This window comes from Dysidea avara, chromosome 7 (assembly GCF_963678975.1).
Source record: "Dysidea avara chromosome 7, odDysAvar1.4, whole genome shotgun sequence".
Classification (NCBI taxonomy): Eukaryota; Metazoa; Porifera; class Demospongiae; order Dictyoceratida; family Dysideidae; genus Dysidea; species Dysidea avara.
This window is the reverse complement of record NC_089278.1, coordinates 25399672-25543850: the sequence shown is the minus strand read 5'-3', so window position 1 is coordinate 25543850 and position 144179 is coordinate 25399672. Positions and strand designations below refer to the sequence as shown.

The following is a 144179-nucleotide window of genomic DNA, read 5'->3' as shown; positions in this document are numbered from 1 at the left end:
AAGTGATTACCTTTATGGAGTATACGCTGTCACTTTTTCAGCTAATGTTACCGTACGGATTGTGGATATTCCGATATGTGATGACAGTGTACTTGAAGAAGACGAGACATTTAGTCTTACCATTGTTTCAAATTCCCACCCCGACAATGTGACAAACGGCAGCCCTGATAGTGTCACCGTTGCCATTGTGGATAACGATGGTAAGTGTTTGTTGGTGTAGTAGGCACCATTTTGTACACGTGTTGTGATAAATTTGTGATAACCGCTACATACGCTCACAGTGGCGTATATTGGCCATAGCAAGCAGAGCACACACATCAAAATAGTAGTATGCATGGCATGAAATCTTTTTGTTTTAGTTCTAACAGTGAACTTCAGTCAAGCTGCATATAGTTTCGATGAGGATGTGGACGAGGGTAGTGGAGCAGCACAAGTTCTACTAATGCTCAGCAACCCATCAGCAATTGAAATTATTGTATACGTGATGACGAACAACATCACTGCAACTGGTGTGAACAACAGTGAATGTACGGAGGCTGACAGTGAAAATGATTACCAACACGGAATATACACTGGCCAGTTTCCAGCCGGCTTAACTGTGACATTTGTGGACATACCGATATGCAATGACATTGTGCTTGAGGAAGATGAGACATTCAACATCAGTCTCGTTTCCATTTCGCATCCCGATGACGTGAAAATTGGCAGTCCCGATCATGTCACCGTTACTATCGTGGACAATGATGGTAAGAGTTGGCCCAATGCAAATTACACGATTGTCAATTTGTTTCCCCACAATTTGTTTTCGTAGACATCACAGTGAACTTTAGTCGCTCTTCCTATCTTGGTCGAGAAACAAATGGATTAGTACAGATCGATCTACTCATCAGTAACCCATCATCCGTGGACATCACACTTCAGGTCGACAGCAACGATGCCGGCGCCAGCAGTGAAGGTATTCTGTGGTGCTGCAAGAAGACATCATTCATACGTATTTGTTCTAAACACAGGTACCGACAACGATTATAGTCCGGGACCATACAACATCACGTTGTCAAGTGGAGATATCGGAGCTTCCTTCAACATTTTCATAACGAATGACAACGTACTGGAAACAAATGAACAATTTTTGCTGAGCATCGATCCATCTTCACTGCCCGATGGCGTCACAGTGGGTAGCGTCAGTGACGCAACAGTGACAATAGTGGATAATAACGGTAAGTGTTAATTACACATATAAGTTTTAAAGTTTGCGTACGTGTGTCACCATCGCCACTTTTCTAGCAATCACTGTTAACTTCAGCAAGTCAATTTACGATGTCGGAGAAAATGACGGACGAGTACAACCGATGCTAGTTCTGAGCAATCCGTCATCCACTGATATCATCGTACGTGTAGACACCAGTGATGGAGAAGCTATTGGTGAGGCATTGACTTATCCAGGATTAAATGATTCCGTAGTAATTCATTAAGCACACACGCACACACACACACACACTACGATACCATACGGTATCCGGTCAATAACCACATCAAAAAATAATCTAATAGTGCAGTCAGCCATTGTTCTGATAGAGTGCCCCTTTTAATGGAATAAAAGAATTTGTGTAGGAATCCTCAATTGGTTCTTCATCGTTACACATGTACCATTGCACAGATGCAGTTGTTTAGGCTGGCTAGTAGCAAGCATTATTTGTTACAATGCAAGCACTGTGGTGCTTGTAATTCTAAATGGTGATGAACATGTCAATATGATATCGTGATACTGTATCGTATCGAACGGTCTACTCGATGTGTTGATACACGATACACAACATGGACTGTATCGTGCATACCTGATGTGAATAGGACTCTGAAGCATACTTTTATGATTTTCTTTATTGTAGGTGCAAATGAGGACTACTTTAGTGGACCATATTTCATCGTATTCCCTGCCGGAATGACACAAGCAGTCTTCAATATCTTGTTAACCGACGATGACATCTTAGAAGGAACCGAAACTTTCAACCTCAACATAAATTCATCGTCACTACCCAATAATGTGACAATCGGTGAACTTGGTGAAGCAGCGGTCACCATACTGGACAATGATGGTGAGTTTTCAGGGGTCGGATGGTATTCACACTACTCGGTCACCTATATGTAAGTCGAGATCATCTCGATGACCTTGGACCTGCTTATAAATCCTATGCATACAAGTATCACTGTTCTATTAGAATATTACGATAGTACACTATACACAACCTGTCTAGTGCATGTGTGGGTGTGGGTGTGGATGTGCGTGGGTGGGTGGGTGGTAACACAACTGAACATTTATTATGTGTTGTTGAGTGAAGGGGTCTTATTTTACTCTAGCAATCACTGTGAGGTTCAGTCAAGTTCAATACAGTCTTGGTGAGGGTATGGAAGATGAGGGTAGTGGATATGCACAAGTTGAACTAACGTTTAGCAACCCATCATCGTTTGATGTCATTGTGTTTGTGATGACTGATGATATCACTGCAACGGGTGTGAATAGCAGTGAATGTTTGGAAGCCGGCGGTGCAAGTGATTACCTTTATGGAGTATACGCTGTCACTTTTTCAGCTAATGTTACCGTACGGATTGTGGATATTCCGATATGTGATGACAGTGTACTTGAAGAAGGCGAGACATTTAGTCTTACCATTGTTTCAAATTCCCACCCCGACAATGTGACAAACGGCAGCCCTGATAGTGTCACCGTTGCCATTGTGGATAACGATGGTAAGTGTTTGTTGGTGTAGTAGGCACCATTTTGTACACGTGTTGTGATAAATTTGTGATAACCGCTACATACGCTCACAGTGGCGTATATTGGCCATAGCAAGCAGAGCACACACATCAAAATAGTAGTATGCATGGCATGAAATCTTTTTGTTTTAGTTCTAACAGTGAACTTCAGTCAAGCTGCATATAGTTTCGATGAGGATGTGGACGAGGGTAGTGGAGCAGCACAAGTTCTACTAATGCTCAGCAACCCATCAGCAATTGAAATTATTGTATACGTGATGACGAACAACATCACTGCAACTGGTGTGAACAACAGTGAATGTACGGAGGCTGACAGTGAAAATGATTACCAACACGGAATATACACTGGCCAGTTTCCAGCCGGCTTAACTGTGACATTTGTGGACATACCGATATGCAATGACATTGTGCTTGAGGAAGATGAGACATTCAACATCAGTCTCGTTTCCATTTCGCATCCCGATGACGTGAAAATTGGCAGTCCCGATCATGTCACCGTTACTATCGTGGACAATGATGGTAAGAGTTGGCCCAATGCAAATTACACGATTGTCAATTTGTTTCCCCACAATTTGTTTTCGTAGACATCACAGTGAACTTTAGTCGCTCTTCCTATCTTGGTCGAGAAACAAATGGATTAGTACAGATCGATCTACTCATCAGTAACCCATCATCCGTGGACATCACACTTCAGGTCGACAGCAACGATGCCGGCGCCAGCAGTGAAGGTATTCTGTGGTGCTGCAAGAAGACATCATTCATACGTATTTGTTCTAAACACAGGTACCGACAACGATTATAGTCCGGGACCATACAACATCACGTTGTCAAGTGGAGATATCGGAGCTTCCTTCAACATTTTCATAACGAATGACAACGTACTGGAAACAAATGAACAATTTTTGCTGAGCATCGATCCATCTTCACTGCCCGATGGCGTCACAGTGGGTAGCGTCAGTGACGCAACAGTGACAATAGTGGATAATAACGGTAAGTGTTAATTACACATATAAGTTTTAAAGTTTGCGTACGTGTGTCACCATCGCCACTTTTCTAGCAATCACTGTTAACTTCAGCAAGTCAATTTACGATGTCGGAGAAAATGACGGACGGGTACAACCGATGCTAGTTCTGAGCAATCCGTCATCCACTGATATCATCGTACGTGTAGACACCAGTGATGGAGAAGCTATTGGTGAGGCATTGACTTATCCAGGATTAAATGATTCCGTAGTAATTCATTAAGCACACACGCACACACACACTACGATACCATACGGTATCCGGTCAATAACCACATCAAAAAATAATCTAATAGTGCAGTCAGCCATTGTTCTGATAGAGTGCCCCTTTTAATGGAATAAAAGAATTTGTGTAGGAATCCTCAATTGGTTCTTCATCGTTACACATGTACCATTGCACAGATGCAGTTGTTTAGGCTGGCTAGTAGCAAGCATTATTTGTTACAATGCAAGCACTGTGGTGCTTGTAATTCTAAATGGTTATGAACATGTCAATATGATATCGTGATACTGTATCGTATCGAACGGTCTACTCGATGTGTTGATACACGATACACAACATGGACTGTATCGTGCATACCTGATGTGAATAGGACTCTGAAGCATACTTTTATGATTTTCTTTATTGTAGGTGCAAATGAGGACTACTTTAGTGGACCATATTTCATCGTGTTCCCTGCCGGAATGACACAAGCAGTCTTCAATGTCTTGTTAACCGACGATGACATCTTAGAAGGAACCGAAACTTTCAACCTCAACATAAATTCATCGTCACTACCCAATAATGTGACAATCGGTGAACTTGGTGAAGCAGCGGTCACCATACTGGACAATGATGGTGAGTTTTCAGGGGTCGGATGGTATTCACACTACTCGGTCACCTATATGTAAGTCGAGATCATCTCGATGACCTTGGACCTGCTTATAAATCCTATGCATACAAGTATCACTGTTCTATTAGAATATTACGATAGTACACTATACACAACCTGTCTAGTGCATGTGTGGGTGTGGGTGTGGATGTGCGTGGGTGGGTGGGTGGGTGGTAACACAACTGAACATTTATTATGTGTTGTTGAGTGAAGGGGTCTTATTTTACTCTAGCAATCACTGTGAGGTTCAGTCAAGTTCAATACAGTCTTGGTGAGGGTATGGAAGATGAGGGTAGTGGATATGCACAAGTTGAACTAACGTTTAGCAACCCATCATCGTTTGATGTCATTGTGTTTGTGATGACTGATGATATCACTGCAACGGGTGTGAATAGCAGTGAATGTTTGGAAGCCGGCGGTGCAAGTGATTACCTTTATGGAGTATACGCTGTCACTTTTTCAGCTAATGTTACCGTACGGATTGTGGATATTCCGATATGTGATGACAGTGTACTTGAAGAAGACGAGACATTTAGTCTTACCATTGTTTCAAATTCCCACCCCGACAATGTGACAAACGGCAGCCCTGATAGTGTCACCGTTGCCATTGTGGATAACGATGGTAAGTGTTTGTTGGTGTAGTAGGCACCATTTTGTACACGTGTTGTGATAAATTTGTGATAACCGCTACATACGCTCACAGTGGCGTATATTGGCCATAGCAAGCAGAGCACACACATCAAAATAGTAGTATGCATGGCATGAAATCTTTTTGTTTTAGTTCTAACAGTGAACTTCAGTCAAGCTGCATATAGTTTCGATGAGGATGTGGACGAGGGTAGTGGAGCAGCACAAGTTCTACTAATGCTCAGCAACCCATCAGCAATTGAAATTATTGTATACGTGATGACGAACAACATCACTGCAACTGGTGTGAACAACAGTGAATGTACGGAGGCTGACAGTGAAAATGATTACCAACACGGAATATACACTGGCCAGTTTCCAGCCGGCTTAACTGTGACATTTGTGGACATACCGATATGCAATGACATTGTGCTTGAGGAAGATGAGACATTCAACATCAGTCTCGTTTCCATTTCGCATCCCGATGACGTGAAAATTGGCAGTCCCGATCATGTCACCGTTACTATCGTGGACAATGATGGTAAGAGTTGGCCCAATGCAAATTACACGATTGTCAATTTGTTTCCCCACAATTTGTTTTCGTAGACATCACAGTGAACTTTAGTCGCTCTTCCTATCTTGGTCGAGAAACAAATGGATTAGTACAGATCGATCTACTCATCAGTAACCCATCATCCGTGGACATCACACTTCAGGTCGACAGCAACGATGCCGGCGCCAGCAGTGAAGGTATTCTGTGGTGCTGCAAGAAGACATCATTCATACGTATTTGTTCTAAACACAGGTACCGACAACGATTATAGTCCGGGACCATACAACATCACGTTGTCAAGTGGAGATATCGGAGCTTCCTTCAACATTTTCATAACGAATGACAACGTACTGGAAACAAATGAACAATTTTTGCTGAGCATCGATCCATCTTCACTGCCCGATGGCGTCACAGTGGGTAGCGTCAGTGACGCAACAGTGACAATAGTGGATAATAACGGTAAGTGTTAATTACACATATAAGTTTTAAAGTTTGCGTACGTGTGTCACCATCGCCACTTTTCTAGCAATCACTGTTAACTTCAGCAAGTCAATTTACGATGTCGGAGAAAATGACGGACGGGTACAACCGATGCTAGTTCTGAGCAATCCGTCATCCACTGATATCATCGTACGTGTAGACACCAGTGATGGAGAAGCTATTGGTGAGGCATTGACTTATCCAGGATTAAATGATTCCGTAGTAATTCATTAAGCACACACGCACACACACACACACACTACGATACCATACGGTATCCGGTCAATAACCACATCAAAAAATAATCTAATAGTGCAGTCAGCCATTGTTCTGATAGAGTGCCCCTTTTAATGGAATAAAAGAATTTGTGTAGGAATCCTCAATTGGTTCTTCATCGTTACACATGTACCATTGCACAGATGCAGTTGTTTAGGCTGGCTAGTAGCAAGCATTATTTGTTACAATGCAAGCACTGTGGTGCTTGTAATTCTAAATGGTGATGAACATGTCAATATGATATCGTGATACTGTATCGTATCGAACGGTCTACTCGATGTGTTGATACACGATACACAACATGGACTGTATCGTGCATACCTGATGTGAATAGGACTCTGAAGCATACTTTTATGATTTTCTTTATTGTAGGTGCAAATGAGGACTACTTTAGTGGACCATATTTCATCGTGTTCCCTGCCGGAATGACACAAGCAGTCTTCAATGTCTTGTTAACCGACGATGACATCTTAGAAGGAACCGAAACTTTCAACCTCAACATAAATTCATCGTCACTACCCAATAATGTGACAATCGGTGAACTTGGTGAAGCAGCGGTCACCATACTGGACAATGATGGTGAGTTTTCAGGGGTCGGATGGTATTCACACTACTCGGTCACCTATATGTAAGTCGAGATCATCTCGATGACCTTGGACCTGCTTATAAATCCTATGCATACAAGTATCACTGTTCTATTAGAATATTACGATAGTACACTATACACAACCTGTCTAGTGCATGTGTGGGTGTGGGTGTGGATGTGCGTGGGTGGGTGGGTGGGTGGTAACACAACTGAACATTTATTATGTGTTGTTGAGTGAAGGGGTCTTATTTTACTCTAGCAATCACTGTGAGGTTCAGTCAAGTTCAATACAGTCTTGGTGAGGGTATGGAAGATGAGGGTAGTGGATATGCACAAGTTGAACTAACGTTTAGCAACCCATCATCGTTTGATGTCATTGTGTTTGTGATGACTGATGATATCACTGCAACGGGTGTGAATAGCAGTGAATGTTTGGAAGCCGGCGGTGCAAGTGATTACCTTTATGGAGTATACGCTGTCACTTTTTCAGCTAATGTTACCGTACGGATTGTGGATATTCCGATATGTGATGACAGTGTACTTGAAGAAGACGAGACATTTAGTCTTACCATTGTTTCAAATTCCCACCCCGACAATGTGACAAACGGCAGCCCTGATAGTGTCACCGTTGCCATTGTGGATAACGATGGTAAGTGTTTGTTGGTGTAGTAGGCACCATTTTGTACACGTGTTGTGATAAATTTGTGATAACCGCTACATACGCTCACAGTGGCGTATATTGGCCATAGCAAGCAGAGCACACACATCAAAATAGTAGTATGCATGGCATGAAATCTTTTTGTTTTAGTTCTAACAGTGAACTTCAGTCAAGCTGCATATAGTTTCGATGAGGATGTGGACGAGGGTAGTGGAGCAGCACAAGTTCTACTAATGCTCAGCAACCCATCAGCAATTGAAATTATTGTATACGTGATGACGAACAACATCACTGCAACTGGTGTGAACAACAGTGAATGTACGGAGGCTGACAGTGAAAATGATTACCAACACGGAATATACACTGGCCAGTTTCCAGCCGGCTTAACTGTGACATTTGTGGACATACCGATATGCAATGACATTGTGCTTGAGGAAGATGAGACATTCAACATCAGTCTCGTTTCCATTTCGCATCCCGATGACGTGAAAATTGGCAGTCCCGATCATGTCACCGTTACTATCGTGGACAATGATGGTAAGAGTTGGCCCAATGCAAATTACACGATTGTCAATTTGTTTCCCCACAATTTGTTTTCGTAGACATCACAGTGAACTTTAGTCGCTCTTCCTATCTTGGTCGAGAAACAAATGGATTAGTACAGATCGATCTACTCATCAGTAACCCATCATCCGTGTACATCACACTTCAGGTCGACAGCAACGATGCCGGCGCCAGCAGTGAAGGTATTCTGTGGTGCTGCAAGAAGACATCATTCATACGTATTTGTTCTAAACACAGGTACCGACAACGATTATAGTCCGGGACCATACAACATCACGTTGTCAAGTGGAGATATCGGAGCTTCCTTCAACATTTTCATAACGAATGACAACGTACTGGAAACAAATGAACAATTTTTGCTGAGCATCGATCCATCTTCACTGCCCGATGGCGTCACAGTGGGTAGCGTCAGTGACGCAACAGTGACAATAGTGGATAATAACGGTAAGTGTTAATTACACATATAAGTTTTAAAGTTTGCGTACGTGTGTCACCATCGCCACTTTTCTAGCAATCACTGTTAACTTCAGCAAGTCAATTTACGATGTCGGAGAAAATGACGGACGGGTACAACCGATGCTAGTTCTGAGCAATCCGTCATCCACTGATATCATCGTACGTGTAGACACCAGTGATGGAGAAGCTATTGGTGAGGCATTGACTTATCCAGGATTAAATGATTCCGTAGTAATTCATTAAGCACACACGCACACACACACACACACTACGATACCATACGGTATCCGGTCAATAACCACATCAAAAAATAATCTAATAGTGCAGTCAGCCATTGTTCTGATAGAGTGCCCCTTTTAATGGAATAAAAGAATTTGTGTAGGAATCCTCAATTGGTTCTTCATCGTTACACATGTACCATTGCACAGATGCAGTTGTTTAGGCTGGCTAGTAGCAAGCATTATTTGTTACAATGCAAGCACTGTGGTGCTTGTAATTCTAAATGGTGATGAACATGTCAATATGATATCGTGATACTGTATCGTATCGAACGGTCTACTCGATGTGTTGATACACGATACACAACATGGACTGTATCGTGCATACCTGATGTGAATAGGACTCTGAAGCATACTTTTATGATTTTCTTTATTGTAGGTGCAAATGAGGACTACTTTAGTGGACCATATTTCATCGTGTTCCCTGCCGGAATGACACAAGCAGTCTTCAATATCTTGTTAACCGACGATGACATCTTAGAAGGAACCGAAACTTTCAACCTCAACATAAATTCATCGTCACTACCCAATAATGTGACAATCGGTGAACTTGGTGAAGCAGCGGTCACCATACTGGACAATGATGGTGAGTTTTCAGGGGTCGGATGGTATTCACACTACTCGGTCACCTATATGTAAGTCGAGATCATCTCGATGACCTTGGACCTGCTTATAAATCCTATGCATACAAGTATCACTGTTCTATTAGAATATTACGATAGTACACTATACACAACCTGTCTAGTGCATGTGTGGGTGTGGATGTGCGTGGGTGGGTGGGTGGTAACACAACTGAACATTTATTATGTGTTGTTGAGTGAAGGGGTCTTATTTTACTCTAGCAATCACTGTGAGGTTCAGTCAAGTTCAATACAGTCTTGGTGAGGGTATGGAAGATGAGGGTAGTGGATATGCACAAGTTGAACTAACGTTTAGCAACCCATCATCGTTTGATGTCATTGTGTTTGTGATGACTGATGATATCACTGCAACGGGTGTGAATAGCAGTGAATGTTTGGAAGCCGGCGGTGCAAGTGATTACCTTTATGGAGTATACGCTGTCACTTTTTCAGCTAATGTTACCGTACGGATTGTGGATATTCCGATATGTGATGACAGTGTACTTGAAGAAGACGAGACATTTAGTCTTACCATTGGTTCAAATTCCCACCCCGACAATGTGACAAACGGCAGCCCTGATAGTGTCACCGTTGCCATTGTGGATAACGATGGTAAGTGTTTGTTGGTGTAGTAGGCACCATTTTGTACACGTGTTGTGATAAATTTGTGATAACCGCTACATACGCTCACAGTGGCGTATATTGGCCATAGCAAGCAGAGCACACACATCAAAATAGTAGTATGCATGGCATGAAATCTTTTTGTTTTAGTTCTAACAGTGAACTTCAGTCAAGCTGCATATAGTTTCGATGAGGATGTGGACGAGGGTAGTGGAGCAGCACAAGTTCTACTAATGCTCAGCAACCCATCAGCAATTGAAATTATTGTATACGTGATGACGAACAACATCACTGCAACTGGTGTGAACAACAGTGAATGTACGGAGGCTGACAGTGAAAATGATTACCAACACGGAATATACACTGGCCAGTTTCCAGCCGGCTTAACTGTGACATTTGTGGACATACCGATATGCAATGACATTGTGCTTGAGGAAGATGAGACATTCAACATCAGTCTCATTTCCATTTCGCATCCCGATGACGTGAAAATTGGCAGTCCCGATCATGTCACCGTTACTATCGTGGACAATGATGGTAAGAGTTGGCCCAATGCAAATTACACGATTGTCAATTTGTTTCCCCACAATTTGTTTTCGTAGACATCACAGTGAACTTTAGTCGCTCTTCCTATCTTGGTCGAGAAACAAATGGATTAGTACAGATCGATCTACTCATCAGTAACCCATCATCCGTGGACATCACACTTCAGGTCGACAGCAACGATGCCGGCGCCAGCAGTGAAGGTATTCTGTGGTGCTGCAAGAAGACATCATTCATACGTATTTGTTCTAAACACAGGTACCGACAACGATTATAGTCCGGGACCATACAACATCACGTTGTCAAGTGGAGATATCGGAGCTTCCTTCAACATTTTCATAACGAATGACAACGTACTGGAAACAAATGAACAATTTTTGCTGAGCATCGATCCATCTTCACTGCCCGATGGCGTCACAGTGGGTAGCGTCAGTGACGCAACAGTGACAATAGTGGATAATAACGGTAAGTGTTAATTACACATATAAGTTTTAAAGTTTGCGTACGTGTGTCACCATCGCCACTTTTCTAGCAATCACTGTTAACTTCAGCAAGTCAATTTACGATGTCGGAGAAAATGACGGACGGGTACAACCGATGCTAGTTCTGAGCAATCCGTCATCCACTGATATCATCGTACGTGTAGACACCAGTGATGGAGAAGCTATTGGTGAGGCATTGACTTATCCAGGATTAAATGATTCCGTAGTAATTCATTAAGCACACACGCACACACACACACACACACTACGATACCATACGGTATCCGGTCAATAACCACATCAAAAAATAATCTAATAGTGCAGTCAGCCATTGTTCTGATAGAGTGCCCCTTTTAATGGAATAAAAGAATTTGTGTAGGAATCCTCAATTGGTTCTTCATCGTTACACATGTACCATTGCACAGATGCAGTTGTTTAGGCTGGCTAGTAGCAAGCATTATTTGTTACAATGCAAGCACTGTGGTGCTTGTAATTCTAAATGGTGATGAACATGTCAATATGATATCGTGATACTGTATCGTATCGAACGGTCTACTCGATGTGTTGATACACGATACACAACATGGACTGTATCGTGCATACCTGATGTGAATAGGACTCTGAAGCATACTTTTATGATTTTCTTTATTGTAGGTGCAAATGAGGACTACTTTAGTGGACCATATTTCATCGTGTTCCCTGCCGGAATGACACAAGCAGTCTTCAATATCTTGTTAACCGACGATGACATCTTAGAAGGAACCGAAACTTTCAACCTCAACATAAATTCATCGTCACTACCCAATAATGTGACAATCGGTGAACTTGGTGAAGCAGCGGTCACCATACTGGACAATGATGGTGAGTTTTCAGGGGTCGGATGGTATTCACACTACTCGGTCACCTATATGTAAGTCGAGATCATCTCGATGACCTTGGACCTGCTTATAAATCCTATGCATACAAGTATCACTGTTCTATTAGAATATTACGATAGTACACTATACACAACCTGTCTAGTGCATGTGTGGGTGTGGATGTGCGTGGGTGGGTGGGTGGTAACACAACTGAACATTTATTATGTGTTGTTGAGTGAAGGGGTCTTATTTTACTCTAGCAATCACTGTGAGGTTCAGTCAAGTTCAATACAGTCTTGGTGAGGGTATGGAAGATGAGGGTAGTGGATATGCACAAGTTGAACTAACGTTTAGCAACCCATCATCGTTTGATGTCATTGTGTTTGTGATGACTGATGATATCACTGCAACGGGTGTGAATAGCAGTGAATGTTTGGAAGCCGGCGGTGCAAGTGATTACCTTTATGGAGTATACGCTGTCACTTTTTCAGCTAATGTTACCGTACGGATTGTGGATATTCCGATATGTGATGACAGTGTACTTGAAGAAGACGAGACATTTAGTCTTACCATTGTTTCAAATTCCCACCCCGACAATGTGACAAACGGCAGCCCTGATAGTGTCACCGTTGCCATTGTGGATAACGATGGTAAGTGTTTGTTGGTGTAGTAGGCACCATTTTGTACACGTGTTGTGATAAATTTGTGATAACCGCTACATACGCTCACAGTGGCGTATATTGGCCATAGCAAGCAGAGCACACACATCAAAATAGTAGTATGCATGGCATGAAATCTTTTTGTTTTAGTTCTAACAGTGAACTTCAGTCAAGCTGCATATAGTTTCGATGAGGATGTGGACGAGGGTAGTGGAGCAGCACAAGTTCTACTAATGCTCAGCAACCCATCAGCAATTGAAATTATTGTATACGTGATGACGAACAACATCACTGCAACTGGTGTGAACAACAGTGAATGTACGGAGGCTGACAGTGAAAATGATTACCAACACGGAATATACACTGGCCAGTTTCCAGCCGGCTTAACTGTGACATTTGTGGACATACCGATATGCAATGACATTGTGCTTGAGGAAGATGAGACATTCAACATCAGTCTCGTTTCCATTTCGCATCCCGATGACGTGAAAATTGGCAGTCCCGATCATGTCACCGTTACTATCGTGGACAATGATGGTAAGAGTTGGCCCAATGCAAATTACACGATTGTCAATTTGTTTCCCCACAATTTGTTTTCGTAGACATCACAGTGAACTTTAGTCGCTCTTCCTATCTTGGTCGAGAAACAAATGGATTAGTACAGATCGATCTACTCATCAGTAACCCATCATCCGTGGACATCACACTTCAGGTCGACAGCAACGATGCCGGCGCCAGCAGTGAAGGTATTCTGTGGTGCTGCAAGAAGACATCATTCATACGTATTTGTTCTAAACACAGGTACCGACAACGATTATAGTCCGGGACCATACAACATCACGTTGTCAAGTGGAGATATCGGAGCTTCCTTCAACATTTTCATAACGAATGACAACGTACTGGAAACAAATGAACAATTTTTGCTGAGCATCGATCCATCTTCACTGCCCGATGGCGTCACAGTGGGTAGCGTCAGTGACGCAACAGTGACAATAGTGGATAATAACGGTAAGTGTTAATTACACATATAAGTTTTAAAGTTTGCGTACGTGTGTCACCATCGCCACTTTTCTAGCAATCACTGTTAACTTCAGCAAGTCAATTTACGATGTCGGAGAAAATGACGGACGGGTACAACCGATGCTAGTTCTGAGCAATCCGTCATCCACTGATATCATCGTACGTGTAGACACCAGTGATGGAGAAGCTATTGGTGAGGCATTGACTTATCCAGGATTAAATGATTCCGTAGTAATTCATTAAGCACACACGCACACACACACACACACTACGATACCATACGGTATCCGGTCAATAACCACATCAAAAAATAATCTAATAGTGCAGTCAGCCATTGTTCTGATAGAGTGCCCCTTTTAATGGAATAAAAGAATTTGTGTAGGAATCCTCAATTGGTTCTTCATCGTTACACATGTACCATTGCACAGATGCAGTTGTTTAGGCTGGCTAGTAGCAAGCATTATTTGTTACAATGCAAGCACTGTGGTGCTTGTAATTCTAAATGGTGATGAACATGTCAATATGATATCGTGATACTGTATCGTATCGAACGGTCTACTCGATGTGTTGATACACGATACACAAAATGGACTGTATCGTGCATACCTGATGTGAATAGGACTCTGAAGCATACTTTTATGATTTTCTTTATTGTAGGTGCAAATGAGGACTACTTTAGTGGACCATATTTCATCGTGTTCCCTGCCGGAATGACACAAGCAGTCTTCAATATCTTGTTAACCGACGATGACATCTTAGAAGGAACCGAAACTTTCAACCTCAACATAAATTCATCGTCACTACCCAATAATGTGACAATCGGTGAACTTGGTGAAGCAGCGGTCACCATACTGGACAATGATGGTGAGTTTTCAGGGGTCGGATGGTATTCACACTACTCGGTCACCTATATGTAAGTCGAGATCATCTCGATGACCTTGGACCTGCTTATAAATCCTATGCATACAAGTATCACTGTTCTATTAGAATATTACGATAGTACACTATACACAACCTGTCTAGTGCATGTGTGGGTGTGGGTGTGGATGTGCGTGGGTGGGTGGGTGGTAACACAACTGAACATTTATTATGTGTTGTTGAGTGAAGGGGTCTTATTTTACTCTAGCAATCACTGTGAGGTTCAGTCAAGTTCAATACAGTCTTGGTGAGGGTATGGAAGATGAGGGTAGTGGATATGCACAAGTTGAACTAACGTTTAGCAACCCATCATCGTTTGATGTCATTGTGTTTGTGATGACTGATGATATCACTGCAACGGGTGTGAATAGCAGTGAATGTTTGGAAGCCGGCGGTGCAAGTGATTACCTTTATGGAGTATACGCTGTCACTTTTTCAGCTAATGTTACCGTACGGATTGTGGATATTCCGATATGTGATGACAGTGTACTTGAAGAAGACGAGACATTTAGTCTTACCATTGGTTCAAATTCCCACCCCGACAATGTGACAAACGGCAGCCCTGATAGTGTCACCGTTGCCATTGTGGATAACGATGGTAAGTGTTTGTTGGTGTAGTAGGCACCATTTTGTACACGTGTTGTGATAAATTTGTGATAACCGCTACATACGCTCACAGTGGCGTATATTGGCCATAGCAAGCAGAGCACACACATCAAAATAGTAGTATGCATGGCATGAAATCTTTTTGTTTTAGTTCTAACAGTGAACTTCAGTCAAGCTGCATATAGTTTCGATGAGGATGTGGACGAGGGTAGTGGAGCAGCACAAGTTCTACTAATGCTCAGCAACCCATCAGCAATTGAAATTATTGTATACGTGATGACGAACAACATCACTGCAACTGGTGTGAACAACAGTGAATGTACGGAGGCTGACAGTGAAAATGATTACCAACACGGAATATACACTGGCCAGTTTCCAGCCGGCTTAACTGTGACATTTGTGGACATACCGATATGCAATGACATTGTGCTTGAGGAAGATGAGACATTCAACATCAGTCTCGTTTCCATTTCGCATCCCGATGACGTGAAAATTGGCAGTCCCGATCATGTCACCGTTACTATCGTGGACAATGATGGTAAGAGTTGGCCCAATGCAAATTACACGATTGTCAATTTGTTTCCCCACAATTTGTTTTCGTAGACATCACAGTGAACTTTAGTCGCTCTTCCTATCTTGGTCGAGAAACAAATGGATTAGTACAGATCGATCTACTCATCAGTAACCCATCATCCGTGGACATCACACTTCAGGTCGACAGCAACGATGCCGGCGCCAGCAGTGAAGGTATTCTGTGGTGCTGCAAGAAGACATCATTCATACGTATTTGTTCTAAACACAGGTACCGACAACGATTATAGTCCGGGACCATACAACATCACGTTGTCAAGTGGAGATATCGGAGCTTCCTTCAACATTTTCATAACGAATGACAACGTACTGGAAACAAATGAACAATTTTTGCTGAGCATCGATCCATCTTCACTGCCCGATGGCGTCACAGTGGGTAGCGTCAGTGACGCAACAGTGACAATAGTGGATAATAACGGTAAGTGTTAATTACACATATAAGTTTTAAAGTTTGCGTACGTGTGTCACCATCGCCACTTTTCTAGCAATCACTGTTAACTTCAGCAAGTCAATTTACGATGTCGGAGAAAATGACGGACGGGTACAACCGATGCTAGTTCTGAGCAATCCGTCATCCACTGATATCATCGTACGTGTAGACACCAGTGATGGAGAAGCTATTGGTGAGGCATTGACTTATCCAGGATTAAATGATTCCGTAGTAATTCATTAAGCACACACGCACACACACACACACACACTACGATACCATACGGTATCCGGTCAATAACCACATCAAAAAATAATCTAATAGTGCAGTCAGCCATTGTTCTGATAGAGTGCCCCTTTTAATGGAATAAAAGAATTTGTGTAGGAATCCTCAATTGGTTCTTCATCGTTACACATGTACCATTGCACAGATGCAGTTGTTTAGGCTGGCTAGTAGCAAGCATTATTTGTTACAATGCAAGCACTGTGGTGCTTGTAATTCTAAATGGTGATGAACATGTCAATATGATATCGTGATACTGTATCGTATCGAACGGTCTACTCGATGTGTTGATACACGATACACAACATGGACTGTATCGTGCATACCTGATGTGAATAGGACTCTGAAGCATACTTTTATGATTTTCTTTATTGTAGGTGCAAATGAGGACTACTTTAGTGGACCATATTTCATCGTGTTCCCTGCCGGAATGACACAAGCAGTCTTCAATATCTTGTTAACCGACGATGACATCTTAGAAGGAACCGAAACTTTCAACCTCAACATAAATTCATCGTCACTACCCAATAATGTGACAATCGGTGAACTTGGTGAAGCAGCGGTCACCATACTGGACAATGATGGTGAGTTTTCAGGGGTCGGATGGTATTCACACTACTCGGTCACCTATATGTAAGTCGAGATCATCTCGATGACCTTGGACCTGCTTATAAATCCTATGCATACAAGTATCACTGTTCTATTAGAATATTACGATAGTACACTATACACAACCTGTCTAGTGCATGTGTGGGTGTGGGTGTGGATGTGCGTGGGTGGGTGGGTGGGTGGTAACACAACTGAACATTTATTATGTGTTGTTGAGTGAAGGGGTCTTATTTTACTCTAGCAATCACTGTGAGGTTCAGTCAAGTTCAATACAGTCTTGGTGAGGGTATGGAAGATGAGGGTAGTGGATATGCACAAGTTGAACTAACGTTTAGCAACCCATCATCGTTTGATGTCATTGTGTTTGTGATGACTGATGATATCACTGCAACGGGTGTGAATAGCAGTGAATGTTTGGAAGCCGGCGGTGCAAGTGATTACCTTTATGGAGTATACGCTGTCACTTTTTCAGCTAATGTTACCGTACGGATTGTGGATATTCCGATATGTGATGACAGTGTACTTGAAGAAGACGAGACATTTAGTCTTACCATTGTTTCAGATTCCCACCCCGACAATGTGACAAACGGCAGCCCTGATAGTGTCACCGTTGCCATTGTGGATAACGATGGTAAGTGTTTGTTGGTGTAGTAGGCACCATTTTGTACACGTGTTGTGATAAATTTGTGATAACCGCTACATACGCTCACAGTGGCGTATATTGGCCATAGCAAGCAGAGCACACACATCAAAATAGTAGTATGCATGGCATGAAATCTTTTTGTTTTAGTTCTAACAGTGAACTTCAGTCAAGCTGCATATAGTTTCGATGAGGATGTGGACGAGGGTAGTGGAGCAGCACAAGTTCTACTAATGCTCAGCAACCCATCAGCAATTGAAATTATTGTATACGTGATGACGAACAACATCACTGCAACTGGTGTGAACAACAGTGAATGTACGGAGGCTGACAGTGAAAATGATTACCAACACGGAATATACACTGGCCAGTTTCCAGCCGGCTTAACTGTGACATTTGTGGACATACCGATATGCAATGACATTGTGCTTGAGGAAGATGAGACATTCAACATCAGTCTCGTTTCCATTTCGCATCCCGATGACGTGAAAATTGGCAGTCCCGATCATGTCACCGTTACTATCGTGGACAATGATGGTAAGAGTTGGCCCAATGCAAATTACACGATTGTCAATTTGTTTCCCCACAATTTGTTTTCGTAGACATCACAGTGAACTTTAGTCGCTCTTCCTATCTTGGTCGAGAAACGAATGGATTAGTACAGATCGATCTACTCATCAGTAACCCATCATCCGTGGACATCACACTTCAGGTCGACAGCAACGATGCCGGCGCCAGCAGTGAAGGTATTCTGTGGTGCTGCAAGAAGACATCATTCATACGTATTTGTTCTAAACACAGGTACCGACAACGATTATAGTCCGGGACCATACAACATCACGTTGTCAAGTGGAGATATCGGAGCTTCCTTCAACATTTTCATAACGAATGACAACGTACTGGAAACAAATGAACAATTTTTGCTGAGCATCGATCCATCTTCACTGCCCGATGGCGTCACAGTGGGTAGCGTCAGTGACGCAACAGTGACAATAGTGGATAATAACGGTAAGTGTTAATTACACATATAAGTTTTAAAGTTTGCGTACGTGTGTCACCATCGCCACTTTTCTAGCAATCACTGTTAACTTCAGCAAGTCAATTTACGATGTCGGAGAAAATGACGGACGGGTACAACCGATGCTAGTTCTGAGCAATCCGTCATCCACTGATATCATCGTACGTGTAGACACCAGTGATGGAGAAGCTATTGGTGAGGCATTGACTTATCCAGGATTAAATGATTCCGTAGTAATTCATTAAGCACACACGCACACACACACACACACTACGATACCATACGGTATCCGGTCAATAACCACATCAAAAAATAATCTAATAGTGCAGTCAGCCATTGTTCTGATAGAGTGCCCCTTTTAATGGAATAAAAGAATTTGTGTAGGAATCCTCAATTGGTTCTTCATCGTTACACATGTACCATTGCACAGATGCAGTTGTTTAGGCTGGCTAGTAGCAAGCATTATTTGTTACAATGCAAGCACTGTGGTGCTTGTAATTCTAAATGGTGATGAACATGTCAATATGATATCGTGATACTGTATCGTATCGAACGGTCTACTCGATGTGTTGATACACGATACACAACATGGACTGTATCGTGCATACCTGATGTGAATAGGACTCTGAAGCATACTTTTATGATTTTCTTTATTGTAGGTGCAAATGAGGACTACTTTAGTGGACCATATTTCATCGTGTTCCCTGCCGGAATGACACAAGCAGTCTTCAATATCTTGTTAACCGACGATGACATCTTAGAAGGAACCGAAACTTTCAACCTCAACATAAATTCATCGTCACTACCCAATAATGTGACAATCGGTGAACTTGGTGAAGCAGCGGTCACCATACTGGACAATGATGGTGAGTTTTCAGGGGTCGGATGGTATTCACACTACTCGGTCACCTATATGTAAGTCGAGATCATCTCGATGACCTTGGACCTGCTTATAAATCCTATGCATACAAGTATCACTGTTCTATTAGAATATTACGATAGTACACTATACACAACCTGTCTAGTGCATGTGTGGGTGTGGGTGTGGATGTGCGTGGGTGGGTGGGTGGGTGGTAACACAACTGAACATTTATTATGTGTTGTTGAGTGAAGGGGTCTTATTTTACTCTAGCAATCACTGTGAGGTTCAGTCAAGTTCAATACAGTCTTGGTGAGGGTATGGAAGATGAGGGTAGTGGATATGCACAAGTTGAACTAACGTTTAGCAACCCATCATCGTTTGATGTCATTGTGTTTGTGATGACTGATGATATCACTGCAACGGGTGTGAATAGCAGTGAATGTTTGGAAGCCGGCGGTGCAAGTGATTACCTTTATGGAGTATACGCTGTCACTTTTTCAGCTAATGTTACCGTACGGATTGTGGATATTCCGATATGTGATGACAGTGTACTTGAAGAAGACGAGACATTTAGTCTTACCATTGTTTCAGATTCCCACCCCGACAATGTGACAAACGGCAGCCCTGATAGTGTCACCGTTGCCATTGTGGATAACGATGGTAAGTGTTTGTTGGTGTAGTAGGCACCATTTTGTACACGTGTTGTGATAAATTTGTGATAACCGCTACATACGCTCACAGTGGCGTATATTGGCCATAGCAAGCAGAGCACACACATCAAAATAGTAGTATGCATGGCATGAAATCTTTTTGTTTTAGTTCTAACAGTGAACTTCAGTCAAGCTGCATATAGTTTCGATGAGGATGTGGACGAGGGTAGTGGAGCAGCACAAGTTCTACTAATGCTCAGCAACCCATCAGCAATTGAAATTATTGTATACGTGATGACGAACAACATCACTGCAACTGGTGTGAACAACAGTGAATGTACGGAGGCTGACAGTGAAAATGATTACCAACACGGAATATACACTGGCCAGTTTCCAGCCGGCTTAACTGTGACATTTGTGGACATACCGATATGCAATGACATTGTGCTTGAGGAAGATGAGACATTCAACATCAGTCTCGTTTCCATTTCGCATCCCGATGACGTGAAAATTGGCAGTCCCGATCATGTCACCGTTACTATCGTGGACAATGATGGTAAGAGTTGGCCCAATGCAAATTACACGATTGTCAATTTGTTTCCCCACAATTTGTTTTCGTAGACATCACAGTGAACTTTAGTCGCTCTTCCTATCTTGGTCGAGAAACAAATGGATTAGTACAGATCGATCTACTCATCAGTAACCCATCATCCGTGGACATCACACTTCAGGTCGACAGCAACGATGCCGGCGCCAGCAGTGAAGGTATTCTGTGGTGCTGCAAGAAGACATCATTCATACGTATTTGTTCTAAACACAGGTACCGACAACGATTATAGTCCGGGACCATACAACATCACGTTGTCAAGTGGAGATATCGGAGCTTCCTTCAACATTTTCATAACGAATGACAACGTACTGGAAACAAATGAACAATTTTTGCTGAGCATCGATCCATCTTCACTGCCCGATGGCGTCACAGTGGGTAGCGTCAGTGACGCAACAGTGACAATAGTGGATAATAACGGTAAGTGTTAATTACACATATAAGTTTTAAAGTTTGCGTACGTGTGTCACCATCGCCACTTTTCTAGCAATCACTGTTAACTTCAGCAAGTCAATTTACGATGTCGGAGAAAATGACGGACGAGTACAACCGATGCTAGTTCTGAGCAATCCGTCATCCACTGATATCATCGTACGTGTAGACACCAGTGATGGAGAAGCTATTGGTGAGGCATTGACTTATCCAGGATTAAATGATTCCGTAGTAATTCATTAAGCACACACGCACACACACACACACACTACGATACCATACGGTATCCGGTCAATAACCACATCAAAAAATAATCTAATAGTGCAGTCAGCCATTGTTCTGATAGAGTGCCCCTTTTAATGGAATAAAAGAATTTGTGTAGGAATCCTCAATTGGTTCTTCATCGTTACACATGTACCATTGCACAGATGCAGTTGTTTAGGCTGGCTAGTAGCAAGCATTATTTGTTACAATGCAAGCACTGTGGTGCTTGTAATTCTAAATGGTGATGAACATGTCAATATGATATCGTGATACTGTATCGTATCGAACGGTCTACTCGATGTGTTGATACACGATACACAACATGGACTGTATCGTGCATACCTGATGTGAATAGGACTCTGAAGCATACTTTTATGATTTTCTTTATTGTAGGTGCAAATGAGGACTACTTTAGTGGACCATATTTCATCGTGTTCCCTGCCGGAATGACACAAGCAGTCTTCAATATCTTGTTAACCGACGATGACATCTTAGAAGGAACCGAAACTTTCAACCTCAACATAAATTCATCGTCACTACCCAATAATGTGACAATCGGTGAACTTGGTGAAGCAGCGGTCACCATACTGGACAATGATGGTGAGTTTTCAGGGGTCGGATGGTATTCACACTACTCGGTCACCTATATGTAAGTCGAGATCATCTCGATGACCTTGGACCTGCTTATAAATCCTATGCATACAAGTATCACTGTTCTATTAGAATATTACGATAGTACACTATACACAACCTGTCTAGTGCATGTGTGGGTGTGGGTGTGGATGTGCGTGGGTGGGTGGGTGGGTGGTAACACAACTGAACATTTATTATGTGTTGTTGAGTGAAGGGGTCTTATTTTACTCTAGCAATCACTGTGAGGTTCAGTCAAGTTCAATACAGTCTTGGTGAGGGTATGGAAGATGAGGGTAGTGGATATGCACAAGTTGAACTAACGTTTAGCAACCCATCATCGTTTGATATCATTGTGTTTGTGATGACTGATGATATCACTGCAACGGGTGTGAATAGCAGTGAATGTTTGGAAGCCGGCGGTGCAAGTGATTACCTTTATGGAGTATACGCTGTCACTTTTTCAGCTAATGTTACCGTACGGATTGTGGATATTCCGATATGTGATGACAGTGTACTTGAAGAAGACGAGACATTTAGTCTTACCATTGTTTCAAATTCCCACCCCGACAATGTGACAAACGGCAGCCCTGATAGTGTCACCGTTGCCATTGTGGATAACGATGGTAAGTGTTTGTTGGTGTAGTAGGCACCATTTTGTACACGTGTTGTGATAAATTTGTGATAACCGCTACATACGCTCACAGTGGCGTATATTGGCCATAGCAAGCAGAGCACACACATCAAAATAGTAGTATGCATGGCATGAAATCTTTTTGTTTTAGTTCTAACAGTGAACTTCAGTCAAGCTGCATATAGTTTCGATGAGGATGTGGACGAGGGTAGTGGAGCAGCACAAGTTCTACTAATGCTCAGCAACCCATCAGCAATTGAAATTATTGTATACGTGATGACGAACAACATCACTGCAACTGGTGTGAACAACAGTGAATGTACGGAGGCTGACAGTGAAAATGATTACCAACACGGAATATACACTGGCCAGTTTCCAGCCGGCTTAACTGTGACATTTGTGGACATACCGATATGCAATGACATTGTGCTTGAGGAAGATGAGACATTCAACATCAGTCTCGTTTCCATTTCGCATCCCGATGACGTGAAAATTGGCAGTCCCGATCATGTCACCGTTACTATCGTGGACAATGATGGTAAGAGTTGGCCCAATGCAAATTACACGATTGTCAATTTGTTTCCCCACAATTTGTTTTCGTAGACATCACAGTGAACTTTAGTCGCTCTTCCTATCTTGGTCGAGAAACAAATGGATTAGTACAGATCGATCTACTCATCAGTAACCCATCATCCGTGGACATCACACTTCAGGTCGACAGCAACGATGCCGGCGCCAGCAGTGAAGGTATTCTGTGGTGCTGCAAGAAGACATCATTCATACGTATTTGTTCTAAACACAGGTACCGACAACGATTATAGTCCGGGACCATACAACATCACGTTGTCAAGTGGAGATATCGGAGCTTCCTTCAACATTTTCATAACGAATGACAACGTACTGGAAACAAATGAACAATTTTTGCTGAGCATCGATCCATCTTCACTGCCCGATGGCGTCACAGTGGGTAGCGTCAGTGACGCAACAGTGACAATAGTGGATAATAACGGTAAGTGTTAATTACACATATAAGTTTTAAAGTTTGCGTACGTGTGTCACCATCGCCACTTTTCTAGCAATCACTGTTAACTTCAGCAAGTCAATTTACGATGTCGGAGAAAATGACGGACGGGTACAACCGATGCTAGTTCTGAGCAATCCGTCATCCACTGATATCATCGTACGTGTAGACACCAGTGATGGAGAAGCTATTGGTGAGGCATTGACTTATCCAGGATTAAATGATTCCGTAGTAATTCATTAAGCACACACGCACACACACACTACGATACCATACGGTATCCGGTCAATAACCACATCAAAAAATAATCTAATAGTGCAGTCAGCCATTGTTCTGATAGAGTGCCCCTTTTAATGGAATAAAAGAATTTGTGTAGGAATCCTCAATTGGTTCTTCATCGTTACACATGTACCATTGCACAGATGCAGTTGTTTAGGCTGGCTAGTAGCAAGCATTATTTGTTACAATGCAAGCACTGTGGTGCTTGTAATTCTAAATGGTGATGAACATGTCAATATGATATCGTGATACTGTATCGTATCGAACGGTCTACTCGATGTGTTGATACACGATACACAACATGGACTGTATCGTGCATACCTGATGTGAATAGGACTCTGAAGCATACTTTTATGATTTTCTTTATTGTAGGTGCAAATGAGGACTACTTTAGTGGACCATATTTCATCGTGTTCCCTGCCGGAATGACACAAGCAGTCTTCAATGTCTTGTTAACCGACGATGACATCTTAGAAGGAACCGAAACTTTCAACCTCAACATAAATTCATCGTCACTACCCAATAATGTGACAATCGGTGAACTTGGTGAAGCAGCGGTCACCATACTGGACAATGATGGTGAGTTTTCAGGGGTCGGATGGTATTCACACTACTCGGTCACCTATATGTAAGTCGAGATCATCTCGATGACCTTGGACCTGCTTATAAATCCTATGCATACAAGTATCACTGTTCTATTAGAATATTACGATAGTACACTATACACAACCTGTCTAGTGCATGTGTGGGTGTGGGTGTGGATGTGCGTGGGTGGGTGGGTGGGTGGTAACACAACTGAACATTTATTATGTGTTGTTGAGTGAAGGGGTCTTATTTTACTCTAGCAATCACTGTGAGGTTCAGTCAAGTTCAATACAGTCTTGGTGAGGGTATGGAAGATGAGGGTAGTGGATATGCACAAGTTGAACTAACGTTTAGCAACCCATCATCGTTTGATGTCATTGTGTTTGTGATGACTGATGATATCACTGCAACGGGTGTGAATAGCAGTGAATGTTTGGAAGCCGGCGGTGCAAGTGATTACCTTTATGGAGTATACGCTGTCACTTTTTCAGCTAATGTTACCGTACGGATTGTGGATATTCCGATATGTGATGACAGTGTACTTGAAGAAGACGAGACATTTAGTCTTACCATTGTTTCAAATTCCCACCCCGACAATGTGACAAACGGCAGCCCTGATAGTGTCACCGTTGCCATTGTGGATAACGATGGTAAGTGTTTGTTGGTGTAGTAGGCACCATTTTGTACACGTGTTGTGATAAATTTGTGATAACCGCTACATACGCTCACAGTGGCGTATATTGGCCATAGCAAGCAGAGCACACACATCAAAATAGTAGTATGCATGGCATGAAATCTTTTTGTTTTAGTTCTAACAGTGAACTTCAGTCAAGCTGCATATAGTTTCGATGAGGATGTGGACGAGGGTAGTGGAGCAGCACAAGTTCTACTAATGCTCAGCAACCCATCAGCAATTGAAATTATTGTATACGTGATGACGAACAACATCACTGCAACTGGTGTGAACAACAGTGAATGTACGGAGGCTGACAGTGAAAATGATTACCAACACGGAATATACACTGGCCAGTTTCCAGCCGGCTTAACTGTGACATTTGTGGACATACCGATATGCAATGACATTGTGCTTGAGGAAGATGAGACATTCAACATCAGTCTCGTTTCCATTTCGCATCCCGATGACGTGAAAATTGGCAGTCCCGATCATGTCACCGTTACTATCGTGGACAATGATGGTAAGAGTTGGCCCAATGCAAATTACACGATTGTCAATTTGTTTCCCCACAATTTGTTTTCGTAGACATCACAGTGAACTTTAGTCGCTCTTCCTATCTTGGTCGAGAAACAAATGGATTAGTACAGATCGATCTACTCATCAGTAACCCATCATCCGTGGACATCACACTTCAGGTCGACAGCAACGATGCCGGCGCCAGCAGTGAAGGTATTCTGTGGTGCTGCAAGAAGACATCATTCATACGTATTTGTTCTAAACACAGGTACCGACAACGATTATAGTCCGGGACCATACAACATCACGTTGTCAAGTGGAGATATCGGAGCTTCCTTCAACATTTTCATAACGAATGACAACGTACTGGAAACAAATGAACAATTTTTGCTGAGCATCGATCCATCTTCACTGCCCGATGGCGTCACAGTGGGTAGCGTCAGTGACGCAACAGTGACAATAGTGGATAATAACGGTAAGTGTTAATTACACATATAAGTTTTAAAGTTTGCGTACGTGTGTCACCATCGCCACTTTTCTAGCAATCACTGTTAACTTCAGCAAGTCAATTTACGATGTCGGAGAAAATGACGGACGGGTACAACCGATGCTAGTTCTGAGCAATCCGTCATCCACTGATATCATCGTACGTGTAGACACCAGTGATGGAGAAGCTATTGGTGAGGCATTGACTTATCCAGGATTAAATGATTCCGTAGTAATTCATTAAGCACACACGCACACACACACACACACTACGATACCATACGGTATCCGGTCAATAACCACATCAAAAAATAATCTAATAGTGCAGTCAGCCATTGTTCTGATAGAGTGCCCCTTTTAATGGAATAAAAGAATTTGTGTAGGAATCCTCAATTGGTTCTTCATCGTTACACATGTACCATTGCACAGATGCAGTTGTTTAGGCTGGCTAGTAGCAAGCATTATTTGTTACAATGCAAGCACTGTGGTGCTTGTAATTCTAAATGGTGATGAACATGTCAATATGATATCGTGATACTGTATCGTATCGAACGGTCTACTCGATGTGTTGATACACGATACACAACATGGACTGTATCGTGCATACCTGATGTGAATAGGACTCTGAAGCATACTTTTATGATTTTCTTTATTGTAGGTGCAAATGAGGACTACTTTAGTGGACCATATTTCATCGTGTTCCCTGCCGGAATGACACAAGCAGTCTTCAATATCTTGTTAACCGACGATGACATCTTAGAAGGAACCGAAACTTTCAACCTCAACATAAATTCATCGTCACTACCCAATAATGTGACAATCGGTGAACTTGGTGAAGCAGCGGTCACCATACTGGACAATGATGGTGAGTTTTCAGGGGTCGGATGGTATTCACACTACTCGGTCACCTATATGTAAGTCGAGATCATCTCGATGACCTTGGACCTGCTTATAAATCCTATGCATACAAGTATCACTGTTCTATTAGAATATTACGATAGTACACTATACACAACCTGTCTAGTGCATGTGTGGGTGTGGGTGTGGATGTGCGTGGGTGGGTGGGTGGTAACACAACTGAACATTTATTATGTGTTGTTGAGTGAAGGGGTCTTATTTTACTCTAGCAATCACTGTGAGGTTCAGTCAAGTTCAATACAGTCTTGGTGAGGGTATGGAAGATGAGGGTAGTGGATATGCACAAGTTGAACTAACGTTTAGCAACCCATCATCGTTTGATGTCATTGTGTTTGTGATGACTGATGATATCACTGCAACGGGTGTGAATAGCAGTGAATGTTTGGAAGCCGGCGGTGCAAGTGATTACCTTTATGGAGTATACGCTGTCACTTTTTCAGCTAATGTTACCGTACGGATTGTGGATATTCCGATATGTGATGACAGTGTACATGAAGAAGACGAGACATTTAGTCTTACCATTGTTTCAAATTCCCACCCCGACAATGTGACAAACGGCAGCCCTGATAGTGTCACCGTTGCCATTGTGGATAACGATGGTAAGTGTTTGTTGGTGTAGTAGGCACCATTTTGTACACGTGTTGTGATAAATTTGTGATAACCGCTACATACGCTCACAGTGGCGTATATTGGCCATAGCAAGCAGAGCACACACATCAAAATAGTAGTATGCATGGCATGAAATCTTTTTGTTTTAGTTCTAACAGTGAACTTCAGTCAAGCTGCATATAGTTTCGATGAGGATGTGGACGAGGGTAGTGGAGCAGCACAAGTTCTACTAATGCTCAGCAACCCATCAGCAATTGAAATTATTGTATACGTGATGACGAACAACATCACTGCAACTGGTGTGAACAACAGTGAATGTACGGAGGCTGACAGTGAAAATGATTACCAACACGGAATATACACTGGCCAGTTTCCAGCCGGCTTAACTGTGACATTTGTGGACATACCGATATGCAATGACATTGTGCTTGAGGAAGATGAGACATTCAACATCAGTCTCGTTTCCATTTCGCATCCCGATGACGTGAAAATTGGCAGTCCCGATCATGTCACCGTTACTATCGTGGACAATGATGGTAAGAGTTGGCCCAATGCAAATTACACGATTGTCAATTTGTTTCCCCACAATTTGTTTTCGTAGACATCACAGTGAACTTTAGTCGCTCTTCCTATCTTGGTCGAGAAACAAATGGATTAGTACAGATCGATCTACTCATCAGTAACCCATCATCCGTGGACATCACACTTCAGGTCGACAGCAACGATGCCGGCGCCAGCAGTGAAGGTATTCTGTGGTGCTGCAAGAAGACATCAGTCATACGTATTTGTTCTAAACACAGGTACCGACAACGATTATAGTCCGGGACCATACAACATCACGTTGTCAAGTGGAGATATCGGAGCTTCCTTCAACATTTTCATAACGAATGACAACGTACTGGAAACAAATGAACAATTTTTGCTGAGCATCGATCCATCTTCACTGCCCGATGGCGTCACAGTGGGTAGCGTCAGTGACGCAACAGTGACAATAGTGGATAATAACGGTAAGTGTTAATTACACATATAAGTTTTAAAGTTTGCGTACGTGTGTCACCATCGCCACTTTTCTAGCAATCACTGTTAACTTCAGCAAGTCAATTTACGATGTCGGAGAAAATGACGGACGGGTACAACCGATGCTAGTTCTGAGCAATCCGTCATCCACTGATATCATCGTACGTGTAGACACCAGTGATGGAGAAGCTATTGGTGAGGCATTGACTTATCCAGGATTAAATGATTCCGTAGTAATTCATTAAGCACACACGCACACACACACACACACTACGATACCATACGGTATCCGGTCAATAACCACATCAAAAAATAATCTAATAGTGCAGTCAGCCATTGTTCTGATAGAGTGCCCCTTTTAATGGAATAAAAGAATTTGTGTAGGAATCCTCAATTGGTTCTTCATCGTTACACATGTACCATTGCACAGATGCAGTTGTTTAGGCTGGCTAGTAGCAAGCATTATTTGTTACAATGCAAGCACTGTGGTGCTTGTAATTCTAAATGGTGATGAACATGTCAATATGATATCGTGATACTGTATCGTATCGAACGGTCTACTCGATGTGTTGATACACGATACACAACATGGACTGTATCGTGCATACCTGATGTGAATAGGACTCTGAAGCATACTTTTATGATTTTCTTTATTGTAGGTGCAAATGAGGACTACTTTAGTGGACCATATTTCATCGTGTTCCCTGCCGGAATGACACAAGCAGTCTTCAATGTCTTGTTAACCGACGATGACATCTTAGAAGGAACCGAAACTTTCAACCTCAACATAAATTCATCGTCACTACCCAATAATGTGACAATCGGTGAACTTGGTGAAGCAGCGGTCACCATACTGGACAATGATGGTGAGTTTTCAGGGGTCGGATGGTATTCACACTACTCGGTCACCTATATGTAAGTCGAGATCATCTCGATGACCTTGGACCTGCTTATAAATCCTATGCATACAAGTATCACTGTTCTATTAGAATGTTACGATAGTACACTATACACAACCTGTCTAGTGCATGTGTGGGTGTGGGTGTAGATGTGCGTGGGTGGGTGGGTGGGTGGTAACACAACTGAACATTTATTATGTGTTGTTTAGTGAAGGGGTCTTATTTTACTCTAGCAATCACTGTGAGGTTCAGTCAAGTTCAATACAGTCTTGGTGAGGGTATGGAAGATGAGGGTAGTGGATATGCACAAGTTGAACTAACGTTTAGCAACCCATCATCGTTTGATGTCATTGTGTTTGTGATGAATGATGATATCACTGCAACGGGTGTGAATAGCAGTGAATGTTTGGAAGCCGGCGGTGCAAGTGATTACCTTTATGGAGTATACGCTGTCACTTTTTCAGCTAATGTTACCGTACGGATTGTGGATATTCCGATATGTGATGACAGTGTACTTGAAGAAGACGAGACATTTAGTCTTACCATTGTTTCAAATTCCCACCCCGACAATGTGACAAACGGCAGCCCTGATAGTGTCACCGTTGCCATTGTGGATAACGATGGTAAGTGTTTGTTGGTGTAGTAGGCACCATTTTGTACACGTGTTGTGATAAATTTGTGATAACCGCTACATACGCTCACAGTGGCGTATATTGGCCATAGCAAGCAGAGCACACACATCAAAATAGTAGTATGCATGGCATGAAATCTTTTTGTTTTAGTTCTAACAGTGAACTTCAGTCAAGCTGCATATAGTTTCGATGAGGATGTGGACGAGGGTAGTGGAGCAGCACAAGTTCTACTAATGCTCAGCAACCCATCAGCAATTGAAATTATTGTATACGTGATGACGAACAACATCACTGCAACTGGTGTGAACAACAGTGAATGTACGGAGGCTGACAGTGAAAATGATTACCAACACGGAATATACACTGGCCAGTTTCCAGCCGGCTTAACTGTGACATTTGTGGACATACCGATATGCAATGACATTGTGCTTGAGGAAGATGAGACATTCAACATCAGTCTCGTTTCCATTTCGCATCCCGATGACGTGAAAATTGGCAGTCCCGATCATGTCACCGTTACTATCGTGGACAATGATGGTAAGAGTTGGCCCAATGCAAATTACACGATTGTCAATTTGTTTCCCCACAATTTGTTTTCGTAGACATCACAGTGAACTTTAGTCGCTCTTCCTATCTTGGTCGAGAAACAAATGGATTAGTACAGATCGATCTACTCATCAGTAACCCATCATCCGTGGACATCACACTTCAGGTCGACAGCAACGATGCCGGCGCCAGCAGTGAAGGTATTCTGTGGTGCTGCAAGAAGACATCATTCATACGTATTTGTTCTAAACACAGGTACCGACAACGATTATAGTCCGGGACCATACAACATCACGTTGTCAAGTGGAGATATCGGAGCTTCCTTCAACATTTTCATAACGAATGACAACGTACTGGAAACAAATGAACAATTTTTGCTGAGCATCGATCCATCTTCACTGCCCGATGGCGTCACAGTGGGTAGCGTCAGTGACGCAACAGTGACAATAGTGGATAATAACGGTAAGTGTTAATTACACATATAAGTTTTAAAGTTTGCGTACGTGTGTCACCATCGCCACTTTTCTAGCAATCACTGTTAACTTCAGCAAGTCAATTTACGATGTCGGAGAAAATGACGGACGGGTACAACCGATGCTAGTTCTGAGCAATCCGTCATCCACTGATATCATCGTACGTGTAGACACCAGTGATGGAGAAGCTATTGGTGAGGCATTGACTTATCCAGGATTAAATGATTCCGTAGTAATTCATTAAGCACACACGCACGCACACACACACTACGATACCATACGGTATCCGGTCAATAACCACATCAAAAAATAATCTAATAGTGCAGTCAGCCATTGTTCTGATAGAGTGCCCCTTTTAATGGAATAAAAGAATTTGTGTAGGAATCCTCAATTGGTTCTTCATCGTTACACATGTACCATTGCACAGATGCAGTTGTTTAGGCTGGCTAGTAGCAAGCATTATTTGTTACAATGCAAGCACTGTGGTGCTTGTAATTCTAAATGGTGATGAACATGTCAATATGATATCGTGATACTGTATCGTATCGAACGGTCTACTCGATGTGTTGATACACGATACACAACATGGACTGTATCGTGCATACCTGATGTGAATAGGACTCTGAAGCATACTTTTATGATTTTCTTTATTGTAGGTGCAAATGAGGACTACTTTAGTGGACCATATTTCATCGTGTTCCCTGCCGGAATGACACAAGCAGTCTTCAATGTCTTGTTAACCGACGATGACATCTTAGAAGGAACCGAAACTTTCAACCTCAACATAAATTCATCGTCACTACCCAATAATGTGACAATCGGTGAACTTGGTGAAGCAGCGGTCACCATACTGGACAATGATGGTGAGTTTTCAGGGGTCGGATGGTATTCACACTACTCGGTCACCTATATGTAAGTCGAGATCATCTCGATGACCTTGGACCTGCTTATAAATCCTATGCATACAAGTATCACTGTTCTATTAGAATATTACGATAGTACACTATACACAACCTGTCTAGTGCATGTGTGGGTGTGGGTGTGGATGTGCGTGGGTGGGTGGGTGGGTGGTAACACAACTGAACATTTATTATGTGTTGTTGAGTGAAGGGGTCTTATTTTACTCTAGCAATCACTGTGAGGTTCAGTCAAGTTCAATACAGTCTTGGTGAGGGTATGGAAGATGAGGGTAGTGGATATGCACAAGTTGAACTAACGTTTAGCAACCCATCATCGTTTGATGTCATTGTGTTTGTGATGACTGATGATATCACTGCAACGGGTGTGAATAGCAGTGAATGTTTGGAAGCCGGCGGTGCAAGTGATTACCTTTATGGAGTATACGCTGTCACTTTTTCAGCTAATGTTACCGTACGGATTGTGGATATTCCGATATGTGATGACAGTGTACTTGAAGAAGACGAGACATTTAGTCTTACCATTGTTTCAAATTCCCACCCCGACAATGTGACAAACGGCAGCCCTGATAGTGTCACCGTTGCCATTGTGGATAACGATGGTAAGTGTTTGTTGGTGTAGTAGGCACCATTTTGTACACGTGTTGTGATAAATTTGTGATAACCGCTACATACGCTCACAGTGGCGTATATTGGCCATAGCAAGCAGAGCACACACATCAAAATAGTAGTATGCATGGCATGAAATCTTTTTGTTTTAGTTCTAACAGTGAACTTCAGTCAAGCTGCATATAGTTTCGATGAGGATGTGGACGAGGGTAGTGGAGCAGCACAAGTTCTACTAATGCTCAGCAACCCATCAGCAATTGAAATTATTGTATACGTGATGACGAACAACATCACTGCAACTGGTGTGAACAACAGTGAATGTACGGAGGCTGACAGTGAAAATGATTACCAACACGGAATATACACTGGCCAGTTTCCAGCCGGCTTAACTGTGACATTTGTGGACATACCGATATGCAATGACATTGTGCTTGAGGAAGATGAGACATTCAACATCAGTCTCGTTTCCATTTCGCATCCCGATGACGTGAAAATTGGCAGTCCCGATCATGTCACCGTTACTATCGTGGACAATGATGGTAAGAGTTGGCCCAATGCAAATTACACGATTGTCAATTTGTTTCCCCACAATTTGTTTTCGTAGACATCACAGTGAACTTTAGTCGCTCTTCCTATCTTGGTCGAGAAACAAATGGATTAGTACAGATCGATCTACTCATCAGTAACCCATCATCCGTGGACATCACACTTCAGGTCGACAGCAACGATGCCGGCGCCAGCAGTGAAGGTATTCTGTGGTGCTGCAAGAAGACATCATTCATACGTATTTGTTCTAAACACAGGTACCGACAACGATTATAGTCCGGGACCATACAACATCACGTTGTCAAGTGGAGATATCGGAGCTTCCTTCAACATTTTCATAACGAATGACAACGTACTGGAAACAAATGAACAATTTTTGCTGAGCATCGATCCATCTTCACTGCCCGATGGCGTCACAGTGGGTAGCGTCAGTGACGCAACAGTGACAATAGTGGATAATAACGGTAAGTGTTAATTACACATATAAGTTTTAAAGTTTGCGTACGTGTGTCACCATCGCCACTTTTCTAGCAATCACTGTTAACTTCAGCAAGTCAATTTACGATGTCGGAGAAAATGACGGACGGGTACAACCGATGCTAGTTCTGAGCAATCCGTCATCCACTGATATCATCGTACGTGTAGACACCAGTGATGGAGAAGCTATTGGTGAGGCATTGACTTATCCAGGATTAAATGATTCCGTAGTAATTCATTAAGCACACACGCACACACACACACACACTACGATACCATACGGTATCCGGTCAATAACCACATCAAAAAATAATCTAATAGTGCAGTCAGCCATTGTTCTGATAGAGTGCCCCTTTTAATGGAATAAAAGAATTTGTGTAGGAATCCTCAATTGGTTCTTCATCGTTACACATGTACCATTGCACAGATGCAGTTGTTTAGGCTGGCTAGTAGCAAGCATTATTTGTTACAATGCAAGCACTGTGGTGCTTGTAATTCTAAATGGTGATGAACATGTCAATATGATATCGTGATACTGTATCGTATCGAACGGTCTACTCGATGTGTTGATACACGATACACAACATGGACTGTATCGTGCATACCTGATGTGAATAGGACTCTGAAGCATACTTTTATGATTTTCTTTATTGTAGGTGCAAATGAGGACTACTTTAGTGGACCATATTTCATCGTGTTCCCTGCCGGAATGACACAAGCAGTCTTCAATGTCTTGTTAACCGACGATGACATCTTAGAAGGAACCGAAACTTTCAACCTCAACATAAATTCATCGTCACTACCCAATAATGTGACAATCGGTGAACTTGGTGAAGCAGCGGTCACCATACTGGACAATGATGGTGAGTTTTCAGGGGTCGGATGGTATTCACACTACTCGGTCACCTATATGTAAGTCGAGATCATCTCGATGACCTTGGACCTGCTTATAAATCCTATGCATACAAGTATCACTGTTCTATTAGAATATTACGATAGTACACTATACACAACCTGTCTAGTGCATGTGTGGGTGTGGGTGTGGATGTGCGTGGGTGGGTGGGTGGGTGGTAACACAACTGAACATTTATTATGTGTTGTTGAGTGAAGGGGTCTTATTTTACTCTAGCAATCACTGTGAGGTTCAGTCAAGTTCAATACAGTCTTGGTGAGGGTATGGAAGATGAGGGTAGTGGATATGCACAAGTTGAACTAACGTTTAGCAACCCATCATCGTTTGATGTCATTGTGTTTGTGATGACTGATGATATCACTGCAACGGGTGTGAATAGCAGTGAATGTTTGGAAGCCGGCGGTGCAAGTGATTACCTTTATGGAGTATACGCTGTCACTTTTTCAGCTAATGTTACCGTACGGATTGTGGATATTCCGATATGTGATGACAGTGTACTTGAAGAAGACGAGACATTTAGTCTTACCATTGTTTCAGATTCCCACCCCGACAATGTGACAAACGGCAGCCCTGATAGTGTCACCGTTGCCATTGTGGATAACGATGGTAAGTGTTTGTTGGTGTAGTAGGCACCATTTTGTACACGTGTTGTGATAAATTTGTGATAACCGCTACATACGCTCACAGTGGCGTATATTGGCCATAGCAAGCAGAGCACACACATCAAAATAGTAGTATGCATGGCATGAAATCTTTTTGTTTTAGTTCTAACAGTGAACTTCAGTCAAGCTGCATATAGTTTCGATGAGGATGTGGACGAGGGTAGTGGAGCAGCACAAGTTCTACTAATGCTCAGCAACCCATCAGCAATTGAAATTATTATATACGTGATGACGAACAACATCACTGCAACTGGTGTGAACAACAGTGAATGTACGGAGGCTGACAGTGAAAATGATTACCAACACGGAATATACACTGGCCAGTTTCCAGCCGGCTTAACTGTGACATTTGTGGACATACCGATATGCAATGACATTGTGCTTGAGGAAGATGAGACATTCAACATCAGTCTCGTTTCCATTTCGCATCCCGATGACGTGAAAATTGGCAGTCCCGATCATGTCACCGTTACTATCGTGGACAATGATGGTAAGAGTTGGCCCAATGCAAATTACACGATTGTCAATTTGTTTCCCCACAATTTGTTTTCGTAGACATCACAGTGAACTTTAGTCGCTCTTCCTATCTTGGTCGAGAAACAAATGGATTAGTACAGATCGATCTACTCATCAGTAACCCATCATCCGTGGACATCACACTTCAGGTCGACAGCAACGATGCCGGCGCCAGCAGTGAAGGTATTCTGTGGTGCTGCAAGAAGACATCATTCATACGTATTTGTTCTAAACACAGGTACCGACAACGATTATAGTCCGGGACCATACAACATCACGTTGTCAAGTGGAGATATCGGAGCTTCCTTCAACATTTTCATAACGAATGACAACGTACTGGAAACAAATGAACAATTTTTGCTGAGCATCGATCCATCTTCACTGCCCGATGGCGTCACAGTGGGTAGCGTCAGTGACGCAACAGTGACAATAGTGGATAATAACGGTAAGTGTTAATTACACATATAAGTTTTAAAGTTTGCGTACGTGTGTCACCATCGCCACTTTTCTAGCAATCACTGTTAACTTCAGCAAGTCAATTTACGATGTCGGAGAAAATGACGGACGGGTACAACCGATGCTAGTTCTGAGCAATCCGTCATCCACTGATATCATCGTACGTGTAGACACCAGTGATGGAGAAGCTATTGGTGAGGCATTGACTTATCCAGGATTAAATGATTCCGTAGTAATTCATTAAGCACACACGCACACACACACTACGATACCATACGGTATCCGGTCAATAACCACATCAAAAAATAATCTAATAGTGCAGTCAGCCATTGTTCTGATAGAGTGCCCCTTTTAATGGAATAAAAGAATTTGTGTAGGAATCCTCAATTGGTTCTTCATCGTTACACATGTACCATTGCACAGATGCAGTTGTTTAGGCTGGCTAGTAGCAAGCATTATTTGTTACAATGCAAGCACTGTGGTGCTTGTAATTCTAAATGGTGATGAACATGTCAATATGATATCGTGATACTGTATCGTATCGAACGGTCTACTCGATGTGTTGATACACGATACACAACATGGACTGTATCGTGCATACCTGATGTGAATAGGACTCTGAAGCATACTTTTATGATTTTCTTTATTGTAGGTGCAAATGAGGACTACTTTAGTGGACCATATTTCATCGTGTTCCCTGCCGGAATGACACAAGCAGTCTTCAATATCTTGTTAACCGACGATGACATCTTAGAAGGAACCGAAACTTTCAACCTCAACATAAATTCATCGTCACTACCCAATAATGTGACAATCGGTGAACTTGGTGAAGCAGCGGTCACCATACTGGACAATGATGGTGAGTTTTCAGGGGTCGGATGGTATTCACACTACTCGGTCACCTATATGTAAGTCGAGATCATCTCGATGACCTTGGACCTGCTTATAAATCCTATGCATACAAGTATCACTGTTCTATTAGAATATTACGATAGTACACTATACACAACCTGTCTAGTGCATGTGTGGGTGTGGATGTGCGTGGGTGGGTGGGTGGTAACACAACTGAACATTTATTATGTGTTGTTGAGTGAAGGGGTCTTATTTTACTCTAGCAATCACTGTGAGGTTCAGTCAAGTTCAATACAGTCTTGGTGAGGGTATGGAAGATGAGGGTAGTGGATATGCACAAGTTGAACTAACGTTTAGCAACCCATCATCGTTTGATGTCATTGTGTTTGTGATGACTGATGATATCACTGCAACGGGTGTGAATAGCAGTGAATGTTTGGAAGCCGGCGGTGCAAGTGATTACCTTTATGGAGTATACGCTGTCACTTTTTCAGCTAATGTTACCGTACGGATTGTGGATATTCCGATATGTGATGACAGTGTACTTGAAGAAGACGAGACATTTAGTCTTACCATTGTTTCACATTCCCACCCCGACAATGTGACAAACGGCAGCCCTGATAGTGTCACCGTTGCCATTGTGGATAACGATGGTAAGTGTTTGTTGGTGTAGTAGGCACCATTTTGTACACGTGTTGTGATAAATTTGTGATAACCGCTACATACGCTCACAGTGGCGTATATTGGCCATAGCAAGCAGAGCACACACATCAAAATAGTAGTATGCATGGCATGAAATCTTTTTGTTTTAGTTCTAACAGTGAACTTCAGTCAAGCTGCATATAGTTTCGATGAGGATGTGGACGAGGGTAGTGGAGCAGCACAAGTTCTACTAATGCTCAGCAACCCATCAGCAATTGAAATTATTGTATACGTGATGACGAACAACATCACTGCAACTGGTGTGAACAACAGTGAATGTACGGAGGCTGACAGTGAAAATGATTACCAACACGGAATATACACTGGCCAGTTTCCAGCCGGCTTAACTGTGACATTTGTGGACATACCGATATGCAATGACATTGTGCTTGAGGAAGATGAGACATTCAACATCAGTCTCGTTTCCATTTCGCATCCCGATGACGTGAAAATTGGCAGTCCCGATCATGTCACCGTTACTATCGTGGACAATGATGGTAAGAGTTGGCCCAATGCAAATTACACGATTGTCAATTTGTTTCCCCACAATTTGTTTTCGTAGACATCACAGTGAACTTTAGTCGCTCTTCCTATCTTGGTCGAGAAACAAATGGATTAGTACAGATCGATCTACTCATCAGTAACCCATCATCCGTGGACATCACACTTCAGGTCGACAGCAACGATGCCGGCACCAGCAGTGAAGGTATTCTGTGGTGCTGCAAGAAGACATCATTCATACGTATTTGTTCTAAACACAGGTACCGACAACGATTATAGTCCGGGACCATACAACATCACGTTGTCAAGTGGAGATATCGGAGCTTCCTTCAACATTTTCATAACGAATGACAACGTACTGGAAACAAATGAACAATTTTTGCTGAGCATCGATCCATCTTCACTGCCCGATGGCGTCACAGTGGGTAGCGTCAGTGACGCAACAGTGACAATAGTGGATAATAACGGTAAGTGTTAATTACACATATAAGTTTTAAAGTTTGCGTACGTGTGTCACCATCGCCACTTTTCTAGCAATCACTGTTAACTTCAGCAAGTCAATTTACGATGTCGGAGAAAATGACGGACGGGTACAACCGATGCTAGTTCTGAGCAATCCGTCATCCACTGATATCATCGTACGTGTAGACACCAGTGATGGAGAAGCTATTGGTGAGGCATTGACTTATCCAGGATTAAATGATTCCGTAGTAATTCATTAAGCACACACGCACACACACACACACACTACGATACCATACGGTATCCGGTCAATAACCACATCAAAAAATAATCTAATAGTGCAGTCAGCCATTGTTCTGATAGAGTGCCCCTTTTAATGGAATAAAAGAATTTGTGTAGGAATCCTCAATTGGTTCTTCATCGTTACACATGTACCATTGCACAGATGCAGTTGTTTAGGCTGGCTAGTAGCAAGCATTATTTGTTACAATGCAAGCACTGTGGTGCTTGTAATTCTAAATGGTGATGAACATGTCAATATGATATCGTGATACTGTATCGTATCGAACGGTCTACTCGATGTGTTGATACACGATACACAACATGGACTGTATCGTGCATACCTGATGTGAATAGGACTCTGAAGCATACTTTTATGATTTTCTTTATTGTAGGTGCAAATGAGGACTACTTTAGTGGACCATATTTCATCGTGTTCCCTGCCGGAATGACACAAGCAGTCTTCAATATCTTGTTAACCGACGATGACATCTTAGAAGGAACCGAAACTTTCAACCTCAACATAAATTCATCGTCACTACCCAATAATGTGACAATCGGTGAACTTGGTGAAGCAGCGGTCACCATACTGGACAATGATGGTGAGTTTTCAGGGGTCGGATGGTATTCACACTACTCGGTCACCTATATGTAAGTCGAGATCATCTCGATGACCTTGGACCTGCTTATAAATCCTATGCATACAAGTATCACTGTTCTATTAGAATATTACGATAGTACACTATACACAACCTGTCTAGTGCATGTGTGGGTGTGGGTGTGGATGTGCGTGGGTGGGTGGGTGGTAACACAACTGAACATTTATTATGTGTTGTTGAGTGAAGGGGTCTTATTTTACTCTAGCAATCACTGTGAGGTTCAGTCAAGTTCAATACAGTCTTGGTGAGGGTATGGAAGATGAGGGTAGTGGATATGCACAAGTTGAACTAACGTTTAGCAACCCATCATCGTTTGATGTCATTGTGTTTGTGATGACTGATGATATCACTGCAACGGGTGTGAATAGCAGTGAATGTTTGGAAGCCGGCGGTGCAAGTGATTACCTTTATGGAGTATACGCTGTCACTTTTTCAGCTAATGTTACCGTACGGATTGTGGATATTCCGATATGTGATGACAGTGTACTTGAAGAAGACGAGACATTTAGTCTTACCATTGTTTCAAATTCCCACCCCGACAATGTGACAAACGGCAGCCCTGATAGTGTCACCGTTGCCATTGTGGATAACGATGGTAAGTGTTTGTTGGTGTAGTAGGCACCATTTTGTACACGTGTTGTGATAAATTTGTGATAACCGCTACATACGCTCACAGTGGCGTATATTGGCCATAGCAAGCAGAGCACACACATCAAAATAGTAGTATGCATGGCATGAAATCTTTTTGTTTTAGTTCTAACAGTGAACTTCAGTCAAGCTGCATATAGTTTCGATGAGGATGTGGACGAGGGTAGTGGAGCAGCACAAGTTCTACTAATGCTCAGCAACCCATCAGCAATTGAAATTATTGTATACGTGATGACGAACAACATCACTGCAACTGGTGTGAACAACAGTGAATGTACGGAGGCTGACAGTGAAAATGATTACCAACACGGAATATACACTGGCCAGTTTCCAGCCGGCTTAACTGTGACATTTGTGGACATACCGATATGCAATGACATTGTGCTTGAGGAAGATGAGACATTCAACATCAGTCTCGTTTCCATTTCGCATCCCGATGACGTGAAAATTGGCAGTCCCGATCATGTCACCGTTACTATCGTGGACAATGATGGTAAGAGTTGGCCCAATGCAAATTACACGATTGTCAATTTGTTTCCCCACAATTTGTTTTCGTAGACATCACAGTGAACTTTAGTCGCTCTTCCTATCTTGGTCGAGAAACAAATGGATTAGTACAGATCGATCTACTCATCAGTAACCCATCATCCGTGGACATCACACTTCAGGTCGACAGCAACGATGCCGGCGCCAGCAGTGAAGGTATTCTGTGGTGCTGCAAGAAGACATCATTCATAAGTATTTGTTCTAAACACAGGTACCGACAACGATTATAGTCCGGGACCATACAACATCACGTTGTCAAGTGGAGATATCGGAGCTTCCTTCAACATTTTCATAACGAATGACAACGTACTGGAAACAAATGAACAATTTTTGCTGAGCATCGATCCATCTTCACTGCCCGATGGCGTCACAGTGGGTAGCGTCAGTGACGCAACAGTGACAATAGTGGATAATAACGGTAAGTGTTAATTACACATATAAGTTTTAAAGTTTGCGTACGTGTGTCACCATCGCCACTTTTCTAGCAATCACTGTTAACTTCAGCAAGTCAATTTACGATGTCGGAGAAAATGACGGACGGGTACAACCGATGCTAGTTCTGAGCAATCCGTCATCCACTGATATCATCGTACGTGTAGACACCAGTGATGGAGAAGCTATTGGTGAGGCATTGACTTATCCAGGATTAAATGATTCCGTAGTAATTCATTAAGCACACACGCACACACACACACACACTACGATACCATACGGTATCCGGTCAATAACCACATCAAAAAATAATCTAATAGTGCAGTCAGCCATTGTTCTGATAGAGTGCCCCTTTTAATGGAATAAAAGAATTTGTGTAGGAATCCTCAATTGGTTCTTCATCGTTACACATGTACCATTGCACAGATGCAGTTGTTTAGGCTGGCTAGTAGCAAGCATTATTTGTTACAATGCAAGCACTGTGGTGCTTGTAATTCTAAATGGTGATGAACATGTCAATATGATATCGTGATACTGTATCGTATCGAACGGTCTACTCGATGTGTTGATACACGATACACAACATGGACTGTATCGTGCATACCTGATGTGAATAGGACTCTGAAGCATACTTTTATGATTTTCTTTATTGTAGGTGCAAATGAGGACTACTTTAGTGGACCATATTTCATCGTGTTCCCTGCCGGAATGACACAAGCAGTCTTCAATATCTTGTTAACCGACGATGACATCTTAGAAGGAACCGAAACTTTCAACCTCAACATAAATTCATCGTCACTACCCAATAATGTGACAATCGGTGAACTTGGTGAAGCAGCGGTCACCATACTGGACAATGATGGTGAGTTTTCAGGGGTCGGATGGTATTCACACTACTCGGTCACCTATATGTAAGTCGAGATCATCTCGATGACCTTGGACCTGCTTATAAATCCTATGCATACAAGTATCACTGTTCTATTAGAATATTACGATAGTACACTATACACAACCTGTCTAGTGCATGTGTGGGTGTGGGTGTGCGTGGGTGGGTGGGTGGTAACACAACTGAACATTTATTATGTGTTGTTGAGTGAAGGGGTCTTATTTTACTCTAGCAATCACTGTGAGGTTCAGTCAAGTTCAATACAGTCTTGGTGAGGGTATGGAAGATGAGGGTAGTGGATATGCACAAGTTGAACTAACGTTTAGCAACCCATCATCGTTTGATGTCATTGTGTTTGTGATGACTGATGATATCACTGCAACGGGTGTGAATAGCAGTGAATGTTTGGAAGCCGGCGGTGCAAGTGATTACCTTTATGGAGTATACGCTGTCACTTTTTCAGCTAATGTTACCGTACGGATTGTGGATATTCCGATATGTGATGACAGTGTACTTGAAGAAGACGAGACATTTAGTCTTACCATTGTTTCAAATTCCCACCCCGACAATGTGACAAACGGCAGCCCTGATAGTGTCACCGTTGCCATTGTGGATAACGATGGTAAGTGTTTGTTGGTGTAGTAGGCACCATTTTGTACACGTGTTGTGATAAATTTGTGATAACCGCTACATACGCTCACAGTGGCGTATATTGGCCATAGCAAGCAGAGCACACACATCAAAATAGTAGTATGCATGGCATGAAATCTTTTTGTTTTAGTTCTAACAGTGAACTTCAGTCAAGCTGCATATAGTTTCGATGAGGATGTGGACGAGGGTAGTGGAGCAGCACAAGTTCTACTAATGCTCAGCAACCCATCAGCAATTGAAATTATTGTATACGTGATGACGAACAACATCACTGCAACTGGTGTGAACAACAGTGAATGTACGGAGGCTGACAGTGAAAATGATTACCAACACGGAATATACACTGGCCAGTTTCCAGCCGGCTTAACTGTGACATTTGTGGACATACCGATATGCAATGACATTGTGCTTGAGGAAGATGAGACATTCAACATCAGTCTCGTTTCCATTTCGCATCCCGATGACGTGAAAATTGGCAGTCCCGATCATGTCACCGTTACTATCGTGGACAATGATGGTAAGAGTTGGCCCAATGCAAATTACACGATTGTCAATTTGTTTCCCCACAATTTGTTTTCGTAGACATCACAGTGAACTTTAGTCGCTCTTCCTATCTTGGTCGAGAAACAAATGGATTAGTACAGATCGATCTACTCATCAGTAACCCATCATCCGTGGACATCACACTTCAGGTCGACAGCAACGATGCCGGCGCCAGCAGTGAAGGTATTCTGTGGTGCTGCAAGAAGACATCATTCATACGTATTTGTTCTAAACACAGGTACCGACAACGATTATAGTCCGGGACCATACAACATCACGTTGTCAAGTGGAGATATCGGAGCTTCCTTCAACATTTTCATAACGAATGACAACGTACTGGAAACAAATGAACAATTTTTGCTGAGCATCGATCCATCTTCACTGCCCGATGGCGTCACAGTGGGTAGCGTCAGTGACGCAACAGTGACAATAGTGGATAATAACGGTAAGTGTTAATTACACATATAAGTTTTAAAGTTTGCGTACGTGTGTCACCATCGCCACTTTTCTAGCAATCACTGTTAACTTCAGCAAGTCAATTTACGATGTCGGAGAAAATGACGGACGGGTACAACCGATGCTAGTTCTGAGCAATCCGTCATCCACTGATATCATCGTACGTGTAGACACCAGTGATGGAGAAGCTATTGGTGAGGCATTGACTTATCCAGGATTAAATGATTCCGTAGTAATTCATTAAGCACACACGCACACACACACACACACTACGATACCATACGGTATCCGGTCAATAACCACATCAAAAAATAATCTAATAGTGCAGTCAGCCATTGTTCTGATAGAGTGCCCCTTTTAATGGAATAAAAGAATTTGTGTAGGAATCCTCAATTGGTTCTTCATCGTTACACATGTACCATTGCACAGATGCAGTTGTTTAGGCTGGCTAGTAGCAAGCATTATTTGTTACAATGCAAGCACTGTGGTGCTTGTAATTCTAAATGGTGATGAACATGTCAATATGATATCGTGATACTGTATCGTATCGAACGGTCTACTCGATGTGTTGATACACGATACACAACATGGACTGTATCGTGCATACCTGATGTGAATAGGACTCTGAAGCATACTTTTATGATTTTCTTTATTGTAGGTGCAAATGAGGACTACTTTAGTGGACCATATTTCATCGTGTTCCCTGCCGGAATGACACAAGCAGTCTTCAATATCTTGTTAACCGACGATGACATCTTAGAAGGAACCGAAACTTTCAACCTCAACATAAATTCATCGTCACTACCCAATAATGTGACAATCGGTGAACTTGGTGAAGCAGCGGTCACCATACTGGACAATGATGGTGAGTTTTCAGGGGTCGGATGGTATTCACACTACTCGGTCACCTATATGTAAGTCGAGATCATCTCGATGACCTTGGACCTGCTTATAAATCCTATGCATACAAGTATCACTGTTCTATTAGAATATTACGATAGTACACTATACACAACCTGTCTAGTGCATGTGTGGGTGTGGGTGTGGATGTGCGTGGGTGGGTGGGTGGGTGGTAACACAACTGAACATTTATTATGTGTTGTTGAGTGTTGGGGTCTTATTTTACTCTAGCAATCACTGTGAGGTTCAGTCAAGTTCAATACAGTCTTGGTGAGGGTATGGAAGATGAGGGTAGTGGATATGCACAAGTTGAACTAACGTTTAGCAACCCATCATCGTTTGATGTCATTGTGTTTGTGATGACTGATGATATCACTGCAACGGGTGTGAATAGCAGTGAATGTTTGGAAGCCGGCGGTGCAAGTGATTACCTTTATGGAGTATACGCTGTCACTTTTTCAGCTAATGTTACCGTACGGATTGTGGATATTCCGATATGTGATGACAGTGTACTTGAAGAAGACGAGACATTTAGTCTTACCATTGTTTCAGATTCCCACCCCGACAATGTGACAAACGGCAGCCCTGATAGTGTCACCGTTGCCATTGTGGATAACGATGGTAAGTGTTTGTTGGTGTAGTAGGCACCATTTTGTACACGTGTTGTGATAAATTTGTGATAACCGCTACATACGCTCACAGTGGCGTATATTGGCCATAGCAAGCAGAGCACACACATCAAAATAGTAGTATGCATGGCATGAAATCTTTTTGTTTTAGTTCTAACAGTGAACTTCAGTCAAGCTGCATATAGTTTCGATGAGGATGTGGACGAGGGTAGTGGAGCAGCACAAGTTCTACTAATGCTCAGCAACCCATCAGCAATTGAAATTATTGTATACGTGATGACGAACAACATCACTGCAACTGGTGTGAACAACAGTGAATGTACGGAGGCTGACAGTGAAAATGATTACCAACACGGAATATACACTGGCCAGTTTCCAGCCGGCTTAACTGTGACATTTGTGGACATACCGATATGCAATGACATTGTGCTTGAGGAAGATGAGACATTCAACATCAGTCTCGTTTCCATTTCGCATCCCGATGACGTGAAAATTGGCAGTCCCGATCATGTCACCGTTACTATCGTGGACAATGATGGTAAGAGTTGGCCCAATGCAAATTACACGATTGTCAATTTGTTTCCCCACAATTTGTTTTCGTAGACATCACAGTGAACTTTAGTCGCTCTTCCTATCTTGGTCGAGAAACAAATGGATTAGTACAGATCGATCTACTCATCAGTAACCCATCATCCGTGGACATCACACTTCAGGTCGACAGCAACGATGCCGGCGCCAGCAGTGAAGGTATTCTGTGGTGCTGCAAGAAGACATCATTCATACGTATTTGTTCTAAACACAGGTACCGACAACGATTATAGTCCGGGACCATACAACATCACGTTGTCAAGTGGAGATATCGGAGCTTCCTTCAACATTTTCATAACGAATGACAACGTACTGGAAACAAATGAACAATTTTTGCTGAGCATCGATCCATCTTCACTGCCCGATGGCGTCACAGTGGGTAGCGTCAGTGACGCAACAGTGACAATAGTGGATAATAACGGTAAGTGTTAATTACACATATAAGTTTTAAAGTTTGCGTACGTGTGTCACCATCGCCACTTTTCTAGCAATCACTGTTAACTTCAGCAAGTCAATTTACGATGTCGGAGAAAATGACGGACGGGTACAACCGATGCTAGTTCTGAGCAATCCGTCATCCACTGATATCATCGTACGTGTAGACACCAGTGATGGAGAAGCTATTGGTGAGGCATTGACTTATCCAGGATTAAATGATTCCGTAGTAATTCATTAAGCACACACGCACACACACACACACACTACGATACCATACGGTATCCGGTCAATAACCACATCAAAAAATAATCTAATAGTGCAGTCAGCCATTGTTCTGATAGAGTGCCCCTTTTAATGGAATAAAAGAATTTGTGTAGGAATCCTCAATTGGTTCTTCATCGTTACACATGTACCATTGCACAGATGCAGTTGTTTAGGCTGGCTAGTAGCAAGCATTATTTGTTACAATGCAAGCACTGTGGTGCTTGTAATTCTAAATGGTGATGAACATGTCAATATGATATCGTGATACTGTATCGTATCGAACGGTCTACTCGATGTGTTGATACACGATACACAACATGGACTGTATCGTGCATACCTGATGTGAATAGGACTCTGAAGCATACTTTTATGATTTTCTTTATTGTAGGTGCAAATGAGGACTACTTTAGTGGACCATATTTCATCGTGTTCCCTGCCGGAATGACACAAGCAGTCTTCAATATCTTGTTAACCGACGATGACATCTTAGAAGGAACCGAAACTTTCAACCTCAACATAAATTCATCGTCACTACCCAATAATGTGACAATCGGTGAACTTGGTGAAGCAGCGGTCACCATACTGGACAATGATGGTGAGTTTTCAGGGGTCGGATGGTATTCACACTACTCGGTCACCTATATGTAAGTCGAGATCATCTCGATGACCTTGGACCTGCTTATAAATCCTATGCATACAAGTATCACTGTTCTATTAGAATATTACGATAGTACACTATACACAACCTGTCTAGTGCATGTGTGGGTGTGGATGTGCGTGGGTGGGTGGGTGGTAACACAACTGAACATTTATTATGTGTTGTTGAGTGAAGGGGTCTTATTTTACTCTAGCAATCACTGTGAGGTTCAGTCAAGTTCAATACAGTCTTGGTGAGGGTATGGAAGATGAGGGTAGTGGATATGCACAAGTTGAACTAACGTTTAGCAACCCATCATCGTTTGATGTCATTGTGTTTGTGATGACTGATGATATCACTGCAACGGGTGTGAATAGCAGTGAATGTTTGGAAGCCGGCGGTGCAAGTGATTACCTTTATGGAGTATACGCTGTCACTTTTTCAGCTAATGTTACCGTACGGATTGTGGATATTCCGATATGTGATGACAGTGTACTTGAAGAAGACGAGACATTTAGTCTTACCATTGTTTCAAATTCCCACCCCGACAATGTGACAAACGGCAGCCCTGATAGTGTCACCGTTGCCATTGTGGATAACGATGGTAAGTGTTTGTTGGTGTAGTAGGCACCATTTTGTACACGTGTTGTGATAAATTTGTGATAACCGCTACATACGCTCACAGTGGCGTATATTGGCCATAGCAAGCAGAGCACACACATCAAAATAGTAGTATGCATGGCATGAAATCTTTTTGTTTTAGTTCTAACAGTGAACTTCAGTCAAGCTGCATATAGTTTCGATGAGGATGTGGACGAGGGTAGTGGAGCAGCACAAGTTCTACTAATGCTCAGCAACCCATCAGCAATTGAAATTATTGTATACGTGATGACGAACAACATCACTGCAACTGGTGTGAACAACAGTGAATGTACGGAGGCTGACAGTGAAAATGATTACCAACACGGAATATACACTGGCCAGTTTCCAGCCGGCTTAACTGTGACATTTGTGGACATACCGATATGCAATGACATTGTGCTTGAGGAAGATGAGACATTCAACATCAGTCTCGTTTCCATTTCGCATCCCGATGACGTGAAAATTGGCAGTCCCGATCATGTCACCGTTACTATCGTGGACAATGATGGTAAGAGTTGGCCCAATGCAAATTACACGATTGTCAATTTGTTTCCCCACAATTTGTTTTCGTAGACATCACAGTGAACTTTAGTCGCTCTTCCTATCTTGGTCGAGAAACAAATGGATTAGTACAGATCGATCTACTCATCAGTAACCCATCATCCGTGGACATCACACTTCAGGTCGACAGCAACGATGCCGGTGCCAGCAGTGAAGGTATTCTGTGGTGCTGCAAGAAGACATCATTCATACGTATTTGTTCTAAACACAGGTACCGACAACGATTATATTCCGGGACCATACAACATCACGTTGTCAAGTGGAGATATCGGAGCTTCCTTCAACATTTTCATAACGAATGACAACGTACTGGAAACAAATGAACAATTTTTGCTGAGCATCGATCCATCTTCACTGCCCGATGACGTCACAGTGGGTAGCGTCAGTGACGCAACAGTGACAATAGTGGATAATAACGGTAAGTGTTAATTACACATATAAGTTTTAAAGTTTGCGTATGTGTGTCACCATCGCCACTTTTCTAGCAATCACTGTTAACTTCAGCAAGTCAATTTACGATGTCGGAGAAAATGACGGACGGGTACAACCGATGCTAGTTCTGAGCAATCCGTCATCCACTGATATCATCATACTTGTAGACACCATTGATAGAGAAGCTATTGGTGAGGCTTTAATTGATTTAGTGTCACATACTTCAGCACAATCAGGGATTTGTAATGTGCATTACTATATTTATTTATTTTAATATAAAGTGATACTAAAATCAAGTTAATAATGATACCTCTCAATAGTTCAGTCAGTTTTATTATCCTAATAGAAAAGTCATAATTGCTATATTCTCGTAGTGCAATTTCCTTTGACATGTTGGATATGATTTAAGGAATATGTTATCCACAACAGAGCACCCTATCAAGTTCAAGAGAGTAATTGTATAGGAATCCTCAATCAGTGCTTCAACAATGTACATCTACATAAATGCATCACTGCACACAGGAGATTGTTTAGGCTAGCTAATTTTCAAGTATTAGTGGTTGTACTGATCATTACGGTAGTGTATATAGTGTGAAACAGTCTACTTGTGTTGATACATGATGCATAACATGGACTGCATTGTGCATCCCTTATCTGAATATCTATTGAAAGAGTGCTTTTATTGGTTTCTTTTATATAGGTACAAACGAGGATTACTTTAGTGGACCATACTTAATTTTTTTTCCTTCTGGAATGACAGAAGCACTCTTCAGTATCTCCATAATAGATGATGACATCTTAGAAATAACCAAAACTTTCAACCTCATCATAAATTCATCATCACTACCCAATAATGTGACAATCGGTGAACTTGGTGAAGCAGCAGTCACCATACTGGACAATGATGGTGAGTTTTCATGGGTAGGAGGGAATTCACACAACTAGGGACCCGCCGATTATGCTCATAATTTTACCTATTATGCTATGTTGCACTGCTCAAAAATTCACCTATTATGCTTAAATTAATGCTCAATATTTACCTATTATGCTCAATTATGCTCAATGTTCATGCCTTAGTTCATATGCTTTGCTACTAGTTTAACACTGTATAGAAAAAAAATGAGCGGCTGGAGCATAAATGATAAATTCTTGCTGCATGTAAGAGAAAAGATCGATATACTCTAATAAAACAGTCAGTTTGATGATTGTTCTATTAGAGTTACTGACTGCTCTATTAGAGTATATCGATCTTATTTTGCAAATGTCATTTTCCAGCAAGAATTTATACTATCGTACAAATATTTAACCTATTATGCTGGCATTATGCTCAATGCTTTTAGGTACCTATTATGCTCAAAATTATGCCAGCATAATCGGCTGGTCCCTACACACAACTCGGTCATTTTTATGCAAGTAGGGGTCTTCTGGAGAACTTGGACCTGCCTAGAAAGCTATTGATACAAGTGTGGTTGTACTTCACTGTGAATATTTAGTCACTGCTCAAATTTAGGCTGAGAAATAAATAGATATGCTGATGTTATCCTGTTGTTACAACACCCATGCAGCCTATTAGTAACCATTATTATTATTATTATTGGGAAACCATAGTAAGCCCAATTGGCATCAAGTATGTAATTCCTGAAGAGTATATTACCTTCCTGGACACCTGCACATGTGTGCAAAAGCCTTAATATGTTGAACGCAGTTAGTATTAGCTCTTTATATACCCTGAATTAAACCTAGACAGACAGAAGAACACACATACATTTTGGAAACCAGATGTACACCCACAACTGACATGTGGCTGGCTGTGGTTCTACACTTGGTTACATTTTCAAAAGTTGTTTTTAAACTAAAATAAATGGGTTGATGTGCATAATTTATTAGAGTTAATCAGTTTTTGTCTTGGAATAATACATACAATAATATACCATAATCAAACTAACCACCAGGTGTATATTTTATAGTTATAACACGGTTACGAGGGATATGACAAAAATATATGCACGAGCGCCCACAGGGCGCGAGTGCATATATTTTGTCATATCCCGAGTATCCGGGTTATAACTGTTATGTACTACTTTCATTGTCATGTCTACTGCTCCCGGTAGTAATACAGTCGTAAGTAAAACATTGATTGTTAAAGACAACGTTGGATTGTTACCTGAAGATGAACTAGCAAGCCATTATTGTTTACAAGTGCCTGGCTGGTGTCCCTGTGTTAACTGCCGCGACTTTTCACGACCAAGCGTTTCTCTGCTGGCTAAAGACAATGCTAAAGACGATTTGTGCGACATGAATCGTGAGTCATACCGCCTGATTACTGCGCCTGATGTTGAAGCGAAAGGCAAGTGCTACAACTAGTGCTGTGAACACTGTTGGAGAATGTACAAAGGCTGCTAAGCAGCAAGCCCAGGAAGTCCAAGCGCGTGATACACCCCGATACGCACTCGTTGCCTTGGATCACCCGAAGGACCAACCAGGCAAGAGGTTTCAATTTGACTGCCACAGCGATGATTTACAGATGACCAGTCATTTAGTGAAAATGGTAGTGGCACAGAATTGGTGGCATATGGTTCTTCTACCACAGCTGTAAGTCATAGAAGTTCATTGATTAGCCAAGATCAGTTTGTTACAAAGCAACACTTGCCACCCCCTGCTCCAACATTTATCTTTAACAGTTGCAACTTTTCAAGCTGTCCAATATCTTTTTCTGGTTCATATCAAGACAGTACAGATGACATTGATGAGCTTTTAAAAGACATATCAGTTGATCAGCTGTTTGACCCATAAAGGACGTTATAGAGACAGTGAGAGACTCTCTATATGATTATATCTATGTGATTATATACAAAGTTTAAATGTACAATTATTGCTTAATAATCAATCAAAATATTTCAAAGTCTAATACAACTATAATTGCCATAGAAACAGGCCTCTTATAAGTATCACCTCCTGGGTTGAACAAGTTGCATAATGTTGTTTACTGGACTTTATGGAATGTAAATGTTGAGAGTTTGTTGACTGTTGAGACCTGCACATGGAATGCTGTGGGACACCACAAAGTGTGGTATATCAGTTATATACCACAGTTTGCTGTGGTATATCATTTATATACAACAGTCTGAGCCTTTGATCTGAGGTGTGAAAGTGGTACATTTAGGCATATAGCCCTCAAACCACAGGTAAGTATATATATACCATGATCACGTGAAACTTCAAACGTGCCACTAGGTGTATGTTTAGGCATATAGCCCTCAAACTACAGGTGAGTATATATATATATATATATATATATATATATATACCTACCTGTGAACAGGTACACTCACCTGTGATTAGGTAAGTATATATATATATTATATACTCAGCAGTGGCGGATCCAGGTGGGGACACAGGGGGCACGTGCCTCCCCCCCATCCCTTTCAAAAAATAAAGTGCATACAAGATCGAGATACTCTAATAGAGCAGTCACTCTAATAAAGCAGTCACAATGTTCATGAGGTAGTGTGGCTTAACTATGAAGCTATGAATAAGGATCTGAATAAGAATCTCTATATACTTTATAGTAAATACATTTGGTAAAGGGCAGCCATTATTGCTGTGACCTTTTTTTCTCTTCAAATTTTCAGCAAAGTGCACCCCCCCCCTTTCCAAACTCTGGATCAGCCCCTGGTCAGAGGAGGTAGGACATGACATCACAATAATTGTGTGACATGTGCATACTGTACATTTTTAGCATAGGGTCTAGTTCTAGTAAACTGTGAAGTTTAGTGCTGGATTTATTGTCAGAAATGGTAATTCACTAGTGTAGAAATAGTTACATGTGCTGAGCTTCATTGAGCTCCAGCGATTTTACGATAAACTTTGCAATACAGCATTATTTAGAATAAATTCTGATCTTATTTTCAGGTACTTGTGTTATTATTCACTGTATTCTTAGTTACTAGTAGTAAATGCAATTGACCTTGGCATTTACAATGATGCAAGTAGCTGGTATGGTTAGTTTTTCATCATGTAATTATCATTGGAATTCAATTACATTATGCAAAATCATACGTGTTATGACATCATGTCCTACCCCCTGATTTATACTCACCTGTGGTTTTGGGGCACATGACACTAATGTGTGTCATGCCTATTTGCAGGCTAATAGCTTGCAGTGAGTGCCAGTACGATCAATTGCCAAAGCTGGCTCAAGCTTATAGTCTTTGCTACCCTGGGCAATCAATCATCCTAGCCAGTAAGAGTTCAACCACTGGATTCAATTTATAGATATACCTCATGACTTCAATGATGGGTGGCAGCAGGTAACATTGCTTCTACATTTGTTGATATGAGCAGAAAATTCCCGGAGATATACAGAGATTAACAAGTCCCACAATTGAATGTCACTATCATTTTAAGCGAGTTGACTCATGCGAGGAAGACTGCCAATGTGTCTACCATGCCTAACTATAGTGTACGTTGTTTTAATAAGTTTATTTGTAAACGTACAGATCTGTATAGGTTGTTAGTATGTTGTGTAGTGCGGGTTAATTTAGACACATGGTATATATTATATGAACCATGGCTCACTTTGGTATACTGCACGTTTTCTGTGGATTTATCAACAGTAAACTTCATTTGATTTCGGAGTCGGGGTGTATATAAGTGCAATACACCTTGTAGCCATGGTTTATATATATACTACATAATTATAGTTGTGATCTCCCTTGTTTGAATACTGCTAGTTCTATGACTTAAAATTCCTAAAATTTGTTTACTTTTTGTAACACAATTGTGATTGGTGAATCTGTGCATACGTACTACATCAAAGAATCCCAACTACTAAAAGCAAAGTATAGTATTCTCATTTTCAGCTATGTTTTGCCTATTACACAGCGCTTGTATACAAGTGAAGAACAGTACAAAAAAGCCTCTGCAATCAATACAGTCACTACAGAAATTATGGATGGTTTCTGTTATAAACGTAATTATAGTCAGATGAAGGAAACCATTACATGCTACCCACATATAAACTCCTACATGGTAGTGGAAAAAGAAATGGGACACAAAGGTAAGGTGAAAAGACATATCCAATCCAAAAGAACCAAGCTGTAAAAAAGAGTGCGGCCCCCAAAAAGACTATGGTGAAAAAAGATGTGAAAATCGAGGTGGCGGGATTTTGGCACCAAATTCACCCGAATTTTGTTATTAAAATTTTTACCATTAACCTACCATCACAGCCATTTCTTGACTGCCACTTTGGATTTCACATCTTTTTGTCACCATAGCCTTTTTGGGGGCCACACATGGCCATTTTGGATTAGATATCACTTGTTTTTAGCTGATCTCTCTACAGGGTGATTTGCTTGTAGCTGCACTCTCTACATTGTGTCTACTTTCTAGCCAATCTCTCTATAAGGTGACTTATTTCTAGCCAATCTCTCTACAGGGTTACTTTGTCTGGCTGATCTCTCTAAAGGTGATGTGTTTTTGTAGCTGAACTCTCTACAGGTCACTGGTTTCTAGCTGATCTCTCCACAGGGTGATCTGTTTGTAGCTGAAGTATCTACAGGGTGATTGTTTGTAGCTGAATTCTCTACAGGGAGACTTGTTTCTAGCTGATCTCTATATAGGGTAACTTGTTTGTAGCTGAGCTCTCTATAGGGTGGGTTCTTTGTAGCTGAACTCTCTACATGGTGACTTCTTATAGCCGATCTCTACAGGGTGACCTGATCTCTCTACAGGGTGACTTGTATCTAGTTGAACTCTCTACAGGGTGATCTGTTTGTAGCTGAAATCTCGATAGGGTGATTTGAATTCTCTACAGGGTGACTTGTTTCTAACTGATCTCTCTACAGGGTAACTTGTTTGTGGCTGAACTCTCAACAGGGTGGTTTCTTTGTAGCTGAACTCTGTACAAAGTAACTTCTTCTAGCTCATCTCTCTATAGCGTGACTTGTTTCTAGCTGAACTCTTTACAGGGTGATCTGTTCGTAGCTGAATTTTCTACAGGGTGGTTTGTTTGTAGCTGAACTCTCTGTAGGGTGACTTGTTTCTAGCTGATCTAACAGGGTGATTTGTTTGTAGCTGAACTCTGTACATAGGGACTTGGTTCTAGTTGATCTCTCTGCATGCAAGGTAAGGCCACACCAAGTCAAACCTTAGTTTCTGGTCACTCACCCACATGGAAAACTAGAAACCCAGTTTATGAGGACTATTATTAATATTGCAGGTGCTTAAGTGTACGTGACCAAGGACAGTGATTTTTAAACACTGCAAAAGATCGAGATAATCTAATAGAGCAGTCAGGGATTCTAATAGAGCAGTCACACTACCCTTAACTTTAATATTAGAATAGACAGATACTACTAAAATGTTTTTCACTTGTCCTTGATTAGCTATATAGTTATTATTAATGCTTCTGTTGCCAGTAAGTAACTTCAGTACAGTATGTAGCCTTAACCATTAATGATCAGATGGACCATAGTGTTAACTTTTCTAACAATTCAGATGTGGTCCTCTAATGATTAGTCTAGTAACTCTTCTGGTGGATCTAAACTTCAACTTCCTTATCACTGATCACTGTTATACTGACTAGAAATCCGGTAACATTTCGTGAGCTCAAACTTCAACTTTTCCATGACTAAATAATTGCAAGCATGGTCCTAAATTAGCAAGAGCATGGCATCCCTTAGTTTAAACATTTAACTTAACTTTCCCACATGATCACTGAAAAACACTAACCAGCAACTCAAAACTATGACAGTTACTTTACTCAAGCTTTAGTGGTTAGAAGGGTGGACACATGCCATAGTGGGCTAAAACTCCACACATGAAAGAGTTTTTGATGTGTTAATATTGTTTAATTTAATTTTGGATCATTATATTAGCTAGCTAATATAAATAGTAATTTCCTGACATAGCTAATGAGACATTTCATTTGGAAAGCAAAAGTAGCTACATGAGCAGACCTTTCCTATAGTGTTAGCTACACACTGTTGTGCTCAGCAGTGTAGCTAGCCATCTACAATTTTCCTGGTGCATTTTTGCAGAAGCATAATTAACTACTTATGCTATAAGAATGTTGGTTAAGCTTGGTTGTAAAATCAATATGAATTGGGTAAATTGAACAAAATTAATAATTATACTATATATAGAGTGTGTCATTACAGTATAATATTACTGGTGTATATGTAAGAGTCTATAGTCCTGAAGTCCTGATCATCCTCCCGCCTGCATCCTTTTGTTGGCTAGGGAGTGACCAGAAACTAAGGTATGACTTGGAGTGGCCTAATTGTGACATAGGTTGAGTTTTGTGTTTTATCTCGATGGCCTTTATCTGGATTCCTTTCAAACCACAAAAAGGCACTCCTACGATAGTTACTCCATCTACATAGCAATTTTCTGCAAGGGGTTTACCCTGTGGGCATGGCAGAAGTTCGACCTTATTCTATGTGAATAATTGGTCATAAGTCCGTGAATGTTCATCGGACTCCTACCAAACTTGGTGCTGAGATCCGCTGTAATGAGCCCTTTAAGTGTGCCAAATTTCAGCCCGATTGGAGTACGCGTTCGTGTTTTATGGCGGATTTTGCAAAGTGTGCAAAATGAAGAAGAAAAAAACGAAGAAATTAAAATGAAATTTTGGTTGCTTGTATCTCAGAAATGTCTGGAGCGATTTTCTTCAAATTTGGTATGTAGACTCCCCTACTTGGCCGGCACTTCTGTAGCAAATTTGGTTCCAGGGGATCACAGAGCTAGATAGGTGTGAAAATTACATTTTCTTTCTTCCTGTCAATATACTTACAGTGTGGCGCACCGGCTTCTTGGGCCACACGACACATGTACACTACTGTGTATCTTGATCTCATAAAATTCTAAAATTCCATGGAAATTTTTTGGACGTGCTTAAGGTTGCACAAGAGGCATTTTTGGGTTTTATCATGCCAAACCAATGCTGCTAAACTGTAGTGAATGAAAGCGAGGCTGGTTCTTTTAGGCAGAAAAGCCTAAACCTTCATGACCCTATTATAGAGTACTACTGTCCTATACCATAATAACACTTTCATACCGTACTTCAAACAGAAGAAAATGTGTATAAATTCCAGACATAGTATTGCTAACTGTGTTCAGGAATGCGTTAACGAGAAATGGAGGTAACATCATAAATGTATCCAAATTTCTTTGATGAAACTTCGATGTTTACACTGCTACTATGGTGACAGTTTACAGGATCAATTGTGGGTTTTATTGTGAATAATAAAAAGTTGATCCAAAGTTAAGCTGTGGACTTGGAAATAAAGGTAGTTCACTATTTTATTAAAAGAAGGTCACAGGTTAGTTTATATTGTTGTTTGATGGATAATAGATGCCTGGGGCAATGTCATGTATATATCAAGACACATGGTAGTGTGTCATGTGGCTACGAAACCTGGCACACCACACCGTGAGTATATTGACAGAAAGAAAACAGCATTTTCACACATGCATCACTCCATGGCCCTTCTCCAAAGAACACCATTTTTGCATTATAACTGTCCGCCAGATAGGGTAGCCACATAGCAAATTTGATTACATTTGCACTACTTATTTGTGAGATATGGGCATTCAAAGTTTTGATTTAATTTTTTCTTAAGCCATAGGGGGCTACAGAGGCTTTGATTTATTTTTGCACACTTTACAACAATCACTATAAACTTGATTGCCTCAATCTTTGGCACAGATGAAGAGCCTATAAAGGTGAATTCACATACCTAGTTTGCTGTGTGAATCCGATGAATATCCAGGAAGTTATGAGCATTCATTCATGAAAAGTATCAAACTTCTGTCACAAGTATGGAATAAGTTGAAAATTGGTGTGTACATAGACTGATCATCATAGCAGTGCCTTTTGATGGTTTGAAAAGTGATAGAGTTACAGATACAAAGTTATTAAGCAAAAACCAAACTAGTGTAAAATCGCAGGATCAAGATACTCTAATAGAGCAGTCATCTTTGAGTAAAAATGGTGCACAAAAATGTTGGGAAAAGTTCAAACCAGGGATCTCCATACCTAACACCCACAACCTTAACCACTGAAATCGCTGGTATCTTGGCTGATCACCTCCTGCTTTACAAATGAAAATTCTAGTTAAAATATGCTTATAATTAAATTCATAGATCTACTAGTACGAATAAGTACTAGATTGTTCCAGAACATTTATGAGAACATTCTACGTATATTCTATTAGAAGTTCTCAAAAAATGTGCATTCTCTTAGAGTATTACATTTACAATAGTATTACCAGATATTGAAGTAAGCCATGCAATAGATCTACCAATGAAGTTCTATATTGTTCTAGAACATTCTATGTAAGTTCTATTAGAAGTCCTCAAAAATATGTGAATTCATATTAGAGTATTACGATAATATTGAAGTAAAGCTCTACCAATGGAAATTCTAGAACATTCCATGTTCTATTAGCAGTCCTCAAAAAATGTGCACTCTATTAGAGTATTACAATAATATTGCTAACTATTGAAGTACACCATGCAGTACAGTACATTTATAAGTGTATCTTCAATAATTATTATTGTTTCTGTATAGAAAAGAAGAAACATGAGTAAAAACAAACCTTAAAGTCAGCCATAGGCTGGTTTAGGGGCCTTGTAAAGTACAAAAAGAAGTCAAATCCACACAAAAACAGCCAAGCTGTGAAAAAATGGTGTGGCCTAAAATAAAAGCCTGGGTGAAAAAAGTGTGAAATCAAAGGTGGTGGCCAAGAAATGGCTGCAATGATGCTAATAAATTTTAATAATGACTATGTGCATTGTTAACATTTATTAGTATTGACATCATTGCAGCCATTTCTTGGCCACCACCTTTAATTTCACAAGTTTTTTCACCCAGGCTTTTAATGCCAAACCATTTTTTCACAGCTTGGCTTCTGTGTGGATATACACATATATATATACTACATTGCGACCCGGGCGTTTTCTTTTTCAAGCAACTTTTTACCCCAGCTACTAAACGAGGCTGGCGACTATACGAGACCAGCATTTATATACCTGATCAGCATTCATGAGTCAACTTCATACCTTGGTGCTGTACTCTTCTGGACTCTCCTTGATGTTTCTCTCAGCATATTTCACAGATTCAAGCTTAAAAGGAACTCTATGAAACGTTCTTCACTTTATTGTTTATACCACAGCCCAGAATTGTTAAAAATAATGACTGCACTAGACGTTTATTTTGAGACCCGGCATTTATTTTTGTTATGATGCTGTATATCCCCGGCGACTAAATGGGACCAGGCGTTTATGAGACCGGCCGTAATTCAAGGCAATACGGTATATAACATATACATACATTTAGCACAGGGTACGGCACTGGCTTAATGGATTTAGCTTATCCATTAGCGCTGTAAACATATTCGGGGCTTTAGTTTATTCATGGCTAGTAAAGTAAACACTCTAAACATCATTACAAGTTTGCATTTTGTTTTCTGCGCTAAAAACTTTACACCCGTAACAAAGCTTTCTGCATGCGCCCTCAGTAACACCTTGTCATTGTCATAGTACGGTAGTACTGTATATTAGGGATCATGAAGGTTTGTGTTTTTTTCTGGCCAAAAATATCTAAATGCTTTCAATAGGTTGCTACAAAATTAAAAAAAAATTATTCAATGGAATTTCCTACTGACTAACTACCTGCTATGCAAGTGTAACTTGATAATGGCTAAGGCGATGGGCTTGATTTTTTCACTGTTCAACGTTGCTTCGTTCTGAGATGTGTTTTTTTGGCATTATGCAGTACGTACAATGACCGTATCATGAACTTACCTTCGTCATCCACTTTTTTTGCTGACAGCCCAAGGTGTCAATTCGCAGTAGTGCAGTGGCTTCCCTACATTTGTAAAAGGGAATCGTTTGTATTTTCGTGGTGACTGGATTGATTGCAGAGGTGCTTCTCCTACTGTTCTTCATTTGAAATGGGCTGAACATAGCTGAAAGCAAAGTGTAAATAGCCACTTCCTAGGGCACTTCAGTAATCGATAGTTGGGGAGCGTGAATTGTCTGTATTATTTTTTTTGTATTGACTTGATTGATTTTAGAGGCGCTTCTTTGTTTGTAGCGCTGTGTAATGGGCTGAACATAGCTGAAATGGCCTCTTCACCTTAAAGTCAGTAATTGATAGCTGGGGCACATGTTCAGATGATAAAATCAACTCTGACACCATCCTTTCTTTTGATATGGTTCACCAGTCACAATAATGCTAAAAAAGTAAACAAACAAGTATAAGGAAAAATTAGGAACTATAAATTTGATTAGGGATCATAGAAAAAAGTATAGGGAAACAAGGGAAGAGGGAGGTCATCTACACCTGCAGATATACTAGTGGACATTTAATCCCTAATTCAGTCTATATACCCATGACTGGATTATGTCCACTAGTATATCTACAGGTGTAGGCGACCTCCATTGTTTCCCTACTTTTTTTCTATGGCCCCTAACTGAACCTAAAATTACTAATTTTTCCTTATACTTGGACTTATGTAGGTTATCCATGATCAAAATTCACATGGCCCAATATAAATGCACTTGCAAAGCATGCTTGTACTTTTGCCAATCTTGCAGGTGAGTCACAAAAGTGGATTATTAGTTACAACATGGGCAGACCCTTGTGCTTGTGTGCATGTCAGGAAAATCAACTGCACCTATGTTACCAGTTTAGTAATGACAATCCACTATATTATAATAGAAAATGTGCTAGTAATGTATTGATTACTGCATAGTATATTAAAAAACAACTTTTACTGATGAAAAGTATTACATGCTAGTGATATACATAGTAACTTTAGTTATATTACCATATTGAATGAAAAGAAATATTGCTTTATACTGAAATATTACAGTTAATGACTTAAATGCTACCCTCCACCATCTGCGCCTCAGACCTGATTCACATGACACTATACTTGGAGTTATCACCCATCTGTATGCTCTTGGCAACTGTTTAACTCTTGATGAAGACCCTGCTCTTGATGTATGAATGCACACCCTCATTTCAGAGTGACACGTGTGGTTATATGACTACAGAATGTACAGTTTAATCTTATTTTACAGATTTATAGTGTAGTAGAATCAGAGTTGAGACAACTTAGTTATTGTACTGTATGTGGTCGCATTAAAAATGTCATCAGAAAATAAAATAACCTTCAAGTGTACAGAATCTACCAGTGTAGGAGTTTTTCTCAGTGCATATTCTCACTCAGTCTTGACTGGTTTGCTGATTTAGTTGAATAAAAGATTGAACATTAAGCTAATTTTAAAATTGAGAAAAACGAATACTGTATTACATGGAAAGAAAGCTGTTTAACCTTTACATGACCATTGTACACAGACCTTGCATACTTAGAAATAGACAAGATCATGAGAAAGCCAGTGACCCACACACCTGTCCCTGTAACTGTACATGTGAAGCCTACCATCTTGATGATGGGTTTATGCACATATATTTGTTTTAATGCACAACTAGCTATGTGGGTACAACACTGCTGTTTTTACCATAAATCTTCTGTAGCCTACTGTGATTTTTGGTTGTATGTTGAAACACAGTCAAGGATATGTGTGATCCACCAAAATTCCACATAATTATAATACACAGGCACCCATAGATGTAGTTTGATGACAAAGCAACAAAACTATGTTGTCTGACACTGTGTTGTCACAGTATTAATTAAAGAGAATCCATTAACTGACTGCATTTATCAGGTTGCCATGTGCACTGCTGTTTCGAAATAGCTACCATCACAAATTAATCTGTCACAACATGCAGCATATACCGTATAACCAAAATATTTCGAGGTTGAGCAATGTTGGTAAAAACAAAATTTCGCAGATTTGCAAACACTCTCAAAATGTATTAGACTATATGGAGGTCTAAATACTTTCCGCCAAGGCTGAAGTTTTTGCTGATAACGCCAAAAACCGCGAAATCAGCAAAAATTTCCCCCTTGAATATTTAGTCTATACGGTACAACACCAAGGGAAATTTTCTATGCTTAAAAAGTTGCTGTGCGCTCTGCTATTTCAAATTTCCACTACAATCAGCCACTATGCTTGTCACAGCGGAACCCACAGTATATTTGCACACAACCCCAGACTGGCCATGTCATATAACAATTGATCTAATCTACAGCTGTTAGCTACAGTAAATAGTAATCCATACCTGTGAACACTTGGTTCAGACTGACGTGTTGCATTGTGTCTACACTCGAGCCCGGCACAGTTGGCAATTTCACTGTTTAAAGATGGAACACACAATAGAGCATTTCTTCATGGCACGTGATCATGTTTGGTGTACGTGTAACGATTTGCTCTACTTCCAGCCAGCGGTTGACTGTTATGAATAATGATTCAGAAAAGGTGAATATATTGTTTAGCTACATAGCAGAAATCTACTTTCTAGCTGTAATAAACAATTTACTGAAATGCCTGTTCTTGATAAGTAGCTAGTGTGCCGGGCTACTGGTGTAGCTAGTCTCGAACCTGGGTTGGTAGCCATATGCTTACATAATTAACCGCGACCTGGGGGACATACAAGAACCCAAAACGGCAGACTGAACTTATCAGTAGTTGATTATGACATAGGGACTGTGTAACATATAAGGTAAGAGCGGGTAATTCCGGACAGCGGCTAATTCCGGACACTTAGATCGTTTGATTATGATTATGTTATATTGGAAAGACAGCAATGTGCTGATATACATCCAATAATATAAATTGACTTATAAATGTTGGTCCAGGAGTTTGTCATAACTAGGTGGTGGCAGCTCATTCCATTCTTTAGTATAGTTCTGTAAAAAAAGCTTTCTTGATATTGTTGGGTTCTCAACAATGGTAGAATCCCTGGACCTATAATTTGGTGTGCTAATGCAGTGTCCTATGGCCTATCTGCAAACCAAAATTGAAACGAATCCGTTATTCCACCTTGAAGTTTGACACATATTTGTAGCGCAATCACGGGTAGTTTTGCTCAAAAACTTTGAAAATGTTTATCTAACCAGGCAGCCCAAGCTCATATTTCCGATTTTCAAACATTTATATGAAGGCCATACTCTCGCCTAATTGCACACTAAAAAGCATAAGAATCCATGCAGCACAGGCGGAGTGGCAGTCAATTTTTCAGCAGCTGCTCGGTTGAAATACAAAGAAAATATTCGCTAATTACATAAACTTTTGAAATACGCACTGCTGCTTTCTCCCAAAGGGTATGAACTTTCTACTTGATTTATAAGCTGCAGATGAGTGGTACGTTAGTCTCCATACTTCAAAGAGGATTGGTATAACCTGTGGAAGGCGCTACTTGCTTGTTATTAGAAGTGTCCGGAATTAGGCGCATGTTGCATTTTTACACGCTGTTAAATTTCGGCTCATAACTCCACAGCAGTTGAGTGTATCGAAACGAAATTTGTACTGCAGATGCATCATAAGATAGGCTTTAAAACGATTCCTAGAGTTTGTCTTAACTCGTTGTGAGTGCAGTGTTACAGCGATTTTACTAAAGAGTGTCCGGAATTACCCTCATTTACATTAATAACGAACATAGGCTATAGCTAGCTACGTAGATCAGTTACTCACCGCTAATTTCCAAACCAACATACCGCGCGGCTTCGCAATCCAGATCATGTAATTTGGTAACGTAGTTACTGTTGAAGGCAAGCTTTGCATGACAACAGCACCGAAATACACAGTTCTTTTAGCAGGATCGCCAGTCCACTAAGTCAGCTTGCATAGATCCCCTAGTAACCTTCACGGAGCCATAATTTGTAACTTCATGCTGCAGCATCTGTCCTAAATTTAACTTATCACTGCTTTTTATACCAAGTATTGTTTACAAAGAAAGTTCTAGAATTATCTGGCTAAGACCTCAACAGCTATTTGAGCTATTTGCAGTTGTTGCTGACACAGCTTAGCTGGCTAGGCGTGCTTTTTCACAACCAGCTTTGGCTGGGCTGGTATAAACTTTGGACCTGGGAACTCAGGACCTGACTTTAGTTGTAATTTTATTTTTTAAATATGTCTGAAAGTCATAGTATCTAGTCCTATATGGTCAGACTACTTTTTCTTTGTCATGGCACCTCACACGATTAGTGTTTACTCTGAAAAAATAACCCCGAACAACTTAACAAATGTACTGTCTTACATACTGTGAGCCACTCATTCTTCATACCTCCAGCCACACGAGGTAATTGAATGCTAACAAGTTTTCACTTTTGTGCATCACATTATGCATGAAGTCTGTTTGTCGAGCTGCTTGTGTAACCTGTAGCAATCACAGTCACTGAAGCTACTTCCCTGGAATAGCTATATAGTTCAGCCTAGTTGTTTGCACAAATTTATGAACTTAGTAACTAGGTGCCATAATAGATTATTGTGCAGCATGTTGTGGAGTCGTCATTTGTGGCCTATGCTAATGAAGTCAGTTGCCAGTACAAATCCTTTCTCAGAAATGCAGCTTACAACTGATAGCTACACACATCATGTGATCGAGCATTGTGTGAAGTATGGTGAAGAAGAAAGTGATCTAGCTATGCAAGAGTAACACAGTGACTTGCAGAGATATCCAGTGTGAGCATAGAAGTATGTATAATTCCAAGAAAAGTTGTGTCTGGTGGTTTCAGGTCCTTGGTCACCATTCCACAGTTTGTACTACCCTGCTTTGGTGTGCAGCTTTTCATTAACAGCTTTAGTGAACATGATTTTTCATGTATCTGCACTGTCATCAAAATGCATACATCAGAGGTATCTGGATTTAGTGGAATGAAATGGAAGTGTATTAATTGTGAAATTTAACCTTATAAAAGTTAGTGTAGCTAGTACAGCAAATGTTAAGCATTGAGCTATATTATGAAAGGTTGACCATGGTGTACCACTTATGATGCCATCATTTACAGCTGTAGGCTTTGAAATAGAATAATAATAGTCTTTATTCTTTGCTTGTAGGTAATTTATAAAAGGTGACCACTTTAACCATTTCAGTCCACCATTCTAGTCTATTCCACTATACCTGTCCACCACCATTTCATTGAATCCAGACTCCCTAGGGCATAATTCAAATATTTAGCATCACAATTTTATAGCTTCAATGTCACAGATGCATGAAAAATCATGCCTGACTACTACCGTTATATATAAGGGTGTGAAATTCTAAACTTAAGACTAAGGCTTGAGCGCCTATCTTTTGTACCTCTATTAATCTATATACCGCCATCATTGTATAGAACATTCAAATTCACACAATACCTTATTTTTTGTCCTGGCATTCTGTAACTTTAATGCGATGGTATGGCAGATTGCTGAATGTCCTATTAGAGCATTGAGTACTCAAAAGTATCTGTGCAGTGTGTTTGGTTTGGGTGCCTGGGGAGGTTTTCATAAACCTGGGGAGGTTTTCATAAACCTCAGGAGCTTCAAAAGGCCAGCCCCACTATAACCCAGTGGGTATATTAGCAACTTAATATAAGTTTCACAGTGCAATAAAATTGTAAATGTACATGGCTCAGTACTATATAGTTGAAATACTTCTGGGGAATACGGTGGAAAGCCATCTAGAATTTCTCGTAGTATTCTAGTAATGCATGACAATATGAGTAAAAATGCAAATGAGTACTCCAATGAAGCAATTGATTGTTAATATAGTCCATTATTGATTGAAATGGTCTAAATTGGTAAAAAAAAAATAGCTGTGAGAAATGTTTGGTGATTCACATACATAATATTATGTAGCACAGCAACAGTCAACAAGCCTCAAGTTAAAAGTGAACTGACGATGTCATCAAAGCAATAAACATTTTCATATACAACATGTTACAATTGACACCATAAAATGACATGTAGAACAATTTTTGCTTTGTATGTCCCACTTTTAGTAGTTCACATATCAAAATTGAGTAAATCACTCCAGACATTCAAATTTCTAAACTGTGACATACTTGTAATGATGTCAGTCAAAGAATAAATGATGTGTTAATAACAGATTAATCATAACTGAAATTTCTTTACTTAGCTATCACAGTGAACTTCACTCAAGTTCAATACAGCTTCAATGAGGGTAGTGGATTTGCGCAAGTTGAACTAATGTTTAGCAACCCATCATCATTTGACATCATTGTGTTTGTGATGAATAATGATATCACTGCAACGGATGTGAATAGGAGTGAATGTTTGGAAGCCGATGGTACAAGTGATTACCTTTATAGAGCATACGCTGTCACTTTTCCAGCTAATTTGACAGTACGGATTGTGGATATTCTGATATGTGATGACAGTGTACTTGAGGAGGACGAGACATTTAGTCTTACCATTGCTTCCAACTCCAACCCCGAAAATGTGACAAACAGTAATCCTGACCATGTCACCATTGCTATTGTGGATAATGATCGTAAGTGGTTATTAAATTGAATTAGCATGAAATGTAAATGTGTCTATTACTCTAGCAATTATAATAACTCTTAATCAATCAACATATGCTTTCAATGAGAGTGATGGAAATATCCAGGTAGAAGTGAATCTCAGTAACCCAGCTTTTAATGATATAGTTATATATATACAGCACCGTAACATCACCGCATTCAGTAAGTTTAAACAATATTTATGTTGTATGTGTAAGATGGGTGTATTATTCTCAGGTGGTGTTGATTATGATTCTGTACCAGAGAATATTACCTTTCCTGCTGGTATTACTAGCAGACTGATCAATATCACCTTGATTGATGATAATATTTTTGAGGACACAAAAAGCTTTAGTATCACACTACAGATTGATCCAGTATCACTACTGCCTATTAATATTACCAATGATACAGCTGTGGTGTTCATACTGAATGATGATGGTAAGTATAACTGTCAAAGTGTAAGTGTTATACTTCCTTATCCAAGCATTTGTACATTTACCTATATTACAGTATCCCTGTTATTAGTGACTTGTAAGTTGCATTTATTTGAATTCTGCCTGGAGTCCTGGATTTGAAATATAAATTTAAAACTGAAAATAATTAAAGATTTTACCACTTTGCAAGATATTTGCTCAAAATTAATCCTTTAGCTATATTGTATGAGTTCGCATTTTATGGTGCATTCTTGTTAATAACACACTTCTGTAATGGGCCAGCTTTCTTGGCCATGCAACACAGTATATTGTGTCTTGATGCCATTAAATACTATTATGCATAACTCAGGGGCAGATCCAGAGTTTGGAAAGAGGGGGGACACCTTGCTGAAAAACAGTTGAAGACCAAAAAAAAAAAGGTCACAACAATAATAGCTAGTTATCCTTTACCAAATATATTACGTCTGTTATGTAAAATAAAATCCTATTATAGCTTCATAGGTAAGCTACACTGCCTCATGAACATTGTGACTGCTTTATTAGAGTAATCGACTGCTCTATTAGAGTATCTCGATCTTGTATGCAATTTCTTGAAGGGAGGGGGGGGGCATTTGCCCCAAATGCCCCATCCTGGATCCGCCATTGTAACTACATAAACTTGAGCCTACAATATACACTGTACTCTATATTCATATCTATTCACTTTGTAGTTCAGACAATGATCATAACTCCTCCAGAAGATCAAGCAGTGGCACTAGGAGAAAATGTTACATTTACGTGTACTGCTAGTGGTACTACCCCTCCCAGCATAGTGTGGGCTCAAATAGTTGATGGAAATACTAAACCAATCAGTAATGATGTAGAGATGTTAGAAATGGGAAACACAGTTAACTCTACCTTGACTATCAGTGATGCTAAAGAAGATGATTTTGGTAACTATCAGTGTATAGCTGGTGAAGGCATTTCTGTTGCTGTAGCCAACTTTACAGTGTATGAAGCTGGTAAGCGAAATATCAATGACCATTAGTTGCATTAGATATTTATGAACAAGAAATTTCAACCAGGTGCATTCCCACAGCCAGACTGTGAGCATTCACCTAGTTTCCTGAATTTGGTTTGGCAAAAGCAAAACAGCCTGCATAAATGGTCTGTAGCCCTGTATTAAACCCGCAAGCAGTTAAGCCAGCAAAGGGAGCTAGAACCTATCTACCCATGAATCAACACGTATGAGGTAGTGGAGTAAGAAATGCATTGACACAAAGGAGTATGCCCATGATGCACATTATTGTACATAGCTGAGTAGGTGAAAAGGTATATATGTCTTGACCAAATTTTCTTTTGACTAACTGTTGCCTCTAGTCTGACTATGGTAAACACTACAGGTTCCATTTCTACATTGCTTGTATAGGCCCAATAAAAATTTTTAATTCAATTATTACTTGTCAGTGGACCACTTTGAAAGCACTCATTGAGCTTGATGTTGTCTACTAAGTTGTTGTGAAGGGAAGGTAAGGCTGGTTTTCAAGTAGAAGGAAGATTTTCTAATCTTCATGATCAGTACTGTACAGTACTATGATAGTGACCAGCTTCCTCGTATGTTGGGCTGCAATGGTGCTTTACAAATGTAACCAGGATATGTTACTGTCTCTGTACAGATCCAGGATAGAGGGGTCAAAGAATCCCCATCTTTTGGGAAGAGTCTTAACCCCTTTTCTGGCTGAAGCTCTTAAAACATTTATCACTAAAAGGAGTAGATATGACATAATGCTATACGGTGTACTTGTAAAATACACAAAACCATTTCAATTGCTTGCATGAATTACAAAGCCATCCAAAACTGCTTCTCCAGCACCTTCAAGCATATTAAGCTCCTCTAATTTTAACTTTCAAATTGTAACTGCATTGGAAAAGGTAAATCTTTCTACAAGACTTAGATTTGATTGTGAAACGATGTTGAAGAGTGTTTTTACTATCACATATCATAGCTAGCAAGACTATAATAGGCTCTAGCTCTATACAGAACCCTCCTTTTTAAATGGATCCACCCTTGCTGTGAAAACCTGAATTTGCCCTATAGCTTTTTTTAGTTAAGTGTAACTTCACATGCAATCGTTCAGCTAGTTTAGTTGATGAAGGAAGCGAAAAGTGGTTTGTAGAGCTAATCAGAAATAGTTTATTTTATGATGTATAATTATACTAAATCTCTATAGGTGAGCCCAATGCCCCAATCAATATAACTGTTGTAACTGGATCAAGAACAGCAAATGTATTATGGCAAGAGGGAATTCTACCCAATCCTGTAAACCCAGCTATATTAAGCTTCGAAGTTTATTTAAATGATTCAATGGTCATCAGCACAATGGCTACCACAGTTACTCTGAACTTTCTAACTCCATTTACTGACTACAAAGTGGCTGTTGCTGCTAGAAACAGAATAGGAATTAGCAATATGTCAATCTCAAATTTGTTTATGACAGAAGAAGAAGGTATGTAAATTATTGTATTTACACATGCAATCATTGCAGTTCCATTTGACAGCACCTGGTGCTCCTCCACAAAATTTAATTGCTCACTCTCCATCTACTGGTAATGTCACTGTTGTTTGGAGCCCTCCACTACTAGAATTACAACATGGAATTATAACTGGTTACCAAATTTTATTTGGAATCACTGGAAGTAACAACACAGAAAATAGTTTTAATTCAGATTTAAGTATTACAAGGACTGGGTTGCTGTCCAACACTACCTATTCTATAACTGTTGCAGCAGTTAATGATGCAGGAACCTCTGATAATACTACTACTTTGACCTTCAATCTACGTGAGTTGTTCCCACCATACGTGATTGTTGTACACTGAATGTGCCTTGGAAAATTACTGTGTTGTTATCATTTTTTTGCATAACAATATTTGCTATATTGTTTAACCTTTGTGTTTCATATAGCTCCCAGTCTATCAGCTATTATGCTACCAAATGATACAGTACCTGTTGAACGAATTGAACCTACCTCAATTATTGTGGATCTTCCTATTACTGATCAACCATTCAGGTGAGTGTTATCATTAGGCAGTTGTTTAATATGTGTGATTAAGTCGATGCAAGTCTACAGTCACTATAACATGAATTAATGGTTTATAACAGTAATATAAACTGTGTTGAGTAACCTGAGTACCAGGCTTGTTTATTACAGTGGAACTTGTGTTAGTGGCCTCCTGTAAGAAGGCCACCTCTTTAAAGACCACTTTACAATTTATAATGTTATACAGCAGAGCTAACTTGCAGGGTAGAGTCTAATGTTGTAGATACTTTTGGTATGATGAGCTGACAAGTCCAGAGATCTCATGGAAAATTCTGTTCAACGCCAATCTGTTTTCTAGAGTTTTAAGCCTGTTTCATCTTGATAGATGAATTTTACCAAAATTCCAGATGGGTAAGTTCCCTTAAAGAATGGTTATTTTACATTAACTATAGTGTGGGTGTGGTCTGTATTCAATATCATGCTTGGTTTTCGTACTGTTGTGGTGTAGTAAACAACAACTCGTGACAACTTGTTACCATCATAATCCACTCAAGTCTCATCTTCGAACTATTTTATACACCTGTTCTTTACACTGCTCTGATGAGGGTACTGGCAACAACTTGTCAATTTCCTTGTGGACATTATGTTAATTTTACTAAAGAAGTAGTGATAAGGTATGAGCTTCAATTTCTTGCGCTCTTTGACAAACACGTGTTCAGTCTTCCGCAAGGTCTTCCACACTTACAGGGGTATTTTAACATTGTAACCATAATGACTCCACCTATATGCCCATGTAAAATGCCCCATTACTTAAGTTGGTTAGAGATCATGCACTCAGATTTTCATGCTTAAACACCTCAACTTCAAATTGGCTTAAAATCCACAGCAAAGATCCTCATGCTAAGGTACAGCTCAGCTCCAAAGTAATGTTTGCTCATGTCTTAGACGTGTTTTCCCCACCTTTTGCCAGGATTTTGTGTGGACATGATTTGCTCGCATTTTGCTTGTGTTTTAGACATAAGCAAGTGCTACTTTGGAACTGAGCTGTTCCATAGGTCTCTAACCTGCACTTCGAGGTCCATAATAAGGTTAAAGGCTAGAAATAGTACCATTACATAACACCACTGAAACCCACAATTAATTTTTATTATACAACATATGGATAACATTTTGCAAGTACTATAGCCAACACTTATAACCCACAATCAGTAGTAAGAATTTTAGATACCTGAGTATAATACAAATAAGCTAAATGTAGGTTTGTCTCTTCACCTACCTATTAGGTGAGCACATTTAGATGGAATATATTACTTATACCATGGGTACTCAGAATTCACCTAACTTATGTGTATACCATACCCTTAGCTTTCAGTGCTTAGGTATATTTATTAGGAAAACCCTTGTGGTCATGGTATAAATATCACACACACGTGCACACAGACACAGACACAGACACACACTCATACACGCATGCACATAATGTATTATATGTATGTGCATAAAGGACTAAGCAAATATTCTCAGTGTATTGTTTACAGCCATGCATGGGTGATAGCAGTGAGACTGAGTTCTGCTAGCAGTTCTGTTTTATTCTCAAACACCAATGAAGATTACCCCACTAGGGAGTCATTTAAAACATACGTCACTGCTGGTGATGATGAGCCTTACATTGTGGCTGAAACTTCAGCTGAAAATTATCCAATGACATTTGTACTTGGTGACCACTCACTGACTGCTAACATATCTGATTTTTCTGACCTGGACTTTGATGGCCCTCTGACAGAGGGTAGAGATTATAGTGTTTTTGTAAGATTCTTTTCTTTCAGCGCACAAGTAAGTTTAAAAGGTATCTGTACACTTTACACATGCATGTAACAATTGTGCAGGTCCGACGTACTAGAAGAACCACGTTTCCTGATAGACAGTATAGTGTGTTTACATCCACTGAGTTCTCTGAGCCAATATCTACTGGTAATGATGCAATGCATGCGATTATAAGTATATATTAAAGCATAGCCTTGCTCGTGCTATATGAAAAATAAAGTACTCGGCGCTTGGCCTTGATGCTAATAAAGCACGAGGCAAACAAGACTGTGCTTTAAATAATTTATGGAACTTTCTACTCGTGTAGCTTCACCATACACTAGAACTCATAATTGACACGTATTGCACGAACTATTAGCAGCCTGAACACACACAAACTAGTTTAACAAAGTAACTCACACGTAGTTCACCATAGTTTGGCATGGTAGACATTCATTACGTCTTTTGGCAGGTTTTGCTCGCAACCCACAATTGATTCTATTGTGAGTCACATGGTGAAGTATTTCCGTGATATCTCCAGGACTTGTCCATTTACATTAACAAACGTAACAGCAACGTTACCTTCTCCCACCCATCATCGAAGCATTTAGGTATGTCTATAAAAGCAATCCAGTGGTAGAACTAGTATTGGCGGGGGTGATTAATCACTCAGCACGGCGAGGCTATCAGCCGTCACCGGCTTGGGTGATTAGTCGTACTGGTGTGAGCCCCGTAGACTATTAGCCTACACTAAGGCACGTGGGCAACTGTGCTTTATTGCCCACAAAGAGTGCTTTATTGCCCACAAAGAGTGCTTTATTGAACAAATAAAGCACTCTTTGCGGTGCACTCACCTAGTAGGTGAAAGAACTAACAAGAACTCACCACATTTGTTTTATACACTAGTACTGATCATCAGCATGGGGTAACAGCCATCACAACGTTATTTATGCATCATTATGCTTCAGAACCGCAGCCCTTGGGGTTGCAGACCTTGGGGTTGCAGACCTTGGGCTTTGGGCATACATATCGGCCCATATTACAACTATCACATACACCCTGAATCCAAAGTTGAGGAAGTTTACTGTTGATAAATCCAAGCCAAAGGCAAGAGGCTTATCAACAGCAAATTTCCAATGACTGAGGACGAAAGGTATATAATAAGTGCAATATACCAAAGTAGCCATGGTTCATATTATTAAGTACGGTAGTATTTTATTAAGTATGGTAGTATTTAATAAGTAGGGATTGGTAAGAAATCATACTGCTGCGTAATATTTTGCACTTTAAAAAACAGCCTTGCAATAATACATTTTCCCAGAAAAATCTACCTGGAATGCATTGGTATAGCTGTACCTTGCAGTGAAAAGTCGACTGTTTCAATGTACAGTGAATTTTAAAAATGTTGAAATCATCTGCATTTCATCTGCATTTTATCTGCCTGCCTGCCCGCCTGCCTGCCTGTCTGCCTGCCTGCCTGCCTGCCTGCCTGCCTGCCTGCCTGCCTGCCTGCCTGCCTGCCTGCCTGCCTGCCTGCCTGCCTGCCTGCCTGCCTGCCTGCCTGCCTGCCTGCCTGCCTGCCTGCCGTAAGACACCGGTAGTGCTAGGTGTATGGCTCCAGAAATTACAGACAGCCAAGGTAATGATGGCAGATTCACAAATCTGTTGTTTCAATTACATTTTGTCCACTGCACCATGCTGTTCATGTTCATCATTCATTGGTCTTCCTTCTTTCTGCAAGATAAGTGATTGCGTCGCGCGTTACTGCCTTAGCACATGATTATTGCACATGATTTTAATGAAGTGTCAAATGTGTGCCCTCGTAGGATGAGTACGAACAGGCATAGTAGTCAAGGTGTTGCTATCTCTAGTTGCTTTATGGTCTTACTAGTTTAGTTTTTGGTGACATAATCATGCCTTTGAATGGAACGAGGAAAAAGCTACAACCAAAAGCACTACGTGGGAAACAAAGAGAAGATAGCTGAGAAAAGAAGGAAAAACAAGGCACTATATGGCCACTACGGCAGTGGCCGTAGCAGGTTTTGCTGATTAAAAAGCACAGATCGATATACTCTAACAAAACAGACAGGTAATAAAATGCTCTAATAGAACAGACATAGAATAAAGCGTTGATTTCTGTCAGTAAACACTCTCACTCAGAGCAGCTATTTGAATTTTGTCCCAGGTGGGGGCAATCTAGACCCCTACAAACCATGCTTAGTTTTGCATACAGCTTTAGTAGTAACCCTATTTAGTGGTTACCTGACTCTAGCCATTACTTCACCTGACCTGCAAATTGTAGCTTCCATCAGCCCTGCAATATATCAAGAAGAGTTAGGAGGCAATGAACTCTATTCTAGTGTTAAAATTCAGTTAAGGGATGTGATTGTGTACTATATAGCTAGGCATAAAAAGTTAACAAACTAGTTATTAAAAATAATAAAAATTTTAAAAGAAAGTAGATATTGATACAATACACATACTATAAAAAGTAAGGAAACAAGCTTACAGCTGAAATGGGAGTGATCCACACAACAAAAAGTAAGGAAACAAGTCAAACAAGATTAGATGACTACTTGCTAAAACAAGACGCATTTTAATTCCTACTTTTGGCTAATTTGATACAATTTCAAGATGTTAGCCAAAGTAGGCATTAAAGCAAGTAGTCATCTAATCTTGCTTGACTTGTTTCCTTACTTTTTGTTGTGTGGATCATTCCCATTTCAGCTTTAAGCTTGTTTCCTTACATTCTATAGTATCAAATGGTTCGGTAGTACTGTTTAAGTAGGGATTGCGGTGAAACTTTTGCGCGCCGCCCAAAATTCCACCTTCAAAAATCATCCTAGAAACATTTTATGCGACGAAAATCACCTTTACGGAATAGTACTAGTCCATGTAATACATACTACAGCATTAAATATAACAAAACAGTTACAGGTGAACGGATGTAGAATTTTAAAAAATTGCCAAAACTCAAATTTTAGTCTCACTGACTGCCTCACTGCCTCACTGCCTCACTGACCACAGTCGCAAGGCTAGAGGCAAAACGAAGCAGCATATGGTCACCATTTTACGTCACAATAACAAACTCACCAGTGTGTTGTGCCTTTTGGGGTTCCAACGAGTGTAGGTCCTCTGCGCCTTGTCTTTTCTTTTATCTTCAATCAGGCTGCTTGTCTTCTTCATCCAACGAAACCATATCAAGGTGTTAATTTTCTGTATCAACGCTTTTTTTCAGCAGCATATTTAGACGCCATAGAATTATTTCAGAGCTGGATTTCAGAAGCGCTTCAGTCCTGGCGTTACTATGAGAGGTACACTTACTAGATATCTGTAACTTCACAATTGCGATCTGGTTCACAATAGGTTTGCGACCACGCCCACTAGGGACCCGCTGATTATGCTGGTATAATTATGAGTATAATAGGTGCCTGAAAGCATTGAGCATAATGCTAACATAATAGGAAGAATATTTGAGCCATACTACAAACCCTTGATGGTCAAAATACATATCACAGAAAAAGATTGATATGCTCTAATAGAACAGTCAATAACTCTAATAGAACAATCAGGCAGCTGACTGTTCTATTAGAGTATATTGATTTTCTCTGTCACATGCATATTTTGAAGAGTAAAGATGTTGTTTAGCCGCTTATTATGTGTCCATAACTGCAAATTTATTAGCAAAACATAAGAAATGAGGCATAAAGCTTGAGCATAATTTGAGCATATAAAATAGGTAAAATTTTTGAGCAGTGCAACATAGCATAATACGCAAAATTTTGAGCATAATAGGTGGGTTCCTAACTCCCACCAAATGAAGATCTATAATAGTGAAAGAGTACTGAGACCCGACCTCTTAACAATCTAGCTAGCTATATACTTAACAACAAACAAGATCACCTCAGGTCTAGCTACCCCTTGGCTGACTCGAGATATACTCTAATGCAACAGTAACTCTAATACAACAGTCATGTATGATAGAACAGTTACGTTGTTATGGTAGACATAGTTATTTTTATAAGAAAAAGAAGCAAGCACAATATAAAATTGTTCTAAAGAAGACAGGTACCCCTCAGCAACAGCAAGGTCGATGCCTGGAGGCACACAGGGACGTTTGGATCTAGAATGCAATCCCCTGATACACATTACTGAAGAGTGAGTGCAGCAAGGAGAACTCCAAACTACAGCGAAGCCTACCCATCACCACAGAATATGGGGAATTCCACTTCTCATTGAGCAAAAGAGCAAGATGCTTATAAGTGCCTTTCCCATGCTTACAGATGCGGAAAATACAAGTGGACTAATATAAGTTACATTGCATGTAGCTAACTGTGTTACAACAAAAAAACTAAACAAACTAGTATTTTAAAAATTGTTAATTTAAAAGTGAAGTAGGGATTTATGCAAAAAAAGTAGTGAAACAAGAGATGAATAATGGTGTTACAGCATAGCTCAGTGGGAAGTCCCTACTTTGGCATATTAGCTATTATTATTTTGTTCAATGCCAAAGTAGGGACTTCCCACTAAGCTATGCTGTAACACCATCATTCATCTCTTGTTTCACTACTTTTTTTGCATAAATCCCTACTTCACTTTTAAATTAACAATTTTTAAAATAATAGTGTGTATTGTATCGATTGATCGCTACTTTCTTTTAAATTTTTTATTATTTTTAATAACTAGTGCATAGCTATGCCTAACCAGCAACTCCTTTGAAGCTTCATATGATCATGATACACAGGTTGCATTACTGCAAGTTCTATGTGCAAAATCAGGAGCTTTTGAACCGCCGAAGGCGGCAAAGGAGCATGAAACTTACGTAGCCTGCTGGGTGCCATCAAAATTCAAATTCATTAGCGATTAGTTTCCATATAAGGAAAGTAAATCGACACCGTATACTAATTGTGCGTGACACTCGTAGCAATTTATTCAAGAAACATGATGTAATTTGGATTGTGATGGAGCCGAGTTTCATGCTCGGTGGCTCATAAACTCCTGGCAAAATATAACATGCAGAAGAGTGGGCAAGAGCACTGCTAGCTACAATGTAACTTGTGAATGCTCTATTAGATATATGATTGTTGTATTAGAATACCTTGAGTCAGCCAAGGGGTGTGCAGCTAGCTAGACCAGTAAGGGGTGAGGTCATCTTGTTTACTGTTAAGTAAATAGCTAGATTGTTAAGAGGTGCGGTCTCTATATTCTATTGCTATTAGTCCACCTAGATCTCTACTTGATGGGTGTGGTCATGAATCTATCACGAATGGGATCCCAATCGCAAAGTTACAGATATCTAGCTAGTATTTTGTTATATTTAATGCTGTATTATATATTATAATGATGGACTAGTATTTTTCTGTAAAAGTGATTTTTGTTGCATAAGATGTCTCTAGGATGACTTTTAAAGGCTGAATTTTGGGCATCGTGCAAAATTTATGGAGCGATCCCTACTTAAATAGTACTACCATACCGAGACCACTTTGTGAGTGCTATATTTAGTGTATAGCACAAGCAAGGAGATGTTTTAACCGGTATAGAGAACCGCCTTCAACCTGATGTAACCAACATTCACAAATCTCACTGAGTAGTCTCGAAATCCATTATCTTCAATAGATTTTCCATTGTACTTATCTAAGAATGTCTTTTCTGGTTATTTAGTGTCTCATTGCCCGTAAGTGTTCTATATTGAACAGCTTACCATCACATGCTGTTCTATAACTACCTGATATAGAGCTGCAGTTGTGTAAACTGTTCTGTGAATATAGAACTGTTAGTTTTACTTTGATCTTCCCACACATGGTTCTTATGTATGCTCTATTGTGCAGGGTGCACACTATTAATGAATGTTGACAGTTATGATCAATATGGAGAACATTTAGTTCACTTGAGTATGCTATATTTACTCAGTTAAATGCCGTGGTGTTCATTACCTTAGTTCTAAAATTGATGAGGCAACTATTCGATTTGACCACAACTCAATGCTTGAAAACGATGTTGAGCCCTTATTTTCAAAATCGATCATTGCACCACTGGAGTGCAGCTACTATTGAAGGTGTGGTGTTTAACCAAGTAAATATGGTATCATGTCAATTCTTCCACTTGGTACATGGGTATTATGGTAAATAGGTATTAAAATGTAATGATAGTATAGTATCTATTGGTGTGATAAAAGTGCATCCTACGTATAGTGCTTTTGTTTTGTTGTGCAATACAGCAAATGAACTATTTATTCACAGTGAATTTAATCTGTGATTTTATAGCTAATGTTATCAGCTTTGGCAAGCCAATTTATATCATTAATGAAAACAATGAACTGGCAGTAGACCTGGTACTTAGTAATTCACTCTCAGTAGATGTTACTGTGCAGATTAACAGTGATGATGACACTGCTACTGGTAAGGATAACATCTAACCTTGATAATTAATAAATTAGTATTATAATTTTGCAGGAGGAAATGTTGATTTTAATTCTGGGCCTTACAATGTTACTGTGCTTGCTGGAAATACTACAGGATTTCTAAACATAATGGTAAATGATGATAATTTACAAGAAGGAACTGAAGAATTCAATCTGACTATTGATCCATCCTCATTTCAAATTGGTATCTTTCCTGGCAATCACATTGAAGTGTTAGTGGTTATTATGGACAATGATGGTAACTATAATGTAGTCTTTATTCAGCATTTTTAATGTATTAATTTTTGACATACAGAAACTACCATTAATTTTAATCAGTCAACTTACACTGTAATTGAAGATATTGGACTATTACAATCAGTACTAATTCTCAGTAATCCATCAGCAAGTGATATTATTGTGCAAGTTGAGAGTTTTGATATCAATGCAACAGGTTAGTACACACATGAATCGTATAGGTTGCAAAAATGTGGTTTGATATCTGGATGCAACTGTACTACTAGGAGTGGGGCTGAAAACTTGGCTGAAAACCAAGAAAAATTTAGATATATTGTGTAGAACCCTATTAGAGGGCTGTGTCAAAGTGTTTCATTAAAGTATAACCCAGGAGTTTTCTTTCCATACCCATAATTTGAGGCCTTACCTCTCAATATATAACTTGTGTATGATATTGTCACTGTATTTCAACCCTTCTCTAAGAGTTTGCATGCTGTTTTGTACTATTTCAGAATGTTTTTTATTGAGGTAACTTAACTATATGTATAACCTAAAAATCTCAGTTTTAAATGCTTCTGGCTAGATAGGTAATTGAAATGCTTCGAATTATATGTATCAATTAATTCTAGTGAATATAAAGCCATCATGAAAGCTAAGATGGCTACAGGTTCTGGGGGATGGGACACACTCTCTGACCTTCTGCTCTCATATATTATATAACCTGATCATCCCCCATTCATGTCAACAACTTTCTCACTACTTATGTTGTTATTGTTTTATGCCTTTCATTTCACAGAAAACATGGATTATATTTCTGGTCCATATATCAACATCAGAATTCCTTCTGAAATGTTGATTATTACTTTCAATGTTTCAATTATGCTTGATGATCTATTGGAAGGGAATGAAGCATTCTATCTTAGAATTAATTCATCATTATTGCGTGATAATGTTACCACTGGTAGCCTTAACACAACCTCTGTTATAATACTGGATGATGATCGTAAGTATTTCAATATCAACAGTTTTAGTATAAAGTATATAAATACCATAGCTATTACCATCACATTCAGTCAGTCAACATACACTACTGATGAGGACAGTGGAGCAGTACAGGTTGAACTAGCATTCAGTAATCCATCAATGACTGATATAACAGTACAAATTAACACCATTGACATCACTACAAATGGTATACAATAGATCATACAGATAAAGTACTAATAGTATTATATTATTACAGGTGATGATGATTATGTTACTGGACCATACAATGTTACATTATTTGCTGGAATGACTAGGAGAAGGTTTAACATCTCCTTAATAAATAACAATATTTCAGAACATACTGAATTGTTTAATCTAACTATCAATTCATCATTGTTACCAAACAAAGTGTTCTTCAGTAATCAAGATTCAACAACAGTTTTCATTACAGACAACGACAGTATGTTTATGTGTTTTCTGTGGGAAAGGAAGTTACTGAAAATTTTGTTTTAGCTTAAATTGTGTACATTCTTATACATAGCATTGTGTTATATAACTACTACCCAAATATTATCTACAGCTTGTTGTGTTTTGTGAATAGCAATCATATTGGAATTTGGTCAGCCAGAGTACAGAATAAATGAGGATAGTGGGCTGATACAACTTGAGGCACTTTTCAGTAACCCAGCATCATTTGATATTACCATTCGTGTTACTAATGTTGACATCAATTCTACTGCTGGTAAGTGCTGTATTAACATGTTGGTTGCTGTGGCCCACCCCTGGGAGTATATTGAGGACTCTATTACACATATGTGCTCATATATACACAGTTATTTGCCTAGTTATCAACCCTTCCACTGCACCAAGCTCTATCATTGCCTACTTTTCCCTAATGCTAAATACATAACATTTTCCACAAAGCCAATAGTGTACGTAACAATACACAACAATCAACAAGAACACAATGACGTCATAAAAACAAATGAGATTATATATGTACATGAGATTATGCATGACATGACAATAATTATATAGATTATATAATATAATATATTATATGATATAAAGAGAATGAGTTTGGATGAATAACGGGCAAATGAGGAAATCATAGGGCAGGCAGTAAGCTCTTCCATAAACAGGGTAGACGATTGAACATAGCATTTGCGACTTAGTATTGTCTGGAAAATAAGTGATGATAGCAAGCTGCTAAAACATGTCAAACCACAGCAATTGATGACTAGCAACCAAAAATGACAGACAAAGCTATGTCATGCACATTAATATTGGCTTAGATTGATAAAGCTTTACAGCTGCATAACTAGCATCTAATTCACTTGCCCTCAATCCTCAGTCACCACCTAACTAAAATATATATATATATATATATATTATAAGTAACAAAAGCTGTGCAATAACAAGTTGCGTACCTTATAAAAAAACATACAATGTACAAGCGGTCATGTATATATGTGCACATATATCTAATTTATATCCAAATAGTGGGTGGGTGGGTGGGAACTTTTGTTTTACTAGGCCATTCTGTCACATGACCCAAGCCTGTTAAACCAGTTTGCAGATTATGTAATGCTTGAAACCATTTCAACAATACTGTGCACGCTTAGGTCGTAGGGAACCCTTAGGTCATAGCGTGTGCTTAGGTCACAGCAATTATATATATTCCTACAACTGCAGCATGCATGTTAACTTCAATTTATTGTGATGCAATAAATTACATTATATGTATCAAGGCCATTAAGATGCATTAAATTTCTTAGGTGATGACTATGATCCTGGTCCATATAATGTTGGAGTTCAAGCCATGACTACCAATGCCACATTTGACATTCCAATAACTACTGATGACCTCTTAGAAGGAAATGAAATGTTTTATGTAACAATTGATACATCATCTTTGCCAAATAATGTCATTGTTGGTGATGTTGACATAGCCACTATACTAATACTAGATGATGATCGTAAGTATACATACTGGCTTTACAGTAGTGCATACATAGCAGGACTGTATGTAAACATTAACTTTACCAGGGGCAGATCCAGGGGGTTGAAAAGATTCCATGGAACCCCCCCCCCCCTTTTTGGGAGAGCCTTTATATTACTTGATGAGCTGCTAACAAGTTTTTCAATTTAATAAGCCATAATGAATTTATTGAACAAGGAAATACTTATTGCAAACACTTATAGAAACAAAACACTCATTTTACCTTTATTTACTGCACAACTGTCACCGTAGAATTTATTAATTTGATGTTTCAAAACAATTACAGATACTTACGTATATATATAAAGGCTTCAGTTGCATTTCCAAAATTACGCTAGTGTGATTTAACTGCTGGAGAGTGGTTAGTTGCTATGAAGTTTTACTACCGTAGATTCCCTAAAATTTCGGCATCTCTAAATATTCGGCACTCCCCATGCTTTGAACGCAATGTGCTCTAAATTTCGGCAAGCACAGGAAAGTTTCTAATTATAAGCGCGCTAATTGTTTGGCACTTGGAGCACTAGTTGACAAAGATCTCTTGAGTACTGAGGATTTCCAGTGACCTCACACAATATGCTACCTCGATGCTGGATGAAGCACCAAGTGTGAAATTGTTCAGGGAACGTACCCAACGATATCATTGTGTGACACCACGGCTACCGCAAAATGATCTTTGTTTCTGTTCACAGAATAAAATCTCTCCTAGCCCCACATCTCCTTGTAACATGATACACCCTCAGATAATGCTTTGTTAAGCCATGGAACACTTCATGCAGCATCTGATTTATCACAAGATAGTTTAATAATGTTATTGATTGTGGTTTCTATTTTTTTGCTTAATATTAGGCCACTCCAATTGGTAATTATGTTTCTGGTCCACCGCCTGCATCCTTTTTTGGAGAATATGAAATTTCAGAAAAACATGGGTAAACTGCCCGCATCAGCTTTTTGAAAAACCAGGATTTCAGAAACAAATATTGGGATGCAACAAGTATGCTAAATCTAACTATTTTATCAGTGAAAACCTACAAGAAATGGGCAGAGTGCATAGTACGGATTGATATACTCTAATAGAACAGTCAGTAAATCACAAAAGTACTCTAATTGAGCAGTCACTTCATTGTTGCTTTGTTGCTGAATTCCGCCTGCCCTCACCTAAAACTGATTTTCAAAGGACCAGAAACATAATTACCAATTGGAGTGGCCTTACGTCTGGGTGATTGTATTTAAAAGCGATGTAGTAATGACATTTACCATCCCTCCTGGATAATGTAGGCAATCATAGTATATAGCGCTGCGGCCAACTGAGTGTTGTGGTATCGTCAGCTCCGCCTCAAGGTGTTCCTGTTGGTCCCTGTAGAAAGAAATTCAGAAAGTAGCAGTAAACGGATCACAAATAACATAGCCATGAAGCGTGCAGACTGTATTAGGGATAGATCCCTAAAAATTTGACAATATCACCGTGTTGGTACATTTTTTTCCTAATTGTTCAGCCAGACACGAATGGAATTTATTTATTTCTGCCAAATTTTTAGGGAATCTACGGTACTAGCATAGATATTAAAAAGCACTAGGTAGTTAGACTGAAGTTGAAAGGGCTATTTTCAAGAATTAAACTCCCTTTTAAAATTCTGGATCTGCCCCTGTTTACCATACATAGTTCTTATTTGCATAAACTATTTTCCTATATATATATGTGACCGGATTTGCGAAAAGGTACCTTTTTCACACACAAAATTTGACCCATTTTTTGAACTTTAAAGCTTCATAACTTTTTAATCATGGTAAATATTTGCTTGAAATTTTCAATGAATGTAGCTACAGTATCTGGCTACATTGTGATGCTATGAGCAAATTAATCAATATAACGAGTTAAGTGTTACATCATTTTGTTTGCTGGTATGTCAAATGTGTGGAAAAGGTACCTTTTTGCAAATCCGGTCACATATAGTCTTGATCTTATAATGTATTGGGTTAAAGCAAATGTTGCTATATATTATCTGTTGCATATAATTATTTATTTTTACAGCTATTAGTATTAACTTTAGTCTGTCATTATACACAATTAATGAGAATACCAGGCTACTAATGCCCACACTACTTCTCAGTAATCCATCGTCATTTCAATTCACTGTACAAGTGAATAACATTAATGTCACATCATTTGGTAAGTGTATGGATGTAATATATAACTAACTGTGGTTGTATAAAATAATTGTGTAGGAGGAAACGTTGACTATTTTTCTGGTCCATATATCTTCACATATCCTGCCAGACAAACCAGACACCAGTTTGCTATTAGAATTACAGATGATAATGTGCTTGAGGATTTTGAAACCTTCAATCTTACAATTCATGACCACTCACTGCCCACTGGTGTAAATGTTGGTGTTCCTAGTGAGACTTCAGTCTTAATTATTGATGATGATGGTAAGTATTTGTGAAAACTAATTATAAAAATACTAGAGGTGGACCAATACTGATACCAGTATCGGTATTGATGCCAATACCATTGGTATCGATATCGGTAATACAAAGCTACAGACATTCACCACGTTTATTATATATTCAACCATCTCTAGCTAAGTTTCCAGTAGCAAATAACTTAGTTGGGCTAACAAAGTAGCGAATACAAAGTCTTTCTTACTCTTTTCGAAGTATTGCTACAATTGCTCATATGTATTCTAATATATTAGAGCATGTGAACCCTTTGTAATTAAATGACACTGTAGTTGTTCCTCAAAAAGAAGTAAGTTTGGCTTGTTTTTGTTATGAAAAGGTTTGGTTGCAAGGCTGTAACAAACATTGTAGAATTATTGACTGCCCACACAATTAATTACCTAATTAATAAGCTTACAAGAAAACTATCTCAAATCAAGCAATTAGTAATCCACAATGATGTTTATCATGTTTAGCTTAAATACTTAATACTTGATTGAACTGAGATCAATCAAACTGCACAATTACCGTGATATTTTAATAGCTAGCTATGCATCACAACAGTGAAATTTCTAAATTAAACTTGTCTAGGTTTCATTGCTTAGTATCGGAATTGGTATCGGCAGATAATTTCAGTACAAGTACTGGTATTGGAAGTATTGGTAAAAAGTGGTATCAGTTCACCTCTAAAAAATACATGAATCTATCCACAAGATGTGTGAAGGCCTGAAAAATTACCATATTTCCTCGGATAAAACCGCATTCGAATAAACACCTGTCTCAATTATATAATTTGGGGAGTTCCCAGCATATTTGGAAAAGTTCAAAACCTTCTAAGGGTGAAGGTGCTACAAGTGATCACATGAATTTAGTTGGTGCAAGTCTGCATGTATCCATTTAAGGTCTTCACTACACTTGTTTAGTCAACATGCAGTATAAAGGAAGTCTATGTTATCGGTTTCTTACCATGACTCGAATTTGATTAAGCACTGGCAATAATTTGTACCTATCCAAAATAAATCCCCAGTCTTTGATTTAATGTGCTATTTGTTACAGGCCAGATCCAAAAATTGCTGGGAAGCAAAGGAAATAAAAGCCTGCATTTTATATGAGGAAATATGGTAGTTTAGTAAGTGTTACGAATTAAGAATTTATCCCTGTGGAGACAATTAGCTGCAGAAATAAGTACCGAAATAAGGTCACATACAAATTTAATTTCTGCTTTTATGATTTAATGTTAATTATATGGGCTAAAATTATTTGTATATATACCAGATGATCCCCTAGTTTTACAGAACTTTTTGTAGCCAATGATTCATACTTGGTCTTGAGTTTTTTTACACTTGTTTATTAACTTACAAAATGAAAATTTTACAAGTAGGTAAATTCACACCATTAAAACTAAAAGGTTAATTAATCAAATTACATATGTAAGAGGATATGACAGCTGGTTATTAATTTCTTGTGATTTACATGTATTTCCTTTCTTCATGTTTCCTGATAGCTATTACTGTAAGCTTTTCACAACTAATGTATACATTTGCGGAAGAAATTGAAGTGGCTAGACCTGAGCTAGTTTTTAGTAATCCATCATCAACAAGCATTACATTAACTGTTACCAGTAGCAACAACAGCGCAATTGGTGAGTTTGATTATGAAATGAAGAAAATGTTAAGCTAATGATGTTTCAGGCCGTGAAATTGGCTTATCAAATAGCAATTATGGTGAGTACTATCTGAATAAACAAGTAAATACTTGGATCATAATCACAGATTACATATCTGGACCATACAATGTTACATTTCCTGCTGGGGTAACTAGGGTATCATTTGATATTGTATTAAATGATGACGGAGTAACAGAGGAAAGAGAGTCATTCAACCTTACAATATCTGATATGCTTCACCCCAATGTAAGCATTGGTAATATTCAGCAGACTGTGGTATCAATAGTGGAAAATGCCAGTAAGAAGCTATGAAAAACTGTATGCACTAAATTGTTAAATGCCCACACGTGTAGGTTTGGTGAGTTTCAATCAATCAACATATGTTGCTACTGAAAGGGAAGGGTTTATCACATCAGTATTGGTACTTAGCAACATATTAGCAGCTGATACTGATGTGCAAGTAGCAACTAGGGCTATTACAGCTACAGGTAAGCTGAATTAATGCATTTATGTATACTTCCATTAACGTTATCATTATTCTACTGCATAGATGATGATTATAATTCTGGCACCTTTACAGTAAAATTAGAAGCTAGAGTGACCAGTACATTTATTAATATACCTGTTGTGAATGATGTAGTACTAGAGACAAATGAAGAGTTTGAACTGACCATTTTATCAAGTTCTTTACCAAATACTTTGATCAGTGGCAGCCCCAATATAGCATTGATGACTATTATAGATGATGATCGTAAGTTATCATTGGTTATGGCAACATTTATTCACCATTCCAGATGGTACCAAAATTGTGCATTAAAACAGGATTATTGAGTTTATTTAACTGAGCACCTAGTTGTAGATGCATACAGTACATAATCCACAATTTATTGGCATTACCCCATGACACTATTTTATAGCTATTACTGTTAGTTTTGGCCAAGCAATATACAGTGTTAATGAAGCCACTGGATTTGCTCAGATCGAGGTAGTACTTAGCAATCCATCATCGTATGAAATCCTTCTGCAAGTCGGAAGCTTTGATGTCAGTGCTACCAGTCAAGGTATTGGTTAAATGTGGAAGTACATACTTTTAAGGTGCTCTTCATAGATACAAACAGTGACTACAATCCTGGACCTTATGACATTTCCTTCAACAGTGGAGACACTAAGTATTTACTTAACATTTCTATAAATGATGACATTGTATTAGAAGGAAGTGAAGAATTTATGTTAAGCATTGATCCGTTACTGCTGCCTGATAGAGTTACGATTGGAACACATGATAAAACTAATGTGGCCATAACTGATAATGATCGTAAGTAATTAAAAATCATATTTCGTCAATTACAGCTGCATTTGCATCATTAGCAATTACTGTAAATTTTAATAAATCAAGCTACAACATTTCTGAGGACTTTAAATTACTACAGGCAATGCTAATTTTTAGTAATCCATCATCAACTGACATAACTGTACAAGTATATGCCATGGACATTACAGCCATTGGTAAGTAATGTGCTATTAACATTTAAGTTAACCAAGAAGCCACATTATTATGACAATATCACCTAGACAGACATACAGTACATATTTAACTAAGCAGTCAAGCTATATAGAGTATATGCATCCTTCAAAAACAGCCAGAGTTAAAAGGTTATAAAATCAGGGGTGACAATTGAGAAATTACTGCTACAATGTTTAAGTAAATGTGTAAATGTGTAAATGTGTAAATTTTAATTTTACTGCTAGTTATTAGCCCCACAATATACTATTCATAAGCCCCACAATAGTTCTAAGGTTCTTTAAGGCCTCACAACACATGATGATAATAGCTGGTGTTTTAGCATACTGGTATGTGTGTGTTTGTGTTTGTTAAAGAGGAATGCATATATAGCTGTGTATAGCATGAGGGGTCCACAGCTCTCCTAAAGTCTTGTTCTAAATTTTGAAACCTGAAATCTTACCTTGCAACAAATTTTTAATGAAATTTCAAGTACTATAGGCATGAGATGCTCAGATCGAGATACTCTAATAGAGCAGTCAATCACTCTAATAAAGCAGTCACAGTATTTAGAGAAGCAGTGTAGCAAGCTATGTAGCGATTGATAAGGATTTTTATGTACTATTAAGTTTAGTGGAGGGCCGTTATTCAGCAGGCAGTTACTTTTTTTGGTCTTCACCAAAAGTCTAGCTATACTCGGGGGGGTCTGATCTGAAACCAGTCACCAAAAATACTGGAGCCACCTATGTCAACAGTTTCCAAATGAGGTCACATATATATAAAGCAGCTCACATTTCCGCTTAACATGACATCACTGCATGTGCATTAAAATCAACCTGAAAAAGAGAAATTTGTAAACTACATTGCCATATATGTTAACACAAGGGCATGTATATTTTCATAGGTAAAAGTGTGGATTATATAAGTGGACCATACTATGTCACATTTTCTACTGGAGTAGTACAAGAATCTTTCATCATTTCAATAATTGATGATAACACATTAGAAGAAACTGAAACACTCAACCTCATTATTAATGCATCTGCACTACCCATCAATGTAACAAGTGGTAATATTGATCAAGCTGTAGTGACAATACTCGACAATGATAGTAAGTTATGTCTTCATTTCAACTATATAGTATGGATTCATAGCATGGCATTTTGTGTATACTTTCCACACCAATTGCACTCCTTGTCTTTTTTATATAGGCCACTACAGATATGACCTGTACAGCCATTACTACATTGAAAATTCATCATTAATTTTTTTGTTTTATCACCCTGAGAGATTATTTTATGCTGTTAAAACATGGTTTCAAATTAAAGCTGTTGAACTAAGAAACAACTTGAAGTGAATAATTCATTCCATTCCAAACTTATGATCCTCCCTTGGGATACAGTTAACTTTGTAGAATTTATAGCTAATTTAAATGATCACTAGTATTTAAAAAAATGTTAATTTAAAAATGAAGTAGGGATCTATGCAATAAAAGTAGTGAAACAAGAGATGAATGATGGTATTACAGCATAGTTCGATGGGAAAGTCCCTACTTTGGCACATTAGCTATAATTTTGCTCAATGCCAAAGTAGGGACTTTCCCATCGAACTATGCTGTAATACCATCATTCATCTCTTGTTTCACTACTTTTTATTGCATAGATCTCTACTTCATTTTTAAATTAACAATTTTTAAAATAAAAGTTTGTTTGGTTTTTTGTTGTAGCACAGCTAGCTAGTTACAGCTTATTAAAGTATGTACTGTGCTAAAATTGGAAGCACATAGGCCAGTAGTAGCGTGCATAGCTTACCTTTGATCGTAGTAGCAGTGGCGCTCAGATCTATGACCTGTCTCAGTACGATGGTCCGTGTTCTATTCACCCCAGCCGGAAGTTGTTCTAACGAACAGGCCCTTTCAGTTGTCTGGAGCTTAGTCTCCACTAACAGGATGAACTTGAGTACGTAGTATACACTATCTATGGTACTATCCAATCACATGAATCACTGACTCGCCGATCTCGCCATCCGGAACTGAGTGGCTGGGTCAGTGTGTTCAGAGGAACAAGCCATCGAGTATCAGTCCGTATCAATTTTCTTCGTCAATTGCAGTCCAGACATTGGCAAAAGTCGAAGTAACAACTCAGCAGCCTTTAAGTTTCACGTGCAACACTTGAAATTATAAGCACCCCACTCTTTCAGCAGCATAAGAGCTTTTTGAATAATTTTGTGGTGTTTACAGAAAAGTATTGATACGGAAAATGAATGCCTCTGTATGGTTTCGATGCTTGAAGAAGAAGATAACCAACCTGATTGAAGATAAAAGGAAAGACAAGGCGCACAGGGCGTACACTCATCAGAACTCCAAAAGGCACATCCCACCATTGAGTTTGTTGTTGTGGTGTAAAATGGTGACTGTGGGCTGCTTCGTTTGGGCTCTAGGCTTGCGACTGTGGTCAGGCAGTGAGTGAGGCAGTGAGTGAGGCAGTGAGTGAGGCAGTGAGTAAGGCAGTGAGTGAGGTAGTGAGACTAAAATTGAAGTTTTGGGCGATTAAAAAAAAATTTTATATTCGGCCACCTGTAAGTGTTTGTTGTATTTAATGCTGTTTTATGTATTATATGGACTAGTACTATTCCGTAAAGGTGATTTTCGCTGCGTAAAATGTCTGTAGGATGATTTTTAAAGGTGGAATTTTGGGCGGCACGCCAAACATTCACCACGATCCCTACTTAAACAGTACAACCGTACCGTTTGATAACTTTGGATCCAGTAACTTAAATAGAAACCAAGTTGTTTCTTTTAGCAAGACCTTTGACAAATAAAATAATGCATCTCATGAACATAAGACAAAAATGATGAATATTTAATATAGAATGGCTGTAAGGTCACCAAAGGTCAAATCTGTAATGGATAAAATAAATGTCATAAGGAGTGCAATTTATGTGGAAAATTGTATCACAAATGACAAGTTATTTGCACTATGCAACTCTACTAATAATACTGTAGTCAGAATAATATTTTGTTTCATTAGTGAAACAGTGTCATTTGTATATATGTGTGCAGCACTTACAGTTAATTTCAACCAATCATCATACCACATTAATGAAGACAGTGGAATGGTATTTCTCACAATCACTTTTACTAACCCAGCATCCATTGATATTCTTATCCAATTTGATAATTCTGATATCAATGCAACAAGTAAGCCGATAATCGTAACAATCACTCTTGTTAATATTTCTTCACATAGGTGAGGACTATGATTGTGGACCATGTAGTACCACTGTTCCAGCCAATATGAATACCATGTCATTTGGGGTAGTTTTACATAATGATACTATTTTGGAAGGACCTGAGTTGTTCAGTATTACTATTAGAACATCTTCATTTATGCCTGATAGAATTGTTGTCGGCAGCACAAATGTTGCAGTGGTAATTATAAATGACACTTCAGGTATGCTAGTAGTTTGAATACGCATATTAACATACCTGGTAAATTGTATATAGGACCACTAACTGTACAGTTTTTTCAGCCAATTTTTATGGGCACTGAATTATCAGCTAGTGTACCAGTTAGTTTACTGCTTGGGAGAGGAACGTCTATTTATGATGTCACAGTAACAGTATCATCATTAGAACGTTCACCATTATCTGCTAAAGGTAAGAAGTTTATTAGATTATTTCAATATTTACTACTTCTCATCAGGTGATGGAGTGGACTATATTTCAACACCATTATTGGCTACATTCTCTATTGGAACTACCACAACTAACTTTACTATACCAATAAGTGAAGATAATATAATAGAACCATTGGAAGAATTTGACTTGATTTTTACCATTCCTTTATCAATAAGTGATGTAATTATTGCTGGAACTGAAATGACTGCTACTGGTGTTATCATAGACAGTACTGGTGAGTAGGTTTAAGAACATATGCACCTTCAGTCATTTTCTCTGTCCATTTTACATAGTTGCAAGGATGACGTTTAACCAGTCAGTTTATATGGTTGGTGAGTCTGATGGAGAAGTCCATCTTGAAATAAACCTCAGTAATCAGACATCACGATCAATTAACTTAACTGTAGAAGTATTAACTGATGGCACTAATGCAACTGGTAGGTGCTGTGCATGTATAAAATGTATTGTAATTTTGTGATATTATAGGAGGTGTTGATTACAGATCAGGACCATATAGTCTAGTATTATCTGCTGGAACACAAAGTGTTTCATTTAACATTTCAGTGTATGATGATAACATATTAGAATACAATGAAACATTTACTATAACAATTACTATTGATGATCCAACACTTAGTGATAGGATATCAACTGATACTAGTACAGTAATCATAATAGATAATGATCGTACGTAATGCTTATTTAGCTTATACACTTTGAATGAAAGTTTTCCTATAGCAATCACAATTGATTTTAGTGAGGCAGTATATCGCATATTGGAGGACAACAAAATGATTCAGTTTTTGCTGCTATTTACTAACCCATCAGCTTATGAAATAGATGTTCAAGTTACTGACCAAAGCAGCTGTGCTCTAGGTAATTTGTAATGTGTAATAATAAAGGTTTTGTGAATTTTGCATATGCATAGGTAATGTGGATTACGAACGTGGACCATACCCTGTAGTATTTCCCGTTAATTCACTACAAATGTCCTATACTATACTAGTAACAGATGATGATATACTGGAGATTGATGAAGCTTTTAATATCTCTATTAATTCAACTTCACTCCCTTTGGATGTGTTCATTGGAAATATCAGTCAGGCAGTGGTAGTAATTGTTGATGAAGATCGTAAGTATATGTCATTCTTTGTATGTTGGAATAATTTTATTATGCAAGTGTTGTATTTCCATCTGTGATTGAATATACTTGTGTCTTGGTCAGTGTTATTAATATCCATCTTGTAGCCATCACAGTGACTTTTAATCAAACGAGTTACAGTTTTAATGAAGGTACAAGGAAGGCACAACCTGTCATAACTTTCAGCAACCCGTCATCATTTGACATTGTTATAAATGTGACGACTAATGATATCACTGCCACTGGTGTGAATGACAGTGAATGTGTAGAGATTGACTCTGAAAATGATTACCTGTATGGAGTATACAGTGTTATTATTCAGACTAGTACAACTTTCCAAGTTGTGGATATTCCAATATGTGATGACATCGTGCTTGAGAGGAATGAGACATTCAGTCTTACCATTGTATCTAACTCCCACCCTCATAATGTGACGAGTGGTAGTCCTGACCATATCACCATTACTGTTGTAGATAATGATCGTAAGTTTCTTTTTAGGTTGAAATCTAATTACTTTTTATACTGTGCATTTGTAGCCATTTCTATAAACTTACAACCACTACAAAACTCATTTGATGAAGGTGATGGAGTAATCCAAGTACCAGTGAATTTCAGTAATCCATCGTACACTGATATAACTGTACTAATAAATACCTCAAACAACTCTGCAGTTAGTGAGTTCTGTACATATTTATTGTGCAACATATTCTAATGGTATGTTTCTTAGTTGGTGCCGATTATCATTCTGTTCCGCACAACATCACTTTCCCTGCTGGTGTAACTGATAAACTAATCAATCTCTCATTGCAAGATGACAACATTTTTGAATTTACTGAGAATTTTAGCATCATTATATCTATAAATTCAATCCCACTAAATATTAGCGTCAATAGAAATATTGCTATAGTGGATATAAGAGATGATGACCGTAAGTGCACAAATGTAACCAATAGTATATGTAATAACCAATAATGACCATATACACTGTATGTAATTTGATGCAGAGATATTAAATTATGTATGATGTACATATTTAGCTATCACTGTCAACTTCACCCAATCAACTTATGTTATTGATGAAAATGATGAAATGATACGACTTGGATTGGTATTTAGTAATCCTTCATCATTTGACATTATAGTGGATATAAAATCTCTGGGCATAAATGCCACTGGTGAGTAGTGCATGCTGTGTGAATGTGCATCTGTATTTTGATGCTAAATTTAGAAAATGTTGACTTCAGCTGCACATCTTGTAAGGTCACTTTTAGAACTGGGAGTACTTCAGCAGAATTAGACATTAAAATCATTAACAATAATGTGTTTGAAGGGACAGATCATTTCAGTACAGAAATTCAGCCACCTAGTTATGTTATTAATGGCAATCCCATTGAAGCTACTGTACTCATCATTGACATACATGGTAAGTTTGAAATAGTTGGCCAATAGTATTTTAATTACTTAAAAACAGTGTTGGGAGTAACGCGTTAAATATGTAACGTGTTACGTAATATTATTACTTTTGTGGTAACAAAGTAATATAACGAAATACGCTATAAAAACAGGTAATATAACGCAAGCTACTTTACTTACAAATGTAACGCGTTACCTAAGTAATATAGTTACTGTAACGGGTCTAATATTACGTAATATTATTATTACAAGTAACGAAGTTACTAATCTCGTTAGTTATCCTCTGAGTAACGGCTAGCCACAACGAAGTAACGAGGTCTACTGAATGAAGCTTATTCACCAGCTTCTTACTTATAACTAAAATTTGCATATTGTCCAACAACGCAATCATGTCACGTGATAAGGTGGTAGTTTCATACGTGACAGCTTAAAGCTGTGGACACAAAGTAATATAATATGTAATATTATTACAGTTACTTTATTTTATGGGTAATATGTAACTGTAACTAAATAGTTCAGTTGCAAGTAATATGTAATATGTAACTGGTTACTTTTACAAAGTAACTTGCCCAACACTGCTTAAAAATAAAACTCAGTTTTTTTGTATATTAAAATTCTTATGTGTACTTACTGACTTAAATTGGGCTTGGGATAACAATAATCTGATCCTCACATACACCCACACATAGAGAGGGTACTTTAATTGATAATTGTATTTCTGATTATGTAGATAAATGTTTCACAGTTGACTATTAAATATTTAAATTGTGTAGACATCATTCTTCAAAGACCATTCACATCACTCATCTTGTTGGAAGGAACAACCATCACTTTGTCATGTAATCCAACATTGTTACCACATTTTGTTACACTGTACTGGACACACAATGGACTGAACATCAGTGATACTACAGATGGGATAAACTTTACACCAAATCGTCTCAATCACAATGTGACAATTGAGTCACCAGTTGTAGATGATAGTGGAATTTATCACTGCATTGCAGCTCCATCAGTCAATCAATCTTTTAATGTAACTGTAGTGGAAAGTAAGATATTGTAGGTTGCTAATATTCTCTTTAAGGTGGATCAGGAGCAGTTTCTGTATGGCTTCACCATGAAATTTGCAGAACTTGAAACAAGCAAAGCATCATAATAAATTGCCTTATACTAATAGAATTCTATAAAGCATTTTTATTCTCTATCCTTTACAACAAACAGGACTCTCAGGGATGCATATAGTACGAGTTTTAAGTTTAGCGCTAATTAGCTAATTAGCCCTCAGGAGCAAATGTTTTGTGCTTGGTTTAATAACACTGGACTTACTATTTATCTGATTATCTAACATTGGTATTTAGTTCACATGTTAGTTCTACCAACATTAAAATAGTTTTTTATATTATCAGGTACATAAATTGGCTTCCACACAAATGCAGCTTATTTGCTACTACTTACCCATCCAAAAATCTCCCAATGACTGAGTTGCCAACTACAGTAATGAATATAGCTAACCACACTGCAATGTGAAGCTTATGAGCATTATTGAAGAAGCTGTATGGAAACTGTTTTGTGCCATCTTATAAAAGCACACAACTATGGGCCAATAGCTTCTAATGAGCATGATGCTGGTGTTTGAAAATTGTTGCATGCATGCATGCAGGTGTGTGAATGCATCTTCCTGTAGTGTAAGTTTTTCAATTATGGCAGTGGTTAAGTAGTAGTCGCTTTTAGCACACGTTCATGCATTTGTATTGATAAGGAACCAAGCAAAGTGTCACTTTGGGATTGGAGAGTTTACAAGCACCTTTTGCTAGGAAACCTAACATAAAAAGCTTGCTATCATAGTTACGTATACACCATTTAGGCAAATGAGATAGTTTCCTGTCAAAAATGCAAGATGTACGTAGTATACATTTGTACTATATTTAGGTGCATGTAACAAATTGTTTTATATCCTTGCTAAGCATTGTGGCCTATAATATGCATTCATTAACTGGAAATGCATAGATCACTCAGGACATACTTTATATTTTTGAATGAACAGAACTTTAATAAGCACTTTCAATGTTGTCGTACAACTGTTATGGAACATGTCAGAGCAGTCACACCAATACAGTGGTCCATCTATTATCAAAACTCATTGGCCTTGAGTGTGTTCAGATAATCGAAAAGTTTGGATAATAGAAGCCCATTCATTTTATACACAGAGCCCTATTCAATTACTCTAATAGAACACACACTTTAGAGTCACGTCCACAATTCGGATAATTGAGGGATCAATGTAGTTAGTTTGATAGAGTAGACCATTTGAGAATCATATGCTAGATTTTTTGGTACGAGTAAGACAGGGCAAGTAACTGTAGAGGAAAAAATTGGTATGTATAGACATCCAGCCGCATGCACAGCAATTTCAAGATTTACACATAGATAATGTACAGTTACAATGTAATTTCAAGTAGTTGCTCAAGGCCATTTACTTATATACTTTTTAGAAATATATGTGGTGAAACGCTTTTGTCACATCTGGATTATCAACTAATATTACAGTGTGCATGCAACTCTGCTAAGCTCTAATGATACGGTCATTCTATTGTATAGTCAAATGAGTCTCCACTAGTCAGTAGTGTACTCAAGATCAAGCATGCTATGTTTGTTTTCTAGCCTGTGAAAATGATTTTTCTGAGGCATTACTTTGGCCATCCAGCAGGCAGAGCCGACTTGTTACTCAGCGATGTTCAGAGCTACATTCCAGTTTTCGTTCTGGTGTTTCAGTAAGCAGACAGTGTGGAGATGATGGAGAATGGTCACCTGTTGATCTAAGAGACTGTACCATGTTCATTAACTCTAACCCATTAGTAATAGTCTACTTTACACTGAATGGAAGTGTGACTGATGATAGCCTCGCCTCTAAGGTAAAATGCATTTGTAATTAGCAGCACAAAAAGATTGTACCCTAGTGTATATGAATGGATGAAAGCTGCCACTAAGGTTAACCTAGTCATAAAAAATTATAATCATATAACAAGTTATTGTGTATTTCATCACCACATGGAGTTACTGAATTTGCCTATGAATTAAGGAAACTAGTTTAGGCCGTAAGATTACTGTGTTGTAGTTTACAGTACAGTATTTCAATGAAGTGAACACATTAATTATATTAGGCAGCTTTTTTTCATACACGTATTAAGGTTGCTTGTGGTAGATGTGGGGAGTACAAAATGGAGTAAGAAAATATTAGTGAGGGTAAGAGATCTAATTTTAAGATCTCCATGGATCTTCTTTGCACTAAAATCACTCCAAACTGAAGAAGAGCAAGACTTTGCAGCCCTCCAGCTCACTAAACACCATTTTAACAAAACCATTATATATACACTATAGTTTCAATGGAAACCGGACTTGTCAGTTATGAAGAAATGATGAAATATATGGTAGTCTATTAGGCCAGTAATTCACTTGCAGTAAAAATGTGCTTTTGCTTTTGTGTTTACATGGAAGCTGGTGATCTGGTCACAATTGATCACACATGACACTCGTGGAGTTCTTAAAAATTTAGAAATTGTAAATATGGCCTCCCCATAACTCTGGTGTTTATAGATTATGGTTTGGGATTATGGGAGGTTGAGAAGTTTCTCCACTTGTATTCACATAGTATGTAACATCCTTATGACATTTGCAATCAAGTATTTACATTGTCTATTTTGTGCAGGTCATAAATGAAATTCGATCTACTGAAGGACTCAATGGCACTAATTTTGATAGCACTACTCAGAAGTATTCTGTATCAAGATTAGAGTACATGGGTGTGTCAGTGTCATTTATGCTTCAAGTCAATGAAATTCCAGCTGATGTTATTGACGCAGTCAGAAATGCAACTCTAGTTGCTCTTCCAGCTACCACTAATCTAACAGAAGATGATGTTGGAGTATTAGCTTTTCAACCAAGCTGTAAGTAAAATAATAAGCTTAAATTGCTATGACTATGTGAGAAGCAATTCTCAATGATTATCCTCCCTTAACATGTACTAACCCTATCTCAAGAATTATATCAAAAATCTAGTAAAGGATCTGGAATAGTGAACATGTAGAGAATAAGTATAGTAAAATTGTATGACTAAAGCTAACAGAAAGACAATTTTTGCAGATAAGCTGACAAATAAGCACATTTTGTATCCAAGCATTGTAGTTTTCTTGCTGAGTGGGTGCCTATTTTATCACACAACAAGTTACCACATGACTATAGGCATTAACATGTTTCAGAAACTCCCCATAAGTTCAGTTCAGTGGTAAAGAAAATGCCATTTGCAATTAGCATCTGCTCATTACTAGGGTGCTGTGCTAAAAATCAACCATTGCACGGTTAAGGAAAATCACATAATTCTGTTCATAAACCGAATTGTTAAAATAGTACACGTCATTTTTATAGTTGTGCTTTGTAGTTGTATTTAACCGCTATTAGTCTATTTCAATGTGACTGCCATTAGCAAAATTTTAGCTTCAAATCCTGATTTCATACTGATTTCTGATTTTATTTCCAAAAGTATACTACTGTAAGTACCACATTCCTAACTGTGATCATTTCTACATACTTGATCTATTCAAATCATTGTATTTTGTCACTATAGTGAGTTGCTCATGTGCTACCACTGCTACATTCAGAAGCACTATACAAACAGTTTGTTCAGGACCCAGTACTCCACCCTGTAATTGTGATACAACATCATGTATGGTAAGTATATTTATATGCTATACTAATAATTAATTCTATTCAGTTTTGCTAAATACAGTACATTTAAATCATAAGATGTACAATACATTAAAATGTTTTATTAAGAATTCTATTGACTGTTTATGTCCTAATACATTTTGGGACCTCTTCAGTGCAACAATCCTACATATGTTGGAAATGGAGAAGTGTGTGGAATAGATACAGACTACGATGGATATCCTGATGTGCAACTGAACTGTAATGAGCCATCTTGTGAAGAGGTGTGTTCAAAGCATTTTTACGTTCTTCAATGTTAGTAACCATTTGTAGGATCTGTGTCCGAATATATACAGTACTGTTAATGATGCTTCATTTTGCCCTGAGGCAGTCAATAATATTACTGGTAAGTGTACACCACATACATTCTATGTAATTGTTTAATTAAATAGTACTACAAAAGTATAGAAATAGAGCAATTCAAACTATGCAACACAAATGTAAGAGATACACAAACTTGAGTGCACAAGCAATATAATTAATATCTATGGCAGTGGCGGAGGAAGTAGCCGGTGTGAGGGGGGCTGACCAGAGCATAGAATCTGTGGCAGCAGGGGGTCTGGGGGTACAGCCCACCAGAAGCTGTAGCCATTTTAGCTTTTATAATATCTCAAAGTTCACCAGAATTAATTTATATATATATATATATAATTTGAAGCTTTTCAGCTAAAAACAACTTTTTTACTCAGGAATATTTAAAACTGATTAATAAAAACTCCTTTAGCAATGTTGACTACAGGGTTAATAAACATACAGCATTTATAAGCAGTAAAAATAGCCTTGGACACCTGGAACAGTGGTAATACACCAACTCCCAAGGAAGAGGTCAGTGGTTCAGACAATTTTTTCATTTTTAGACTCCTTTTAGGAATACGATTTTGTGAAGCGTTTTGACTGCTCTATTAGGATATTTGAGAATAGAGTATATTAATCTTTTTCATAGTTGGCAGGCTTTAAATTAAATAAAGAATAGGGTAGTTGAATGCATAGTTCATTAAATGCTGTTCTTTGTAAATTGTTTGTATTGACTGTTTCAGGTACTGCACTCATTCAAAGAATGGTGGACACAGGCATTATAGTAATAGCAAAACATCATTTTAAATGCCGGCTACTAAATGTTTACAACAACATTATGAGTGCTATTTGCAATAGTATGTGAGAGAAAGTCCAGCGCTGTTATGCCCACTAGGCTTGCGCCTATTATGCTGGCATAAGTTTGGGAATAATAGGTCACCAATTTCATGAGAATAATTCTGGAATAATAGGACGATTACAAACATAATTTTAGAAAAATCGGACACCCACAGGAATAATCGGTGGAATTAAGGGCCTTGATTAGCTAGAAGAAACAGCTGAGCTACTAAGAATATTATATAGCTGGCATAATTACATGAATGCTGGCTGTAAGAGAACTGAAAACCTGCTAAAAGATCGATATACTCTAATAGAACGCTCAAATACTCTAATAGAGCAATCAGATCATTGCATCTTGAAAACAAGGTGACTAGCTACAAAAACTAAACGAGCATAATTTAGGAATAATAGACAACATACAAGAATAAAAAAAGAATAATAGGAGAATTTTTGGGAAATTCTGGAAGGAATAATAGGCAAAATTTGGAGCATAATAGGCACAAGCCTAATGCCCACAGAAGAAAGTAGGCTGAATATTTTGTATATTTTGCATTATAAAACTCCACTGCACTATAAAAAGCACTCAGAATGTAAGAAAACATATTTATATACAAAATCTTAAAACTTCATTATTTATGACAAAGGCATATTACACACCATACCATAGCCACATTTGTATGTCTCATGCGTTGTTATTATGTATGTTCGTGTTTCATTTTGTTTCATTTTGTTTCATTTTGTTTCAATTTGGTACACCATCAATTCAGAAGTCGTAGGATGTCCTATGGAAAGAGATACCACTTGGAATATCACATGGCCAGCCACTGATGTTGATATTATTGCTATACAAAAGTGTCCAGGTGGCAGTGAAGCAGCAGGTTAAATTATACATTTTATGTATGTTAGTCTGCATTACTGGACACATTTTAGGATTAGCTAGTAGACAGTGCATTGATACTGATGTATGGGCAGACCCTGACGTGTCTAATTGTACTACTGTTGAACAAATAAGACTTGGAAGTCAAATAAGAGATGTCGAACGTATTGTTGCTAATATTATAAGCAATGATACAAGAGATTTGACGGAAAGATTTGATTCACAATTAGTAGTCAATGTTGCAGTGGAACTTCGGATAGTTACGAACATTTCAACACCTCTTGTTCCAAATGATGTTAATCAGACAGACAACACTTTAGGTTCTATTGTGAAGTAAGTGTAATGGACAAATTTCATAATAATGAAAAAATCAACGGTTGCCCCTAGCAACCTAAATTTTACATTATTTGCAGGTGTCAATGTCTTATATCACCTCTCCAAGTTTATTATGTATAGAAATATAATGGTGAACTAATGAATACTTTGTACCTATTATCTCTTATGTACACATTTATTACCAGTATTTAGGGATGCATTGATTTTAGCAGAATAATAAGAATACAAAAACAAAGAGCTAATATTTAATACTGTTAAAATAGGATAAAACTTGAGCATAATGCACTTGCAGGAGAGAAAATGAAGGAGACTATGTCATTAACAAACCAAATTAAATAATAATGAAGCAAGATGTGCTTAATTTCCTTGCCTCCTTTAGAATTTTGCAAAAACAATTGTAGATTGAGATACTCTAATAGAGCAGTCGTTTACCCTAATAGAACAGTCACTGCCAGAGCATAAAAGGTTACAGGAGCTCAGAAACACCACAGGGTGCAGAGAAACATTATAGAGCTGTGTTTTAACTATTGTGGAATCCACATGTCTTTATAGAAAAAGCAGTAATTGCCTGAGCTGTGCCTGGACATGTTAATGAGCGTTAGCAATTATTAAGCAACCATAGACTGTTGATACTGGCATATTATTAAAAAATGGTTGTTTCAGTGGAGTTTTGTTTCTTGTCCTCTATACAGTGGAGAGAGCTTAGGTAAATCCTCCACACATGCTTAATACACTGCATGCTAGCATTATAAGTTTGTCTATAGTGAAATTCTTTTAGTAAATTTTATCTTTAACAATTCACTATACAAATTACAATTTACTATTAGCATATCAATCTGAATCATACATGCCGTTTTTCACATTTTTGAAAACAAAAACACAATACACTTTGAAAAAACAAAACTTTAGGTATAAAAGGTACTCTATAGTGATGAATTTTTCACTGCAAACTATGCTTTAATATAACATAGTTATGGATGCTTAATGCTGTTTGCTCACCTTGCTTAGATGTTTTGCTAAATACAGTACATTTAAATCATAAGATGTACAATACATTAAAATGTTTTATTAAGAATTCTATTGACTGTTTACGCCCTAATACATTTTGGGACCTCTTCAGTGCAACAATCCTACATATGTTGGAAATGGAGAAGTGTGTGGAATAGATACAGACTACGATGGATATCCTGATGTGCAACTGAACTGTAATGAGCCATCTTAATGCTGTTCGATCATGCATACAACAATGTTCTAGCACACACAACAATGGGATGGGAGGGAGAGCTTTTGTGAGCCACAACTCACACTTTAAAATAATAAATAATTATGAAAGCACACATGCATTTATATTCCAACTAATGTGCACTCGTGACTATTAGATTGATAATTGAATGGAAGGCACCCGCACAGTTCACTTCCATCATTAACCTTGTTTAACTTCTTTAAACTCCATTAATGCTGTTCTCTCACCTTGCTTAGAACATCCTAGCTTGAGACATCAGATGGATGCACACTTGTGACTATTAGATTGATAATTGAATCTGCACAGTTCGCTTCCATCATTAAACTCGTTTAAATTCTTTAAACTCCATATAAAAATTGTGTCACTCCATATAAAATGCATGTTTCAGTGACATTGTATTTCTTGACAGAATACATTCTTCAGATGTACTCTAACAATGAAGCATTCACATTAAACCTGGAGCTTTGTGATTACAAAATCAATGCTCTAACCACTACAATTCACACTTGTCTGGCATGCACATACACTGGCTACACATACACTGGCTACACTATTTTGTATCTTATTTGCAAGATCATCTACATATATTAAATGTTTTATTGTTTTGTGCAGTGTGGCAGAAAATACTATTGATTTGGTGGAGGCAGTAGTGGTTGTACAAATTGTTGAGGTAGGCTGCTTAAAACTTTTAACATACAGCAATTACTTTAATAATATTAATAACCATATTTTTGTAGAATTGCACAAATGTGCTAAGTAATCTGAACGATGAAAGAAATGATGTATCTTTCCAGGTAAGAACCTCTAAATATTTTGAAATAATGATTTCATACATTCACTATATACTGTGACCCACTGAGCAAAAACTGGCTGTTTTGCAAACTTTTATTTTGGTATAACAATGTTATCATGTAGTACAGGCAGTACTGTATATTAGGGATCACAACGTTTAAGTTTGAGCTTTTCTGGCCAAAAATATCACCCTAAACCAGCTTCACAATACCTTCATGGTGCCTTGACAGTATTGGCTAGGTATAACCAAGCCCAAAGTGTCTTCAGTATGACCTGAAGCGCTTCCAAAAAGTTGCTACAAAATTTTAAAACAATCATTTAGTGGATATTTACTGACTGACTGACTGACTAATGCCTTCAGACAAGCGTAACTCGATAACAGCTAAGGCTATGGGCTTGATTCTTTTGCTATTCGATGTCGCTTTGTCCAGAGACCTGCCTTTTGGCATACTGTAGTACATATAATGCATGCATCATTGACTTACCTAACTTGCCTTTGTCCTCCTTTGTGTCCCATTTCTTTTTGCTGACAGTGTTCTTTGTTTGTATTGCTAAGAAATGGGCTGAACGGCCTTTTACGAGTCAGTAATCCCTAATTCAGTCTAGCTATATTATACCCATGCAATGGCGGATCCAGGATGGGGCATTTGGGGCAAATGCCCCCCCCCCCCCCCTTTGTGGAGGAGCCATAGCTACTTCTTTTGATTGAAATACTACACCTTGTCAGTCCATGGTCAATAGTATCTATATAACTTATATAATATCCATATATTACTGCTATATACTTAAAACAAAACTTAAAGCAACTGTCAAACTGTCACCCAGCACCTTCGTGCGTACTAAGCGCCTCTAATAATAATTATCGTATTGCTGGTTCTAAAGAAATTCTAACCTTTTAAGACTTCACAAAGGCCAAAATAGCAAAAATAAGATATAATACAATACTAAGAGGTGATTATTTGCTACTTCTATAATGCAAGAGAATTTGCTCTCCCCAACCACCTACAACTTAGCCTGTTTGTGCCCCTCCCCTTGCCAGCACCTGGATCCGCCCCTGCCATGACTGAATTAGGGACAATAGTATATCTGGCAGGTATCTGTGTGGGCAAAGAGAGCCATTGCAACAAAGAAATGATGATGGTAAGTTTTATTTCTACCACATTGTAAGTAAATGCCCATAACTACACTGTAAAAACACGACACAAAGATATCTTAGTCTCCATGAACAGGTGAATCCGGTAGGTTTTATTGATTTGAGCTTTCATGGAAAAAGTAGGGAAATGAGAGAAAAACAATATGCCTGGATCATGGTGAAAAGATCAAAGCAAGTTCCATCTCATAGCTTGTTTCTGGGTTTCAGTCAGGAATAATATTTTGATCAACTAAATAAGCACCTGTAATTTATTTGCCATGTTGTTGCTATACAAATTGAATTCATGGCCATTCCAACTGTCTAATGCTATAACTCCAAGATTATTTTGCATAAAAGGCTAAAACTGTGCTCTATATTCCTCTGTTATTACAGATTACACAGAAGCAATGAAATCAAATTTGAGGAATGTGCAAAAATGGCTGTGTTTTTCTCAGCCAGTCATACTGTATGTATTATTTCATTTGTGCACAATTGCATATATGTAATAGGACAATGGAACAGTTAGTTCAAACTTGGTAATGACCACAGAGAGGGTTGCTCTTCTACTAGGAAATACTCTCAGCCGTAGTGCTAATATAACTATTACTGCAAATGTTGTAACAGACAATATCTGTAAGTATCTCTTGTATGTGTATGCACTATTATGAGTTTTTGTGTATTGTATACAGTCAAATGTGCTGTGCAATAATTTGACCCACATTCAGTTGCATTGATATTAACTATCAGCATTGTGAAGACTTCAGGAATATCCAGAGTGCATATGAGTCTGTTTCTAGTTTGCTACAAGTTTTATCACACCCATCTTAAAAGCCAGTAACAGCAACTTGTAGTTTTAGGTTTCAGGCTATTATTATGCTTTTGAGCAATGTGCCAATTGGGCTCATCAAGGTTTCTTATTATTACCCCCTAAACTATGTTTCTTGATAACAATGTAACATACAGACATCTCTGCTCTTTAGTAATATAGATTGTAATTAGAGAATCAGAGTTACATTTCTACTTTATTACAGTCCTGCTTGTATCTTTACATATTTAGTTCGAATGTCCTATTAGAGTTGTCTAGCCTGTGGTTATTCTATATATTTAAATATTTTTGCAATACTTATCGTACAGTATGGTAGTAACTGTACATTAATGACCATGGAGGTTTGCACCTTCCCACAAAAAAATATTGACAGCCTCACAATTCCTTCATGACACCTTGGCAGTATTGGTTAGGTATAACTAAGCCCAAAAGTGCTTTCAGTACACCTGAAATGCTTCCAATAAGTTGCTACAAAATTTAAAGAAAAAATATTTACAGGAATTTTCTACTGCCTGAATGACTTATTTACTGACTTACTAATGCCTTCAGACAAGCGTAACTTGATAACCACTAAGTATATGGCTTCATTTTTTCATTGTTCAACATTGTTCAAGGTGCCTTTTGGCATACCACAGTACATACAATGGATTTACCTGTGTCCTCTGTCGTGTCCCATTGATCCTTGCTGATAGCACAAGGTGTTGATTCATGGTAGCTAGTGCATGATGGCTTCCCTACATATGTAATGGAATTATGATGGAGCCCATAATTTCCATAATGATTGCAGATGTGTTTTTCGTCATTTGTAATGCTGTGTGACAGGCTGAACATAGCTGAAAATTAAGCGTAATGTGCACTTCATTTTTCATCCGGTGATTTATAGTTGGGGCATGCATCAAAGAAAGAGCATCATTCTTTTTGATGTGGTATGTGTGTATTCACCAGTCATAATAGTGTTACAAAAGAAGTAAACAAACAAGTACTAGGAATTTTAAGTTTGATTAGGGATCAAGACAAAAAAAGTAGTGAAACAAGGAAGGCTGCCTACACCAGCAGATATACTAGTGGACATTCAATCCATATTTCATTGCAGACAAATTTGGGATTAAATATCTGCTATTATATAACTGCATGCGTAGGTGACCTTCCTTGATTCACCACTTTTTTTGCTATGTTCTCTAATCAAACTTCCTTGTACTTGAAATGTACATTTGATTAGGGATCACAGAAATAAAAGCAAGGAAACAAGAGAGGTCATCTACGTACACCTGCAGTTATACTAGTGTACATTTAATTTGTATTTCAGTCATATATTGTAGCCATGACTAAAGTAGGGATTAAATGTTCACTAGTCAGTTGCAGGTGCAGATGACCTCTCTTGTTTCCTTGCTTTTTGTTTATATGACCCCTACTCAAATACTTAATTTCTTATTTTTCTTATACTTGTTTGTTTACTTTTTTGTAACAATGACAATACCTACCACATGAGGTCTGCATCATGACACTGGCCAGACATGAAGATATATGTATCATGTGCAACAATAGCAGTGCTGTTGAGAGCGTGGCTGATAACTCAAGGGTAATTCTGTGAGAACCATATCTGTTGAACTAGTAACCAAGGACAGGGTATTGCTTTGAATTTCAACTGCATTGTCATGGCATTAGAAACACATGAATCCATCAAGTGTACTGTGATACACCCATAATAAAATTTTGTCAATTGTATTATCCTCTCTTAGTCTTGGGGCCATTTTGCCATCATTTGTCATAGCACTAAATGGTATTAGATATTCTCCTCTCCCTTAACAATACCGTAGCAAAGCTCAGTATCCAGAGTATTTGTACATCTTTGTATATTTTATAGTCATGGATGCACAACTTCCAACGGCATTGACGATTGAAACCATTGCATTTCCAGAAGAAAATGCTAGTATGATAAGAACAAATGCTAGTGTGCTTCAAATTGTGATACCTGAAGAAGCTATTCAGCACAGATTTGCTGTAGAAGGTTAGTGTTGATAGTGTGTATGCAGTTGTGTGTTAAACACTGGGCTCTATTTTAATAGGAAATTTGAGTGTTCCAATTGTAAATACCATCATTGTTAATTCACGGTTGCAATCTAACACAAGGTATGTTTAAATAATTTGTCATAACTAGTAAGATTGCTCCAATCATGTAGCCAACAAACAGTAAGTGTTCTATTGTCCAGTCAGATATCAACCACTGTACAGCAAAGAGTTCCACTGGGTAATGCAACAATTACATTGATGGCTGACTTGAAAAGGGTAATCAATATTGCTTAGTTATTCATATCACCCATGTTCACTTTTGAAGAGTGATTTATCTTTTCATAAATCCTTGAATATTGTTTATGTCTCTTTTGATTTTCAGATCATTAATCAGACTACTATAAATCCACGCTGTGTGTTTTGGGATTTTTCAAGGTAAAACAGTAGTACTGTAACAAAGTACTTTTGTGTAACCAAAACATAATATGACAAAGTCAGTGCACAATGATTCTTGGTTTCATTCCTACCATAACTTGAAGTATATGTAATAGTCTTTGACTGTATTTATAGTGGTAGAATGTCATATATAAACATTGCTACATTAAATGTTAAAAGTGAAGTTGGAAGTATCAAGGAAATGAAAGTATTTAGGAATGCTAATCTACACAATTTTTTTCTCGTAATTGTTTCTGTTCACATGATGGGGCAGTCAGATAATTTGTTTCATTTTTCATCACAGTGGTAGATTTTCTGAGGAAGGAATTACAACAACTACCAATGGATCATTTGTTAATTGTTCTTCTGATCACTTGACCAGTTTTGCTGTCTTAGTGAGCAGCAGAGATGTAAGTAGTGTAATAACTTAGACCAAATGTCTTTGTTTGTTTTAGTAATTTCTGCAGTTGTAAAGCCTAATATAAAAATCAGCTAGTTAGTCTGTCATTCAGTAGAACATAGAACTCATTAAATTACATGATAAATATTTTGGCTTACAATTAAGAACTAAAGTACCTGTACCTATTTTTTACAAGAAATTTAAAATGATTTACTCAAGTTTTGACTGATATCTCAGTCCCTGAAATAAATACAATTATTTTGATGCATAGATTATGGTCTGGAAATTAGTAGCAATTGTCACTCTTCCACAAACATGCATATAACCACTAACAAAAATGACACAAGTAAATATTATGCATAATACTAATCACTATTACTATAAGCTGTGGTAAATTCATAATTTATACGAAACAAATTATTAACCTACTTTTGTGATGTTACTGCATATAACAAAACATTTATGTTGAAAGCAGTGTACATAATTATTTATCTTTTTGTACAGGTCCCTTCTGTTGAATCTCAAGCACTTTCCATTGTAACATATGTTGGATGTGGCATTTCTATATTTTGCTTGGCAATTACTGTCATTACCATTTTATTATTCAGGTACAGCTGCAATTATAAACATTTACTTCATGTAATAATTGACAGAAAAAAGGTGTTTAGTCAGCTGCAGCATTTTATTCACTTCAATCTCAGCTTGTCATTGTTACTTGGTCTTATCCTGTTTGTCAGTGGGATTGAAACAGCTAATAATTCAAGGGTATGTAACTGATGCTTATATCCTTAATCTAATTTGTTGGTTTATGTATATAATTCCCAGACAATTTTGTTCTGACGTAGAAAAGTACATTGGCTCCCTGTAGCAAACAAGATATTTCTAGATGTTATATTACATACGTACTGTAATAAAGTTTGCATAGACAAGTACAACAGATATGTATCATTTTAATCTATCTAACTAGGTATTTGAATTAATAGGCTGTAAATATTGAACATTATAATACTTGTGAATAAGACTTTGGAGAACATCAACTTGCAGATTTTGCATCAATGTTCATGAAGTTGCTTATAAATGAACTATTAAGAACCGTCACATATGCTTTGGTGTAGTGGAATATAATCAGGTTATAATTTCACAATCCTGGTCACAGCACCAAAAATATGAGGGAATGTCACAATAACAACACTGGTTCACTCAATTCGTGTAAGATTGCTCGGGAGGAAGATGATACAAATATCACACTACAACTATCTATGAATACATGTACAAGCATGGCATGATCACGCTGTTACAATCTATAAATAACTTACACTACGTATTCTACAGCTACTACTGATAGTAAATGTTACTAGCTCATTTCAGTATAGTTCATCTCGACAATAATAAGGAAAATTTAATGCAATGCCTAAAAATGGGCAATATGAATAATAGGGTTAGGCATGTTGTTTACTATAATAGCATTGTGGGGTCACAGGTACTCTTTATTTGGTTTTCTGTAGAAAGAGTAAAAATTACACATTTCAAAGTATTACTAACACATAATTATTAATTCCATACCAACACAATATACAGTGCTAATTTCTGTTGTATTTTTAAATCCTTTAGGTTGGATGCATGATTGTTGCCATTCTGCTGCACTACTTTTTCATGTCAACATTTTGTTGGATGCTATGTGAAGGAATACTGTTATTCGTGATGCTGTACTTTGTATTTAGCATACACATATTTGCTAGAAGGTGGAAGTTTTACTTTGTGATTGGATGGGGTAAGTATTGAAGGACATATCATAGTAAAGCCATAATAAATTGACAAACGTTCCATGAAAATTGTCTACATGCATGGAAATTGTAATTATGATCTCAAAGTTTTTAAACCAGGTACGCATCCACAGCTGGCCGAGGCCAGCTGTGGGTGCGTACCTGGTTTAATGAAATTGTTTTCGTAAAAGTGTGTGTGTGTACCTACCTATCTACCTATCTATGTTTGTCCGTACTCACTCATGTGAGCAAAATTGTTAAATGGTAAAAAGCAGCCAGGATGTAAGAATTGAAAGCTAAATTAAGTTTGTATTAAACTTCCACACAAATAAGCTTTGCTCTGTGGTGGTTTCTTCTTATTTATTTATGTTTTACTCTACAGAACCTCCATATGGAGTATATAGTACAACAATTACATATATAACAAGGTGATTGATTAGCTATATAATTCATTGATTGTTTAAGTGAGTTTATAGTGGTTGACTCAACAGCACTACTGGATAATTCATTTCTTAATTTAATTGTGGAGGGTAATAGGAGTAGAGATATGCATCAATTCTGGATGTGGCTGTAGGAATTGTTGATAATGTCCCCTTGTTCTCGGTGGTCTGAAATACAGGAATGGCGACTCTTTGTGAATGGGTTTCCTTATAGACATTTAACAACCTCAAAACAACACCGAAGGTCTATTAGGCTACCAGGGATAGGGTATCCTTTGAGATGAAGGGGAGTTACCCATACTTATGTGAACAAAAATGAAGGGCAGCCTCAAGGCTTTCTCCTTTTCTTTTTTTAACAGTGTATGAATACAAAACGAACGCATTAAACAGATAAAAAATAAAATAAACACATTAAACAGATGAGTCAAGCTGAACCTCTGCCAAGCGCAGTTCAGCAGAGGTAGTAGGGCACTCCACAGGTCTCACGGTCTTACTGCCCCGGATAACCAAGATGTCAGAATGGAGTAAAGAAAATGAGATTAGGGTGTGCCATGCTTCTTAGGGAGTAAATCAGCTAAGCGGCTATAGAATATAGTTGCCTCCCTACCACGTCCACCAAATGTAGAAAACACAAGAGGGGTAAATGAACCACACTCCACACTGCGAACCTTATCATCATATTCCTGCTTCTTCTCTAACTCATGCCTTTGAAAAAAAGTGATGCAGGCTGAGTCTTAAGGTAGCTTGTTACGTTGGTGAAAAACCCTTATATCCAAAAATGCACCCTGACATCTACCCCAAACCCAGTCACATGAACATCTGCATGGGTTTCATCATTACGAATAGCAGAAACAGCAACAATGGTCTCTCCATTAAGAGGTAACAAAGGTGGTTCCACTGCAGCACTATAACTGACCTCTTGTAACCATCCAGCTGTCAAGTCACGAAGTTCATTATGATGAATAAAGGTAAGGCCTGCATGACGGCAAGGCTTTACAATTTGCATGAGAAAACACGATAGACACGCACACTATAAAACAAATGAGAAGATACTTCTGTGCATAATTTGCTGTTAAAAGTGGTTTGTTATAGTTACGCTTCATTAGCAGCACATAGCAACGTAATTAAAGAATTACAAAATAATTAATGAGTTATGAAATACGCTAAATTACAGTGTTTGCAAATCCAATTATTTAGCTGAATTAATAACAGCAATAGCATGAATAATATACACATGGTCGATTAATTACCTAAGTAGTTAGAATGGGAAAGTATTAACTGCATGGCTGCCTGGTTTTTAGAAGTGGCATAACATTCATCTTGTTACAAATTTGTTGTTATCAAACTTCCTCCTACTTAGCACTAGGTGGTTGTTACTAGTGAACTGGTGTAACAGTTACACTTTCAGTTTAGCTGTTTGTGTGTGATGGTGAGAAAAACTAGAAATATCATGAAATACACACACCAATGTACGTGTTAGTAGGCAAAGTGTGGTGAGGTTATAGTTAAAGTATCACACTATGACATTCAGTAACCTTAGTGAACCAACACCTTCTGCAAAATTTTATACTTTTAAAATAATCCACTATACCACGTATACACACGTAGACACACGTAACCATTCAATGTATAAAAGTAAATGAACTGAATTAGAATATAGATTTGTTACATAATTATTAATTTAACTGCAATCCTGTCATTGATGTTAAGTACTATACTGTATATTATACTAGTTGAAGCACCACTGCAAGTGTAATATGGAAAAAAATAGCACAAGGTGTGTGGGAAAGAAACTAATACAGCATGAGGCAAAGTCGAGTGCTGTATTTGACTCGGGAGCACACCAGAGTGCTATTTTTTTATATTGCACAAATGTGGCAGTGTTTTAACTGTATTACAGTGCTTTCTGGTCATTTTTGTTTGGGGCGTTCTTGAACCACATTGGTTTTCAGCCCCCAGACAATCGGTAAGTGTCTATATAGTACAAGTTTGGTCATAAAATACACATATACATAGCATTTTGTTCTGGCTACTTATAACAATTTAAGATATTACGCACGTGATCAATAGTGCTGTATTGTCTGTATGCAGTGCTATATTTTCCTTTAAGTGCTGTGTGGAAATAAAAGCACTCTTATTTGTATGATCTTTGCCCACGCAAGTGCTTTGAATATTGAGGAAAATTTTTTCGAGGTTTTTGGTGTTGCCAACAAAAGTTTTATCCTTAAACTATTTAGACCTCCATATAGTCTAATATATTTTAGGATTTTTTGTAAATCCACAAAAAAGTTAAATTTGGTACCATTGCTCAAATCAAAAATATTGCCCCTCAAAATATAGTGGTTATGCAGTATTAATTTTGTCTGTAGCCTTTCCCAAATTTAATATGAACATAAGTTTGATGTGTTTGTGACCTTCTATTTCATGTAAATTAACACAGTGTATGTTCTGTAGAGTAATGAAATAATCTCTGAACAAACCTACTCTCAAAATTCTATCATTTAGACAGTGATAAATTTCACTGAAAATTCACTGTGTAATGATTCTTCCTATTATTAGAAAATGGTATGGCAATGCTTTTAAGTTCCATTAAAATAGCAGTCTCTATATCACGAAGAGACTCCAACATGAGTCTCTTATTCATTAAGAGACTCATGGCTAACTACACGCTAGTTAATTAGTTATCACTATGCACACAAGAATTTATTATTAACCAGAAACTGTTTTTACCAAACTGTAATAAACACAACAAGGGTACACAGTCAAAAAGATTTAGTCACTGTTCTTCAAGTCAAACAGTTATGCTAGAACCTACTCACTGTTCTTCAAGATCTATTTGAGATGATGAAAAAGGTGAACAAAATCGAGTGTCACTTGCTGTCGTCGTTGAGGCTGTAGTCAAGACGGACGTCACCGTTTGATTGCACACTGTAACAAAAGGCTGTAGCTTGCAATTACTCGAGCGTGGTAGTTCTTCCCCAAACTTAATCTCAAATTCCTGTGATGCTTTTATAAGCAACTCATCACTAATATCGTCACTGAGTCTGTACATAGTGTCACCCCTCACAGACAATGGATCGCCGGCAAACAAAGCTTGCTGTTCAAACGTTTGCGATGCAGCTGTAAATAGAGCATCATCCATCTCGTTGAGTTCGTAGCGAGTATAACGTGTGGCACTTTTAGGCTTCAATGTTGTATCTTCCAGAGGCTTTTCCACAACCTGGGTGGGCTCCACAAAATCTTCAAACTCCATTCCAACTGGCGAGATACCGGCCTTTCTAAAATTGTCGCGAAATCTACGAAGCAAGGACGGGCTTACAACAGCATCCTTTCCACTGGTGCGATGTTCCATTTTCTAAAACAGTTAGACAGCACACACTCCAGCCTCTTCGAGGTATAAATGCTTCGTAGGAGGTGTTAGAATGATGCAATAGAAACCTCGGCTCTGCCTCGGTTTCTATGTTGCATCATTCTAACACCTTCTACTCAGCATTTATACCTCGAAGAGGCTGGAATGTGCTGTCTAACTATAACTTAATTCCCAGTAAATTTTATAATTATGTGTACTCTACTAATGCATAATTTAAATCACTAACAGTACTTGCAGTGTATATAAATGTGAATTATTTAGGATGTGACAATATGATGACATGTACATAACTTTCTGCTTACAATGTATGTAGGTAACATTTACATTGTACATGCATGCCTTTGTACAGGAACATCCATTATTATTGTGGCAGTATCCGCTGGTGTATCACATGAGCAATATGGAATTGGTGGAAGGTCAGCTCTACTCACTGTACAGAATAACAGTATGCATACTATGGTTCACATGTTTTCTGTTAGATGTTGGATATCTAATGAAAATGGTGCAATATGGGGATTTATTGGACCAATGTTACTAATTATCCTAGTAAGCTAAGTCTATTATGTGCTATGCATATGAAGGCATAAATGTTGTCCCGCTTACTTTATATGCATCGCATATTAACACCATTGAATCCATCAAGTAAAGCAGCTTGATCGTATGAATTTACAGCACACCTAGACAAATCTCTTCTAAAGAATCTTAAATAATTATTAGTTTACATGTTAGTAGAAGTAGTTTTATTTTGTTCTTTTGATGCACCTCATCCAGTCATATGTTATTCTGTGTCTAAGTTTTTGTCAGTAGTATTCATTTTAACAAAATAATGTGACCCATTCTGGGATATCCGGTCTTATCGCCTATTTAAAAGTATCGAGAAATTCCACTTTAAGCATTTGCTTGCATATGGTTGAAGCTATGTGTCCCAAATTTTCACATGCTTTACACCAATTCCTTACCTTCAAGAACATCCACTGTACAAGTAGCCAACAGCTAAGCTTTCTGCCATTTTAAATAGTATTTAACTCAATGTTGACTGTAACAGGCAAGTTCCAATAGCGGTGGTGGAGAGGAGGAATCAGAGGTCAAATTATGGACTATTCATGTTTCAAACTGGCTAAAATGTATATATATAAGTAATTATACAGCACGGTCTTTACTCAACCATATGAAGCTGAACAGCTACATACAGCTGGCCAGAGCTCCATTATGGCCGCAGACCACTTATATGGCTTGCCATTGTGTTTGGGAAAAGCAGGCAGCAAAAGCAGACCACTGAAGTATAGCTGATTCTAATTTTGAAATTGATAATTTATTCATGTAGCTTTGTATACTTGGTGCAAAATCAAATCCAATGCACATAACTGGTTTCCAGTCAAAGAAAAACTTTAATCCAATAAAATAATACTGAAGCCATACTTTAAAGAGTTACTGTATGCTAACACAGTCCAGTAGACATGAGCATAAAGGAAGATGTTGAAAGAAGACAGGAAGGTGTTTAAATATATAGGAACCAATTGCCTTGTAGAGGACTGGGCCCTTTGTGGACCAAAGCTAGTTATGTCACTGTAGTCTTATAATTGACACTTGTCCTTGGCTTCTTCACCTTGGACTCATGTCAATAACTAAAATATCTAACTAGCATTTGTTGTTATATAAAGAATATAATATATCAAGACACCGTAGTGTGTCATGTGGCCAAAGAAAGCTGGTGCTCCACATTGTGGGTATATTGACAGGAAGAAAATGCTATTTTCATACATATGTAGCTCTGTGCTCTCTTCTCCAAATGGAAGGCTTTTATGCTGCAACACTCTCCACCTTCAGTACCTCACATACCAAATTTGAACAATATTGCCTTATGAATTTGCAAAATACAAGCCCTCAAAGATCAAATTAATTTTTTTACTTCACAGGCTTAGATTTATCTTTTTTTGCACACTTTACAAAAATGCACATGAAATGAAACAGAACTTCCCATTCTTTCAATCGCACTGAAATTTGGCATAGAACATATTAAGAAAAATTCTCATAGTAAGTTTGTTGTAATATTCCCAGAATTAATATTAAATGACCAACAGATCATCACACCTACAGAATAAACTAAACCAATATGGGAATAACTTGAAAATCAGTATGTGTATAGGTAACCATCATAGTTGAAACCTATCATCCAATACGGTAGTACTTTGGGGATGAAGTTTTGGACTTTCTTCCTTCAAAATCACCTCCCTCAGTTTTCCTTCCAGTTTGTTAAGCATAACCAAGCCCAAAAATGCCTTCAGAGTGACCCCAAAGGTTTCTATGTAATTTCCTATCTAATCCAAAACAGCCAAGCTGTAAAAAAAGTGTGCGGCCCTCAGAAAGGCTATGGTGAAAAAAGATGTGAAATCCAAGGTGGCGGCCAAGAAATGGCTGTGATGGTAGGTTAATGGTAAAAATTTTAATAACGACAATTCAGGTGAATTTTTGTGAAGCGGCACAAAAATTCACCTGAATTGTCATTATTAAAATTTTTACCACTAACCTACCATCACAGCCATTTCTTGGCCGCCACCTTGGATTTCACATCTTTTTTCACCATAGCCTTTCTGAGGGCCGCACACTTTTTTTACAGCTTGGCTGTTTTGGATTAGATTTCATTTCTTTTTGTATTTGTATACCCCAAAGCCGGCCTATGGCCAGCTTTGGGACTTTTTTAACCTATGTTTTTTTCTTTACTACAGGAAGAAGAAAAGATGAAGTAGATGTACTTTAAATATTTTATCAGTAAATGTACAAATTATATATACTGTATAATACATATGTGACCGGATTTGCGAAAAGGGGTCCAATTTGCCAACTTTGACAATTGATAACTTCAGATTGGAAAGAGCTATTGCCTTGATATTTGGGCAGTGGTGAGCACCACTATAGCTGAATACATGGTGAAATGTTCAGGTTAATATGTTACTTGAACACTGAGTTATGGTCTCCAACATTTACAGAATTGGATGTGTGTGGAAGACCCCTTTTCGCAAATCCGGTCACATATATTGATTACAGAAATCTCCATGGTGGTTTCTTTGTAACTGAACACTCTACAAGGTGACTTCTTCTAATTGCTCTCTCTACAGGGTGAATTGTTTGTAGCTGAACGATCTACAAGGTAACTTCTTCTAGCTGATCTCTCTACAGGGTGATGTGTTTGTAGCTGAATTTTGTATAGGTGATTTGTTTGCAGCTGAGCTCTTTACAGAATGGTTTCTTTGTAGTTGAACTCTCTAAAAGGTAACTTCTTCTAACTGATCTTTCTACAGGGCAATTTGTTTCTGGCAGAATTTTCTACAGGGTGATTTCTTTGCAGCTGAACTCTCTACATGGTGGTTTCTTTGTAGCTGAACTCTCTACAAGGTAATTTCTTCTAGCTGATCTCTCTACAGGGAGGTTTGTTTGTAGCTGAACTATCTACAAGGTAACTTCTTATAGCTGATCTCTACAGGGTGATTTGTTCGTAGTTGAATTCTGTACAGGTGATTTGTTTGCAGCTGAGCTCTTTACAAAATGGTTTCTTTGTAGCTGAACTTTCTCCAAGGTAACTTCTTCTAACTGATCTTTCTACAGGGTGATTTGTTTGTAGCTGAACTATCTACAAGGTAATTTCTTCTAGCTGATCTCTCTACAGGGCGATTTGTTTGTAGCTGAATTCTGTACAAGTGATTTGTTTGCAGCTGAGCTCTTTACAGAATAGTTTCTTTGTAGCTGAACTCTCTATAGGGTGATTTGTTTGTAGCTGAAATCCCTACAAGGTAACTTCTTCTAGCTGATCTCTCTACAGGGTGATTTGTTTGTAGCTGAACTCTCTACAGGTGATTTGTTTGTAGCTGAACTCTACAAGGCGATACTTCTAGGTGATCTCTCTACAGGATTCCTTGTTTCTAACTGAACTCTCAACAGGGTGATCTGTTCATAGCTGAACTTTCTACTGGGTGATTTGTTTGCAGCTGAACTCTCTAAATGGTGGTTTCTTTGTAGCTGAACTCTCTACAATGTGACTTCTTCTAGCTGAACTCTCTACAAGGTGACTTGTTTCTAGCTGATCTCTCTACAGGGTGACTTGTTTCTAGCTGAACTCTCTACAGGTGATTTGTTTGTAGCTGAACTCTCTACATGGTGGTTTCGTTGTAGCTGAACTCTCTACAAGGTAACTTCTTCTAGCTGATCTTTTTCACTGCATATTTGTTTGTAGCTGAGTTCTCTACAGGGTGATTTGTTTGCAGCTGAACTCTCTACATGGGAGTTTCATTGTAGCTGAACTCTCTACAATGTGACTTCTTCTAGCTGAACTCTCTACAGGGTGACTTGTTTCTAGCTGAACTCTCTACAGGTGATTTGTTTGCAGCTGAACTCTCTACATGGTGGTTTCTTTGTAGCTGAACTCTCTACAAGGTAACTTCTTCTAGCCGATCTTTCTACAAGGTAATTGAGTTTTTTGCAGCTGAACTCTTTACATGGTGGTTGCTTTGTAGCTGAACTCTCTAAAAGGTGACTTCTTCTAGCTGAACTCTCTACAGGATGATTTGTTTGCAGCTGGATTCTCTACGTGGTAGTTTCTTTGTAGCTGAACTCTCTACAATGTGACTTCTTCTAGCTGAACTCTCTACAGGATGATTTGTTTGCAGCTGGATTCTCTACGTGGTAGTTTCTTTGTAGCTGAACTCTCTACAATGTGACTTCTTCTAGCTGAACTCTCTACAGGGTGACTTGTTTTTAGCTGATCTCTCTACAGGGTGACTTGTTTCTAGCTGAACTCTCTACAGGTGATTTGTTTGCAGCTGAACTCTCTACATGGTGGTTTCTTTGTAGCTGAACTCTCTACAAGGTAACTTCTTCTAGCTGATCTTTCTACAGGGTGATTTGTTTGTAGCTGAACTCTCTACATGATGGTTCCTTTGTAGCTGAACTCTCTACAAGGTGACTTTGTCCAGCTGAATTCTCTACAGGGTGATTTATTTGCAGCTTAACTCTCTACAAGGTGACTTCTTCTAGCTGAACTCTCTACAGAGTGATTGATTTTTTTTGCAGCTGAACTCTCTACATGGTGGTTTCTTTGTAACTTAACTCTCTACAGGGTGATTTGTTTGTAGCTGAACTCTCTACAGGGTGATCTGTTCATAGCTGAACTCCCTATAAGGTAACTTCTTCTAGCTAATCTTTCTACAGGGCGATTTGTTTGTAGCTGAGTTCTCTACAGGGTGATTTGTTTGCAGCTGAACTCTACATGGTAGCTTCTTTGTAGCTCTACAATGTTACTTCTTCTAGCTGAACTCTCTACAAGGTGACTTGTTTCTAGCTGATCTCTCTACAGGGTGACTTGTTTCTAGCTGAACTCTCTACAGGTGATTTGTTTGCAGCTGAACTCTCTACATGATTGTTTCTTTGTAGCTGAACTCTCTACAAGGTAATTTCTTCTAGCTGATCTCTCTACAGGCCGATTTGTTTGTAGCTGAACTCTCTACATGATGGTTTCTTTGTAGCTGAACTCTCTACAAGGTGATTTCTTCTATAGCTGATCTTTCTACCGGGTGATTTGTTTGTAGTTAAACTCTCTACACGATAGTTTCTTTGTAGCTGAACTCTCTACAAGGTGATTTCTTCTATAGCTGATCTTTCTACAGGGTGATTTGTTTGTAGTTAAACTCTCTACACGATAGTTTCTTTGTAGCTGAACTCTCTACAAGGTGATTTCTTCTATAGCTGATCTTTCTACAGGGTGATTTGTTTGTACCTGAACTATCTACATGATGGTTTCTTTGTAGCTGAACTCTCTACAAGGTAACTTCTTCTAGCTGATCTCTCTACAGGACAATTTGTTTGTACCTGAACTCTCACATGATTGTTTCTTTGAAGCTGAACTCTCTACGAGGTGATTTCTTCTAGCTGATCTTTCTACAGGGTGATTTGTTTGTAGCAGAACTCTCTACAAGGAAACTTCTTCTAGCTGATCTCTCTACAGGGAGATTTGTTTGTAGCTGAACTCTCTATACATGATTTGTTTGCGGCTGAATTCTCTACATGATGGTTTCTTTGTAGCTGAACTCTCTACAAGGTAACTTCTTCTAGCTGATCTCTTTACAGGGTGAATTGTTTGTAGCAGAACGATATACAAGGTAACTTCTTCTTACTTATCTCTCTACAGGGTGATTTGTTTGTAGCTGAACTTTTTACAAGGAAACCTCTTTTAACTGAGCTCTGTACAGGGTGAATTGTTTGTAGCTGAACTATCTACAAGGTAACTTCTTCTAGCTGATCTCTCTACAGGATGATTTGTTTGTAGCTGAACTATCTACAAGGTAACTTCTTCTAGCTGATCTCTCTACAGGGTGATTTGTTTGTAGCTGAATTCTGTATAGGTGATTTGTTTGCAGCTGAGCTGTTTACAGAATGGTTTCTTTGTAGCTGAACTCTCTACAAGGTAACTTCTTCTAGCTGATGTATCTACAGGGTCACTAGTTTGTAGCTGAATTCTCTACATGGTGGTTTCTTTGTAACTGAAGTATCTACAAGGTGACATCTTCTAGCTGATCTTTCAACAGGGTGATTTGTTTGTATCTGAACTCTCTACAAGAAATCTTCTTCTAACTGATGTTTTAACAGGGTGAATTGTTTGTAGCTGAACTCTCTACAGGGTGGTTTGTTTGTAGCTGATCTCTATACAGGTTACTTATTTCTAACTGATCTCTTGAATTCTGTTCAGGGTGACTGCTCTATTAGGATGACTGCTCTATTAGAGTATCTCGATCTCGCACTTGCTACACCAAGTTGGATTTCGTGTTATAACTCCGTGGCTTTAAGTCTGATTCTTCTACATCATTGAAGAACCTTTCTAAGATGATAACTCCATCTGTACAGCGATTTTGAAAGCATTACCCCAAGCGGTTTACCTGGTAGGCGTGGCAAGCATAATAATAATAATAATAATAAAATAAAAATATTAAAAATTAGCTAATCTCGATTGCGTAATTGTTACACACTGTTGATTTTTTCGCTGTATCTTCCTGGTTTTTAGCTCGATTTCTTTCAAACCACAAAAGGTTTGAGGTTCAATAGTTAACCTATTCACCCACCGATTTTCAGCTTCTTCCCATACGCGGTTTACCCTGTAGGCGTGACAACATATTGGTGTTATTTTTCGTGCATAATTGCTCATAACTCTTTGTCTGTTTATGGTATTCCAGCCAAAGTTGGTACCGAGATGCGCCTTTATACCCCCCTTCTGTGTGCCAAATTTCAAGGCAATCGGATAACGCGTTCGAGTTTTATAGCAGTTTTTGTAAGTGTGCGACAAGAAAAAGAAAAATAAGAAGAAGAAGAAGAAAAAAACGAAGAAACTCAGCCAATTTTTGAAGTCGCATATCTCGGGAACGCGCGAAGCGATTTCGCTCAAATTTGGAATGTAGAGTGCTGCAGTTGGGGGGCATGTCCACAGCAAAAATCGTCTTGTTTCATCAAGGAAGCACAGAGCTACGGAGGTGCGAAAATTGCGTTTTTCTTTCTTCCTGTCAATATACTCACGGGTGTTACGCGCCGGCTTCTTGGGCCGCACGACACACTACCGTGTGTCTTGATCACGGGTGTTACGCGCCGGCTTCTTGGGCCGCACGACACACTACCGTGTGTCTTGATTTAACCAAATTTTCTGCTAACTGACTAACTAACTGATTCCTTCAGCCAAGCATAACTCGACAATGTATAAGGCTATATTTTTCACTGTTCAATGTTGCTTCACCTTGAGAGCTTTTCACCAACCACAGTATATGCATCATTTACTTTCCTTTCCTCCTTTGTGTCCCAGTTCTTTTCGCTGAGAATGCAAGGTGTCAATTTGCGGTAGTGTGATACAGCTGCCCTGTGATAGCTATTATGCTCATCACCCATATTTTGTGTAGTGATTGCAGAGACACTTCTTGTACTTTTCTTCATTTGTATCACTGTGTAATGGGTGGAACAATAGCTGAAGATGAATCGTAATGGCCACTGCACTTTTCAGTAATTGATTGTTGGTGTGCACATCCAGACTCAAAATTAATTTTATGACATGCCTGGTACCTTTCTTTCTTTTGATGCAGTATGTGCTGGTTCATTAATTATATAAAAGTAAATAAACAAGTAGAAAAAAAATAAGTTGGATGAAGGATTAAAGAATAAAAATTAGTGAAACAAGAGAGAATCCCTATACCAGTATGGCCATTTAATCCCTAAATCAGTCATGGTTTATAGGTTGAAGTACAATGGTCCCTCCATTATCTGGCCATCAGTTATCTGAACTTTCTGTTACACGAACTGTGGAAGTGATTGTTCTATTTTCCTAAAGTGTATGTTCTATTAGGGTATTTTTAACTGAACTCTGTATATAAATGTATGGGCTTTGTTTTTTCCATTCTCCAAGCTTACCTAAGGCTCAATGAGTTTGGATAATGGAGGGACCACTGTGTGTAAGAAAAATGCTTTTAAAATTAAAAAAAAAAAATTCTTTGCAAATATCCAAGTTCTCTCCCTCGTCGCTATATCGTCATGTATCGCCCGCTACATTCAATCATGCACAACATGGTCAGTCTCGTGATCTCTTGTGATACATACATACAGATTACAACACAAATGTTCAGGGTTTGAACCAGAGACATCCATACCTAACCTTCAAACCCTTCAACTCTGAAATGCTATTGTCATCTGATCAGCTCACTTAATTTCTATTGTATGAATGAAATTTCTAACTACTCAAAGGCATATATCCACCAATGGAAAATAGAGATTGTTCTAGAACATTCTATATGTGTTCTATGAGGAGTCCTTGAAAAATGTGCACTTTATTAGAGTATACCAAAATGATTAACAAATGGTAGTCAATTTAAATCTGCAATGCAATACAATGCTAACTAAAATCCAGCCTTAATATTTCCTCTGACAACCACTAGTTTGATTGTATAACAAAATTCATACATCCAGAGTGTTACACACTGTGAAATTTTCACAGCTTTTATTCAACGCTGTGAAATCCATGAAACTTACATACCATGAATTTTCCTTGCATACAGTATTTAAAACACCAAAGATGTGCAATCCATGTATAATAATAAGCTGTAAAAAGGTGCAACCTTCAAAAAATTTGTGAAATCGAAGATGGCAGCTAAAAAATGGCTGCGATGATGTTATTGCTACAGCCATTCTTGGCATTACCATGATTGCAGTCATTTCTTAGCCAACATCTTTACTTTTACAACTTTGTTCACCCAGGCTTTGAAGGCTGCACCCTGTTTTATAGCTTGCATGTTGTAACTGCTATGTTCTTAATGCAGTGAAATTTTAACTTATAACTTATTCATTTATTTTTATTATTGTTATTATTCAGGTTAACTTTATGCTATATTTTGCAACATTGTTGAAAGTATTTCAAGCTAAACACAATAATTTAACTGCTGAAGACCCCAACTTGCGTAATACAATAAAGTAAGTTTGTTTGTATATGATGTGTTATTGAATGTATCTATACATATATACTGTGGCTATGCATCAAATGTGTGACTATTGAAATGTTACTAATAGCGTAAGTTAAATACTGGATGTTGTTTTAAGTCATTTTGTACATCTTACGTACAAATGTACTGAATCTTTGCAAATACAGCAGGGCTGCATGTGAAAAAGGGTGTGACATTCAAAAGGTTGTTGGTACGAAAGTGTAATTTTATGAAAAGTGTTGGTCAAGAAATAACTGCAGTGTCAATCAACTTATAAAATTTCAACCTTAACAATCACTTCTTGGTCACCAGTATTATAATCATATCTTTTTTATAAAGGTATCTTTTCTCAATGTCTAATGCATAGCTTTTATCGCCAAGCTATGTAAGTATTCTGAAATGATGTAACTAGGGTAATACAATTTTGCACATTGTGCAGGTATCAGTGCTACCTTTTTCAAAACTCAGTGTTTTTATACATGTGATAAATAGTTTGATTTAGTGCTGCTTTTAAGAAAGATTATGAAAATGGGCAGGATGTAAGGAATTTTATTAGCTATAAGGAGTGATGTGAGTGTAGGTATTCTGCATGCAACAGAAGATTGAGATAATCTCATACAGCAATCATCTACTTACAGAACAGTCACATCAATATCTTTTATAACTGCTACTATGCATCTATGTCTGTGGCATGCTTCAACTCTATCATGTAACTTTCATTGTTAAAGCTGGCCCTTTCACACTTTGGCCATCCATGCCACCTCTGGCTTGAAAACAGAAAAGCCTGCGTAATAGATAGACAGATAGATAGATGGATAGTGATCCAGTATGCACATTCAATGGGTATTACATAGATCCTATACCGTACACTTTAGTATGAGTTTTAATGCATAACTATAGCTTTTTGTCAGTATGTATATAATATACAAAAGTTAATGAACAAGCATATGAAAGTAACTAGTAACATAATTTCTAGTTACATTAACTGTAACTATAACTAAGTTATATGTACATACACGAGATAAAAGTAATTAGTAACTAGTACCTAGTTACTTTTTGAAGTAACTATTCCAACTCTGAATAAAGGTATTTTTAGGCTTGAGTACATTATTTTTTTTAAATGAAATTCTTTTTTTATTCACCTATTATTCCCAAAATTATTCCCAAATATTCCTGGAGTAATTCCTGGAATTGTAAAAGTCAAATGGATATTCTTCTGCAGCTGAAAATATAACTGCTTGCAAGCATAAAAACTATACCCAAAGATCAAGATACTCTAATAGAACAGTCACAACTAAACTTGTCTGATTGTTCTATTAGGGTAAATGACTGCTCTATTAGAGTAACTCGATTTTTTCCCGATTTTATGCTAGCAATAATTGTGGATGTTCCTTTACAAATTTTTCTGCAATACTACACGAAAAATGTGTGAATTCTAATTAATTATTCCAGAAGATCAGCCTATTATTCCGGAATTATTCCCCCACCAATTATTCCAAAAATTATTCCAGCATAATGTACGCATGCCTAGATATTTTTCAGATGCCGATGTAGTTTTCTAAAATATGGAATATCTAATTTAATGTAGTCATTAAATTTTTTGGTGATTTAGTGGTGGTCATACAGGAACGTCAAGCCTTATACAACCATATTTATGCTGCGGACAAGCACAGGCCTATGTGTGTTGAAGGATGCATAATTGTTTTTTTACTTTTTGGGATACTTCAAACCTTACTTTGCGGTACAATTGTCATTTGATTTTGTAACTTTCATTTGCTAGTACAATGTGGGTGTCATTGTAAATCATAGCAGTGTAAAATGTAAAAGGTACCTTAGTGATACTGTTGTTAGCTGGTATTTGAAACTACTGCTAGCTGGTGTTTGAAACTTTTACACTAGCTTACCAGCTCAATGTATTTGTATTTCATAGGACACTGCTTATAGCAGCGATCACTCTTCTGCCATTATTTGGCTTGACTTGGGTGTTTGGACTATTGGCTGTGAATGAAGACACTGTAGCATTTGCATGGATATTTACAATACTCAATTCACTACAGGTAGTGTGCTAAACAAACATATTCTAGTATGTGTGTTGTCTTTCTTGACAGGGATTGTTTATCTTTATCTTCTATATTATGAGAAATGAAAAGGTGAGTGCTATAATAAAAAATGAAGAGTAGCTATAATACTAACACTCACCCATACTAAAATAACTAACATGTATACTTGTGATATCATCTGTGTATGTAAAGTGCTTTATAGAAGAGAGAGCTTAAGAAGTGAATATAGGAGTCTTAAGGATTAGGATTCAAAGATCAATGCATACAGGCACAATGATCTGAGACAAATTTTGTTACAATATTAAGATAACTTCAAACTTCTCTACGTATATATATCTCTACTATATGTAGCTAATGTCTTATTATGTCTTTAGTCTTTTATTTTGTATTGCACAGTTGCGGCAAATACTAAAGCGTTTTATTCAGGATACAACAGCAAGTGTTACATTCTCCACAAGCGTAAGTCATAACATTACTTAGCATAACATGTATCTTATATGTCTTGCTACTACAGGATAAGTTTGGCACTCTTAAGACATCTACAGGTACATAACCAAAATGTGTATGTTAAGTTATGATCATACGATTAGTAGGCCTGAGTACATTATAATATTATGCTTTACCCAGTATTCCTTCTTGCAACTCTTTTTAAATTTTATTCCTGAATGTTTCTTGGAGTGATCCCTGAATGGGAGCAATTTATATACATGTATTTTCTTCTGCAACTGAACATGCAAACTTAATATTAGGTTACTATAATAGACCAGTCGCGTAACATTTGGATGGCTGTTTTATTAGGGTAAGAGACTGCTCTATTAGAGTATCTTGATCTTTTGTGCCACTGTTATTGGATGAACCTTCACAAAATTTTCAATGATTCTGCAAGAAAAATAAGTGAGGTTTATTAACTATTCTTGAAAATCATCTTATTATCTGGAATTATTCCTTACTACCAATTATTCCCCAAAGTGTTCTGGCATAATGTATGCATTCCTAACAATCAGTTTAGGTGTTCACACACAGTTGAGTGCTATTTTGTTACAAGTACAGTCATTTTTTAATTGTACAAAAATGTGTGTGATTACCTACTAAATCACATAGTCATGCTTTGTAGTGAACATATTATCCAGTTCTATGTGGCCATCAACCACTAACTAGTAAATCAGCCTCCTGAGGTACACTTTTACAATGATTATGTGTATGTACCTGTTGACTGTACTTTTCATAATAATGCTCTCTTTCTTTTTTTTCTCAAATGTGGGACAGCACGCAGTAGAGCCAGGAATTGGAGCAGATCTGAAGAAATACCATCAGGTGAGCTGCTGTGTTTATTATCATTGGTACCTGCTCTGCATGCAAGACTATTGCCCTGGTTACACTATAACCTGGTTGTGCTATATTTCAGTATACTTGTACATGTAACTTACTGAGTATAGCTGTTTTGTATTGATATGGCGGTACAGATGTCATATATACTGAAGCAAGTATCATTGTGTATTTTGCTGTAATACCTAAACAGTTTCTATCATGTGGCTATAATATCATACAGTATTATAATAATTAGGATTAGGGGTCACAGAGTTCTCACAAGAATAGTGACCCAAAACCAGCTTCAATAGTGACCCAAAACCAGCTTCACAATACTTTCATTGTGCCTTGGCGGTGTTGGTTAGGTATAACCACACCCAAAAGTGCTTTCAAAAGCTTCCAATAAATTTTATAAGTTTTTATTCATTGGAATCTTCTACTGACTGACTGACTGACTGATTCCTTTAGACAAGTGTAACTCAATAATGCCTGAGGCTATACAGGCTTAGTTTTTCACTGTTTGATATTGCTTCAACCTGACAGGTGCCTTTTGGTATACTATATTATGTACAATGCATGCATGCATGGTCTAACTTTTGCAGGGCCGCCCATGGGAGGGAGGGAGGGGGGGAACTGGGGCATTTTTCCCTGGGCCCCAGCCTGAAAGGGGCCCCAGGAGGCCCCATCAAGGGCCCCCCGAATACCTGTTTAAAAGATCAATATACTCTAATAGAGCAGTCAGGATCTAGATACTCTAATAGAGCAGTCACAGTATTCTTCAGAGGGGCAGTGTAGCAAGCTTATAAATAAGGAGATATGGTTGGTGAGGGGCAGCTATTGTCATTGTCAGCACGTAATGACCTTTTTTTTTGGTCTTCGACTTACAGTTAGGCTGGAGTTATGATTCAGAGTTGAACCCTCCTTTCCCCATGGGGCCCCTCTTTTACTCTTTGCCCTGGGCCCCCTAATTTCTCTGGGCGGCCCTGCACCTTTGTCCTCCTTTGTGCCCCATTTCTCTTTGCTGACAGCTCAAGGGGTTGATTCGCAGTAGCACATGATGGCTTCCATGTTTGTAATGGAAATCATCCATATTTTTCATAGTATCGTAGATTCCCTAAAATTTTGGCATCTCTAAATATTCAGCACTCCCGTGCTTTGAACACAGTGTGCTTTAAATTTCAGCAAGCACAATAAAAGTTGCTAATTTTAAGTGCGCTAATGTTTTGGCACTTGGAGTAATAGCTGACGATGGTCTCTTTAGTACTAAGGATTCCCAGTGACCTCACACAATATGCTACCTCGATGCTGGATGAAGCACCAAGTGTGAAATTGTCCAGAGAACGTGCCCAATGATATCAGCGTGTATAGTCCCGCGTAGCTATACCTCAGCAGGCGCTTATAATTTCCACTCGATAAGTGCCGTGTGGAGTAATAGGGTCTGGCTACATGAAACTAACAGCTATCACAGACCGATCTTCATTTCTGTTCACAGAATAACATCGCTCCTAGAACCCACAAACATGATTGACCCTCAGATAACGCTCTGTTAAGTCATGGATACACTTCATGTAGCATCTGATAGCGAGATTTACACTGTAATTAATTATCACGACATAGTTTAATAATAATATTGATTGTGGTTTCTATTTTGAGTGATTGTATTGAAAAGCATAGTAATGACATTGATCATCTCTCCTGGATAATGTTGGCAATCACAGTACATAGGTTAGTGCTGCAGCCAAGTGAGTGTTGCAGCCAGTATCGTCAGTTCTGCCGCAAAGCATTTCTGTTGGTCCCTGCAGAAAGAAATCCAGAAAGTAAGCAGTAAACGGATCATAAATAACATAGCCATAAAGCGTGTAGACTGTATTAGGGATAGATCCCTAAAAATTCGACAATAGCACTGGGTTGGTACATTTTTTCCTACTTGTTCGGCCAGACACGAAGGGGATTATTTATTTCTGCAGAATTTTTAGGGAATCTATGGTAACTGGTTTTATTGCTAGATGTGTATCTCATATACAGTTACTTTTTATATGTAACTAGTTACATATTACATATTACTTGCAACAGAACTATTTAGTTACAGTTACATATTACCCAAAAAAATGAAGTAACTATAATAATATTACATATTATATTACTTTGTGTCCACAGCCTTTAGCTGTCACGTGTGAAACTACCACCTTATCACGTGACATGATTGAGTTGTTGGGCAATGTGCAAATCTTGGTTATAAGTAGAAGCTGGTGAATAAGCTTCATTCAGTAGGCTTCATTACTTCATTGTGGCTAGGCGTTACATGGTGGATTACTATCAAGATTAGTAACTTTGTTATTGTAGTAATGATATTATGTACAGTAATATTAGACTCATTACAGTAATTATATTACTTAGGTAACGCATTACATTAGTAAGTAAAGTAACTTGAGTTATATTACCTGCTTTTATAGCGTATTTTGTTATATTACTTAGTTACCACAAAAGTAATAATATTACGTAAGGCATTACTCCAAACACTGTTCATATAGTGTTCTTCATTTACTTGGCTGAAAATGAAAGCTTAATGGCCACTTAAGTTTTCAGTAATTGATAGTTGGGTGCATGTTCAGACAAAAAAAATTAATCTGACATTTTTTCTTTTGATGTGGTATGTGTGGATTCACCAGTCATAATAATGTTGCAAAAAAGTAAACAAACAAGCACAAGGATAATACACACAAAAAATAGCCAAGATGTGAAAAAATGGTGCGGCCTTAAAAGGCCTGGGTGAAAAAAAGTTGTGAAATCAAAGGTGGTGGACATGAAATGGCTGCAGTAATGTTAATGCTAATAAATTTTAACAATGCACTAGGCTTGAGCCAATTATGCTTTGAAAACTACCAATTACGCTTTTGAACACTGCTAAAAAATCCAAGCCTATAATGCTCACAATTGTGCTCCCAAAATCCTCGATAACTGACTCTTTTGTTAGAGTATAGCAGGATTTACTGACTGTTGTATTAGAGTAAGTGACTGCTCTATTAGATCTAACTTCCGTTAAGTGTGAATGATCAGCCAAGAAACAGTAAAAATAATTACATATCAAGGCATTTTGATATGAAATGCAGTAATAATGTGAACTGTGTTCATTTTGATGCAGTATTTTTGGTACGTGCATTGCGCTTTTAATTAAAATTCTTAAAATTGTCCTATTATGCTGACATAATGCTTGATGCTTTTGCTACCCTATTATTTTCAAAATTATGCCAGCATAATGGGCTTTATCCAGAACTATGCAAAGCCATATAAGTGCCCTATACTATCCATTTTATGAACTCTATACTTTCATTTCATTTCTGCATCGCATCCGTGATATTTTAACTGGGGGTGTAGTTTGTACAGGAGCCTATGGGACAATGGTAAGTTAAGCCTGTAAGAGTAGCTCTAGCTTTATGAGACACAAGTATATTGTTTTATTGTTTACAATATGGCATTCTAAGGTGGCAAAACCCAGGAATGATGCCTCAAAACAGGTTTATTTTGCTGCGTGCGCTAATTAGAAACTTCCATAGATTTGTGTAAATTGGCAATCTGCCATTAGGACAGGCAATGTAAAAGCATGTAGAAACAATACTGAATGCTAGATTGAACGCAATAACATGTTGTTTGTGCCGACTCTGTTTATCGCACGTTATCAAAAAACCCAACTTCTAATCCTTATTCCTGGGTTTTGCCATCTTAGACCACAGTATTTTTAACGGCAAAACAACTTACTTATGTCTCGCAAAGCTAGAGCTACTCTTATGTGTTCAACTCACCATACTCCAATAGACTCCTTACACCCCCAGTTAAAATATCACGGATGCGACGCAAAAATGAAGCGAAAGTATAGTGTTCATAACACGGATAGTATACGGCACTTCTATGGCTTCACATAGTTTTGGATAAGGCCCATTTGCGCAAGCCTACAATGCACACAGCCATCATTAAAAATTTTTAGCATTAACATCAGCCACATTTGATTTCACAACTTTTTCACCCAGGCTTTTTAAGGCCACACCATTTTTTCACAGCTTGGCTGTATTTGTGTGGATTTCACTTCATTTTGTACTTATAAGGCCCGAAAACCAGCCTATGGCTGACTTTGAGGTTTGTTTTTACTCACATTTGTTCTCTTCTATGCAGACACAATGATGATTATTGAAGACAGGCTTATAAATGCATTGCATGATTTACTTCAATATTTGATAATATTATTGTAATACTCTAATAGAGTGCACATTTTTGAGGACTTCTAAATAATAGTTAGACATCAAGAACTAGGGTTCTACGGGATTTAGAAAACTTGCTAAGGGCTTGAGGGTTTTCTAAATCCCATAGAACCCAGTGGTTCTTGACGTCTAACTTATTTAGACTACAACTCGTTATTATACATTGAGTTGACAGCTGCTTGTAAATGAGAAATGTATGGCTAATTACTGGAAACAAGCCCCCTACACGGTGAAACCTTAGCGTGGCTGTTGCTACCCGTTTAAACACCCATGCATTGCCAATATTACAGGAGCGTTCTATGTTTCGAAGTACTGGACTTGAGCGACTGGACTACAACTCATTGTTGCTAGTGTTGTGCCTCGACAGCTGCTTTTAAACAAGTAATGTAGTGTTGATTAGTACAAACAAGCCCATTACACCTCCCTCTAATTCAGTACGGCTGTTAATAGCCATTCAAACGCCTGTGTGTTGCCAATGTTACAGGCACGTAGTTATCTTGTTTCGTATCGCCTCAGTGTGTGGTCTCTATTGGACAAGAGCATGGCTCTACAAGATTTAGAGACCACGTTTTCAGCCAATAAAATTTCAGTATCAAACTTGTAGTCTAATAGGACATACACAGAATGTTCTAGAACAATCAAACATGTTCTAGAACAATCAAACAAAATTTTGAACGCCCATATCTTGCAAATGGCAGTTGCGAATTTAATCAAATTTGCTGTGTGGCCTACCTACCTGGCGGACAACTATAATGCAAAATGGTGTGCTTTGGAGAAGGGGCCGTTGAGCTATGCATGCATGAAAAAGCTGTTTTCCTTCTTCCTGTCAATATACTCATGGTGTGGTGCACCGGCTTTCTTGGCCACACATCACACTACTGTGTGTCTTGATTTAGGGATCATAGAATTTTAAAAAAATAGTGAAACCAAGAGTGGTTGCACATTTAATCCCTAATTCAGTCTGAAGTAGGAATTAAATGTCCACTAGTATATCTTCAGGTGTAGGCAACCTCCCTTGTTTCACTACTCCTTATTTTTATGATCCCTTGTCAAACTTAAAATTTCTTATACTTGTAGAATTGTATCAGCACACCTATATATATATATATATATATATATATATGCAGAGTTGGGGGTAATGCGTTACATAATAATTATTACTTTTGCGGTAATGAAGTAATATAACAAAATATGCTGTAAAAACAGGTAATATATCTCAAGTTACTTTACTTGCAAATGTAACGTGTTACCTAAGTAATGAAGTTACTGTAACAAGTCTAATATTACATAATATTATTACTTTAAGTAACAAAGTTACTAATCTCGTGAGTAATCCAGTGAGTAATGCCTAGCCACTACGGAGTAACGAAGCCTACTGAATGAAGCTTATTCACTAGTTATTTGCTTATAGCCAAGATTTTCACATTGTCCAACAACACAATCATGTCACGTGATAAAGTGGTAGTTTCACATGTGACAGCTTAAGGCTGTGGACACAAAGTAATATTGTTATTTTATTATATGGGTAATATGTAAATAATGTAACAGTAACAAAATAGTTCAGTTGTAAATAATATGTAATATGTAACGAGCAGTCCCAATACTGTATATATATATACATATGTAATATATAAACCATGGCTACAAGGTGTATTGCACTTATATACACCCCGACTCCGATGACTGAGGAGGAGGGGTGTATATAAGTGCAATACACCGAAGTGAGCCATGGTTCATATGATATATACCATGTTACTAAATTAATCCGCACTATATTACTTACTAACAACCCATATGCACACAAACCAACTTAAAGTATATACTTACACTTAATTCACCATAGTTTGGCATGGTAGACACACTGGTAGTGTTCCTCTCGCAATTCAGCACACAATGAAGAATCGAATTGATTTTGGGACTTAGTAAACATATCTCCGTATATTCCCAGGACTTGTCCATTCATATCAACAAACGTAGGAGCAACGTTACTTGCTGCAACCCATCATCGAAGTTGCGAGGTATGGTTATAAAATGAATCCAGTGGTTGGACTCTTACTGGCTGGGGTGATTGATCGCCTAGCATGACAAAGGCTATTAGCCCGAGTCATCTGGGTGATTAGTCATGCTAGTGTGGGCGTTGTTTGTCCGCCCATGTTCGGCTATCAGCTCATAATCGTGATAATGTGTCACGTGACTTCCCAGGTGGGTATATATACTTACCTGGGTGAGTATATATATACTCACCTCAGGTAGGTCTATATATACTCACCTGTGGGTTGGGGTGTATATGCCCTGTATGCAACCAGCGGCGCCTTTGAAGTTTCACGTGATCATAGTATATATATATGTAATATATAAACCATGACTACGAGGTGTATTGCACTTATATACACCCCGACTCCGAAGTCAGAGGAAGTTTATCGACAGTAAACTTCCGATGACTGAGGAGGAGGGGTGTATATAAGTGCAATATACCGATTATGGTTCATATGATATATACCATGTTTCTAAATTAATCCGCGCTACATTACTTACTAACAACCCATATGCACACAAACCAACTTAAAGTATATATACTTAATTCGCCATAGTTTGGCATGGTAGACACACTGGAACGTTCCTCTCACAATTCAGCTCTCACAATGAAGAATCAAATTGATTGTGGGACTTAGTAAACATATCTCCATATATCGCCAGGACTTGTACATTCATATCAACAAACATAGGAGCAACGTTACTTGCTGCCACCCATCATCGAAGTCACTAGGTATGGGTATAAAATGAGTCCAGTGGTTGGACTCTTACTGGCTGGGGTGATTGATCGCCTAGCATGACGAAGGCTATTAGCCTGAGTCATCTGGGTGATTAGTCATGCTAGCGTGGGCGTCGTTCGCTCGCCCACGTCGGGCTATCAGCCCGTGACTGTGACACAGTAAACTGTCACGTGACATCCCAGGTGAGTATATATATACTTACCTGGATGAGTATATATGTGACCGAATTTGACAAAACAAGGCTTCCACGTACATCCAATTTTCTGACTTTAACCAGCTGTAACTTGATTACTCAGCAAGCTATTGGCCTAAAAATTTCACAAAGTCCTTCCATAGCATAGTACAATACCAGGTCAAAATTGGAAACTAATGGCATACTCCTACATTGAGTTGTGGTACTTCAAAGTCATAAAAGTGGATGTGTGTGGAAGCCTTGTTTTGTCAAATTCAGTCACATATATACTGACCTCAGGTAGGTATATATATATACTCACCTGTGGGTTGGGGTGTATATGCCCTATATGCAACCAGCGGCGCCTTTGAAGTTTCACGTGATCATGGTATATTATATAGTTATACAACGGCCACGAGTGCTCTGCCTGATATAAACGCACGAGCCTGAGGGCCATTAGGCCCGAAGGCAAGTGCGTTTATACAGGCAGAGCACGAGTGTACGTTGTATAACTGTTATGTACCACTCACCTAATAGGTGGGGAGAGTCTCACAAGACAACTGTACCACTTATAAAGGCCAGGTTTCTAACATCGATTGTGGGTAACCAAGCCAGACGTTGCGATGACGTTTCCCCTGCAGTACTGCAGCCACCTGAGATATTGAAAGCTAGTACGCTACGGGTTATATCACTAACCTGCATTTGCTGTTCGACTCTCATCATGTAGTGCTCAGCATGCCAGCGTGCCATATAGACTAAGCACCAGACTAATTACCATAGTGATTCTCTCGAGCGAAAAAAAGCAGCTAAATAGATGGTTTAAGTAAACAAAACCTAACTACTAAACGATACTAGTCTAATTCTTACTATTTACACTGGTTAAACTCAAATCTGGTGGCATGACAAAACTGGTTCCCACAATCGAACATAAAGGTTAGTATTATTTAGAATATATTTGTTTTATTGAGTCATTGTCGAAGTGGACTACAGTTTAATCTGGGCTAAGATGGCACCAGACTAGTAAGGTGTATAAGTACGTTTATATATGTAGACTAGAGTTGTGGCCACCCGCGTTGGCTTTTTCGATCGCCATTGGCTGCTTGTAAACATTATACGTATTGGTGACGTTATGGCCCACAATCGACCTTTACATGTCAGGCTATAAAAGAATTCGAGTGATCTGTGAAGTGTCTTTCCACCTATTAGGTGAGGTGTCGTAGTGGTCTACGCCACCGGCACTTGTGCTATGCTGCACAAAACCGCAGCCAGTGCAATATCTGTATATTGCACTGCGGTCGGTGCATTATAACTTATAATGCACTCGTTGTGGTCTACAAAACCGCAACCAGTGCGTTATAAGTTATAATGCACTCGCTGCGGTCTGCAGCAGTGCAATATACAAATTATGGCACTGGCGGTGCCTTTGAACTGCCCACGCAGAGTGGTACATATATATATATATATATATACACTCCTACAGTGCTCCCTGTAGCTATTTATATACCGATCAGTGAGTAAGTTAGCATTAAAATCCACTGTTCGGTGGGCTTTTAAATTCTGTAACAAATTGGTATTTTAACTCTTAAACCCACAAAAAAAACTTTTGGGAATGCGTGTTTATTCAATATGGGCATGCATGGCAACATTAGTTGGACTAACGTAATTCTTATAAGTTATTCACGTGAGTCGTATATGGCCTAATAGAATATGTAACGGTGTAGCGAATGATACTTGTTGCAAGGTGATAGGAGCAACCACCATCGAGTTATGGATCATTTTATAAAGGTACATAAAGAGTTTTCATGTTTTTTTACTGAAAAGTTATTTACACAGTTAGTTTTGGCCTCACTGTTTAGCATTACGGTAAACCCTAGGTATCATTTTAATCCCTGTTACATCAAAAGTAGAATGATGTAAATTGCATAGCCATAGGACGGATGCTTCAAAAGTTATGGAGCTTTGTGCAAGGCACATATATTTAGTATGTTTAAATACAGTTTTCTGGACTATGCGGGTTTAAGGGTTAAGTATTTATTATGTAAAGCTGGATGTCGGTAAGCCATTCTAACTGTTCCATTTAAGTTCATGCAATTTTCAGAGCGGTGTTGCCTAAAAACAATGTATATTAGAGTGATTAAATAAAGCTTCCAACTTGCCATTGTTAGTCATTTACAATGCATTGAATTAAGAGTTCATATATATTTAGGAGAGTATCCAACACCAATATTACCCCTTCAAAACGCACTGCACTGTGTAATAATTGTGCAACATTGTGTAACATATCCAAATATTTTAGTATAATTTCAGTAAACTCCAACACATGGCTTCATCATGAAAGACTTGTTGATAGGTGTTGATATATCAAAGCGAAGACCTGCATGCAAGCACTTCAAGGCCCTTGTAGCTCTTGAAGCAAGTTAACACCGTTGGTGATGATGACTATTGCATAACATTATTACACAGTGCGTTTTGAAGGGGCAATACAGCGTTGGATACTCTTCTAAATGTATATATATATATATATATATGTAATAGTTATACTACGGGCACGAGTGCTTTGCTTGATATATACGCACAAGCACGAGGGCCGCAGGCCCGAGTGCGTATATACAGGCAAAGCACGAGTGCCCTTGGTCTAACTAATATGTTCTACTTTAGCATTTAGACCCACCTAATTGGCAAAATCTTTAGTTGCTATACCCTTCTCTTATATAGGGAACCAAGTAAGCTGTCATTGTGGGATTAAAATTTGCCAAACAAATTATGATTGTGGGATTCAATTTTAATACATCAAACAGTAGTTTGATTTTATTTTTGCTAATATAGCAATTTTAAGAGACTAGTGTTAATTATGTTACTTTAATTGCTACATTTACAAAAGTAAAAAAACAAACTACTGTTGATGTATTAAAATTGAATTCCACAATCACAGGTTGTTTGGCAGAATTCAATCCCACAATCACAGCTTGCTTGATTCCCTATATAAGAGAAGAGGATAACAGTATAACATCGAAGAAATCTGATGATTTCTGGATATAGTGTGCACTCCTATTAGGTGTGCAGTGTGTCAAGTTAACGAGATATACACACTGGTGGCAGTGCGTAACAAGATATATGCACTGCGTTAATGAGATATACGCACTGGTAGCAGTGCGTATATCTCGTTAACATTTTGAATCAGTGCAATATGTGATATATATGCACTGGCTTTCCTTTGATCTGAGGTGTAAAAGTGGTACATATATATATACCACACCTGTGGTTGAGATCAAAAGTGCCGCACTGTGGTATATAACTGATATACCACGGCAAACTGTGGTATATAACTGATATACCACGCTTTGTGGCTACGCTTACCATATATGGTGTAACTTCATACATTCCGCGAAATCCTTATCTAAACGGTAAATAAGTCTCTAATAACAAGTGCCTAAATCAACCAACAATTATTCACCTCAGGAACTGGAACAAGTTTCAATGAACTCTTGTCTCCTTCGTGGATAACTCACTAATCGCGACTATATGGGCGTGGCACCGTTAAAAGTGTAAAACGTCTGATCCATCAAGAATTTCTATTGATTTCCATCTCCAGGAGGTGCTGTTTCACTATAACTTACTATTTATAATCGTTTTCATCTACTAGGGTGTAGAATATAACAGTTATAACACGATTACTTGGGATATGACTAAATATACGCACTCTCACTCGAGCGCTGTGCACTCTCGTGAATCGTGCGTATATTTTAGTCATATCCCTTGTAAGCATGTTATAACTATAAAATATATATATATTATGAACTCTTGATTGAATGCAAGGGTGAAAAGCAGTAACTCACTTAATCACTCACCTACCCATTTGCATTAGTCTACAGCATTAGGATTTGGCTTTAAATGATACCATTGGATTGGCAAATCAACCAGCCCTGTAGTCACTTGTGCATATTCATATAAAGGCAGTTTTACTGAAGAAACGATGACAATCTTGTTTGCATCTACCACATTACAAACAAATGCAAGTGACGTAATACCATTGGAGATAGAGAAACAATTTGAACTCTTTATGAGCAGGTGAATATAACAGTGCATAGTTTTAATCAATTTCAGTCTTGTTTCTCTGAGTAATGGCTTGATTAATGCTTGCATAATTTTTCTTTGCAGCGTGTGTAGTTTTACGGTTTTTATTTAGTTTTCTTGAAACACATGCTTGTGTGAACTAGGTGAGTTTTTGCTGAGAAAGTCACTACTTTTACCATCACCTATGTCATGTCACATTTACACTGACAATTTTTTTGAAGGCTACATTTTATTGTGGCTAAGCCATTTGATTTAGGTTATAAGTTTACTACATGGCATGATGTATATATGTTGCAACAATTGTGTACACCTATATATGCACGTTCATTTATATGAATTGAAAAGTATACTGGATAATTTATTTGCAACAAGTCCTGCTGGTGTCTGAGTGGTAAATTACGTAGTGTAGTTTACATTTTTTGACCCAGCAAAAAAAAGTACTAGTGAGCCAACTTTTGAGAATACATCAATGTAAAACATTAATTTTTTTGTTGTGTGTGTTTAATTTGCTTAGGGAGGAGGAGAAGTACAGCTGACTCATTGACTCGGTCTGAAGACGTGCTGTCATGTAAGGAACACAGATCTGTACAGTCTTATTTTCCAACGTTCTATCCCAGGGGACTTTACTTTCAATTATGTGTACATAGTTTACAAAGCATATAATTTTTAGTAAGAATATGGATGTAGTACCATAAACACTGCTAACTGTTGTGATGACACATGCTCTTATCCAAACACCAAAGTTTCACTGAAATTCATAGTTGGCATGTGCCTTGACTCTTTTCTGAGACTAGTTTTAGTTAGACATGACTGTTTTATTAGAGCAGTACCCGTTCCATTATAGCACTGACTTTTTCATTCTTTGCAAAAGTGTAAATAAAGTAATTTTGCACATGACTTTGGAGTTATGGAATTTTCAGGTATCTAGTTCTGAAGTGTATTTGCATCCATCTAAGTCCTTATTTTCCTTCACAACTATTGTTACACAACTCTTGCCAAACATTTAGTAGTGCAAAGTACAATTGTACTTTAGGTGCTGAAGCTTTTATTTGAAAACTTAATAATCAAGTTATGATTGAATATTAGATATTGTTCAAATCAAAAAATATAGCAAACATGTTTTCAACATGAAGGTGTGCTTGTTCCAATACAAAAGTATTGTTCCATCTCTATTGTGTGCAAACAGTAGAGGTGGTCTTCAGGGCTTGGATAACTGAGGTTCCACTGTAGAGTAACATCAAACTGTTGTACACTATTGTAAGTAGACACCAATCATTAGGCCTGCATCAAATATGCAAGCATAATAAAAGAATAATAGGCTGGAGTGCTATGCCAGCATATTAGGTGGATATTTCAAACTATGGAGCTTAATTCCATAAAAATAGATCAGTACTCCCTAATAGAGCAGTCAGCTACAATCTGCAATAGAGCACTTAAATGCTCTCCTTAGATCAATATTCTCTAATAGAACAGTCACTTTGTAGTGAAATATTCCAATACAGCAATAATGTAAAGTTGTAAGAAATGTTACTAACCTAGGAGCATAATGCAAGCATAATGGGAACACTGAAGGGCATAATAGGTGAAAAATTTGGGAAGCATTTTGAGCATATTTGACTCAGGCCTACCAATCATCATCACTTTTTATGTCTAACCAGCAAACTACTGATGAAATGTCATCTGCGACATGCTAGAGCTTTGGGATGATGCATGGAACGTAATCAAGCATCCTAAAATGTATGAATGGAACCGCCATCTTACACAAATTCCAAACCATTTTATCCTTACTAATGTGTGGTAACTGTATGATGCAACTACTGTGTTATGTCATAAAATATGTATGAACTTTTCACAGGGCGCACAGATAGTCATGTTGATGTCTCCTGGCAACACAGAAGTGATTCTCATGTGGAGTCAACACCAGCTGCTAGAAATTTAACACTGAGGAATCCAGCAGTCACATCTAGCTTAGGTGACATACAAGAAGAACATGGAAATAATTAAAGTATCCCTCGTATAATATTTATGAACATTTTTTGCAGTATATTTTGTAATATTTATGACAGCTAAAGAGCATAATGGCAATACACACATAACAATACTAATAAAGCACTCATCATAAATTTCTGAATTTCATCGATTATTTTCAACCTGTACCAGATCTCATTCGTTGTTTATTTGTTTGCCATACAACTAGGCTGCAATTACAGGTGATTGCTAAGTTCTATTGTATGCTGAACACTGGCTGAATGTCCACTGTCTTCCAGGGCCAGTAGCCGGGAGTGAATAGTTACACAGTTATTATTGTGATTAGTTATGCTTATATATAAATCAGGGTTTACTTTGGGGATGGAGGATTATAAATTACAATCTTAACCAATCTACCATCAAGTACAGGCTATAACTTCCTCTGGAATCATTTTTTATAATTATTTAATCCTGACAAATGCATCCACCTTTCATTTGTTTGCCCCTGTTGTTATTGTGTATAACTAGGTGATATGCATGCACAATAGCCTCGTGTGTAATATACATATGCATGGATTTAAAATAATGACATTGTATGCACTTATTTCTACAGGTGAATTTAACTTGTTGGAATTGCGTATATAATCATGATGTGTGAGAAATATTAAAATTTGAATTGTCTTGAATGAACTGACCCATGGTACTATCCAGTGCCTTGTGAATAGTAGATTTAATATCTCATACACTAATCTACCAGAAGACTTGTTGATATAACTTGTAACCAGCTCATGGCAGCTGGCACAGAGCAGGTCAACAATTATCTATGACTCCATCAATTTTGCTAAACATATCTTCAGACTACTTACTGTAATGCAAAACCATGTTCATATCATTGTGCACTGATGTTTCATTACACTTATCACAATTGTATATATTCAGCCACCTGATAAGAATGTTTTCTAGTCTGAACTATATATACCAGGGTATTACATGAAATAAGTGCCAAAAGTAGTGTGACAATGTACACACTGTTTCTGACCAAGCAACAGAATTATGTGAAACCTTACAAGGCTTATATTATGGAACAGCATGTATGCATGAAAACACAGAAAACTGCAGAACAAAGCAAAGCAACACAAAGCACATTGCAATTCCTGCAATAACTAACTCAATTTGAATTGTCAGTCTACTATAAATTGTTGAGAAAGTAATGATATTCATCACTGCTTGAAGGTTCTTAGTTTACTAATTTGTTAAGCTGCTTTACTGTAGTTGTATCCAGTTATACTGATAGTAAAATGTCAGTAACTTTAAGTATATGGAACATAATTGTTTTACTAAATTTTAAACTCTCAGTAAACATCAGTGAATGCAGGTTTACTGAAAAGCTACTAAAATTCCTAACAATTAACTGTTCCATATACTGTGGATATACCACTCTAGTAAACTAAGAAACTTCCAGCAGTGCATGATTACCTTGTCAAAACTCTGCTTAGTTCGTAGCAAACAAATCAGCTGTGATTACTTCTTTTCGGAGCGTGCTCTGCGTAGCCACACACATACAGTCATTCTGTGTAGACCTACCATAGTTTGGTAGAGGCACCAGGGTCCTGGAGGCGCTATTAACACAATAATACTTTATGGCAGTTTTTGCATCCCACCAGTCAAAGTAACACCAAGGTTATGAATACAATTTGCATTTTCATAACTGACAAACATAAGTAGGCTGGTGTTGACACACTCTGTAGAACTTTAGTCTTGTGGCACCACAAATCGTCAACAGATAACATTGAGGCTGCTCCAAGTTATTCAGTCAGCTCCAAAGACCCACCATGGTTACAACTACCACATTACACAAACACAGCCACACCCATCATCTTCTTCCATTGCAGACAAATGTAGCTACTAATAAATATATAGAAAGTTCAAAAGCACAAGAATACTTGCCTCATGCTAAGGTGCTCGGCAATAAGTCCGAGTAGAGCATTTGAGGGATTCACTGTGAAAAAAGCTCAGAATAATAAGGCCTATAACAGTCTTATTGTGTTAGTATTGGAATGAAATAGTACAGCATATATTATTAGATTAGGACTTTACTATAACAAGCTTATTGAATACATTTAATTAAGACAGTCATATATTATAGATTAAATCACTAGTATAGTGTGGTGTATTATCAGACTATACTAAGCCTATTTCTACCATATATTGGCTACTATACTACTGTACTTTTTTACTTTCCTATAATCTGTGGCTACCTTAATTAAATAATTTCTATAATTATATTTGTAATGAATTTAATTCTGTAAACATGTTAAAACCACAATAGGTACAGCTAGTAAATCAATGTCTCCTTGGCCATGACAGTATCAAATCAATTTCGTCATTTATCAGTCTTTATCCAACTACAGCAGGTAAGACAGTAAATACAATTCACAAGTTCCATTACTAATTACCTGTATTATCATCACCATGTATATAGAACTCGGTGACAATCTGTTAGTCATCTGGTAGAACTGTCCCACAGCTCTAATACAAAGATGGTAAATATAATGGCGGTGTAATCTGGACAATCGTTGGACTTACAGTTTGTAACAATAAGAATCTCATAAAACTGAGACCTTGCCTGGAAACCATGTAGAACGGCGGCTAGGTCCCATAACTCTATTAAAGATGGTAAATATAATGCATAATACTGAACCATTGTACTTACAGTTTGTAACAATCTTGTAAAACTGACACTGAGTCTGAGACTGACAATCCATGTAGAACTAAGACAAGTCTGATAAGACCAGGTCTCACAACCCTAAATGGAGGCAAACATAATTCATATTCTTGATTACTTGGTGTACTTACAGTTGTTATCAGTGAGTCTAACCAGACGTAAAATGGCCACTTAGTATGTGACTTTGTTGGGCTAATATCAGACGAAGATTTTTGAACGGTCATATCTCAGCCAAGAACAATGATATCAAGCTGTAACTAGCAGGTATACCCAAAAAACTCACAAAAATACTCCTACCACATGGCCATTTTTGTCTGTTATGTAAGCTCACAAGAAGCATTTGATACACTGAGAACCAAGTCCAAGAATCTTGTAATCACTAAGTACAATTGAAACAAGACTAATATATAATATAATTTGCATACTCTCAGTGGATTTACTTTGGTTAGCAATACAAGCATGGTCAGTGAAATAAGGACAAACAAGATGGAACAGGTTCTTGAAAGCACTCAACTCATTTATAGTGCCAGACGTACATGAGGTAGCAGCCGTTAGCTATTGATAAAAAGTAGTAGAAAACAAGAAGAAATGAGACCGGTTCCCAGAAGAAATGAGACCAGTTTCCACAAACCTAAACAAAGGTAAATACAAATTGTACACTGGACACTCTCAGTGTACTTACTTACAGATGTCAGCAATAAGAAGAATCTCTTAGAACTGAGACTAAGTCTGTAATTCCTACCTATTGAAAAGAAATGAATAAAAACACAATCAGGCTTAATGCACTTACAGCTGTAAGTAATTAAAAGATGAGGTTGAACAACTCCATGAAAAAAGAACAAAACTGTCCACATATGGTCGCTACCAGATTCTTTAAAGCCGGGAAGCAGCTGCCATTGAAGGAAACTAACACTGCAGATGTTGTACTCTGACAACCTGTAGGACTAAGAAGTCCGACAAGAAACTGTACCTCTGAAGAGATAATATACAAAATCATAAGAGCAGAGAATGCATATTCTTACCGCTGATGAACTGTGTCCACTCGTCATCCGCCATAAGCTGAGATAACAGATTATAAAATATGTAATACGTAGCGTAAGTGACCTATTATCGAACATAAAAATTACGTAACGTATTCGGAAGTTTACAATTTTATTCCGCATACTCGTAAGGTGTTTATAATATATGATGGAGAATTCCACTAGTGTAGCCTATTCTTAATGAGCTTCCATCCTTTAGAGTTTATGTGTGGACATCACAGCAGTCTTGATACTCATCACCACTGACAAAGAAATGAAGAAAAAGAACACAGGAATCACCGTAAAAGAAGTACAACTCGAGCGTGACTTTGGTGGTGGAATTGGGCTGACTGTTTGTCATTTACCTGAGTAAAAGATGTATCCACGAAGACTGTACAGAAGGGGTTGTTGTAAACAAGGATAATAAGATTGTGTTATTGGTCGTAATGTGCTGACTTTTCACTGTACGCATTTTACACTAAGGCCACACCAAGTCATACCTTAGTTTCTGGTCACCCGCCCGCATGGTAAACCTGAAACCCTAGTTTATGAGGACTATTATTAATATTACAGGTGCTTAAGTGCACGTGACCCAGCAAGACACTTATTTTTTACTGCAAAAGATCGATATACTCTAATAGAGCATTCAGGGATTCCAATAGAGCAGTCACACTACTCTTAACTCTAATATTAGGTATATATGCCACACTAATAAAATGTTTCTAACTATAGCTAGTTTTGTCCTTGATTATATAGCTGTTCAGATTATAACTGTTACTAATGCTTCTGTAACCAAAGTAATTTCAGTAGCATTAACTATACTAGTCCATGCAGATGGGCCATAGCTTTAACTTTATAATTCAAATGTAGTCCTCTAATGATTAGTCTAATTCCTTATCACTGAACACTACAGGGGTATGGAAAGCCGGCAACATTCGGTGAGCTTAAACTTAAACTTTTCCATAACTAAAATTAGATTGGCAAGTAGAAACCCTTATAGTTTAAACATTCCCAGATGATCACTAAAAAACAGTAGTCTGGAGCACTCAATGACTCAAAACTTTGACAGTCACTTTTCTCAAGGTT

The 144179-nt window shown here is 38.4% G+C and overlaps 2 protein-coding genes and 1 long non-coding RNA gene across 6 annotated transcripts; 2 read left to right on the top strand and 1 right to left on the bottom strand.

Moving 5' to 3' along the window:
* The first annotated feature begins 47625 nt into the window (after positions 1-47625).
* Positions 47626-113801, top strand: LOC136261119 (adhesion G-protein coupled receptor V1-like). Its single transcript, XM_066055088.1, has 70 exons — positions 47626-47632; positions 47697-47903; positions 48160-48549; positions 48709-49095; positions 49161-49304; positions 49360-49566; positions 49634-49771; positions 50281-50487; positions 66619-66993; positions 67049-67186; positions 67241-67444; positions 68151-68441; positions 69651-69926; positions 69979-70260; positions 70384-70489; positions 71998-72292; positions 72346-72430; positions 78526-78660; positions 78715-78921; positions 78979-79116; positions 79696-79902; positions 79954-80091; positions 80143-80346; positions 80488-80628; positions 81665-81865; positions 83918-84055; positions 84112-84318; positions 85832-85969; positions 86019-86051; positions 86100-86291; positions 86347-86481; positions 86544-86744; positions 86911-87054; positions 87102-87308; positions 87362-87499; positions 88399-88605; positions 90556-90693; positions 90743-90946; positions 91000-91152; positions 91199-91408; positions 91467-91610; positions 91660-91860; positions 91912-92049; positions 92102-92305; positions 92422-92796; positions 92851-92988; positions 93042-93242; positions 93352-93489; positions 93543-93737; positions 94501-94776; positions 96389-96639; positions 97434-97671; positions 98349-98452; positions 98605-98712; positions 98762-98834; positions 100390-100500; positions 100553-100832; positions 102691-102748; positions 102816-102872; positions 104512-104635; positions 106693-106836; positions 106895-106958; positions 107009-107114; positions 107221-107273; positions 107578-107683; positions 108178-108281; positions 108327-108438; positions 109285-109444; positions 113596-113662; positions 113726-113801. The coding sequence occupies exons 1-70, from the start codon at positions 47626-47628 to the stop codon at positions 113799-113801; spliced, it is 11961 nt and encodes a 3986-aa protein (XP_065911160.1).
* An 8830-nt stretch (positions 113802-122631) lies between these two features.
* On the top strand, positions 122632-139542 carry LOC136261723 (adhesion G protein-coupled receptor L2-like). Of its 2 annotated transcripts, none has more exons than XM_066055770.1 (8): positions 122632-122732; positions 124671-124797; positions 124849-124890; positions 125197-125259; positions 125315-125345; positions 126067-126114; positions 137896-137949; positions 139237-139542. In XM_066055770.1, exons 1-8 carry the CDS (start codon positions 122644-122646, stop codon positions 139383-139385), a joined length of 603 nt encoding a protein of 200 aa, XP_065911842.1. In that variant the 5' UTR covers positions 122632-122643; the 3' UTR covers positions 139386-139542. The 2 variants fall into 2 exon arrangements, with proteins under 2 accessions (XP_065911842.1, XP_065911843.1); XM_066055771.1 differs by having other exon boundaries at positions 126067-126115; positions 137900-137949.
* A 2089-nt stretch (positions 139543-141631) lies between these two features.
* On the bottom strand, positions 141632-143190 carry LOC136261724 (uncharacterized). Of its 3 annotated transcripts, none has more exons than XR_010703997.1 (10): positions 143097-143190; positions 142865-143046; positions 142757-142812; positions 142515-142705; positions 142372-142453; positions 142206-142325; positions 142063-142155; positions 141936-142013; positions 141806-141876; positions 141632-141754 (listed from the first exon to the last, which is right to left on the bottom strand). It is a non-coding gene; the product is annotated as an uncharacterized lncRNA (long non-coding RNA). The 3 variants fall into 3 exon arrangements; XR_010703998.1 differs by having other exon boundaries at positions 142761-142812; XR_010703999.1 differs by having other exon boundaries at positions 142515-142629; positions 142761-142812.
* Between the last annotated feature and the right edge of the window lie 989 nt (positions 143191-144179).

Coding starts and splice junctions, on each gene's coding strand:
- LOC136261119 (XM_066055088.1), top strand. Junction 90,947..90,999: donor AATTATAAATGACACTTCAG/GTATGCTAGTAG, acceptor AATTGTATATAG/GACCACTAACTGTACAGTTT. Junction 102,873..104,511: donor GAAATGATGTATCTTTCCAG/GTAAGAACCTCT, acceptor TATATGTAATAG/GACAATGGAACAGTTAGTTC.
- LOC136261723 (XM_066055770.1), top strand. CDS start 122,644: ATGCTATATTTTGCAACATTGTTGAAAGTATTTCAAGCTAAACACAAT. Junction 124,891..125,196: donor ATATTATGAGAAATGAAAAG/GTGAGTGCTATA, acceptor TGTATTGCACAG/TTGCGGCAAATACTAAAGCG. Junction 125,346..126,066: donor CACTCTTAAGACATCTACAG/GTACATAACCAA, acceptor AATGTGGGACAG/CACGCAGTAGAGCCAGGAAT.